At 46.4% G+C, this 140,860-nt stretch overlaps 6 protein-coding genes across 13 annotated transcripts in view; 3 read left to right on the top strand and 3 right to left on the bottom strand.

The window, feature by feature from the left end:
- Positions 1 to 8,563, bottom strand: part of MKRN1 (makorin ring finger protein 1) — a 20,800-nt gene extending 12,237 nt beyond the window's left edge. For 2 of the 3 annotated variants that reach the window (XM_057427878.1, XM_057427879.1), the window contains exons 1-2: positions 8,389 to 8,563; positions 1,863 to 1,991 (exon numbers count right to left, since the gene is read on the bottom strand). In XM_057427878.1, coding sequence (XP_057283861.1) covers positions 1,863 to 1,991; positions 8,389 to 8,561 — 302 coding nt within the window. In that variant the 5' untranslated portion in view covers positions 8,562 to 8,563. Of the gene's footprint in view, positions 1 to 1,862; positions 1,992 to 7,646; positions 7,672 to 8,388 lie in introns of those variants that run through there. The other variant, XM_057427880.1, reaches the window with a different exon arrangement.
- Positions 8,564 to 12,879: 4,316 nt separating this feature from the next.
- Positions 12,880 to 37,269, top strand: LOC130609215 (uncharacterized). 3 transcript variants are annotated; one of them, XM_057427939.1, is made up of 19 exons: positions 12,880 to 12,964; positions 14,705 to 14,808; positions 15,325 to 15,439; positions 16,700 to 16,874; positions 17,467 to 17,578; positions 18,536 to 18,642; positions 19,439 to 19,565; positions 20,112 to 20,232; positions 20,514 to 20,599; positions 21,224 to 21,348; positions 22,562 to 22,621; positions 27,026 to 27,092; positions 27,749 to 27,843; positions 29,417 to 29,545; positions 30,897 to 31,011; positions 31,818 to 31,955; positions 33,202 to 33,368; positions 33,788 to 33,876; positions 36,820 to 37,267. In XM_057427939.1, exons 2-19 carry the CDS (start codon positions 14,724 to 14,726, stop codon positions 37,013 to 37,015), a joined length of 2,109 nt encoding a protein of 702 aa, XP_057283922.1. In that variant the 5' UTR covers positions 12,880 to 12,964; positions 14,705 to 14,723; the 3' UTR covers positions 37,016 to 37,267. The 3 variants fall into 3 exon arrangements, 2 of the variants coding, with proteins under 2 accessions (XP_057283922.1, XP_057283923.1); XR_008974735.1 differs by lacking the exon at positions 33,202 to 33,368 and having other exon boundaries at positions 36,820 to 36,959; XM_057427940.1 differs by lacking the exon at positions 22,562 to 22,621 and having other exon boundaries at positions 36,820 to 37,269.
- Positions 37,270 to 51,543: 14,274 nt separating this feature from the next.
- DENND2A (DENN domain containing 2A) lies at positions 51,544 to 113,420 on the bottom strand. Of its 2 annotated transcripts, XM_057427859.1 has the most exons (20): positions 113,262 to 113,420; positions 89,371 to 89,469; positions 86,561 to 87,769; positions 85,379 to 85,506; positions 81,818 to 81,939; positions 79,227 to 79,424; positions 77,319 to 77,412; positions 75,925 to 75,975; positions 72,827 to 73,014; positions 72,007 to 72,116; positions 71,759 to 71,828; positions 71,083 to 71,160; positions 70,429 to 70,569; positions 68,142 to 68,290; positions 57,885 to 58,062; positions 57,072 to 57,113; positions 55,358 to 55,475; positions 54,275 to 54,514; positions 52,665 to 52,751; positions 51,544 to 52,248 (listed from the first exon to the last, which is right to left on the bottom strand). In XM_057427859.1, the coding sequence occupies exons 2-20, from the start codon at positions 89,439 to 89,441 to the stop codon at positions 52,217 to 52,219; spliced, it is 3,306 nt and encodes a 1,101-aa protein (XP_057283842.1). In that variant the 5' UTR covers positions 89,442 to 89,469; positions 113,262 to 113,420; the 3' UTR covers positions 51,544 to 52,216. The 2 variants fall into 2 exon arrangements, with proteins under 2 accessions (XP_057283842.1, XP_057283843.1); XM_057427860.1 differs by lacking the exons at positions 51,544 to 52,248; positions 52,665 to 52,751 and having other exon boundaries at positions 54,377 to 54,514; positions 55,244 to 55,475.
- A 1,301-nt stretch (positions 113,421 to 114,721) lies between these two features.
- Positions 114,722 to 124,456, top strand: ADCK2 (aarF domain containing kinase 2). The gene is made up of 8 exons (XM_057427840.1): positions 114,722 to 115,639; positions 116,341 to 116,487; positions 117,991 to 118,119; positions 118,753 to 118,848; positions 120,302 to 120,553; positions 121,915 to 122,043; positions 122,530 to 122,583; positions 123,801 to 124,456. The coding sequence occupies exons 1-8, from the start codon at positions 114,722 to 114,724 to the stop codon at positions 123,942 to 123,944; spliced, it is 1,869 nt and encodes a 622-aa protein (XP_057283823.1). The 3' UTR covers positions 123,945 to 124,456.
- On the bottom strand, positions 120,548 to 137,060 carry LOC130609174 (trichohyalin-like). 3 transcript variants are annotated; one of them, XM_057427837.1, is made up of 9 exons: positions 136,393 to 136,791; positions 135,029 to 135,257; positions 133,884 to 134,452; positions 132,883 to 133,024; positions 131,423 to 131,664; positions 130,011 to 130,174; positions 129,099 to 129,348; positions 128,532 to 128,772; positions 120,548 to 120,940 (listed from the first exon to the last, which is right to left on the bottom strand). In XM_057427837.1, exons 1-8 carry the CDS (start codon positions 136,762 to 136,764, stop codon positions 128,548 to 128,550), a joined length of 2,193 nt encoding a protein of 730 aa, XP_057283820.1. In that variant the 5' UTR covers positions 136,765 to 136,791; the 3' UTR covers positions 120,548 to 120,940; positions 128,532 to 128,547. The 3 variants fall into 3 exon arrangements, with proteins under 3 accessions (XP_057283820.1, XP_057283822.1, XP_057283821.1); XM_057427838.1 differs by lacking the exon at positions 120,548 to 120,940 and having other exon boundaries at positions 127,945 to 128,772; positions 136,393 to 136,570; positions 136,750 to 137,060; XM_057427839.1 differs by lacking the exon at positions 128,532 to 128,772 and having other exon boundaries at positions 136,393 to 136,797.
- A 1,344-nt stretch (positions 137,061 to 138,404) lies between these two features.
- NDUFB2 (NADH:ubiquinone oxidoreductase subunit B2) lies at positions 138,405 to 139,721 on the top strand. Its single transcript, XM_057427856.1, has 4 exons — positions 138,405 to 138,567; positions 138,651 to 138,795; positions 138,869 to 138,984; positions 139,650 to 139,721. Exons 1-3 carry the CDS (start codon positions 138,494 to 138,496, stop codon positions 138,941 to 138,943), a joined length of 294 nt encoding a protein of 97 aa, XP_057283839.1. The 5' UTR covers positions 138,405 to 138,493; the 3' UTR covers positions 138,944 to 138,984; positions 139,650 to 139,721.
- The last annotated feature ends 1,139 nt before the right edge of the window (positions 139,722 to 140,860 follow it).

The following is a 140,860-nucleotide window of genomic DNA, read 5'->3' as shown; positions in this document are numbered from 1 at the left end:
GCTGGCTATCTTGTACCAAATAGCTTAACAGTTGGCAAATATGAGTTATGCATTTTTCTTTCACAAAAAGATGAGTGCTCCAAATTTGCTGACCACTTCCATGATAAGAAGAAGATATCACCAGTACACTGTCTAGCAGGTGTTTTCAAAAACCCACACATATGCAATCTTTCCCTTTCAGGTAAGGCATTTTAAGAACAAGCAACTGCTTTCTGAAGGAAACTTGTGGCATGGAGGTAACATTTTGAAAATAACTGTTCTGAAACCCTTCCACCATTATATGACTTGGTTGCCAAAACCAACACCAGTGTGTCAACTATAAAAAAAAACACCTCTATCCTGTACACTTAGACCTGGAAACAGATTTCCCTAACCTGTTTTAAGAGCCTTCCACACAAAGGTTTTGGACCCATTTCTTAAGAACATAAAATGCCACACCTTCCAACTGGAAGGTAAGAAGAGCTGACTGACATCGACATTTATTAGCCAAATTTTAACAAAAAGCTTTGCATGACTGGTGTACAGGATGGAAAAATTATTATCATGCATTACTAAGTGCAGCCAAAAATACAATTCTTCCTTTTGGATCTACAACTCTTTGTGAAAGATCTTTTTCACCTACGACAGCCATTAAAACTGAATTTAGAACAAGACTTTCAAATCACTGTGTTAAAAAATGTTAAACTAAGATTTAAAAACAAAAAAAAACAACAAAAAAACACCCAAAGCATATTCTATCAACATTACTGTTAGTAAAAAACCTATTATTACTAATAAGGCTTTTAGTGAGAGCAAAAATGGTTTGGAGAACTAGATGATCTTGAAGGCCCCTTCCAACTCTAATCATTCTATGATTCTATGCATGAAGTATTGTTTATTTCATCTTTATTACATCCTTTTTTAAATTCTGATTTTGTGTATGTTTTATAATGTACACAACGTATTAGTACAGCAAAGTATAAATAAACATATATATATATTAGGGGTGTGCTCAAAAGTTTTCACTGATGGGGTGTGTGTTGAAAAGTTTGAAGACCACTGATCTACAAGATCAAGAAAGCAATACTGGCAGATAAAAGCCAGAGATGCTTATTTTGGTTACCTTTCTTTTATGTGGTAACCATGTATTAAACATGAAAGGAAAACTAACTATGAACTACCATATGGAGTCATGATGCAAATATTTAATCATGCATTAAAGCTGCAACAGGACAGAATGTCAAAACTCATGATAAATTTTAATAGTAAACTTAAGATGATGTAAACAGCCCTAAGCCTTTGTAAGGCACCTGGTTCCTTTCTTCACACTTTTTTAGCTTCTAATAATGTCAGTGGTGTAAGTTAAATAATACTACGTTTTCATAATGTAATGCCATTTTGTACAGGCAACATTTTACAACCTACCATCACAACATTCCAGTTATTTTTCAAAAATGGCAGTTCAAGTGCCAGGGTAGCAATCCATGAAGACACCACACATAATTATAAAACAAAAAAATTCTTACCTGTTCCGGCTTTTATGATCACGTACCAAATGTAACTTAGTTCCATCAGTTCAGCTAGTCTGAATGTAGTCTCAGTTTCAATTAATTCATCTACTGATGTTATTAACAAACATCGTGAAAACTAGCACTTTTAATAAAAACAGTTCTTGCCTTGCGTTTGCTTTTTTTTTGTTTACACAGCAATGCAAACACTGTGGTATACAGCAAGAGAAGGCAGTTTGTGACAAGCTATTTCTATAAATTTCTGAAGTTGCAATGAACAATGAAAACGCTGCAAGATCTATTGCCTTTGTGTGAGCTCTACTCAGGAAGGAGTGAAATTACTCCCCTACGTGACAGTCAACAATATTTGTTTACCTGCAGAGATCTCCGTAAGCACAGCATCCTCGCTGATAATACCTGCACACCATAGCAGACTGACCAGTGGAGAGGTCATGGGAGTAGCGGCAGTTGTCTCCTTCCTTGCAGACTCCATGCATGAAATATCTGCAAAACAGAAAGATCATTGTGAATTAAGGAGAAACACTGAAGCTGTAAAACTATTTGGATGATTAGCTATTTTATAAATCAAGATATGCTGAATTAAGACCACCACTAATGACACATGGGACCACATTCCAGTATAAACATACAAACAAGAACACCTGAGAAAAGATCAAGCCATAGCTATTCCATTGAACTGCATGGTACCTTTAGGGACTTAAGGCTTACAAAAGCCTGAAAACCTTATCCTGGGCTATGACACAAAGAGGAAAGAGTCTTAGACAAAGTAGACGGGGACAAAGTGTTTTACTTGTAGCTCCTGTGTTCCAACACCAACAAAAGCCTTAGAGAAGCCCACCACTGAATCTAAGAACCAGAATTAGCCATACCTAAACCTAACCAAGTTTCTTGAGGGCTTCCAACTATTTTGTATTTGTAAATAATTCAATCAGAATTTCCTCCCCAGGAATTCAAAACATGTTTGTGATGAATAATTACATTACAGGTGGGTTTTAAGAGGGCTGATAAGCCCCCAAGCACAAAACCAGTGGTATATTCCAGGTACTATGAACAAAAAAAAAATCTGAAGTGGTTTTATAAACCACCAGCTGACACTTTGCCATCAGGCTGCAAGTCACATTGAGAACAATCCCTGTTTGTGCACTGTAGCCACATAGTAACCAGATAAGAAATTGGTCCTACGTTCTGTGATAAGTGGTATTAAGACCAAGATGAAGCTCTTTCAGGATATTCTCCCCAGAGAGAGGAGTACCCTGGTCAGATTTGACAGGTGGCTGCACAAACAGCCAAGTCAGCACACACCAGGAATAGGGTGTTCCTGAAACAAAACAAACACCCCATCCCCCATAACCAGTACTCTCCTCTGTGAATGTTGGGGGGGAGGGCCGGGGAGCCCCCCAAAAAGTCCACCACCCACACACCCAACACAACACCAGAACCCACCCACAAACCAACCCACTTCAAAGTCAAAAAATACCAACCCATGAACTTGTGGAACCAGAACACAACTGGAATTTCTGGCTTGCTTGTAAGAAATGGGAGTCAAACCACTAGGGTACAGAGTACGTTGTTAAATGTTTGCTCTTTAACAACTTTTATCTCCACCCTTTGCTCATTTCCACACACCACTGCTTCCCCCATGTGTTGGGGCATGCAATTTCACAGCCACCTGCTTACTCAGATCGGGGAAATGGCTTCACATATAACCTGGCATTCCTTTTGCTGCCCCCATGCTTATTTTTAATCTACCTCAGATCACTGCTCAGCCCCACAGTACAGCCACACTCCTCTTCAAGCCAATCAAGTGCTGGGGCACTGCTATGGCTTAAGTGACTAAGAAAGGAACCAGCTTCAAATGAGGACTTCTTGGTCAACATAATACACAAGCCTCAAAATTAGTCTCTCCTGCTGCTTGCAAGTGGACATGGAGTTCCTATCCTTCTTTCCCTGCTTATGTTAGAAAATCGCCTGGAAATACAAATTCTGTGTAATTCTGAAAGCTGTCGCAGTAAATACGGTAGGCTGTAATAAGGAAAAACCAAAAAATTTAACCAAGCCTGAAACACAAGCTCAATTTAATTCAAACATCGTTTTTAAAGGCCTGCAATCCCACACAGCAAGCTCAGCATCATTTGAACAAGAAGGCTGGGGTGGGAGGAGAAAGAAATGTATTTCTGTAAGGATTATACCAACTCCCCCTTCCTCAAGGTAAGATCTTTTACTTTAAAGCCACAAAGCATTTAACATTTTATAGATGAAATTACAGTGTTTGGCGAAAACATGCTTTGGTCATGTCAAAAAATAAACAGAGTGCATTATTTTTGGTGAAAGGTAACAAAAATTCTGCTGAAGAGCACTTTCACACACACAAGAGTGTTCAGTTTAACTGTATCTTTACACAACAGCAATACCAGCTGCCTCTAGCTTTTGATTACGAGAAAAAAGGATCCCTAGATCTGAGAAATACGTAAGTTACCTGCCTCACTCCAAGACATGTATACTTGAAACTTGCATTCTGTCAAGTACTCAGAGAATACATATAATTTTATTTGAAACAGTAAAACTAGATCAAAATAAGTATATAACCAGATTTCCTCTGAGTGTCTGTGATGCTGACTGCAGTGCTCCTTGTCTCTCCTATTCAACTGCAGTATCATCACTTGGTAAGGCTGCATAGGGAACCATACCAGAGAACTCATCACAGTCCAAACCCAGATCATCTCCCCCAGTTCAGTGCACTGCATGAAGGTATAAAATACAAGTGATACCAACACAGGGAACAGCCACTCAGAAGTAATAATAGCCCCCACTGGCATTTTATCACATGAAAACTTTTCAACTCATGTCAAGTTATGGATACCTTGATCAGAACAGCATGTCCTGATTGTCACGGTGTACTTTGAAAAGGTCACAGAACTCTGGCTTTGAACGTCCAGTAGACTGAAGCTGTAGACAATATCTGGCGGGGATTTTTTTGGAAATATATTGAGAAAACACTTGTCCAAAGCCATAAAGCTAATCATAAACTCCCTGGAACTGCAACCACTGCAGAGAGAGGTCACATATTACAAGCTCTACAATTTACTAGAGTGCTTAAAACTCTCAAGTTTATCCAGGTTTCAACAACCTTGATTTACATGATGTTTTGAAGTATAATAAACTCATGAAGATTTGCTGGTTTGGTTTTTTTTAAACACACTGCTAGAACAGTATTACTTCTATCACTTGCCATAAACCATAGAAAAGAATCTGCAATGCCTTTACAAAGACAATGCAGTGTTAAACTCGTATAACTGCAGTCTAAAATCCTGAATGGGTACCAGCTTATTTCAGATGCTTCATTCCATATAGAGTCATTATCCCTGTGACCTTATCAGTGACATCTGTATGTAATACTCCTTTGGAAGCTTGAAATGGGTTTACTTATTCAGATGTAACTTTACTGCACGTCCACTTAATGGGTAGCCCCATTTTGTTTATTAAACTACTGGTTTTGCTGAATTAGAGTGCTACACCTGGCAACAGATCTCCTTCAAAAATTGAGAGGCTGCCATGACTGGGCAGAATAACAGTCAACTGCAGCCATTAGCTTCTTCAGGTGCCATACAGAGACTGAGAACTCCCAGGGAAGAAGGTAGCGGGGAAGAGGCCAGGCACTCAGTTCTAGCACAGCACGCGGGCATGCAGCCACGTGAGTAGCAGTTGAAATTCTACACGAGTTAGTAACCTTAACAAAAAGGAGAAGAAAAAAAAAAAACAACCCCAAACAAGTAGGTCTTAATAGCATTTATCTCCTTGTCCCTTCTTCTCCATGACCTCCTTTAGCAAGAAGCTATTGGGGGATCCAGAACAGAGCAGCTAAGGGGCAATACAAGCAAGCTGTTAACTGGTTTGCATTCCACACCTTATCACTAATGGTGCACTGAATTAGGGAGACATACTTTACTGATTCAGACTCTTCATATTAAAAGACAGATAAATATCTGATCTAACTTTCCAGAAAGAACACCAAAGACAGAAATAGGAAGACAACTCTCAAAATATACTGATTAGTTGCTAAGGGGTTTAATTATGCTCAGTTATTAAACAAGTGAAATGTAATCTCTTTATGTCAACTTGATGACCTTAACTATTACTGCATGACACCTGGAAAACAGAAGTACCTGGACCTCTAACAGTGTCAAGTGTTTGGAAAAAGCTGGCTATACCACTGCTCAATAAAACTATGTAACCACATGAAACTGGAAGGACAGACAAACTTGGTAAGACCTACCATTCTTTTTCTTATTTCAATAATTTCATACCAATAACATAGTAAAAGAATATCAATAAAAAGTAGTTCTAAATTAGTTTTAGTCCCCTATGGTTTATTCCAGATTAAAGTATTAAAGGTTATTACACATCATAAAACCCAAGGATATTGGCTTTTAATGTATTCCAAGGATACCACACTAGCATGATAAAACGCTTTAGCCAATCCATTTATCCTATCAGGTATTCAAAGGAGCAGGAAGAACTTAATTCTACCCATTCTAAAACTTCCAGTTCTGACAGAACAGAAGTATTCCTTCACTACCACCATGAAGTGGTAAGTCCTTATGCTGAAGGGACTACTATCTCCCAGAAGCTTACCAGGCAGCATTTTCTGTCACCCGTATGATTATTTAACTAAATAAAGCCTATAAACAAATTGTGCAGTGTTACTCAAAGCAAACTGCTCTACCTGCTTCATTAGAAACCTGCATTTTGAAATTCAACCCCTTCATCTCATTTAAATCCTCAAGCTCATTTATGAAAGTGTAACAAGATTTAACAGTAAGAAAGGTATTTTCTTGAATATGAATATATCTTACTGAAACTAAACTTAGAAAAACAAAATTCTTATCACACATTCCCAGAAACTCAAGTCAGAATTGTTATTTTCACTTTACAGACTGAGGAAAGCTATTCTGCCTACAATTTGAATGGCCCAATAAAAAGAAACAAGAAGCAACCAAGCAGTGGGATAAGGAGGAGGATCAGTCTAAAAGAACAAAAGAACAGAGACGTTCATCAGGTCCAAAGCTGAGATCTAATTGTTGCTTAAGCTCACATTAACCATTACAAACCAGTAGCTTCAACTTCCCACTAGTCCTGTGTGTTTGTAAAGAAATATATTCATTATACAGGCTCAGTGCACCCCCGGACCCTAACTAATGTGACTGCTTCTGTACTAGGGCAGTCACTGTCTTCAATGAATTGATTCATTGTGTCTGTTACCTGAGAACACATATATCTATCTATATCTAACCAATCCATTTCTCCTGAGCTTTTCCATCTTCAGAAATTATGAGGCAATCGATACAGAGGGAGCACTCTCCTATACCCTTGCAGCTCACTGAAAAGCTGAGCTAAGCATTATTCCCGGTCGTCTCCTCATTGCTGGCCTACGTTTAACTGCCGTGCATTAAATATTAACTCGGTTATTCGTAGGCAAAATTCTTTGTGTGCTGAAGTACTCAGAAAGAGCTGAGGAACAGCTCTTCTTAAATGGACCCGTTAACAGTGCATTAACCAAAATAAACAGTGATCAACGGTTAACTGGGCCGCTCTAAATACGGAGGGGCACACTTAAGCACAAAGTGCTTAAGCACAAAAGAGAAACAGGGCCAGCAAGCTCCCTGGGAAAGCCAAGCAACGGCTATCAAAACTATTTCAATCTGCAATGTGCAAAACCGGAAAAATATGCAGAGAGGTACAGGGCTCGCCTCAAACCCCAGAGCCCCCTCCTTTCTGCCTAAGTGATGTTCCTTTTTTCCTTCCTAGTGACTTTAAACGTATTTGCTCACAAAATTCAGGTTAAATGTAATTTACAACTATAATTAGATTTAACAAAATATAAAATTAAAAAAAACTAAAAAAATAATCCGATGCTAATCTTGGATTGCCACTTGCTTTCACATAAACTGACTCATATTTCTATATTCACAGAAACTTTCATATTCCAGCCTGCAAACAGACCAGCAGTGTAAGTTTAAAAATAGCCCATCTGGCAAGCTTTACAACATGCAGCATGATTTGCATAATCCCATATAAAAGATTTATCAGGAATACAGTTTAACGGAAGCTACAGATAGAAAATGACACGGCATATAGAACCTTAACGTAACACAAGCGGCAACACTCATCGCGTTTTGTGCCTCGTCATGACTTCTCCCCGTCCTCTGCCTTAATAACTTTTGCTGCATCATTCACGGGTTTACTTTCATTTCAGAATTTTGATTCAAGCGGTCCAAGAACTTGAACAGTTTTGCACTTCTTGCTTTACCGCGTTTCCTAGAACACGGTTACAGGGCTTTCATTCTACCGTGCCCTTCACGCCAACCACTGCGGGCACACTTTCACACAATAAATACCGGCCCACGGCACTTCATATGCAACCAGCAACGCTTCCCACCAGAGCGGCAAGGGGACGGCAGCCACACCGATGGGGATGGCGGAGCCGCAGGGAACACCCTCCCGTGAGACAGGGGCAGAAGAAAGGCCGCAGCCCGCGGGGCCGGCTCTCTAAAACTAGGCCCGGAGCGGGCCGGGCGCCGGCCGGTACTTTCAGTACTACTCCCCCCACACGCCCCAGAGCCGCCGCAGGGCAGGGCGCGGCGCGGCCCGTCCGGCTGCGCAGTTCGCCGTGGGCCTCCCCGAGGTGGCCCGGCGGGGCGGGGCAGGGGGCGCTGCGGCCACGCGCGGCGCGTACGTGACCGTTGGGGGAGGGGAGCGAAGCCGCCCTGGGGTAACGGCCACCGCGCGGCGGGTGGAAGGGCGACCGCGTGGTGGGGGGGGAGGGGTATGAGGGAAGGAAGGACGGGCGCCGTGACCGCCCCCCCCCGCGGGCGGCGCGTACCTGCAAGTGACCTGCTTGGTCCAGCCGCCTCCTTCCAGCCCCACGATGGGCGGCGGCACGGCCGCGAAGTCGAAGGTCGCGGCCGTCGCTCCCACGTCCGCAGCGGCGAGTGTCCCCGGTGCCTCAGCCGCCGCAGCGTCGGCCGTTGTTCCCAGAGCCACCGCCTCGGCCATTACTGTTTGCGGTCTCCGTAACGTAACGGCGCGCTTGGGACGTTCGGTGGCGGCCTTGGGGAAGGGCACCGCCGTGTACTGGGCCCAGGCGCAGCCTCTGACGCCTGACGGGGTGGGCCCTTAAACGGCAGCCGGGCGGGCTGGCTCAGCGCGCGTGGGAAAAGGGTCGTGTCCCCCTCGGAGGAACGCGTAACGGAGACGTGGCGCCGGCTAGGCTGGTGGGAGGAGGGAAGAGGGGCCAGTGGCGCTTCAAGAGCCCAGTCTGAATGTTGGCGCTAGGCCAGCAGAGAGTTCAGTGCTGCTAATTCGGGGTGAGAAACATCATGTCCTGCCATAATAAATCCTGGTTGAGAAATTACTGTTTGCCTGGTGTGCGTCGTGTCCTTGTCATCTTACTGCCAGGAGTCTTCAGCCAAGTACTAAAGACGGCCTGAAAAGGCAGAGTGACAAGTAGGGGTGCCAGGGCAAGACAAAGAAGTCTGACACTGCAGGCTTACTGATATTTTGCATACCTATTTGGAAATATATTAAAAAATCAAACATACCTAAGCTGTCAGTCACTTCAGAAAAATACTGACGCTTAGCCTTTGTTCTAAAGGGCACCATCCTGAAATGGCCAGGACATTAGGAATTGCACTAGAGTGGTCAGAAGAGGCAAATCTCTGCAGGTTGCCTTGAAACATTCCTCAGATGACCTGAGGAGTCAGGTAACATGAATGCCCTTGCTGGCATTTTCTGAAATGTGCAGAGCTGGGACCTGGGCAAACAGAACTCAAAAGGAGGTGAAGTACACATACCGATTTTGATAGGACAAGGGGGAACAGCTTTAAGATAAAAGGGGAAAAGGGGTTACATTAGATATAAAGAAGAAATTCTTCCCTGTGGGAGTGGTGAGACGCTGGCACAGGTTGCCCAGAGAAGCTGTGGCTGCCCCAGCCTTGGCAGTGTTCAGGGCCACGTTGGACAGGCCTTAGAGCAACCTGGTCTAGTGGAAGGTGTCCCTGCCTGTGGCAGGCAGTTGGAACTGAATGATCTTGAGGTCCCTTCCTACCCAAACGATTCTTTGGTTTTAACAGACTTCAAGGTAAATGTTTGCATCAGAACAAAAGATTGCAAAAAGCTGGTCTTCAGAGGATTCAGTGGACAAAGGTTTGGGCACAGAGATGTTTTGTTCTTGGGAATGAACATGATTTGTTGTATAAGACCAACCTTCACCCAAGATAAGGAGCTGGCATCAGACAGAGGCCTCAATCCGGGTTCTCTGTGCAGCACTGACAGTGGGAAGCAGCAGCTGAGGTTAGCAGCCCAGTGGTCAGTGCCATATAGTTTCAAATCCAGTTCCACAAATCCCTGTTATGAGAAAGCTAGGATGTTCAATGGCAAACTGAACCAGGAGGATCAGGAAGGCCCTTTTTGACAGTTCATGCTAAACCAAGAAACTTACTTTCTGCATCTGCGTCCATCACAGAGCATTCTTCATACAGCGTTCAACACTGAAACCAAAGTTCAAAACCCACACCAGGTTTGTACATCAGGTTAGTCTTACATTCTGTTAGAAACAGCTGGGAAAAAAAAAAAACAAACAACGTTCATATTAGGAAATAAATAATCAAATACTTTCTCATAATGCCATTAAGATCATCTGGAAAGTTGTTTTGGAACCATTAGAATGATTGTGAAAATCTGCTGATGAAAGTGCAAGTATGTAAGCCTTAAAAGAAAGGTTGTATCACTGAAGAGTGACTTTGTCAGGCCTTCGTGTTGGTTAGATTGTTGGCTTACATAGCAGCCCTGGCACAACAGCCAGTTCCAGGTGCTTAGTTCACACAAAGGTAAAACAGATGGTTAAATAAGTGTTCTGTATGACTCTGCATGTCCCTAATACATCCTCTGGATGCTGGTGGCCTAGAAACAAGCTTCACGATTGAGAAACACCAATAAGCAAATCCCAGCCCACAGAGCTGCTGCAGATTAATAGACTCTTTGAAATCAGGTACGTAGGAAAAGGAAAATACTGTCTCAAGGGAGACATGACAAAAACTAATGTGGAGCTTCTCATTTCCCTAACGCCTTCGGTAGTGATGCCTCTCAGAGAGAACGGGTTTCAGAGGAGATGGTAGCTGGGGCAGGAATCAGTCACAGATGAAAATGCAAGGGTAGCCCCAGGGCGCAGCTCCCAGCAGGCTATAGGAATTTACCATGGTGACTTCATTGTTCCCAGCCGCTCCCATTTTACCCGGCAACCTGTTTAATATTAACTTCTACATCTGAGGCCCGGAGTGGGAAGTACCAGCAGCAAGGTCTCAGGGTCACTGCAGGCAGACAGGACTGGAAAGTCAGCTAACACTGCAGCAAGCAGAGGAGGGAGTTATCCACAGTTACCCCCAGGTTTGCTACACAAACTGTCTCCAGCTGTTCTTTAGGGCTTTCTCTTCTGCCAGCCACTTACTCACTGTAGTCCTGACTGCCACCCCAGCCCTTATGCCATCATCAGCCATACATCACATTTCAGAAACAGGCTAGGAACAGCACGACCAGCCTGTCCCTCAGGAGCTGGCAGGTATCAAACTGGCCCACTCTTCCTGGCTCAGCAAGCCTCAGTGGCTTTTACAGTACAGCAAAAGTTGGGGTTAGCCCTTGAAAAATTGCTCATGTAAGATCTTATTTTCATTGTATAATAATACACAAAACCAAATCAAAACCTGGGATGTGTACAAGACTGCTGGAATCCCTCAGAGAGCTGCTTGAGTGGCCCTGTTTTGTCTTGGAGACCTACACGTCATATTGGAAGGCTGAGCTAGAAATCCAACAGGCTGGTTTTCCACTTGGTTTGAGGAGAAAAATGGCAGATCAAGCAACACACTCTTACCCCGACTTATCTGGCAGACTGAACTGGGTGCCCCCTGCATAACATCATCTTGAGATAGTCTTGATGTTGAGAGTTGGAAGCTGAGTGACCAGCTTGATTACTAAATCATCTTGCCTGGTAGCATACCAAAAATGCGATAGCCCAGATGGTTCCTACACTACTGCAGTCTTTCCAAATAGATTTAATTGAAAATAAAATGATATCATTTTAATTTGTGTTTATTTTTTAAAAATGCTACTTTGCCTACACATTTTCTTTTCCATACATCCGACTACCCATCCCCCCAGGAAGAAGATACCATTCACAGGATCTTCAGGATCCATTTATGGCATCTGAGGATGCAATTTATCATTTCTGCAATTAAATTCCCTCCAGATGCATAGCAAAAGCCAGAGGCAGATTGTCTTTGTAACTCAGCAAGCTGTGTTTGAAGTTTCTTGAATGTGTTTAGTTGAAGAGATTGGAAGGATGTAGAAAATAAGGTGACATTCATTACTGCTGAGTTAAACAAAAGTTGCAAGAAACTTCCTTTTGAAAGGGATAAGTGTAAAGTGCAAATACTTCTTTAACAACCTATGTTTTACAATTTCCTGATTAATGGATTGCAGTCAAATCAGTTCCATGACACTGATTACTTTACCAATACATTAGCAATTACTTCAGCTGGTTTTATGTTATGTGTGGAAGCTGCGTACAATTATGTTCGTCTTTTATCGCATAAATCAATGCCTTCATGGGTAGCAATTTAACCCTGAACTCTCGTACTTTCTGCAGAATGTAAAATCAAAACATTTGTAATAATCAGTGCATTAGATCTCAAAGTATTATTGCTTTTATGAGGGGACAAAGATTTATTCATTTCAAAGTCCTCTTTCAAAGCCACCCTGGAACTGCTAGGTTAGATTGTCTTTACAGTAGGAGACTACAATAGTTGTCCCCTGCAAACCCAGCTTGTGTTGATGTAGCCAGGTGTGCATCATAGAGTATCACCACAACTGTCTTTAGACCTACAGCTTTCCTCACTTGGGAGACCAGAGCTGAGTAGAGCTCTTACCGAGAGAAGAAAGAGCTTAACAGCTGTATTTGGCAAAGTTGTGGGGGAGGCATGAATGTAGTTCCTCTGCTTTTTAGGAACAAGTACAAAGGGTCTCAGTCTGCAGAGGCATTGTTTCAGTGAGCAATGAATTCACACATTAAAAAAATATATCAAACAGCAAAAGAATCTGAAAAATGAGAGAAGTCTTCTGAAGAGAGAGGGGGGAATCTGGCACCATGGGAACAAAAATAATCACAGCAGCTTTCCTCGCCCCGTTGTGAAATGGCCCCCTGCACCCCAGGCAGCGAGCAGTTGCAGAGGTCAGCTGCCTGTGGTTAATAATAAATAGGCTCTCTTTGCCAGGCTGCACACCCCCATGTGATGCTCCTGCCCCCCCCCCCCCCCCCCCCCCCCCCCCATCCTCCTGCCTTCTCCAGGGCTGCCCAGGCACTGCTCCAGCACCCACCCAGCCTCCCTGCATGAGGCGAATGCCCAGAGGTAAGAGACATGCCAGGCCGTTGCTCCATGAGGTTGGATAAACTGGATCGATCATGGGGAGAGGTGAGCAGGGAAGGTTTGGAGGAGGGAGGAAAGCCTGTCCGTGCTAGAGGAGTCTGCAAAGTTTTGTTACAAGGCAAGAGGTCGGGTGGGTCTTGCTATAAGACTTGCCAAGCTTCAAAACTCTTTCAGGCAGCTCAGGCCAAGCGTTGGCTGAGTTTCCAGCGAACATCAGCGAAGTTGTATTGAGTTTCAGGTGCTGACCAGCTGGGTTTTATCCACCAGCCGGCACAGCTTGGGCACTCCTGGCTGTTGTGCAGCATTTGGGGGGTTGTTAACATTCAGAGCACAACTCGAGCAGCTCAACTGATCCCTGGTGTAACCTTGTTGGCTTAATGAATTTATTCCAAAGCTGACTTTGCCCTGGAGAGCAAGGGGTGTATACACACACACACAGAGCAATACCAAACATTTGCATGAACTACTCAGGCTGCTGAGCTTAGCATTGCACAGGCAGAGGTTGTAAGCGTGAAGTAAGAGCTTTTGCCACTTTGCTGTTATAATATGATTCCATAAACTTGATTAAGATTTTTATCCTTAAAAAGGATTTGGAAAGTGGAAAATCTTACTGTTTCAGACAGGTGTGTATTGTGTCTAGCTGAACCAGGCCCTTTTTTCTTGACTTACACAACCCAGCTGTCCTGTACAGCTGAAGTTTTCGGATCTGGGCAAAAATACTCTTCCTAGGTAAAAGATGTTTCTATATAGCTCTAGTGCCACACGCTGGGCTCAGAGCGGTGTTCTGCTGAATGTAACATGAGCACAGAACTTATTTTAATTGATTTGCAATCTAAATTAACAATAGGTGCAAAGGACTGAAGAGTGGAATCTTTTCCTTCTGGTGAAGGCGTGAAGAATAGAAAGGCTGGAGGGATACAGCAAAACGCCCAGGGAAAATAAGTGAAGCACTCAGGCATTGAGTGAAACTGCCCCGAGGCCCAGACCAGACCAGTCTCTTAACCTTTACAGCTCTCTCTCCCTCTTTTTCTGTTTGGAAATGAATGTAATTAAAGTGAATAGGAGTTGCTAAGAGACCGGAGGAGTTCTGGAGTTTGTTGCCGGGGCTGAACTGCGGCTCTGCTTCCACAGCTTTGCGCTAAGAAGGATGATGTAACGTGAGCCTACATAAAGCTCTCCGGGCTCTAGGGAAAGCTGCTCTTTCCTCCTTGTACTTACAGCTTGGTTTAGCAGTTCCCAGCTCCTTTCTTTGTTTTATTGAACTGCTGTTTCCTCCTAGACACTAGCAAAAACTGGGTTCATATCTTTATAGCATTCCTCTGCCTGCGTCCGCCTTGTACATTGCTCTCCGTGATCTTTCAGGCTGGAGGTGGCAGTGGCTGAGCCTGCAATCTGTCATGAGCAAGTAGCTTTGGAAATTAAAGTTGTCTACTTCCAACCTCTCTCTAGTTTGTTACTCCTCATTAGTTACTCTGCTTCCCCACGATTTCAGCCCAATGTTAACAACGGGCCAGGTGAACCCTTCCAACTCCATTTCTGCAGCATAACATTTTGCTTTGACAGCATGGCTCATGCTTGAAGCACCATGAGTCTCCAGGCAGTCTCCTGGGCAAGGGTTGTTTACCTGCCGAGATCAAGGCAGTAGATGGTATGTTTAGCTTCACATGGTCCCATTACTGCTAAATTACCTCTTTTGTTTTTGCCTGACTTTTGTTATCTCAGCACCAACTGAGTGCAAAAGATGATTGGGAAGATAGCCTGGAGCCTGGGAAAACATGTATCTACTGTGGCATGTGGGACCACCCATGTGAGAAGATTTCTGCGTGGTAAGTAGTGTATTCTGAAAGAGTTCCTGGGTGGAAAGCATTTTCCTCATTTGAATGCAGCAGGGACCTTGCTGACAGTGTTCTGGGAGCAAAACAAAGAGCAACAATAGTCTTGATGCACAATAGCCTTACAATGTATTGAGTTACTATGGTATCCTTGGTCTCTCCACTCTTTTAGAACGTATTCTTTGAGCATGGTTTCAGGGCTCTGTTCACAGTAATGCTAATTTAAAGTAATGTTACTGGAGCCATTGACAACGCAGCTGCAAAACTGGTGGCAGAGGAACACTCAGTGATGATGAGGACGATTATTGTTCATACCAACAACAGAGATATTTTGCAAATATTTCACTTACATAAGTGAAGCTTTGTGAAGTTATTTCTGAATTCACCCCAAAGAACAACTAAGAGGGGGATAAATTTGTTGTGATGATGACAATTTGTCTTTTACAAAACAGCTCAGTAGTAACTTCAAATATCCACACAAATAATTCACTTTTCTGTGTTTGTCCCCAGGTGCTTATGTCAGGATTCAGCCTTCCGTACAGGAAGCCCTGATGGAGGGGAGACCAGTCGTAGCCTTGGAAAGCACCATCATTACACATGGCATGGCCTATCCTCAGAATTTGAGGTGGTCGATTTTGATGTTTCTTGTTCAACAAAGTTGTAAGAACAGGCATATAACTGGTGTATCAGGACTGGTTTTCTTGGTCAAGCCAAAACCCCTGTAAGAGCAAATGGAAATTGTCAGGCATGCAGAATATGAGCTCTGGTGTAAAACAGTTGCATTTGGCCTTTTAAGGACACATATGGGGTACTATTTATCTTCTTATCCAACACCAAACATTTCTGGCTTCCTTTAAAATGTGGCAGCAGATAATGTCATCACTTGCTCTGAGAGAAGCTGCATAGTTTTTACAGACGTTGAAAACACTCTGCGGTTTCTTTTGGTATATCTTTCATAATGCAAAAAGGACTGGAATACAATAGTGAAATCTGTTCCTTGCTGCCACTCAGGGCAGCTACTGTGAGAGCTACTGATCCCTCTTGCTGCTTTCTGTACCCTGCGTAGAACCTCTCCAACCTCTACCCTTTATTTACTGATGCTCAGCAGACTCGCGTTTCATTGGGTTACAGTGCCAGAAATAATTGTACTCTCCATCCTTGCTTCCAGAAAGCACAGGAATTTTTTGGTATGGATTTTCCATCTTGATTTTTACCTGGCTGTTATTCTTCCTGACATTCTTAGAATGAAACTCTAAAAACCTGATTTTGGGAAGGAGGTAGTTTCAGTAGTTACAGATTGCCTAACGTATGTGCAGATGGCTCAGAAAAGAAGAAGCTGCTCTTAAAAAGGATAGTGTATGATTGATGAAATATAAAACCTGTGAAGCTTAGAAAGGCCTAAACTGTAGCCCTGGAGTATCCTCAGGCACTGCTGTCACTCTGTAACTGCCTGTATTGTGAAAAATATATCCTGGTCTTCTGAGCAGGGCTTCAATTACCTGAGGTTTCTGTGAAGGTTTCTGATCTCAGAGAAATAATGGGTAATAGATACAGAAAGATGCTATTTTGAGGCAATCCCTGTTTTTCAGTAGTCTATTGTACAACCAGATTTGCCTGTACACCAAGCAATGTTTTCTTTTCTCAAAAATGAAGCATAAAGCTTGGACATTGCTGTCCTGAAAATGGGACCTCTGCACTTCTGCAAATTCAAATGCAAAGACTTTTGCCACTAGGAAAATACAGAAGAGGAACTGGACTTTGCTGAAATCACAAGGACTGTATAAAACTGGAAGCTGGGAATAATGGCCACCAAACATGGCAGTTTTCTTGTCTGATTGTTTGCCTCATGAATTTTGTGACTGTTGTCTTGTTTATCTTATTCTAGCATGGCCAGAGATGTGGAAGAAATTGTAACAAAAAATGGAGCAGTGCCAGCCACTGTAGGTATCTTAAGAGGTCAAATCCATATAGGACTCACAGATGAGGAACTTGAGTTCTTGGCAAACAGTAAAAATGTAACTAAAGTGTCTCGGAGAGATCTTCCTTTTGTCCTCAGCCAGGTATGGTTTGTAGACTTTCTGTTTTAGTGTTTTCTCTACAGCTATAGTGTAATGCTCCTCAGCTTCAACCCAGGTGCCTCTTAAACTTCCTGAAAAGATCATGTAAAGTGGTATTTTACTGGCAAGCTCAAATGTGGTCCTATCTAGAATAAAAATACAACAAAGTATGGGAATAGCAGCCATAGGGTTAGTGAAAAGACATTCTGGATTGGCTGGCAAGCCACGAGTACTGGGCTAAGAATATTATTGGCATGATAAGGCATCATCACGTTACATACAAACTATGTGACATGCAGGCCATCACAAGCTTAAAGTGACATCTTAAGGTGACACTAGCTGCCTATGAAGCCTTCTGGTTGGAAAGCCCTGGAAATCCCTGGTGAACTTGCCTTTGCAAGAGCAGCTTATGTAGCAAGGACCATGATTCTTCTGTGGTTTTGCCTAATAGAATATTTGTATCGGTATTTCACTTGTCAGCTGGTGACAGCAGGCTGTTGTGACATTGCTGTGTGTCAGACCACAACCACAGCTGCCCACATGTAGCATTCTCCATGTCACCCTGGGTGCTGACTGTGACTTTGTCCCCTGACAGGGCTTGTCTGGTGGCACTACTGTGTCTGGAACAATGATTGCCGCACACAAAGCAGGAATCCGTGTGTTTGTGACGGGTGGCATAGGAGGTGTCCATCGGGGAGGAGAGAACAGTAAGAAAATCAATACATTGTACTTTGCTTTATTTCATTCCATCTTTTTCCATTTTCCCAGTTTGTCCTGCAGAAGAGTAAAGTTATCATTCTTCTTAACCATATTATGGTTGTTTTTTCCCTCGTGTCTCCTTTCCAGAAGCTTCAAAATACTCCTCTTGAGCACTGGCCAGTTGTTAAGAGGCTATGAGTTTACCTTTTGCTTACATGGGGTTAAATGGATATTGTTTGCTGTCACAACAGGAGCTGACTGTACCTTTTCCACTTTGTAATGGCTGGATAACCTGATAGGGGCTTGGAGGACAGTGTTGTTACTGACTCCCTCTCAGCTGGGGAGGCAGAGTATATCCACAAAAGAAGCTTAGGCCCTGGTCTGTGTTAGAAGTGCATGTTCCTCTCTGGAAAATGGCCCAGCCTTGGCAGTGTAGTTTGTGACCTTTAAGTACGTTCTTTCTTCGTAGTCGTATATATTCCTAGCACAGCATAACTGCATTGCTCGGCTGGATGACATCCCTTTCAGATGTAAATTCAAGACCACGAAATGTTCTGAGGTCAGCAAAGCTCCTGTGGCTTTTTTTCTTTGCCAGTGATGTCAATACCAAAATCAAAATCTACTTAAATTATATTCCATCTCCCTGAACTTTGCCCTTGCTGTATAACCCTTCTTCTTTCTTTTCTACCGAATTTTTACATGCTGTTTATTGATGTGATCAAAGAGCCTAGAGATACAATGCATGGCTGCACCTCTGCCCTAAGCTATGTGATTTTTTGTCAATATCTCTTTCTATCGCAACACTTAAAGGCATGATCTAAACCTGTAATATTTGTTTCTGGATCTAAGTGGTTACAAAAGCAGGCAGTGGCATCCCAGGCAGAGACAACTTTTTAAGAGGGCGGATCACATCTGCTTGGAATACAACACAGTCACCAACATAATGTCTGCTTGTCCCTTGACAGGTCTGGATGTGAGTGCTGACTTGACGGAGCTAGGACGAACTCCGGTTGCTGTTGTATCTGCAGGAGTCAAATCTATCCTTGATATTGGCAGGACACTGGAATATCTGGTAGGTAGCATGGGCTGCTGAGCCTGAAAGCAGGGAATGTGCTTTGTGTCCAGAATGCCCAGTGGTGTTGGGGTAAGCATTAAACCTAAGATTTTTAGAAATTACTATTGAGAGGACGTGAAGCTATATTTACTGTTCTCTAGTTCTGGGGCTATACAAGCTCTGGGCTGCTCCCTAACATAAATTTATCCATCCCCAAGGGGCTGTTCCAGCACCTGTTCCAATTGACGCCAAAACCAGTGCTAGCCATGCTGTCTTTCTCTGGCTTTGGACTTGATTTTCTGGGACAATACTCCAGAATTGGTGGATCAGGCAAGCTATATCCATCAAATGCTAAAATAGAATTAAAATGGGAATCAAATGATTTTCAGTAGAGTCACTTTTTAAGGTTTGGGAACCACCAGGGCCAGTGCTTCAGGTAACTGCCAACATCAATGCTTCTTAATCACAAACAGAACTCATTTATATTCCTGTCAGCTTACAACATATCTTCAGATCACAAGTTGTTACCTCAGACTCAGTGTTGCCCTAATGACAGCTGCATGGCTTTTGATCAGCTCTGAGCACAAGCACAGGACATGCACATCTCCTGTGGAAGCCAAATTCTGTCTATCCTGTTACCATGGCTGGCTCTTTACTTCAAAAAATGTTGGTGATATAACTGAGTAGAGTGGGATGCATAAAATAACCAAAACCTGTGCTAAAGAAAGACAGTTTCTAGGAAAAAGCCCCCTTCTTTTGGTGGGCCCCCTTTCCCTCTGCTGATTACCTGCTGGTCTCGCCTCCACTGCTGCAGGAGACACAGGGAGTTTGTGTGGCTGCCTTTGGAGAGTCAAGGGAGTTCCCAGCCTTCTTCTCACGCCAGAGTGGCTTCCAGGCACCATATCAGGTCCGGGATGAAGAGGAGGCAGCTCAACTCATTGGTGTGTTTCAGAAAGAAAAGGCCCATGTAGGGTCCTGGAAGAGCAGGACACAAAAATCACATTTGGATGAGGCACTTTTTTAAGAGCTTTTTTTGGAGAAGGGTTTGTCCCAAAAACCAGGCCATCCCACCTCCCCCATTCCTGCTTTAGTGCTTTGTAAAGCAGCAGTGAAATTCAGTTTTTACAGCAAGTTTCTTACCTAGCTGCAGCCACCTTGGCATGCTGAGACATGTTTTCTTCACACTGGTGAGGTAAAGGGAACATATATGTTAATGTATTTACAAAAACAGTTTCTGAGCCCTCAGAAGTGGAGTCAGTTTTCTTTACAAAAACAAATTATTTGCCCCTTTATTGTACAGACTCAAAAGAAATAGTCACGTGTAAACTGTTTGGTAGCTGGAAAAGACTAGACCATGTCTTTGGGTCAGCTAAGAACAGGAGTTTCTGCTCTGTGGGTTCCTTCACTCTGCACCCACTCTTGTCATTTTCCTTCAGCATTTGATTTACTCAAGGAGAACCACTAATGATATGCCTGTCCTCTCCCAGCCAGTGCTCTGGGGCTGGGCATGAGCAGCGGGGTGCTGATAGCAGTGCCCTGTCCCAAGGAGCGAGCTGCCTCAGGCCAAGTCATCGAAGAAGCCATCCAGCAAGCTCTCAGCGAAGCCAGGTGAGAACCAACCTAAGCCCTAGCCTTTGCTCACCTGGGTCCTGGAGAAGTAGACGACTTCAGGGACACTGCTACAGGGGCTGTAGTACAGTCTAACCTCAGGCATGACTGAGCCCACAGCATGCTTTCAACTGTAATTTTGTCTAACCTGAAGCATGTTTGCAGGACTTTTTACAGTATGTGGTTATGGAGATAAATTATCTGCTAGAAGCAGTGCTTCTCCTTGGATGCTGTTTCAGCTCAGTCCTTCTCATCTGCAGGCGTTTTCTTTACATCTGCAGGTCCAAAGGGATCACAGGCAAAGAACTGACCCCTTTTATGTTACGGAGGCTCAGTGAATTAACTGATGGGAAATCACTGGACTCCAGTATCCTTTTAGTGAATGAGAGGGGGGAAGTACTCCAGTGTACTGTCTCTTCTGACAATGCTTGGTGAAAATGCTATCACTTTATTGGCAGTCTAGCAAGGGGAAAACACTTCAGTATCTGCAAACAGATGAGAGCTTAGCTATTGCATCTTCCTTTTTCAGGAACACCATTAACTGTCCTCATCTACTTTTGCATTAAAAATTGGAGCGCAGCACAGACAGCAGGTGGTCCAGAGTCCAAAGAGATCCCTTACATCTGATCCCCAAGCTTGCCTGTCCTGTGATGGAATCTCAGGACACTGTTGTCCATGGTATGATTGCACAGCGGAAGGTACCTGAGCTTTCCAGAGCACTGCACTCTACATCCCGCTGCCTTAGCCAGGTCATCATGCGGTCACACAGTAAGAGAAACTTGTAAGGGAAACAGCTGTGGGTGTTAAAATTCAGGGTGTTCATGCAGTACGGTAACCTAGTATTTGCCTCCCCAAAGGGTGTAGGGGGTTCAAATCTATCAAGTCTCACAGCACGTATTTTCTGCATTCTCCTCTAAACAGTTCCTACATAGGCTTCTAACAGGTCAGTCTTGCTGGTATTTTTGCTTTTCCTCAAAGAAATGCCAAACAGACCTTGCCCTGATCCAGAACAATGCCAGAGTGGGCAGCGGCATTGCGGTGGCCCTGAGCAAACTGCAGAAAGCCAGGAGGAAGGGGAACCTGCCTCGGCGAGAGGACACAACCCCACCCCAGCCAGTGAGTTGTCTGCTTTCCGTATAACGCCTCTGCTGACAGCACAAGACGCATTTATATCTGTTTACAAAAGCCAATCTTAAGAGCCCTATCTTAATCTAGTATTTCTTATTTGTCTTAGATAAATATCCTTTCCTCTCCCCCACCCCCCATCCATATTTACAGGGAATGAACACTGACAGTGGCCTAATCCCATTAAGTCTTAGACCGCCAAATCCATTAAAACTTTAATCACCTTTTACTGTGCCCTTATGTACAACTTCAGCTGTATTGCTTTCAGTGCCAGGGAACTCGAGACTACAGGAGTAGACCTGGAAGAGGGTAGAGGGAGATATTTTGAGCTGTTGAGCTATACATGTTTTATAAATATCTCCTTTTTGTTGGCCTCCTGCTCATAATTGCAAAAATTACAAAAGGTACAGCATATCCTGAACAAGATCCATTATAATCCCAATACTCTATTCACTCTCCTGGATTTTTTTGTGTGCCACATAATTTATGGGAAATCTATTTTAGGTAGTCTTCAGAGAGATGGAAAATTTTCTAAACCCCTTTTGCAGTAAAATTTGTCGACATAAAAGAGGGCAGTGACTCCAGAGACAATAACCCAGCATCTGATGGAATGAGAAAAACCCTGTATGTCCCAAAAGAACTTGGAAACTTCCTGTTTGTGGAGCTGTATTGCTTTTTCTGGCTTTGTAGGACACTAAGAGAGTGCTCCATAAAGTGTCACTGGGTGTGGAAATTTCTCCTGGGAGCTTGCAAGAAATGACTGCATTTTTCTGTCCACTTTTTCCCCATTTTCTTGTCTTTCTTACACAACAGTGCTTGAATGTTTCTGAGGTTTTGTATGTCAGAAATTGTCCCAAGAGAAATGGCTTCAAGGGCACTGATGTGACCAGACCCATGCAATGCCTTACATTACTTTATCACCACACAGAGAAACTGCCAGTACCCATACATGTATACAGTAGCATCCCACCTGCCATGCTGGGGCTTGCTATGAGCAGGAATAATTCAGAAAGCAACATATAGAAGAGATTTCCATTCTTCCTAATTTGTACAGACTTGTGTCTAGCCATCCAAAATAAGCACAGTGAAAATTAGCCAGCTCTCAAGAGGGTGGGAAAAGTGACTAGGAAAAGCAAAGAAGACTTGGAAACTTTTTCTTCAAGTCCGTCTAACCACTTTTTACATCTTTTTTTCTCTCCTGAAGGTGGTGATTGGAGGCATCAACGTTGACTTTATAGCCAAGGCACAGAACCCTGTCATCCTGGTACTGTATCTAGCAGTTTCCTTAGCACCACTGTCATTTCCAGCTATTTTTACAGGAGTACCAAGCCAAAGTTGGGGTGGGGAGGAAGGCAGCATCCACCCACGATATCTTTATTGTACCCACATGTCTTTATCCATACACATGTGCAAACCTGGGAGGTGTAGTGGTGCATATTTGATGTGTTGTCTAGGTGAGCAATGGAATGATACATATTGACCTATTCTGTTCCTGTGCTAAAAGTCACTATCTCTGCCACTCAAGACAAAAGACAGAGCAATGGGTCACCCTGATAATCTCCGCGTATGACTCTGGCCTCTACAGACTATCTTAAGGTGCTCTGGGAATATTCCTTGATTCCAAAAGCCCAAAGAGTTCTTTTAGCAGAAGAGCTGCCAAGGACATTCTAGAAGCACATATGCAAAGAGCTAGAAGCAGCAGGTGAAGGCCTTCACTGTGCTGTGACAGCTCTAATTCAAAAGCTGTCACACAATAGAGGGGAAATCTCGAAGTAACAGCCAGCTCTGGCTGCCTGGGACTGTCTTTGCTGTGGAAGGGCAGCATGAATAGGAAGCAAGAATCTCCATGCAGAATGCGCACAGTGGTAAGAAACCTCTCAGAAAAGAAGTACTGACACAGCAAACCAGAGAACCAACTGCCTCAGTCATGAAGGGTTTAAGTCACACACAGAGAAAAAAACTTAAAAAAAAAAGAAAGAACATTTTAAATGTTATCAGACCCTCTCCCTCACAATTTGGTTTGACCACAAAACGCCCAAAAATCTAAAGTGGAACAGACCTGGGACTTCCCCATGCAAATGACAGCTATTTGCATGGCCTATACAATTTTTGTTGAGCTATATGAAGTACTATAGATGGAGGCGGTGAAGCTTGCTCAACAGTTGTTTTGTGTCTCAAATTACTCCATGCTGTCCTTCCTGTCCAAGGATAGGAAACTCCTGCTGTCAGATGGGACAGCCTGTGAAGACCCCTCAGTCAGATAGGGAAAGATGTGCTGGAGAAGCTGTCGTTACAGAAGCTGGCTATTCAGTGATACAAAGGCAGAGACCAAACGGTAATATAATGGTCAAGGGTGACAGTTGCTGTGGTATCAGCTATGAAGGCTTGCAAAACTAAAAGTTCAACTGCTTCGGTGATGATCTAACCTATAACACCCATATGCCACACTCAGCTGTCAGGACAAGGAGATAAGCTGTGTCCCAGGGAAGGCAGCCACCCCCTGGTGTGTCAAACGTGAGTGCAGATCCCTGGACCACCCATGGCACAGTGAGGAGGCAAGAGCAGCTATAGACACTGCTGGGAACAGCTGATGGGGGGAAAGGGAAAAGGAGATACTAATGGTGTATGAAAAAATGAGGCATTAGCTGCCCTTCTGTATAACAGCAAGCGTTAAAGTTAGGCCATTGTGGCAACTACTCAAATGCCAAACTACAGGAGGATTTGGGAATTGACAGCTGTAACACTGCTGCTGACAGCTGCTGTGGTTAGGCACAGAGGAAAAAGCACTCTCAACAGCATTGCTTTGTTTTGGCTTCAAAAGATAGGTCTTTTCTAAAGGGCTTAGCACCCAGCAGCTCCCACCCTTACGTGTTCTGGATTTGTTGCAGATCACTGGAGTACCACTCACACCTCTTGCTGTCTCCGCAGGAAAGCTGCTGTATTATGTCCTGGTTGTAATTCCCACATGGCTTTCAAGGGTATCCAGATGCAAAGTGCTATCTGACTAAATATGCAAAGTAACCATCTGACCTGCAGAGACTGATGTTTGGTTTTGCTGAGAAGAGGTGCTAGAAGCAGCATAATGATTATAACTCCCTCAGGATACCCAGAAGTTGAGCAGAGTCTCATTTTTGCATTAGGAATTCAAACCTCTTAGGACATGGAAGAAGATCCCAGAGACTAAAGTCTGAAACATTGCCAGAAAGTATCAGCCCAGTCTTACTTCAAATCACCACAGCAATGCCATTTTTATCTTTCACCTCAGACATTCCCACCTGAAGACTACATAGAAGAAATACCTGAGCTGAAACTTGAAGTTACTGGCTGAGCTAGTGAGGTGCAATGAGAGCCAGTCATTTTTAATTCAAAAGCAGGCTGCTAGTTTCTCTCTCATTGCACCCATCTGCTACTTTAAAGAGAGATTTAGCATCTTCATGTTTTTCAGGCCCTGTGGGGTTATACAGCAGCAGAGGTCACCCACTGCTGTTAGGGCAAGGCTTGGTGTAAAAATCTGAAACTCTGCCTTTGGGCTGTGTAGGGGACTAACTGAGAAGCTCAGCAGCCAGACAACAAAAGGAGCTCATGAGTATTTTCAACATTCCTGCAGGAATCAGTTTTGAAAAACAGATAGTGGAACCACATAAAATAGAGTTTGTGCTCATTAACGATGGTGGTTAGTACCCTCTTTTAATATTGAAATAGGGGCCAGTGATCAAAGCCATGTTGTTTGACTTGCCTAAACAAGCATCCTTGCTTTTTACTTTGGAGTGGGTTTCTTTTATTTTGCTCTTGGCTGCTTCAGAGTTAAAATAGCCAAGCTTGATGCTTTCAAAATCTGCAACACTCAACCAAAGACAGTTGCAGATGGAAATAGACTCATTCCTGGCAGTACCAGTGGCAATTCCCAGGGAGCATGACCAAATGTAACAGAGGGGCATTTGGCTTAACAAGGAGTGACAAGTAGTGGAAAGATGGACAGAAGCCATAGGTTGCTTATATACAGCCAGTTCTGCTCAGGTGGTCTGAGCAGGTCAGGGCTTGGAGAACTGCCAGACAGAGAAACAAAGGCGTCAAGAATTAGCACAAAGTCTTGCAGGCTACAGAACTGGGGAGAGTCAAGGCAAGCAAAAGCAGCCTGGAGGTCAGAAGAGAGTGATAAAAGACCATATTTAGATTGGAGAGCAGCCTCTTACAGTTGTAGGGCTGGATGCAGAAAAAAGCATTCTGTGCAAAGGACAAATGTGCAGCTTCACACTGGGGTAGAAGGGTCCTTGGAGAGCTTCAGTCTGAGTTTTGAGAAGGCCCAAGAATAGCAGCAGGTTGGAGGCAGAATACTTCTTACTGTGAGATGGCAATACATTTACTTGTTTTGTGTTTGCAATCAAGCGGTGTTTACAAGCAAGAGCAATGTGTATGTGCAGGGGTATTCTGGTGCACCTGGGCTAACAAGAGGCGGTGAAAGACTGGGCCAGGAGCTGCTGTGTATGGGCATGCACACGCTTCAGTGCTTGCCACACAGATCCTCAGCATACACTTGAGAGCTCCGAGTTACGCAGAACTGTGAAGATCATTATGACCACCAGTGGCAAGCTGTCTTCAGAAATGGAAAGTATGTTTCAGGATTTTATGAAACAAAAGCTTTTAAGCCATTTGATAGTCAAAAAAAAGCCCAAGTTGATTTGAGCACTTACTGATGTAATTCTAATGGCAGAACATTTAGAAGAAGGGGGAGATGGGAGAGGGATTCTGAAAACTTGGATGTGACAGTCTGACACATGGGCTGGGGAGTGGAAGGCAGAGGCAAGTGAAAAGAGAAGTTGATAACCACACAGGTGGAGAAGAGCACTTTTCGTAAGGGAGATATCTGGGAGGAGAAGGGTGAGTTAAAAAGTATTCAGACACCGAAACAGGTCCTTCCATGAGTAAAGTATAGAGACAGTACACGTGAAGGTAACAAATCTAACTTTCATAGTATGGTTTGGGTTTGAAGGGACCTTAAAGCTCATCCAGTTCCACCCCCCTGCCATGGGTAGAGACACCTTCCGCTAGACCAGGTTGCTCCAAGCCCAGTCCAACCTGGCCTTGAACATTGCCAGGGATGGGGCAGCCACAGCTTCTCTGGGCAGCCTGTGCCAGGGCCTCACCAAACTCATAGTGAAGAATTTATTCCTTATGTCTAATCTAAATCTACCCTCCATCATTTTACAAAGAGAAAAAAAAATAAATAAGAAATCAACCCCCAAATTGCTTAAGGGGGCAGCTAAATGGTCTGAAGGCAGCGGCAGAGCCATTCAGGTCTGGGTCAGCAGCTCTGGAGTCGCAGCACTGTGGTGAGCTGGTAAATTCAGAGGGCTGCTCATATCAACTGAAACATTTATTAGCTTTGTTCTCTTTAAGAGGTCTTAGCAAGTAAGACTGAAATAGCAACGCATGGGGAGAGCTGCTTGATCTCCCCTCCTAGGAAGCAGGCCTTTGTCATCAAGGTTGAAGTCTGTAGATAGCTGTAGATGTTTATATTGCCCTCAATCTGGTATCTAGATGCCTTCTTCTCCCTTTAATTGATGACCTATGTTTCAGTAACATCAACTTGACTTCACATGTTGAAGGAGACACAGCATTCATGCCAAGCAGCCCTCCAGTTTTGCCAATTAACAATTTGTTCTTCCAGGGTGGTGGGCAAACAAATGCTGGAGGAGTGAGACGAACCTTTGGCGGTGTTGGAAGAAACTTGGCAGGTGCCTCGTGCTTGTGTTTGCTTGTGGGTGCATGCCAGCTGTGATTTGTCCTTTGGTATTCCTTCAACAGCAGGAGCTCTTGAATGCTGTTAAGATCTGGGACATGTTAGGCAATATACCAGCAGGCAGACTGCCTGGAAATGGCAGGGGCCATTCCAAGAAGTAAGAGGGAAGGGAGTTAGGATCAGGAAAAGAAAGGTCCACAAATATGAAGTTAAGTAGCATGTAGCACACTGACCCCAAATTAAAGTTAAGTAAGCATCAATGATCTCCAGTGAACAGTCTGGCCCTCAGCATTGAATTAATGCCTGATTATAGTTGCAATAAGAGCTGGTTTTGAGCAAGAATTTCAGAGGAATAAGCTTATTCAGAGATGATCATCCATGCACCCCTTCTTCTCTTTTCCTCCTAGATGTTCCAAAATATCCAGAGGATTCAGACTGCCAGTACAACAGGCAGACACAGATCACCCCACTCAACCCCATCCAACCATTTGCAGCAGCTGTGGCTGAGTTTCATCTTGAATGTCCTTTAGACAGGGATTGGTGGGCATAAAGTTTTCCAGGAAAGGGCTTTCTTAACCTGCACAGGCTGTCACTGTGTCCAGAATACTCTGACGGATTTACTAATGTCTCTTGTTTCCACTTGCCTTTTAGACTGCTTAAGCCGCCTTGGACAGACTCCTCTCTTTTTATCAGCTGTGGGGAAGGATGAACATTCAGAATCCGTCCTGCACTACTGTCACCATATGGTATGTTGCACAGTAGCAGCACATCAGGAGCATGGAGGTGATGAAGTTGCATAGAGGGAAAAATCTTCTCAACCCTGGCAAACATAAAAGCTATTTCCCACCAGGCTAAGAGTAGAAATAATTCAATGCTCCTTTAGTTACAGAAAGCTAGAAGGCGTGGAGCCAACCCCCAAAACACAGGCCAAATGTATATACCATTTGGAGTCTGAACCATGGGGACTGAATTCAGCTCCAAGGAGTGATGCTTGAAGGACAGAAAGTGAGTTAAATCAGGAGGAACCATGAAAAACTCTAGTAAGGCATAAGCACAACTAGAAACATGTAAACCCTGACCCTGAAGATAGACAAAGCAATGCCAAAATTGGCCTTGGTTGAATAAAGTATATGACAGAGAATAACTGGAACTGGGAACTCAGCTGGACACCTTAAAGCTTTAGAAGAGTAAGGTCCCCTACATAGCTGCCTACACCCCTCACTGTGCACCAGAGGAATACCTGACTTAAACAGCAGCTTGTCCACTGAGGTTAGGGACCCAGGAGCAGCAGGAGCTCATGGAGGGGGCAGCAAGACAGAGCATGCCACCCCAGTGGGGAGCGGGAAAAGCCATGAGAACAACCCTAACCCAAATCATCCCACACCTCTGTGATGTAGAGGCAGGGCTGGATGTAGGTAGAGCCCTCAGATGAAGCTGATCAGGGCCATTAAGGCCTATTAACACCCTCAGGTCCCTAATATCCAGATAGAACACAGGGGTCCTTAGTTCTGGCTACCTGAGCAGTTGGGTAAATGAAGTAATAAGAACATAAACTCTTTGTTTATAAAGGCTTCATAGCAGCAGGTCTATAATCCCCCATCTACCCAGCATAGTTTGTGCCATCAAAGTGAGAGGTCTGCCAAGGGAAGATGGACTTGCTGGGCAGCAGCCAAGCAATCCTTGTCTGTAACAAAGCGTATTACTAACAATGCGTCTCCTTAAAACCTCCAAATTCCCTGTGAGCTGCTGGGGTGGCTGCATTGCTCTGTCCACGTGTATATTCCAAGAAATGTCCTGAGTTCTCTAAGCAGATTATTCACAAGACCCCCACACCTCATAGGTATGTCTGTGACACTGCTGTAAAAATGGCTCCAAGGCTGCTCTCAACATTGGGCTGTGCAGTCTGGTGAGGTGGCTGACATAACTGCTAGCTGGAGTGTGCCACCAAGACGTGCCAGCATGTTGTCAGGCCATTGAAGTGTCACACAAGCTATAGGAATGGGTAGCTGGAGCAGGCAGGGCTGCAGACCACGACAGAGACAGCCTATAGAACTGCACGACAGAGACCTGTCACTCTCATTTACTAAATGATTTCTTGAAGCAGGGGCATTTGTTGTATTGTAAATATTAAAAAATAGCTATCTGCCAGCATTGTCTAGAGCAGGATTCCTTTGAAATGTTACTTATTTCAAGAGAGAAGGGAGGTTAAATGCAGAACAGCAGGCTGGGCTACTGATCAGGTGGATACAGAGAAAGGATGTGCCAAGTGTGGTAGCTGCGAGAAACATGCTCCTTGTGTAACTGTCCTCCCTGTTTTAGGACATGAGTGCCATCCTTCAGCTGGAGGCGAAGAACACAGCCACTTACTGTGCTGTGATCACCAGTGCTGGGGAGCTCAGTGTTGGCTTGGGAGACATGGACATCCACCACCAGATAACAGAGCAATATGTATGCATACCATCAGATTTGTAAACTTTTTCTTGGGAAACGGAGTGTGGACCTGTGATGAAAAGCAACTGGGGAAGCTGTGCCAGGAGGGAGGGGGTGTGCAGAGGGGACGTGGGAAATCCTGACGTTAACCCCAGGCTTTGGACACTGAAATAGCAGCATGGCAAGCTACCAGAGCCCTCTGTCGTTTCTAAGCCAGATGGAGCTTCTGGTTTTGCTCCATACAGTATCACCACTGCTATCATCCATGACATGTAGGTCAAAATCCTCTTCATTAACTAGTCCCAGCTAACCTATAATTTTTGGGAACCTTAAAGCCAGCAATAAATCCAGCCCACCTGCAGAGATGGTACTTCTCCCTTTAGGGAAAACCAAAACAAAGTGGACAGAACACTGGTTAGAGCAAGTTTTTCTGTTCCACCCCCTCCCTGCTATCCCTGTTGTTTCTACATGCTGAGTTGTACCAACAGGCACTGCTCTCAGCACATCCAAACCTTCAAAACGTCAGGACTAATGAAAGCAGTGATTAAGCACTGATTCAGCAAAGCCCCATCAGTGCACCCTTCTTCCTTGCTCATTCTTTTACTAACAGAACAGAAGCCTGTGCTTCATGACTGACAGCGACATGGAAGTTAAGTGCAATTTTCTTACCAGTGTCATCCCCATGAGGTGGAGACTTCGTAGAGAAAAATATGGTCATTGCTCCCACTTCCATCCGCACCCTGCCTCTCCCAAGTCTTGGCACAGAAAACCATTGCATGACAGATTATCTCTCCTGAGCTTTAAGAAACCACTGTGGCCAGTGGAAACTCTGAGCCAATCTTCTGCTGCAAAGCGCATTCTGGCAGCCCTTCTCTCCACCACGATTAGTGGAGGCACAGGAGGGATGCTGCACAAGTGCCTGTAGCACTGGTTGCATTCAAGCAGCAAGCAAAGGTGTAGTCAAGCCAGGCAAAGCACAGGGAATTAAAGAGCAGCATTCCCTTTCCCTGTAGGTCTCTGACTAACCCACAGATACCAAAGTGGTCTAGTGAGGACCAGCAACTACCTTTCCTTACTAGAAGGGCTGGGCCAGTTGAGTCCAGCTCTTGGTGGCAGGGAGCAAGAGAAGGAGAAGAAAGGAGGGAGATGAGGCAAACTGAAGACTCCATTTTCCTTAAGGAGTCACTCTTTTAGGTTCATGCCTGCACCTGAAGACTCCATTTTCCTTAAGGAGTCACTCTTAGGTTCATGCCTGCACCTAAGGGCTGCAATACGAGTGAAAATCCTACATCCTGACTCTAACTAGCAATCATTTGTTCCTCTGCAATGACTCAAGCTGTCTCTGCTCTGTGTCCTGGATTTTTCCTAGGTGTCTCAGTTCAAGGAGAACCTGTGCCAAGCCCCACTAGTGTGCATCGATGGAAATGTGCCTCTTTCCACTATTCAGTATGTCTGCCAACTAGCTAGAGAGCACCAGATAGCAGGTAAGGAGAACTTGCCCAGCCCTGGCCCTGTAGCTCCTAACCTTGTGCCAAGACACTCTGCACACCCTGAGTGCTCTCCACTGCTGCTTGCTGGAGATACCTGGTTACTGTCTGACATGCCGTGTCATTCAGCACTCCCTTCTGTACTCTGCTACTCTTTTTCAAATGGATGGAACAAAGGTCTGCGTTCCTTGACCTTTGCCTCATTCTGCAGCTAAATCACATTCCCTGTGGTGTAGGTGCTATAGCCTGTGGGCACTGCCAGAAAGCCACGGAAAGCTGCTTTCTTTGCCTTTAACCTCAAGGGAAGTGCAAGTGTATGTGCTTCTGCCAGTTCGAGCAGCAATATAGTTTGCTTCTCATAAGTGCTAAAGCATCTTTTGACAGGATTTCTCTCCCACTTCCCATGAAATGCACACCATCACCACCCCCGGTATGCTGGGGACCTTTCACAAAGCTTCCTAAACCTTTGGAGTCATGCCTTCATTTTTAAAAGCAAATCCCAAAGGAGACAGTGTTCTTAAAACCTGGCAGAGGCTCCAAAACCAGCTAAAAGGAGAAACAAAACTGAAGTTCGATTGTATGACTCCAGAGCCAGAAGCAACTGTCTCATTGTTGAGCACTGGAAAGGAAGCCTTGGGAGGCCTTATCCCAAACATGGGAGAGATAGTATTTTAAGTTTCTAACAGATTACATGCATACCTCACATTGTGCAGGTCATGCTAAGCCTTATACACTGCATTCTGCTCTGACATAGAGATTAATGACTAATTCATGAACTAACCCATTGCAATGTTGTTTTGAAGTGTGCTATGAACCAACAGATGAGAATAAGGCCTCTAAGCCGTTCCTCTCAGACAGCTGGAAAGCGCTCACATACATTTCCCCCAACCTGCAAGAGCTAAGAGCAATAAATCGGACCCTCGGGAACCCTCTGCCAGCAGGTATTGAATACTCAGAAGAGACAGTCACACACTTCTAGATAAGTGTGCACTTAAAGCCCAGAAAGCCAAGCATATCCTGGGTCAAAAGGAGTGTGACCAGCAGGTCGAAGGAGGTGATCCTGCCCCTTTACTCTGCTCTTGTGAGACCTCACTTGGAGTATTGTGTGCAGTTCTGGTGTCCTCAACATAAAAAGGACATGGAACTGCTGGAACAAGTCCAGAGAAGGGCCACGAGGATGATCAGGGGGCTGGAGCACCTTCCGTATGAAGACAGGCTGAGGAAGTTGGGGCTGTTCAGCCTGGAGAAGAGAAGGCTGCGTGGAGACCTCATAGCAGCCTTCCAGTATCTGAAGGGGGCCTATAGGGATGCTGGGGTGGGACTCTTCATTAGGGACTGTAGTGATAGGACAAAGGGTAACGGGTTAAACTTAAACAGAGAAAGTTTAGATTGGATATAAGGAGGGAACTCTTTCCTGATAGGGTGGTGAGGCACTGGAATAGGTTGCCCAGGGAGGTTGTGAATGCTCCATCCCTGGCAGCGTTCAAGACCAGGTTGGACAAGGCCTTGTGTGATATGGTTTAGTGTGAGGTGTCCCTGCCCATGGCAGGGGGGTTGGAACTAGATGATCTTAAGGTCCTTTCCAACCCTAACTATTCTATGATTCTATGATTCTAAGATTCTAACCTGCATCCTGAAGAAGAACGTTTGCTGCTCCAGTCCCTATTTCAAGCAAGCTGGGTTATAACACAGTGGGGATTCTTAAACACTCTTGCCGTCTTCCTCCTTAAAGTCATCTCTGCATGGGTTGTGCGGCCCAGGCCAGACTGATAATCTGTCAGAGAGCACAGTAGGCCTGGGATGGCTTCTTGTCCAAAACCAGAGATCCTATTTGCCTCACTTCATCAGCCAAACTGGAGCAATATCTCAGTATCACCCTTTGAAGAAATGCAATGCCCCACCACATGCAGGTGTTAAGGCAATGAAGTCATACTTTAGGACAGATTTTTGATCTCTACAGACACATATTTAGTCCCATGAGGGGTGGTTTCCTCGGTGTGGGATAGAGGTATGGAAGTCTAATGTTGGAGAATTCCATGTTTCCCATGATTTAAAGAAAAATTAACCACATATCAGAAGTGCTCATAAATAGTAGCAGTGGTCCTCAGAAATAGGTTGCCAGCCCATAAAAGGCCAGTTGAGGATCTTTACAGTTATAGCACAGCCTTTTCTCCCCACTGTATCAAGAGCTGCCAACCAGGTTGGAGGATGTTGTCCAGACTGCAGTGGCCTTGGCCTGCCCTTTGCTGTTGCATCTGCACTGTGTGGTGGTAACCCTCGGCGCTCTCGGCATCCTCCTGTGTGGCAAGAGTCTGGGAGGGAGCATATCACTTTGTCCAGGACCTCATGAACAGGTAAAGGCATGGGAAACTAACTCTGAGCTCTCAGTTGCTTCTTTCTCAGACCATAAAGCATCGCTGCTATTTCTGGTGGCATGGCAGCAGTCCTGGGAAACGTATGTGTTTGGTAGGTGGAATACACATCTCTGAAAGCAAATCAAGTTGTCTGTCCATAAACTGCTGGTTTCTAGCAGCAGTGTTTCTAGTCAGCTAGCTTTAAATGTGCTTGCATGAATATTCATGAGTGAAGGCTTCACTTTCAGGAAGCTCTATTTAAAATTGCTGATAGCTTTCAAAGTGTGAAAAAACATTATTGCCTTTTTCTTCTTTCTTTTTGGCATCTGAGCAGGTCTGGATGGCATAAGCCACATGAGGCCATACCAATTTGGGCAATTCCCACTAACTTCCCTTCTCTCCCTTCTCTCTTGGCACAGGCTGCTGCTGCTAGCCTCTGTGCCACCCACTACCCAGCTGTCCACATCAGCAGGGAGGAGATAGTCAACGTCTCGGGAGCCGGTGACAGGTATATTGCTCACTACTTTGTCTTCTCCAGCAAAATGTAGGAGGGCCATAAATTGGATTTCTTTGAAATTCTACTGCAAAGGTGAATGATATTCTGCTGCTTGAGGAGCAGACACTTAAGGACACAAGAAAAGGCCTGGTTACCATGATTACTTGCAAAGCTTGCTAAAAATGTCTCCCTGAGCATCTTGGAAGCCAGTCTTGCCATTCTTACTTTTGTTTTTCTTTAAGATCCAAGCTTTTCATGGCAATCTAGTAGTCCTGAGTTAGCCTGGGCTGAGCTGCTGAAAGCAAAGTAAACCACCTTACATCAAAGCTGTCTTTCTAACTACTTTACTTCCACACTTCTCCAATGGAAGTGGTACTGCCACTCAGCAGCTAAAATCACCCTATAAGAGCATTTCATCAGGTTCTGCACTTGCCTCTGGCAATAGCGCATGCTTCAAAAGAGTCTGCTGCGTAATACGCCTAGCTGTTCACACAACACTGTACATAGGAGTAGGAAATGACAGGTATTATTCTTAGCCCCACTGATCAGTTCTCAATCTGTCAGAGTAATAATTTATTATGCTCCTTGTTAACTTGTCAAACTGTATGTAGTAGTCAGGTTTTTCTTCTTGCCTTGTACACTACAATAATTTATTCTGTCCTTCCATTGCCTTGGACTAGACCAAAAGGCTGTATGTGACAGATATTTCCTTTTATTTTTCTACTCTTACCTACCACTATCTCAGCATAGCAACAGTTCTTTTTGTCTTTTGTGAGTGGGCAGCATGAAAAGTCTTTTTTTCTTTTAAACTTACAGCATCCTCAGTATTTGAGTTAGGCTCAATCAGTACCTTCTTGCCACGCTAGGTAACACCAGGACACACTCCTCGTGTCCCAGGTCCCCTCTGAGTTGACTGCAACTGCAAGCTGGTCTTCTCCAAAGAAGACCTAAGTGTTGTTTGAAGCAGCAAGTGTAATGGCAAAGGAATGGGGGCTGGGAGGAACCTCATGGGTCCCTGAGCCTGTCCTAAGGACGGCTCAGCTTTCCTCACTACTTCTAGGAGATGTGCCCACCCTCTGCCAGCCCCTCCAGGGACACAGCCTTCTCTTTGCATCATCTGTTTGGTCCACAACTACCCCTGACCACAGTCAATCTTTTCTGGAGGCTAATGTACACTAAACATCTTCTTTAGGGTTTCCTTTCCTTTTAAAGGCTTAACTTAAGGAAAGGCCAAAGATGAGATAAGGTGCATCACTGCCAGACACCTCCACTGAGTTACACTGGAGTGTCATAGAATCATAGACTAGTTCGGGTTGGAAAGGGCCTTCAAAGATCATCTGGCCAACCTCCCTGCAATAAGCACGGACATCTTCAACTAGATCAGATTGCCCAGAATCACATCTTGAATGTCCTTAACTTTGGTTTTTCTTCCAAAGCTATCTGGAAGCTAGGGGCCCATTACTGCTCCCATTCCTGAAGTAATATTGGTCTGCAAATCACATTCGCCAGAGCCCCCAGGTTTATGTAGAAATATCTGTAGTCCTCTCATTTGTCCAGGGTTTTCCTTCCTGGTAATCCTGGCTGGAAATGCCAGGACACCACATTGACATATGTAAGTGGTGAAGTCCCCCAAGCGCAGCCTGTTAGCACTTCAAAGGGCTTACCAGCAGGTCAAAACCCAGGGCTGTAACACATTCATAGCTCAGCCCCCATGTACCCTTGTACTTCTGAAGTCAGGGGACACTGCACACCCAGAAGCAGTGATCCAGGACACCCTATGCCTCACTTCTACCTTGCGGCTCTCTAACAGCTCCAGAGATGCTGCCCAAGGATCCATGTGTGTATACAGGCACAAGCGGCTGTTTGCTCCTTGTTCCTGGCTGCCATGACAACATAACACCTCATGCCTGCACATGGCATTGCTAGGGGATGCTCCCACAAATATTTACTCTCAGCTTCTGGGGCTGTTGAGAGATTGAATGACTTATGGAAGTCATAATTTTCTGCGCCTTTGTTATGGATAAAAGAATGTTGAGGTAATTAGAGCACAAAAAAGAGTGATATTTTTCCCTTCCCCATAGATTTTCTCCTCCATGGTGTCATATTTTCCTGTCCTTGCTTTTTCCTCTCAAATGTCATTATCTTCTCCCTTCTCCTTCATGTCTTTGTCTTCTCCTAGTTTCCAAGCATCATTATTGTATTTAGCTATGAATAAAGAGTAGTTGCTCCCAGTTGATAACAAACACCACCCTGCTTGTATCCATGCCTCAACAGAGCCTTTCCCTTCAGCCAGGCAGATGGCAAAGTCATCCCCTCCTCTCAATGGCCTCCACTGTGCCTTGTGAGGACCTGTGGATGACCGCTTTTGTTCCAAGCACTCACATAATTTTTAATGGGAATAGAAAACCACAGTGAAAGTTTACAAACATGTGAATCTACAACCACATTTCAGCCTTGGATTTCTTTTTCCAGCTGTGTCTCTTGTCTGTCTCACAATCATATGGAAACTTTACTGCCCTTCCAATCCACTCTGTTGGGGACAGGAGGGGACGTAATATGGCACCAACAAGGAGCAGAGAAGTGACAAAGTAATTAGAGAGCAAAGGAAGATTAGATTTTTCCTTTCTTTGACTCTTTTCTCCTGTCTCATCTGGAAAACTGGGGAAAATAATAGAAAATGTGGTGGGATGGGAAAGTACCTCAACTTCTCAGATGAGAAACAAATAAAATGGGAATAAATAGCACTATTTGTTACTCCAAATTGAAAAATAACTATAAAAAAGAAAAACCTTTACATTACAAACTCACCCCTCCTATGTGACATATTCTGCTGTGTTACATATTCTGTAAGTGTTGGTTTGAGTACACATGAATGCTCTTACAAACGAATGCCTATGTTCCCAAAATCAAAGCTGTTCCCCTTGTGTTCAAAACCACCCTTCTTTCTCTCCATAGCTTAATGGCAGGGATCCTCGCAGGGATCCTTGCTAAACATGACACAGATACCTGTGTCCGGATGGGTCTACTTGCTGCAAGCTTGTCCCTCCGTTCCTATGAGCCTGTTTCCCCAGAAATCAGCACTTCTAGCGTCAGCCAGGAGCAAGTCAAGAGCAGGAGCTGGCCAGAGGCGAAGGTATGGAAGATGCACTAGAGCACCATTGCTCTATGACCTATCAGCTCCTTTCACTCCCAACACTGTTATTTCCAGGAACTGGGCTGTGTTTTGAGCTTTGAGCTCAAAAGCTAGCTGCTGACCAGAGGACTTAGACTTTCAGTAAATGCTACTATGGGAGGTGAAGTGTCAGCAGAATGCATTTGGTGACAACCTGTATTACACTGTTCACATTTATGTTTGTCTGCAATTTGTTGTTCTTTCCTGTTTTTTTCCTCTCTCTTTTTTGTTTTTATTTGGTGGGTTGCAGCAATCACAGCTTGGCTTTTCTACTGCCTGGCAATACTGTATCTCAACCCCCATTAATGGGAACGCTCATCTGTTTTGGCCTTGAGAAAGGAGGCCCTAACCCAAGGAACTTCTTTGTAAACAAAAGCTGGTGTCTGGTCTTTCAGACCTCGTGCTTCCCTGAACCTCCAGTGCTGAGTTTCTACGGAGAGAATTTTCCCTTCCTCCACCTGTGTCACTGTTGTCCATTGTCACAGCAGCTCCTTTCTCACCAACTCCCAGATCTTCAGGACCATGTTTCTTCAGATGGGCTGAGCAGCAGCATCCTTTCTTCCTGCTTACTCTTGGTTTCTACCCCAGAAATCCCATGGACCACAACCTGCAGCAAGGTGCAGCTTGCAGGCGCATAACACTGTGGGACAGCCTCATCAGTCTTCCCAAGACAGCCAGCAAATGCCACACTTTCTTGCTCTGAATTCCAATGCCCCTGGAGGAAGCAGGCAAGATAAATCGAAGAGGGGTAAACAGGGGCCAGCTGGTGGCCTTTGAAGTATGACTGCCCTTGTTCCACATGTCTTCCTCTGAACCTGGGGCTTCCTGCCTCGTCAGCCCAGAGAGTGAGTTTAAAGTAAGAGCAAGCCCCTCTCACCACACCTCCATTCCTGACCACTTGGCAAACCACTGGTGACTTCAGAGGAGCCTCCCCATGCGTGGCTCTCCAGAGGAATGTGGTGCTAGACCACTGCATGCTGGAACCAAAACAGTCAGTTACACCTTCTGTTCTGTCCAGAGCAAGAAGTCTCCTAGTACTATCACAGAAGCTCAGGCTAAGGATATTGTTTCCAGGGAGGAGGGAAACACACAGCCCTTGTCTGCAGGTGAACATGCAAGCTGTGTAGCTCAAAGGACTGCCAAGTTCACAGTGAGTCCATAGCAAAGACAAAGCTTCCTTGACCCTGTCCAGGCTGGAGCTGCACAGTTATTCCTCTGCCTTTAACACACACAGTTACACAGTTACACAGTATGCTAGAGATTGGAAGGGACCTCGAAAGATCATCTAGTCCAATCCCCCTGCTGGAGCAGGAACACCTAGATAAGGTTACACAGGAATGTGTCCAGGCGAGTTTTGAATGTCTCCAGGGAAGGAGACTCCACAACCTCCCTGGGCAGCCTGTTCCAGTGTTCTGTCACCCTCACTGAGAAGAAGTTTCTTCTCAAGTTTAAGTGAGTGAACCCTCTTGTGTTCTAGTTTGTGCCCATTACTCCTTGTTCTATCATTGTTTGCCACCGAGTAGAGCCTGGCTCCATCCTCGTGACACTCCCCCTTTATATATTTATATACACTAATATGGTCACTCCTCAGTCTCCTCTTCTCTAAACTATAGAGACCCAGCTCCCTCAGTCTTTCCTCATAAGGGCGATGCTCCACTCCCTTCATCATCTTAGTTGCCCTGCGCTGGACTCTCTCCAGCAGGTCCCTGTCCTTCTTGAACTGAGGGGCCCAGAACTGGACACAATATTCCAGGTGCGGTCTCACCAGGGCAGAGTAGAGGGGAAGGAGAACCTCTCTCGACCTACTAACCACCCCCCTTCTAATACACCCCAGGATGCCATTGGCCTTCTTGGCCACAAGGCCACAGTGTCGGCTCATGGGCATCCTGTCATCCACTAGGACCCCCAGGTCCCTCTCCCCTACACTGCTCTCTAACAGGTCGTTCCCCAACCTATACTGGAACCTGGGGCTGTTCCTGCCCAGATGCAGGACTCTACACTTTCCCTTGTTACATTTCATCAAGTTATTCCCTGCCCAACTCTCCAGCCTGTCCAGGTCTCGTTGGATGGCAGCACAGCCTTCTGGCATGTCAGCCACTCCTCCCAGCTTAATGTCATCAGCAAACTTGCTGATAGTACACTCAATTCCCTCATCTAAATCGTTGATGAATATATTAAATAATACTGGTCCCAGTACTGACCCTTGAGGCACTCCACTAGTTACAGGCCTCCAACTAGACTCCGCCCCATAGACTACAACTCTCTGGCTTCTCTCCTTCAGGCAGTTCACAGTCCACCTCACTACCTGATCATCCAAACCACACTTCCTCAATTTAGCTGTGAGGATGCTGTGGGAGACTGTGTCAAATGCTTTGCTGAAGTCAAGGTAGACCACATCCACCGCTCTGCCATCATCCATCCACCGTGTTATTTCCTCATAAAAGGCTAAGAGATTGGTCAAGCATGATTTCCCCTTGGTGAAGCCATGTTGACTGCCCCTCATAACCCTCTTATCCTTGATATGCCTTAAGATGGCACCAAGGATAAGGTGTTCCATCACTTTCCCAGGGATGCAGGTGAGGCTGACCGGTCTATAGTTACCCGCGTCCTCCTTCTTGCCCTTTTTGAAGACTGGAGTGACATTTGCCTTCCTCCAGTCCTCAGGCACCTCTCCCGTTTCCCAAGACTTGGTAAAGATGATGGAGAGTGGTCTAGCAATGACTTCCACCAGTTCCCTCAGCACCCGTGGGTGCATCCCATCTGGACCCATGGATTTATGGATGTCCAGATTGCTCAACTGGTCTGTAACCCATTCCTCATTGACTAAGGCAAACCGCTCCGTCGACCTGACTTCATCTAAGGTCTCAGGGGTACAGGGCTCTTCAGGACTGCCTGCAGCAGAGTAGACAGAGACAAAGAAGGCATTCAGTAACTCTGCCATCTCTGTATCTTCTGTCACCAGGGCACCCATCCCGTTCATCAGTGGGCCTACATTGCCTCTGGTGTTAGTTTTATCTGCCATGTATTTGAAAAAGCTCTTTTTGCTGTCCTTGACCCTTCTTGACAGGTTTAATTCTAAGGAGGCCTTAGTCATCCTAGCTGCCTTCCTACATCCTCTAGCAGCAGCCTTATATTCCTCCCAAGTGGCCAGCCCCTCCTTCCATGACCTGTAAACTCTCCTCTTCCACTTGAGCATACCCAGCAATTCCCTATTTAGCCACGCAGGTCTCCTGGCCCTCTTCCTTGACTTCCTACGTGTTGGGATGCTCTGATCTTGAGCTCGGAAAAAGCAATCCTTGAATGCCAACCATCTTGGGCCCCTTTACCTTCAAACAGCCTTGCCCATGGGATTTCCCCTAGCAATTGCTTGAAAAGGCCAAAGTTTGCCCTGCTAAAGTCCAGGGTTGCAATTCTACTTGCTATTCTACTGGTCCTACCGCACAAGATCCTGAATTCCACCATCTCGTGGTCGCTGCAACCAAGGCAGCCCTCAACCCTTAGTGCTTCGACCAGACCCTCCTTGTTAGTGAGGATGAGATCCAGCAGCGCTCCTCTCCTGGTTGGCTCCATCCACCATTTGCATGAAGAAGTTATCATCCATACACTGGAGGAACCTCCTGGACTGCGGCTGGGTTGCCGAGTGGTCCTTCCAGCAAACATCAGGGAAGTTAAAATCCCCCACGACGACCACGGCCTGTGACTGTGAGGCCGCTCTCAGCTGCCTGTAGAAGGCCTCGTCAACTTCCTCACCCTGATCTGGTGGCCTGTAACAGACACCCACAACAGTATCGCCCCTGCCAGCCTGCCCCTTAATTCTGACCTGCAGACTCTCAACTCGCTCGTCATCTGCCCCTGGACAGAACTCGGTGCATTGAAGTTGCTCCCGTACACAGAGCAACCCCACCACCCCTCCTGGCTGGCCTGTCTTTCCTGAAAAGGACATAGCCCTCCATGACTATATTCCAGTCATGTGAGCTGTCCCACCACGTCTCTGTAATTGCCACCAGATCATAGTCTCCTGACTTAACACAGGTTTCCAACTCCTCCTGCTTATTTCCCATGCTGCGTGCATTGGTGTACAGACATTCCAGGGAGCGAGCTGAGCACACCGATTTCACCCTAGGATTATAGGAGGCCTCCCAGTCTTCATCAGTTCTGGAGTGCTGCCCCACTGGGGCAAGCCCAGCTACAACCCCATCCCCCTTCAAATCTAGTTTAAATCTCTCCAAATGAGCCCTGCTAATTCGTGCCCCAGCATCCTTTTGCCTCTGTGAGATAAACCTTTCCCACTTGTCATTGTCCAGAATGGTGCCCTATAAAACCAGCTGTTATCAAAGAATCCAAAGCCCTGCCTGCAGCACCAGTCTCGAAGCCAATCGTTTATGGACTGAATTTTCCCATTCCGTCCCACATCATCAGTGGAAGATGGAAGGAGCGAGGAGAAGATCACTTGAGCCCCAGACTCTTTCACCATCCGCCCCAGGGCCCTGTAGTCTTTCTTCATCCCCCTCAGACTGTGGGAAGCAGCTTCCCCCTCACCTGTCTGGAAGACCAGCAGCGGGTAGTAGTCTGTCAGGTGCACCAGGTTGGGGAGCGCCCTAGTGATATCCCTGATCTGGGCTCCAGGCAGACTACACGCTTCCCTATGATGAGGGTCAACTCTGCATATCGGGCCTTCTGTTCCTCTCAGAAGGGAATCCCCTACTACAATGACCCTTCTTTCTTTCTTATCAGAGGCAGTCTTGAGGTGCAAAGTCGACCACCTTTTCCTATGTGGCCTTGTAGGCTGGCCTTGCACCACATCCTCACCTACCTCTCCTTCAAGATCCAGGGCCTCAAACCTATTACAGAGGCACACCTGGGGAAGCAGGGCAGGAAGGGGGTAGGGTTCCAACCCTCGTCATCTTTTTGGTCCCCTACCTCTGCACAACAGCTACAGGGCAGGGGGTGTCTCGGGCCATCCCCCTCTGTGTGAGAAGGCAGGGGGTCCTTCCCAGCCTCTTTATTAGCAAAGACATCTACACTTAGATCAATTTCATACAAGCTAAGTCGGGTCCACAGCCTTTTGAAAATCAACTAATGTAGCCAGCTTGGCAATAGAAATCAGCTTCTCTGATTTCCTCCTGTTGTGTACTCCTCTGTTGTGTAACTTACAGCCCAGAGGCACTTCTGCAAGTTATCTTCTATTCCCTGAGCAACTAAACTTGAGTGTGGGAAGACACCAGCTGTGCCTGTGTTTTTTTGGTGTTACTGGACCATTGGTGGCTGACAGGGGAATGACAGGGGATGGCAATGGGTGAGTGGCAGGAGACCTCTGTAGGTCTCACAGGGATGCTTGCTGGCTCAAGGCTGCATTACCACATCAGAAGTAAGAAGGCCAGTGACCACGTGAACTCATCTCTGGTCCACAGCAGAACACCCACTGTGTGATTACAAACACCAAAACATCTGGGGCAGAGCAGGACAGGGAGGCTCCAGCAACAACTTCAGGTGCAGTGTCTGCGAAACAAGCCTCCCTCTCCCTTACATCCTTATACTAGCTGAGGTGTCCAAGTCCAGCATCATAACAGCAGGATAGAATCATAGAATCACAGAATCAAACAGGTTGGAAAAGACCTTTAAGATCAAGTTCACCTGTTACCCCAGGACTGCCAAGTCCACTACTAAACTATGTCACCAACGGCCTTGTCCACATGTGTTTTGAACACTTCCAGGGGCAGTGATGCCCCCGTTACCCTGGGCAGCCTGTTCCAATGCCTGATCACCCTCTCAGTGAAGAAATTGTTTGTAATATCCAACATGAACTTCCCCTGGTGCAGCTTGAAGCCATTACCTCTTCTGCTAGTACATCTTTGCTACTCATACAGAAAATATTAGCAGCAGATGTGTAGAATCAGCAAACTGATCTCCTGCCTTCCTTTAGCTCACACCCAGGGCGGTGGGCTGGCAACATACTGCACCCTCCAGAGTCCTTCCTCCCACCAGGATGAAGCAGCACAGCAGGCAGGACCACAGACACTTTTCACACTGGAGATCTGGCCTCAGCAGCCAGAGGTGGTAGAGGCTGCAGTGGTATGACTGCTACCCGTCCTGCACAGCACTTCAATTCAGACCTGTCCACTGCCTAGAAACTGTAATCGTATCCTACCCAAATTCTGTCTAAAGCTGATGCTGTCAGCCCTTCTACAGCTGGCACACATAACAATTTTGACCAAAAAGCATCTCTCCCCCAGTGAATATCCTTTGGTGGATAAGGATACGGGACTCTGTGGAAAAAGACTTTGGGGGTGATCCTCCTCCCTGCTAGTGAGCAGGGCTGAGGAGGAAAGGCATAGTCCCAGTGATCAGGACTGTGACTACAGCCTTTTGGCCAAGAGTATGTTGACAGGGAGGTTGTGGCACGGTTGAGGGGGCCATCCAAGAGAGATGCCAAATACTAGTAAGTACTGGGGAACAAGGGCATCTCCTGTGGAAACAGTGAGGAAAAGTCACTTCCTCCCTTCCAGCATGTAATGTACACAGGAGACAACTGCAGGTGCCAACAGTTAGGTGAACACAGAAACTCATTAAAACTAACTTCCAGTGGAGCTGAGTCTCGGTGCTGTGGCTGTTTATTGAATTTGATCCATAGTAAGCCTGGAGTAGACTCACTGTCCATTCCATACAGAGGCTGCCCATTGGTGAGGACTCTTGCCTGAGGAGTATATCACTGGGATCTGACATGTCACAAGAGCCAACCAGAAGTTGGTCAGGGCAGCTCTAATACAATTCTCCTGGGTGGGCTCTGCTGTTTAATATGCAGTGAGCTCCCACAGCAATGGATGGAGGTGTTCTTTGGGTGTCTCTATCTAGACCACTTCCCCCAGGCTCATAGCAGCGCCTTACCTCTAAGCCTACCATCAGATTTGGCCAAAACTGAGTGAAGAACTGAGAAGGCACGAGTGATGAGCTGGAGAACTGACTAAGATGCATCACATCAACACTACCTCCTTAGGTAACCAAAGTGAAAATATAATATCTGCCTTGTCAGAGATTGAATTTTGCTCTTGTACATCCCCCTTCTCCCTGCCAAGCACAAACACTTAACCAGCAGCAATCCCCCTTTACTAAGACCTGGCTCGTGAGTGTGGTTTAGCTGAAAGATCCTGTGCTCACAAGTGGGAGATGCCACACACCCATCACCAAGCAGGGACAGGGTGGGAGGGTGCTGAGGTGTTTGGGAATGCAAGGGAGGGGGACGGGGCACAAACAGCTGGGTTTGCTTGCAAGCAGGAGGTGGGACACAGCAGGGGCGGAGGAAAAGGGCTGTGCCCCCAGGCTATGTCCCTGTGTATAAAAATGGCTTTGGCTGAGTCCAGCAGCAGCAAAGAGAGGTTTTCTTTCACCTGTGTGCCCACCTCCGCTCCTGCCTCCAGCAGCCTTGCCTGGGCAAGAAGACCCCAAGCACATCCAGGCCCTGAGAATGAGTGTCAAGGTGCTGATGGTCACTGCGCTCCTCTGGGTGCTGCTCTGCTCAGCCCCAGCTCCATCTGAGGCACTGGGAAACTGGGCTGGCACCCTGAGGAAGCATCCAGGAGTAGGGGGCCCTGGAGAAGACTCTTGGTCACCTGAAGATGGAGGGGTCGACCTGCCTGGACAGGGCTTGAACAGGAGCCGTCCTGTGGCTAGTGCATGGGAGGTGATGGGAGCCAGGACACCCCGCAAGGCCATGGCCAGGCCCTCACTGGGCAGTGGTGAGCAGGATCCCCGCAGCAAGCCCCAGAGGCACTCACCACAGCCCTCCCACAGCAGGAGGCTGAGCCATCACCTGAAGGGCCATGGGAAGTTCAACAGGGACACGGTAAGCACAACCCACCCTTGGCCAGCATGGATGAATGTTTGCTCGGGAGGGTTGCAGAGGAACCAGGAGTGAGGGAAGGCAAGAGCAGGGTCAGGCAGCTCACTGAGCCCTTTTGGCTGATCTATCTGCAGGGCAGGAATGGGGTTGTGCATATGATGTTAGGAGCACCACATGAAGAGAATGTGGCCATAGAAACAGGCCCTTCCTTCTGCTTTACAGCTCCACAGGTTCCTTCACAAACCTCTGTGTGGGATGTCACTGGCCCTTGTTATAACAGGGAGCCGGCAGGTCTGAGCATCACAGAGAGGCTGAAACCAGGTTGGACAGCCCCAAAATACAGGGAGAAGAGAGCATCCTCCAGGCACAGCCTGTGCCCTGGGCTCCTCAATTGTACCACCCAAATGCTTGCAATTGTTTAGCCATGCACAAGGCTGGGATTTTGGCAGAGCAGAGCTACGATGGCACCTCTCCTCCAGGTAGAGCGTTGCTGCACCCACACTATGAAACATGTACTGCCACCATGCACCCTGATGCTGATATCTGCCTGAGCAGCTCAGCCAGCCCTGCAGCTTCCAAACCAGGTTCCCTGTGCACCCCTGAGCCCCAGCACCCTGCGCAGAGCCTTAGTGTCCGCCAGGCCCTTCAGCACCATAGGGCATGAAAGTCAGGCAAACATGAGAGCAGCAGGAGCAGGTGCCCCTCATGTCACAACCCTGCAAATACCAGGTAGGAAAGCTGCTCTTGGGCTGCTCCTCACAAGCCAAGTGTGAAAGCGCTGGCCAGAACATGGCCTCAGCGCTTGTGGTGCAGATGAGGGAGATGGGCAGTGACAACTCTGAAACACCACTGGCACCTGGGAAGGCTTAGGGCAGAGCCGGTGGCTGCAGCCAGTAGCAGGTCAGGAGGTGTCAGTCTGGCTGCACTTGTCTTAACCAAGATGTGCTGGGTGGTGCTGTGCTGAGTGATGCTCTGCCAAGGTGAATGGCACTGCAGCAAGAGGGCAGAGGCAATGGCTGTGGGGACCAGCTGCTTAGTGCGCTTTCTGCCCAGAGTAGTAATGAACTGCCTCAAAATTGCCTCCTTGGGCCCAAACTTCTCCCACTCGTTGCATGAAGCTTCTGCTCTACAGCCTTGTGAGCATCTTGTCCCAATACTGTGTTTTCCTGCATCATTTTACTGTTTTAAATGGAAACCAAACATCCAGCAGCAAATGCTTACCCCATAACAGCTATCTTCTGCAACTTGGCTTTGCTTTCCAATTGATAGCTTCTCCACTCTGCCAGTCTTTTGAGCTCACTTGAGTCTTTTGAGGCTCTTTTGAGCTCATACCACCACGAGGCATCACACTGGTGTTAGCCTGAGCATGTGTAGCATGATGCTGTCCTGCAGCTGAGCAGTTCATGTTGCCCCAAAATGATTGACTAATCAGCTGTGGGGTATGCACACCCCAAAAGGAAACTTTCTGTCTACAAGATGATGCTCTCAGGCAGCCCAAGCCTGTGCTTGGCACAGGCTCCTGGGGGCTGGGGCTCTCAACAGTGTGAGCACAGAGTGATGTGACTGGGGGGGAACCTGGGCCAGGAGCTGAAAAATAGCTCTCCCTTCCTCTGCAGTACGCCTGCCACGGCATCCAGTCCCGGCCCTGCCAGAAGCCCTCTGACTGCAGCGGCTGCCTGGGGCTCTACACGTGCAAACTGCCCTCTGGCACCTGTGACCTGAAAGGCATCTCCAGGCAGAGAGGTAGGTTGTGAGACCCTCAGCCACTGGCACTGAAGACCCCCACACGCAGCCAACCGCAAACACCACCCTTCAGCTACACCCCTCCAAACCTAAATCAGACCTACCCCGCGCAGGGCAGGGGCTCGGCTGTTGACTGACAGGGCTCGCTCTCTGTCCTGCCTGCACTGGCCAACACCAGTGATGAATGAATAACTGTACAGTGAACAGGACATTCATAGAATCTTTGAATGGTTTGGGCTTGAAAGGACCTTAATGACCATCTGGTTCCAACTCCCTGCCATGGGCAGAGACACCTGAACAAGCTCTTTTAGCCTGTCTCCATAGCTGCACTCAGGCAGGTCCACATCCTTCTTATGTTGGAGTTCCCAAAGCTGGATGTAAGCTTCTGTAAGAGCTAGGATTTGCTCAGTGCCCTGAGCTCTCACAGAACACAGACTGTGAGAGCCAAGGAAGGGTATGGGGCTAGGGGTTTAGTCAGGGGCTTGGGACACAGCTAGTGCAGCTCTCCTGGGCATGAAAGGCCCTACAGAGCTGCTCACATCAGCCTGTGCAAGTTGCTTAACTGAGGGAGCAGAGATTGCAACTTTTAATGTTTAACCTCTCAGACAAGTGTCCTGGCTCTCCAATACCATTCGATAAATCCATGCTGCCCCTGGACTGGCCTCTTGCCTTAGCACACTTAGAATCATAGAATCAACTAGGTTAGAAAAGACCTGTAAGATCATTGAGGCCAACTGCCAGCCCAGGACTCTCAAGCTCACCTCTAAACCGTGTCACTAAGGGCAAACTGATCTTCCCTCAGGATCTCCAGTCACAGCCACCCCTCATCTGGCCCATCTTAGTGCCCCACACTATATAGCTGCTGCCCCTACCCCTCATGGCTACCTCTTATCTCCCTTCAAAATGTCTCCTCACAGCCACACCTCAGAGCCCATTCCCGCCCCTCATGCCCCCTGCCTTCCCCTGCTCTCACAACATGATCTCCCCTCACAACTGCCCCACCTCCCCTCTCATGCTTACACCTCATGGCCACTCCCCCATTTCGCTCATGATCTCCCATCATGGATGCCCCTGTTCTCCCCTCATGATCTCCCCTCATGGCTGCCCTTCCTCTTCCTCACAATCTCCCCTCATGGCCGCCCCTGTTCTCCCCACATGATCTCCCCTCATGGCCGCCCCTCCTTTTCCCTCACAATCTCCCATCATGGCCGCGCCTCCTTTTCCCTCATAATCTCCTCTCATGGCTGCCCCTCCTTTTCCCTCATGATCTCCCTTCATGGCTGCCCCTGTTCTCCCCTTATGATCTCCCCTCATGGCTGTCCCTGTTCTCCCCTTATGATCTCCCCTCATGGCTGTCCCTGTTCTCCCCTCATGATCTCACCTTTGCCACTGTTCTCCCTTCACAATCTCCCCTCATGGCTGCCCCTCCTTTTCCCTCACGATCTCCCTTCATGGCTGCCCCTGTTCTCCCCTTATGATATCCCCTCATGGCTGCCCCTGTTCTCCCCCTATGATATCCCCTCATGGCTGCCCTTCCTTTTCCTTCACAATCTCCTCTCATGGCTGCCCCTGTTCTCCCCTCACGGCTGCCCCTGTTCTCCCCTCACAATCTCCCCTCATGGCTGCCCCTGTTCTCCCCTCATGGCTGCCCCTGTTCTCCCCTCACAATCTCCCCTCATGGCTGCCCCTGTTCCCCCCTCACAATCTCCCCTCACGGCTGCCCCTGTTCTCCTCTCATGGCTGCCCCTGTTCTCCCCTCACAATCTCCCCTCATGGCTGCCCCTGCTCTCCCCTCATGATCTCCCCTCATGGCTGCCCTTCTTTTTCCCTCATGATCTCCCATGATGGCCGCCCCTCCTTTTCCCTCACAATCTCACCGCATGGCTGCCCCTATTCTCCCATCAGGATCTCCTCTCAATGGCTGCCCCTGCTCTCCCTTCATAACCTCCCCTCATGGCCACCCCTTCATTTCCTTCATGATCTCCTCTCATGGCTGCCCCTGTTCTCCCCTCATGGTCTCCCCTTATAGCCGCCCCTCCTTTTCCCTCACAATCTCTCCTCATGGCTGCCCCTGTTTTGCCCTCATGATGTCCTCTCATGGCTTCCCCTGCTGTCCCCTCATAATCTCCCCTTATGGCTGCCCCTGCTCCCCCCTCACGATTACCTTGCACAATGCAAGAAAAGTGTAGCTCAGAAAGAGAACACGGTCAGTTAACATTGACACTGCAGGGGGACCACTGGGTGCTAAGCAAAATGCAGTCTAGTTGCTGAAGGACAGCCAGACCAGCACGTCTCCACATCACTGAAGTGTTTTATGTCCAAATAACACTGGGAGTTAAAGATCCTGGAGCATTGCAGACCCACTCCCAAAACCCAGCACTACCCTTGTGTACCATGTGAAGGGTGCCAGAGCCTCTATGCAAGCAGAAGACAACAGGGCTACACTCACCAGTTCCCCACTAGGTACATTTATAGATGACAGCAACAGGAATGAATGTAGCCTGGAATACGTTTCCACTTTCCATCGCTTCTGCTGAAGCCCTGTAATCCTCCTGTGTGCACACTGTTATGGTAGAGAAACTCATCCAAGGTGACTAAACACACATACACCAGCCCAGGTGAAGGAAACCCCCCGTTGTGAGATGTAGAGTAGGCAAGCTTTGGGTATGTATTGTGTGTATACGGTGTGTCTATCTATACCTACAGAGTATATAGGGCACACCCACCTCTGTTTGGAGCCTTCTCTGGCCATCTGCTGGCAGGTGGGGTGGAGGCTGCTGACAGCCTCCACGGGAGGGCACACGCACCCCTGGTGAGACCTAGCACAGCCGGACTTACAGCTTGTCTTCACAGGTGGGTTCCTCCAAAGCATCCAGAGCCCTGAGGGACGCAGGGTCCTGCTCATCCCAGCACAACACAGCTCAACATAAAGCTGGAGAGGCTGTCCTGCAGCTGGAGACCAATGCTTTCTGCTAGAGTTTAATTTTAAATCCTTAATAACACAGCCCTAAATGTTTCTTTCATTGCACTTCTCATGCTGCTGCTCTTTATGACACTTCTTTGGATTTTGTACACTATGTAAGCGTAATTCCTACTTTCCTGAGAGCTGCCAATGAAAGCACCAAGCGGCCACAGGGCTCGGTGCTGGCAGAGCCCCCACATGAGACAAATGGGACTATTTCACAACCCTTTTTAACTTGAGCTGTTAAGGTATTGTAGCATCTCAGCATGTAACTCAGCATGCTCACACAGAGGTCCAAGCTGAGCCTAGGAGCCTGTGAGCATCAGGCATCCCAGATCTCTACCATGGCTCCTGCCAAGGAAGGTGAAGTGCCACGCTGTTGGAAATACCACTTTGAGAAGAGGAATGTGGATCCCCTGGGAACAGGCTCAGCAGCAGGGTACCACATAGGAGACCTGCTTCTGGAGGCCTCAGGTGAGCCCCAGGATCAGCTCCATTTAGCACCCACAAAGCTCTGCAGGTATCCTAGCCACCTGCATGCATGGTTGCATCTCAGCTTTGCAAAACCTCATTTTGCTACAATTAAAAACACCTTTTTAAAAGACAACCAAACCACGGCGTTTGATTCACCCTGGGCTTCACTGCAGCTTCCTCTGGTGGGCCACCATGGCCTCCTCTGGCAAACTAGACTTTAAGTAGTGGCAGTTTCGCCCAGCACAACTGAGAGGAGGCCTCCTGCACCCTCCACCTGGTTACCACACTGGGAGGAAGGGGGGATAAATGCTGCTGCCTTCTCTGACTCCCTCCATTGTTGCTTCAGTTCCCGGCACATGGGCTGGGGAGCACAGAGCTACAGGTGCTGCCCACCTATGCCACTGCTGCTGAGTGGCATTTATGGTGCTCCCCACAGAACTACAGAGAGGTTGAGGTGGGAAGGGACCTCGGGTTCATCTGGGCCAACCCCCTGCTTAAGCAGGGCCACCCAGAGCCACTTGCCTAACTTATCTGGTCCCCAGATAGTGGCACATATCACAGACATAACAAGCCCCATTACACTGCAAGCCAACTAAGCGCTGTTTCTCCAAGTGCTCACCCCTTCCTGCTCTTGCCACCACCCATCAATACCCGTTTCCTCCATCCTTAAAACACAGCACAAAGAGGCTGGTGCTGTAGGAAACTGGAAATGCAGGCTTCAAAGGATGCACAGAGCAGGCCTGGAGCCACAGCTTCACTCCATTATTGAGTGGAGGTAAGCTCCTCTGAAACCCACTGCTGGTCAACACAGCCCTCTCGCCTGGGAAAGCCCACTGCCCCCAGTGGCACACGGACCATTTACAAACCCTCTGGCAGCCCCCTGTAGCCCAGTGTAACACAGGTGCCCACAGCCAAGGTACCTGCACACATAACTGGGGAAGAGATTTCCCTTCAGGCTATAGCAGACTTGCCCTCTGCCTTCCCCTCCAAAGAGCAGAAGAGACCAAAGGATGCTCCAGCTGCTCTTGACTGCCCTCACAAGCAGTGCAAGAGAAACAGCTTTTGTACAAGTTAGAAAAGAGCCCTCACCCCATCTTGACCTCCACATGCCTCCCCTAACACTTCTGACTGAAAAAGACAGAGGAGAGGTGAGCAGGCAGTCCGACCTCCTGCCCAACCAGAAGCACAGAAGGCAGCAGCAGGCACTCTCCCATTGTATGCTTCCTACCATGCTCCCTGACATCAACACCCCAGTTGGGAAAGGAGAGCCCATTTGACCTTCAGAAACTCACCTGTGGGTGAGCTCCACTTTGGGCTCCCCCTGCAAGTGGCCAGGCAAGGGAATGAGGCCCATGGTGAAGCAGAGGGCTTGGCCAAACTGAAAGCTCAGCTGCTAGATGTCCTCTCCAGCTCATCCTCAGCACTGGGTGGGTGGGCTGGTGGGCAGACACATGTCAACCCCTCCCCAAGGCACCCAAGGGTCCGCACACCTTTTACACCACTTGCTTTTAATTACACTGCATAAGGAAAGATCTATCCTTGTGCCAGAACCCCCTGGCACAGGTCTCCAGGGAGCTGGCTGGCTCATCGTGTCCTCAGTAGGTTTAGTGGTTCTCTCCCACCCTTCTCCCTTGCTTGGAAGCTCCTGTTGGTCAGTCCACATCATCCCTGCAGCCATCACTTTGCAGAGACCTATTTCCATACAACTGTTTCTCCCCTCCTCAGTGCTTGAGCTTTGCCTGCTCAGTCCCATGGGAATCCCGCTTTGGCCTCCTGCAGCACCAAGCAGAGAGGAGGCAGGACAAGAGTCATCGGTTAATAGTTGTTCTAACCCCAATATAAATAGAAAAATACAATAAACCAAAGAATTGACTAGCTAAGAGATCCAATCCGTTGGGATGCCTGCAACGTGCTAGTGCAGAGTTCAGAGAGAGTACTTGGTCCAGTGCATCGTACTGTAGATATCCAGAAACCTGTCCCAGAAGCCCCACAGCCATCAAACCTTCCTGTGGCACCACATGTCTGTGTGAGCACAACCCAGCTGCAGTCAGCTCGCCCAAGGCTGCTGGTTCCTGGGAGCAGGCTGAATGGGAACGGTTGATAATAGTCTGATGTATTGCTGTTAAATGGTAAAGCCATTCTCTTCTGTGGAATGAGGATGTGCTTACTTTTTGTGGAGGAATTTCATTTTGCTACCTGGAGAGATTAAGAAAGGAAAATGGACTCCCATCAGAGACAGGCAAAACAAGCGTCATTCCCAACCATCACCATCTGACCTGCATCTGCCATCCCCAAGTCACTGGTTGATCTATTGTCTCCTCAGATCCACCTATTTCCTTTGAAAGACACAGGTGTAGCTCCTGGCCCAATCTTTGGTTTTCCACCAGCTTCCAGACAAGCAGCAGCTCAGGGGGCAGAGCCAACAGCCTCCCAGAGCAGGGGTACGTGGCTGGGCCCTGATCACTCAAGGCTCAGAGCACTGCTGCTCTGCAGGAAGCCACATACAGTCACTAGCGGAGCCCTGCCACCCTTTGGCAGCATCTCTGCTGCTAAATCTGATACATCAAGAAGCCCAAGACTCCTGAGAAGCGAAGGGTTTTGCTGGTTCTTACCTAGGCCTTTCAGGAACTTATTGACTCCACTCTGCTCCCCACTGGGAAGTGTTTCCAGGTACTCCTGAGCCCGTACCTCAAACAGACCTGCAGAAAGAAGAAGTCAACATCTATTTTGCTTCCCTATAAATAAAAGCAAGAATGCTCAGCTGAAAGAACACTGTCCCAGCTTACCAATACAATATTGCACACGGAATCACAGAATGGTTTGGGTTGGAAGGGATCTTAAAAATCATTTAGTTCCAACCACCCTGCCATGGGCAAGGACACCTTCCCGCAGACCAGGTTGCTCAAAGCCCCATCTAACCTGGCCTTGAACACTGCCAGGGATGGGGCAGCCACAGCTTTTCTGGACAACTTGTGGCAGGTTATCTTCACCCTCACAGTGAAGAATTTCTTCCTTATATCTAATCTATATCTACCCTCTTCTAGTTTAAAGCCATTTCCCCTTCTCCTATCACTACATGCCCTTGTAAAAAGTTCCTCTTCAGGTTTCCTGTGGCCCCTTTAGGTACTGGAAGCTGCTCTAAGGTCTCCCTTAAGCCTCTTCTTCTCCAGGCTGAACAAGCCCAGCTCTCCCTAGGAGCTGAACAAGCCCTGTCTCCCTAGGAGAGGCTCCAGGCCTCTGAGCATTTTTGTGTGTGGCCTTCTCTCTCCAACAAATACGAAAGGGAATGACTCACCCCACCTCCTCCACCAGCTGAGCCCAGATCTGGGACAGGAGCTTTGGTCCACCTGCTCCTTTTGTACCTTGCATTAAAACTCTGTTCATTCTGGCACAGACACAGCTAAGTCCAGAGAGTGAGGTCATCTGGGGAATCATCACACAGGATTTACCATGCTGCAAAACCTCTTTTACTCAGCCACCTATTCAAGTGTCCACTGCTTATTAGTGCTTGGATGGAAACTGCTAAGCCAGCACCAAGCAGCAGCAGGGATGAGACGCTAGGATGAGCTGCCAATAGAGTCCTTAGGAGTGTGGTTTACCAGGAGTTAAACAGAAGCAGCTCTTCGAAGGACAGAAGCATTCACATTTTCTGCTAGCCAAGACATCATAACCAATCCAACCCATTCTTCCTCTAGACATGTGAAGGGGACATAAGGAACTGCAAGAATAAATGTCATTCCAACAGTGTAACCCTTCTGTGATGGTACTGGTGGGAATTCAGTGTTGAATGGAAGAGGCACACATATGGAGGATACTGCTTATGTCCCTTATTTCAGTGGTTAAGTGTGCCTGTAACCCCAAGAAGAAACTTATCAGATCACACACAGAAAAATCCTGTTCTCCAACAGCTGGTTCACATGCACTGTGCAAACACTATATCTCACTGTGCTCCTTTGGGGTGACGCTCCCTTTTGGGAAGATAAGGAAACAGAGACAAAAAAATCCCCAAGTGACTTCTTGAAGGCCACGCTGGGGTGTCAGAATGAACCATCAGCCTGCACAAGCATTTCCCTACCACCTCCCTTCCGGTGTCCCTGTACAGACACTGCAGCCTACAGCCACGCTGCTGGAGATGGAGCTGGCAGCTGGTGAGCATCTGCCAGCTCTCACAGGAGCAACAGCAGAGTTTCCACAACAGCAGAGCCCAGGCAGAGCCCCTCACCTCTGACCCCCTGCTTCCGCAGCTCCCGCTCCTGAATGAAGCCCCCAAACATCTGCGTCTCCATGAAGACCTCCAGGAAGCGTCGAAGGCTCTTGGAGGAGACGGACTTGCGGAAAGCCTCGCGCTGCAGGGTCCGCTCTTCTCTTTCAGAGGGGGTCAGGAAGAGGGAGTAGTGGCCCACAATCTCCACAAAGAAACGGACAAAAGCCTCGGACACCACCTCATTCAAAGGGCTGGTCTCTAAGGAGAAAACAAAGAGGCAGTGGTGAGGACACTGCTGTAAGGGCGTGCTAAGAATAGCTCTGGGTACAAACTCCGTTGCTTTTTTCAGATCCAGCCTGAGCAGAAAAAGCTGCTCAAGAGAGGTAGCATCCTACAAAGAGGACCGGCTGCTGCTGCTTTGAAAACCACTAAGTTTTCTCTTGGTTCTCACTCTCTCCAGTGGGATGGGGAGAGAATGAGAAAAGTGATAAAATCTGTGGGTTGAGATAGAGACAGTTCAACAGGTAAAGCAAAAGCTGCGCACACAAGCAGAGCAAGGCAAGGAATTCATTCATCACTTCCCATGGGCAGGAAGGTATTTAGCCACCCCCAGAAAAGCAGAGCTCTGTCACGCATAACAGTTACTTGGGAAGACAAGCGCCACCACTCTGAATGTCCCCCTTCCTTCTTCTTCCCCCAGCTTTAAATGTTCAACATGTAGCATAATGCTACATGGCACAGGATGTCCCTTTGGTCAGTCACCTGCAGCTCTGCAGGTGGACTGTTCCCTCAGGGAGCCTGCATCACTCGCAGGGTCAGCAGCAGAGAGAGGCCTGTGGGACCACCACCCTCCCCACCTCACACACAAGAGTACAGGGAGGTTGGACAGAGCTGGAAAGGGGCAAGTACTGCTTCTCCCCTCACAGACAGAATGGTCCCCAGTGCAATGGAATATTTAATACAGCTTCAACCAAACTCCTGACCTACGTCCAATTTCTGTGGTGTGAAAATCAGTACAAGCCTAGTTCTCCCCTAAGAAGAGACAGGAGAAAAAGGAGAAGGAAAAGATGTGGTTTAAAGCTGAGAGGCACTGTGCTTTACCCTGCTTGCCATTGACAGGGCCTTCCTCCTTGTCGCTCGCCAGCTCGTTTCTCTGCTCCAAAATGTGCTCTAGGGCAGCCTGCAGCTTGCGGGGCAGGATGGAGTCCTCATCTTCCATCTGTAAGACAGAGCCACCTCCTTAGGGCCTGGGGCCGGGACACAGCTGGCCCCTGCCCTTCTCCTCCCAGCTCCTATCCTGTCCCCAGCACGGCAGGGGGAGCACTAAAAACGAACTGTGAGAGGGAGAAGGTGTAGTATAGTATGCTTGGCACATTCCCAGCACATCCCGGTGCAGCACCATCAAGAAGCACAAAAGGAAGGAGAAAGGGGGTGTCTTTTCCCAAATATTCCTCTATTCTGAAGGAATTTCAGATGTCCAACCCAAAAGGCTACCAGGCAGGGCTCTCCCATGGCCTCACCACCCACTTGTGAGCACTCGCACCACCACAAAGAGGATGTATCTGAACAATGCTGGCGTGCAGCCAGGTGAGCACAACCCCCTGCTCAGCTCTGCTCTGCATCGATCCTGGTACTGAGGCGAGTTCCCGTAGAGCAAAGAGCCAAGGAACTGCCTGTGACTGTGTGCCAGCTCCTGACAGCCCTGGCTGAGACAGCCTGGTTTACCCTAAACCTCCAAAAGCGAGGTGCGAGGTGAAGCATATCCCTGCAGCTAAGGCAGCTGGCAAGCGAGAACTGCACCAAAGGAGTGGCCTGCACTACATCCTACTCACTGCAGCAGGAGGTGCACTCATCCCATCCTACTCACGGGACCAAGAGGACAAGAAGAAACAAACCTCCAGCTGTGCCAGAGGAGATTTAGACTGGATATTAGGAAAAATGTCTTCACCGAAAGGGTGATGAGGCATTGGCACAGGCTGCCCAGGGCACTGGTGGAATCCCTGTCCCTGGAACTGTTCAAAAACTGTGTAGATGAGCCCCTCAGTGACATGGTTTAGTGGTGGTCTTGGCAGTCCTGGGATAAAGGTTGGACTTGATGATCTTAAAGGTTTTTTCCAACGCAGTTGATTCTATGATTATGTGATTCATTGCAGCCAGCACTGCTCAGCGATCTGCCAAAGAGGTCTGAGGCAAAAATAGCTTCCCAGGCCAGGATTATGTTCACTCATCTGTTCTCTTCCCTTCAATATCCTACTCCTCTCCGCAATAGAGGGAAGTAAAAATCAGCAGTTAATCTCATCATGAGAGCAAAATACAGGCTCTCATGTACCAGCTTCCTTCTTATGACCCATCTAGACTGGAGTGAGGAACCACAAACTCCTTGGGCAGGAAGGATTTGAAGAACTCATCATGGCTCTATTCCCCCCTCAGGGCTGGGGATGCGATAGGAGATGGACTGACAGACACAGGCTGGAAGAGCCTGTGCTTCTTCCTAGCAGACAGTGCTGAGCTGAGGCTTTCCAGCTCTGCCCTCAGCCTTACAATATGCCACTTAAGGACCCACAGTGCTCAAGTGCCACTGTTTCCCCTCTTAAAACAGAGAGAGAATGCACAATGATTTGGCCCTCAACAGCTGTGGTTTGGGATGCTGACATCACATAGCAACCCCTATAATGCTGCCAACCACAAATGCTGCATCAGTTTGTGAGGGGAGTAAGCAATCCATCCATCCTTGCAGGCCAGTCAACACAGATGGAGGTGAAGTGCGGTGGAAAAAGGGGAGAGAAAATGAAGGATACAATATAGCTCTGCTCACCTGTCTCAGAAACCGGTTATTTACAAGGTCAACAACAAGGACCTAAGAATGGAGGAGTAAGAATAAAAAAAAGAAAGTCATTATTTCCATCATCAGAGTTTATCTTACCCTGTAAGTGCCCTGGAGGAAATGCTTCAGTCCTGTCCTCTCCCCACCACCACAGCTGAAGGAGCAGTCAGCTTAAGAAAGCAGCCCTTGCTGTAGCTTTCCAGCAATGCTGCCACACAGTGCAGCACAGCTTGGACAGCAGGAGGCTATCCTTCAAGCCAGGCCACCGCTCCTCAACCCCACATTGGGGTCTGAGCTCCATCTTTTGTCCCCATGCGCTTAACCGCTGTCCCCTGGGTGGGCTGGGAGGGAAATGCCTCCTTGACTACATTCAGCCTTTCTGAGTGCACCACCTTGTGCACCATGAATCTGGTTCTTAATTACTTACTGGTTCATTAGGCACCTGTGTTAATGAGAGGGGCAGCTACCCTGGCCAATTTGTAGCAATCATACTTCAAGCCTGGCAGACTTTGTGCTCATCCCCTAGACAGCACTTTGCAGAAACAACAGAAACTGTAATCAAATCATCTCCTCCCCACAGCAGCCCCTTGGTGGGAGATCCCAGCCCCCCGCTTCCCAAACTGTGGACAAGGAGGGTGCAGACCCCCACCTCCCCACGGGCCATCCACCTCCTCCCTCACCCCATGCTCACAGGAGTTGGAGAATGAATCATCCTCTTCATGCTGCAAGGCAGACTCTCAAAAGCAGCCTTTCTGGGAGAGAAAACAACTCAGCCCACTGGAAGCAACCAAAAGCAAGGCTCACCTCCTCCACTGGGAGCTCCTTCAGGCGGGGCAGAGAGCTAGAGAGCAGGCCAATGAGAAAGGGGGTGGGCGAGCACACGATGTCGATCATGGAAGGTGGCAGCACAGGGATGTACGTGTGTTGCCAGGTGAAGGGGTACAGTAGTGCCACTGTGGCATGACAACACTTGGAAAGAGTGCTGGAAAATGAAACACAACCAAGCACAATGGCTAATCAGTCAGGAGATAAGTGACATCCTAGAAGTCAGGGCTCTTTCACTTGTTCCCTGATTGATCTCTGCAATTATTAAGGGCTTTCCCAGATTTCTGACACCAGCTGCAGGCGCAATGACTTGAAATAGGAGCCCAGGTTAGGAAAGAACATAGAATGGTTCGGGTTAGAACGGATTTTAAAGAGCATCCAGTTCCACCCCCCTGCTGCGGACTGGGACACCTTCCACTAGACCAGGTTGATCAAAGCCCCGTCCAACCTGGCCTTGAACACTGCCAGGGATGGGGCAGCTACAGCTTCTCTGGGCAACCTGTGCCAGGACCTCAGCACCCTCACAGGGAAGAATTTCACAGAATCATAGAATAGTTAGGGGCTGGAAAGGACCTTAAGATCATCTAGTTCCAACCCCCCTGCCATGGGCAGGGACACCTCACACTAAACCATATCACCCAAGGCTCTGTCCAACCTGGCCTTGAACACTGCCAGGGAAGGAGCATTCACAACCTCCCTGGGCAACCCATTCTAGAGCCTCACCACCCTATCAGGAAAGAACTTCTTCCTTATATCCAACCTAAACTTCCCCTGTTTAAGTTTTAACCCGTTACCCCTTGTCCTATCACTACAGTCCCTAATGAATAGCCCCTCCCCAGCACCCTTATAGGCCCCCTTCAGATACTGGAAGGCTGCTATGAGGTCTCCACGCAGCCTTCTCTTCTCCAGGCTGAACAGCCACAGCTTTCTCAGCCTATCTTCATATGGGGGGTGCTCCAGTCCCCTGATCATCCTCATGGCCCTCCTCTGGACTTGTTCTAACAGTTCCATGTCCTTTTCTTCTTAATATCTAATCTAAATCTCCCTGCTGTCAGTTTAAAGCCATTCCTCCTTGTCCTGTCCCTACAGGCCCTTGTAAAAAGTCCCTCTCCAGATTTCTTGTAGGCTGCTTAGGTACTGGAAGCTGCTCTAAGTTCTCCTAAGAGCCTCTTCTTCTCCAGGCTGAACAAGCCTGACTCTCTCAGCCTGTCTCCACAGGAGAGGTGCTCCAGCCCTCTGATCATCTTCATGGCCTCGTCTGGAATCGCTTGAGCAGTTCCACATCAATCTTGTGTTGGGACCCCAGAGCTGAACACAACACTCACAAGAGCAGAGCAAAGGATCACCTCCTTCAACCTGCTGGTCACACTCCTTATGATGCAGCCCAGGATACGCTTGGCTTTCTGGACTGCGAACGCACACTGCTGGCTCATGTTCATTTTCTCATCCACCAACACCCCCAAGCCCTTCTCCACAGGGCTGCTTTGAATCTCTTCTTTGTCCAACCTGTAGCTGTGCCTGGGACTGCCCTGACCCAGGTGTAGGACCTTGCACTTAGCTTGAACTTCATAAGGTTGGCACTGGCCACCTCTCAAGCGTGTCCAGATCCCTGTGGATCCCATCCCTTCCCTCCAGCGTGTCAACTGAACCACACAACTTCTGTCATCAGCAAACTTGCTGAGGGTGCATCATTCCCACTGTTCACGTTGCCAGCAAAGATGCTGAACAGCACTGGTCCCAGTGCCCACCCCTGAGGAACATCACTCATCACCGATTTCCATTTGGATATGGAGCCATGCAACCATCTAGCCAATTTCTTATCTGTCGAGCGGTGAATCTGTCAAATTCATGCCTCCCCAGTTTAGAGACAAGGATGCCATGCAGGGCAGTGTCAAATGCCTTGCCATGGATGCATCTTGTCAGGTCCCATGGACTCGTGCACCTTCAAGCTCCTTAGACGCTCTTGAACCTGATGTTCTCCTACAGCAGGCGGTTCTGCATTCTCCCAGTCCCTGCCTTTGCTTTCTGTGGCTTGAGTGGTGTGGCTGGAGCATTTGCTGGTGAAGACCAAGGCAAAATATTCATTGAGTACCTCATCCTTCTCCATGTCCCAGATGACCACATCTCCCATTTCCTTCCAGAAGGGTCCCACATTTTCCCTTGTCTTCCTTTCATTTCCAATTTACCTACAGAAGTTTTTCCCATTGGCCTTAATATCCTTGGCTGGATTCAATTCTGTTAGAGCTTTAGCTTTCCTAACCTAGCCCACATACATGTGACAAGAGATTGATACAATATATTGTATAAGTGTCGATGGTAGTCATAGGTATTGTTGCACATGGGTCAAGATGACCATCAGTAACAATAAGGAATTTGTGAGCAAAACCAAGACTTGGTTCTGTTTAAAAGATCCAAGGAGAATATCCAGGATTGATTATACCAATGATAAGTTATGTGACAGCTTGGCAAAGTGACCATTTGATTAACTGGCTTGGCAATGAAAGAAACTTAATGTGTCCTGAAATCAGCTGCCTTCATTGTAATATTAATAATCACACCCACAGGTCAGAGTGCCCAGTCAAGGTGAAGACCCCTCCTCTGAGCATGCATAGTGATTAGAAGGAATGAGCAAATATCAAATGTATATTAGACATAGATTGCTCTAATTATATGTAACTGGGAGTGCATTACCTTGTATCTTTTGTGTATAAATGCAATGAAGGAACCGGCACTGTTGTGCTTGATTTGTGGAACAGTCTACCAACCAGCCAGGCCTGAACACACACAGTATCTCTCTTGAGCGTGTGGAGTTGGTTTACTGCACGCCAGGCATGAACCTGCTTTTTGGACAACAAAACAGGTCCCACTGAATCCAGCATCGGCTGTTCCAGTACCCTGATGGGAAAGACTAGACAGATGTGGGGTCATCCACAGCACTGGCTTTCATTAGAGAATTTTATTCTCCCACAGCATTTCAGGTTCCATGGGAAAGCCACGAGTCTGAATGTACAGGGGCTATATCGTCCAGCATAGACATCACACAGCCATGGGCATACAGAAGACAGCCCCACCACTACAACAGCTACCTACTGGGCTGTACTGTGGCCCACGTACCTGCTTGGCCATACTCTTGTCAGCGTAGCTTGACAGCTTGCCTGGATGCTCTGGCAAAGCCCTTGGCACAATCTACAGCTGCAAGGTCCCCTGGAGGTGCTCCTGCAGATTGTTCCAGTCATGGTCCAGCCCTGCCCCTTGGGTTTCTATCTGTGCAGCATACAGGGTTTGCTTCTGGGCAGCCCTTAGCAGGAGTAATTGCATGCTAATGGCATGAATTTCTATTAGTTCGAATCATACGATAGCTCCTAGCAGTCAAGCCATAGCACGGGGAAAGGAGGAAGGAGCGGTCTCCAGCTGAGGCTAGCCAGGCACCCCACAGCTTTAGGAGACTGCCAAGACTCTTCAGAACCATGGGAGAGTGAAAGTGCAGGAAGGGAGCACACGGCTAGCTCTTGGAGGAAGCTGCCCCATGGCTCATAGGAACTTCCTTCTTCCTCTTCAAATGCCACCAGCAGCTCAGCCAAAAGTCCTTTTGCTGACAAATTCCAAGGGGGTCTGTCCAGAAACCCCATCAGCTCTCTAGCAGGAGGCAGGCAGGGTCTGCAGTCAGAGATGGCCGAGCCTGCTGCAGGGTACCAGTTACTCATCTGTTCTGGGTCTGGAAACATTTGTATGTGTCAAGGGAGGGGGAAGGCTTGCCACTATAAACCCTGTATATAACATCATTTTGTTTTACTAGCATCCAGGTCTCTGAAGGCTGGAGGAGGGGAAGGAGGCTGGTGCAGCTGGATGCCCAGCTGGCTCCTGTTGAACTCCATGGGGGAATTTACACTCAGCAACCCAGATCTGGCAGTTTATTGCTGACTGGAGAGGGAAGTGGTTTGATGGGTGTGGGCTCGAGCTCACTCTGGAAAGTGGAGCCTGCTTTCCCTCACCTCAGCTAAGCCTGGTAGATTTGAATCCCTGTGCTGCAACACTAACACATGCTGAGCAGAGTGGTCTGGCTGGGCTACAGCTGGCTGGCTTTCATCAGGTAAGTTCAGTTATCAGAACACAACTGGTTGTTGGGATGTCAGTGTGACCATATGAAGTAATCTGGCAGTAAACATCATTAAACACATGATTTTTTTAGAGATGAGTAAATATTATCTAGGACTGCAACAGGCAGGAAACAGGCCCTGGGGAGGAACACCTGGGACTTGTGTGCTGAGAAAGTCTCTCAAGATGGGGACAGTTTTCCCTCCCTGCACTCCCAGAGGCTTGTCTCTTAAGGAGATACTATATAAAAGAGAGGAGGACCCTGCAAATGCTGTGTCAACAGACTGGTAGCTTTACACCTTTAAATGGGGAAACCCCCCTCAGTTCCACATATTTGTTTAGAAAGGTCATAGAGCACCTCCTTCCTTCTCCACATTCCTTCCTGCCCCTCTGTCACTGCTCTCAAGCAGAGCCTGCCCTCCTCAGCAAGCCCATGTCTTGCTGTGTCTACCACACATGGAAGGCAGATTCAGAGAGAAACAAAATGAAAATAATGAGAAGACACAGAGCTAGTAACAAACAGGAACATTAAAAAAAAACCCTCAAACACAAGAAAACCCACACAGAAAAAGCATGGGAACAATACCAGAGTAGATCGCTTGTCTTGTACCTTTCATACAAGCTAATCTTGAACTGCAACAAAGTGAATGTGCCATCTTTCAAGTGCACTCCAAGTTAATGAGATACTTTAAAAACTGCCTCCTTTGAGCCTGAGCTACTTGCACACCCGCACATTTCAGGCAACATTAGCAGATTCAAAACCAGGGGTTCCTCTTCCCCTCTATTACTGCAGAGCGTGCTTTCCACTCCACAATTTCTGACTGATAACAGCATAGTAACAGCAGCAGCATCATGGTGAAAGCTGAAATAACTCCTTTCATCACTTCTTTGCAGCACTGTGGCATTACTCTTCTAGACCACCACCCCTGGACTTCCTTTTCTTTGAGGAGAGGTTGAATGTGGAAGTGTTGGAAGTTTCACCTCTGTCGCAGATCCTCGGCTTTCCTGCCTAAAGATGGGACTTTATAGACAGGACCTGAAAACCAGTGAAAAAAGATCTCTGTGTTTCCAGATAGCTCCACAGAGAAAACAGTGAGCAGCTGAAGTGCAAGGTTATTTATGGCATGGTAAGATATGACGGCATGCTGTCTCCTGCTATATTTATGGTGGCTTGCTCTTCCCTCAACCCTACTCTCAAGTCCCAGTGAGTACACACGGTACGTGAGAGGTTGAGTGGGAGGAAAGATGGCTGAGGTCCAGTTAGTGGAAGTCACAGACAAGCTGTGTAAGCCTGAAATTGGATGCATCATGCGGTGGGAAGTAAAGATAGCTTCCCCTTCCACCCTTCCATCTGTGAATGCCTCATCGCCTCCAGGATGAATTCTAGCGATCACTGCTCTGAAACATTTCTCACTGAGGACATTTTCAGAGAACAATACTGATAGGGTTGAGGTCTGCGAGATTCCTTTGAAAGCACAGCAGTTCAGAGACGGACACAGAGGAAGTAACATTGAGGTGTTTCTTCCACACCTGATTCAGTCAGACTTGTTCTGCAGATGGTCTCGGGGAGCTGCAGCTTGCCAGGAGCCCAGCAGAGCTCCAGTCCTTTGGAATGACTCAAGCCTAAGCTCCTTCCTCTTGTGTACAGCACTGCAACAAGCATTAAGGGACTGCTGATTCACACCATGGCTACAGAGCCTTGCAAAAAATCCAACAGGATAAATTCCCTTTTATGCCATCTGTGTGACTATATGCTCTTGAGCCTGCACGAATGGGACAGACTCCCCAAACTATATCACAGTTGTAACACAGCAGGTACCTGTCTGTGTAGAAGGTGAATATGGCCACTGAAGTTCTGTATGCCTCTTTCTATGAGATGTGCACAGAATCAACCACAGTTGATATGCACAACACCACCAGAACAGTTTCATGCATTCTCAAAACAGTAAGTATATACCAAACAGGCAACCAATGCCTCTGGATAGCTACAGCCCATGTCCCTACTGAAACCCTGACATCCCAGGATGCGTGCACCATAACCACAATAACGACTGCTGCTTTGCAATAATACTGACACAGGATGATGTGTTTTGCTTGGTGCACTCCAGATGCCACCACTACCTAGTGCAGATCATGTCTAATGTAACTTGCACAGGAGCTTGCAGGAGAGACTGAGATACTTCTAATATAGAGGCTAAAAAGTATTGAAGTACACAAAGAACTGTGTCAGATCCCTCCCTAAAGGGCTGATTTGGGATACAGACTGACACACAGATCCCTCTGGCTGCACACACCCTTGGTCAGAACAATGATACTGCAGCAATTTGTGACATTTGCTTGCTCGAACAAAAGGCCTTCCTGCCACACAGCATCCTATGCAAAACCCTACCACACAGCACCCTATAAAGCTGCTGCTTCTTGGTAGCCACCTCAAACAGGGGTGGCCAATACATGATCTGAACACAACAGCTGCATCTACATAGAAACTCTTTTTCCTTTCCTGGGAAAGCTAGATTGACATGCTCAAAAAGACACCTTGTCAACTTCCAGCAGCTTCTAAAGAAGCATACTGGCTGCTCAGTTTGGTTGTTTTCCTCCCAACTTTAAACTGACTGCAGGCTTTACAGCTTTCTGCTCCCAAGGCCAGCAACTATGCTAAAAAACTCACCAAGCTGAATCCCTCTTTGAGGATACTTCACGATTTCTGAAAAACATTATTGAATCAATCCTTCCTTTTGGGGTTCAATGCTCTTTGCTCCCTGCACTAACTAAACTGTTGAAAATATGCTGGCATTGGCAACTTAATATGGTTTGATACGTGGGTTTTTCTTGTCTTTTTTTGTAAGCTCTGCTACAGTAGGATTCATTTTACAAACACCTTTGGATTTCTGACACTGTGTTACATCTGGATTTACTTATGATGGATCGCAGATCTGCTTTACAACATTTAACAGGCACAGGAGCTTCCAAACATTGCCCCGTTACTTTGCACGGCCCTGCTGCAAATCCTGACGGGAAGATGCCAAGCTCCACCGGCAGTGGGGACCATCACTGCCTCCCATCGACATGGCAGGTTACTGCAGGTGAAGAAGCGAGAGTTAAAGATGCTCTGAAGAAACGACACTGTTGTCTGAGATAGGAACTGCATGCTTGGATTTCTTCTTCTCCTAACCACAATACAAAAAGGAAGAACCTGGGAGGCTGGGATTCACAGTCCCAGATTTGTTTTTGTAGAGCATGGAAAAGGCTTCTTTTTGATGATTAATTACCTTTAACTGGGGATGACCACATTTAAAGTGTCTACTCTAATTCTGTCAGATCTGCCTTTGATAACAATGACCACTTTGTGTTGTTGACACAGCTGTGGTTTCTGGCAGGGACAGAGGCAATTGCTTGAGTTGGTCAGATCCACAACAGGCTTTTGAGGAGATCTGGAAAAACTATGCCTTGATTTTAAGCCTGTGTAAATTCTCCTGGTATAAAAAGCCTTCTGAATCTGACCCATCTCTCCCTTGGACTAGTAAAAACTGTCCAGCCCTAGGTACCTTGTAAAATAAGGCCACTTTTATTGGAAGATTCCTTCTAAAACGTTGGTCTACAGTGTCTCAAACTGCATGCCAGGCAGCATCACTTGGAAACAAAAGCAATTCTCCTGTTGCAATGCCTAACCTTTGCCATGGCCTCCACTGCCCCAGCACTAAAGTTTACGGTGCAGGAGCAAATAAAAGCAAGGGAAGACTACACAGGCAAACACAGTTTTAACAAAGTTTGTTCCCTGGGTTGCAAGGCAATGTATACTCCAGTTTCCACAGCAACAGAGGGAAAAAGAACCCACCCAAAAACTAATAAACCAAATTCTTTCCTTTTCCGCTGCCAAGCTCCAGATTGACAGGTCTTCAAAAAAACACTCAATGTTCATTCTAAAGATGGAAAAGACAAAGTATTTCACTTGCTGTACAATTGTTAGATACATTTTTTGGCTCAGCTTGAAAACATTTCACAGTTCACACAGTATTTGGCAAGAGACCTTTCGGCTTTCTTTTCCCCACAGACTCATTTTATAGAAATTAAAAGATGTAACTAAATTGCACACAGCATTAACTCTGTCACTCACACCCAGACACACCTTTACACACAGATACAGGTAGTTATGGACAGGGCCCACAGGAAGAACTGCAAAGATGAATGATAAAAGCAATTCATTATGCATCTTTCACCATGTCACCTGTACTCTCCCTTTAATCCATCTCAGCTGGATTATTTCCGGCATTCCTAACCTCTGAGCAGTTTCCAACAGCTGCTTTTATCGTGTTTTTTTCTTCTTTCTTCTCATAAGCTATTGCCAAAAAACGTTTCTTTTCTTTCCTCTGAAATTGGAATTTTCAGTGCTAAATACCATTTAATATTCCTTGAGTTCACTGTGGTCCTGTCCCAGGAAAAGTATCATTTGGACAGAAGACTGTGTAGGTACAATACTATCAGCTTGCAAAACATGGAATTTCCAATGAGGAGAAGAGAGATTATTGACCTTATGAAAGGCTCACCAATCCAGTGCACTCAGGTCACTGGACTGGACTAAAATACTTATTTTTGTTGGTTGTTTCCTTAGTTTTCTGTTTTTCAGGCCTTCACAGTCCTTTGGGGTCATTTTCAAGTGTTTTCTCCACAAAAATGAGTCAGAGAAAGTTCATATTTTGTAACAGGAAAAGAAGACTCTCCTGAAACTGCTCAGAGCAGTGTCTTCTCAGAAACATCCAATATTAAAAGTCTTGTAGAGAGCTGGCAAATCTACAGTAAATATTTGAATCTGAGCCCTGTGGCCAGACAGACCCTGGATCTTTAAAACGTGACAATTCTTCTTTTCACAGAAGAGGGCTGTTTACGGTATATTTAAAGAATCTAGAAACTATGATTCTATAGCTCTTTCCCACTCTCTTTTACAGGTCTGGGCGGCTGGACTCATTCCTAAGAACCCTGTCTCTACTGGTAAAGCCTGTCATCCTAAATTATCATATAAATCATATATACCAAGTAGAAAGACAGCATTTGGATGAATTCTCTAATTTTCAGTACAAGTTTGAATGCTCTGCATGAAATGTGTGGCTTAAGTATCCACAATATGAAGTTTCTATGCATATAATGTATCAGTGATTATAAAGAGGCAAATCTTCCCCTCTGTGATCCAAGGCAGTTGCCAAAAACTGCGAGTGGTGCTGCCTGGATGCTACAGCTCCCCTCTTTCCAGCCTTCCTACTCCTGTGATGAGAGTGCCTGAGCTCTGCCTGCAGAGAGCCCCGGATCCCTGCAGCATGAACTTTTCCCTTCACTTTCCTGTAGAAGGGGCCTCCCCATTCTTTGCCCCAGCGCTCAGTCCCAGAGCTGCAGCCTGCTGCCTGAAAGTTGTGAAAACAGACAGCTTGGGGGCATTGTACACTCCTGAAACTTGAGCATGCTCTGAAGTGTCATTACTCATCCAGGCAGCTTTTCGTTTCCCAGCCTTGGCGAACTCTCCCCACTGAATCCTCAAGTGCTTCAAGGGTTGGAGAGCTGCCAGCCACCAGCTGCACAAGATCTTAAAGAAACCTGAGCCCATTTTCATGACTTAGGAGAGCAAACGAAAAAAAAGAAAACTTACAGAAAAGAAGCAAATTGAAAGATACAAAATAGAAGGGGGAAGTCCTCTGTCTCATTCCCCCTCACTGCATCCTTTACTTTCATCCCACACAAGAAAAAAGTATTCAGAAAACAGTATTAAAATAGAAGCTGAAGATTTAAGAGATTTTGTGACACCACAGAAGAACCTAGAAGTGAGAGTGTTCTCTGCCCAAGGCTTGATCCCTGCAAACTCCAGTATAGCTCAGTGGGCAACACTGCAGCATCATGGAGCAAAAGAAGGGGTTTTGCTTCCTTAGCACTGGTGATCTGCTCTGAAATGGTCTGGAGGAAAGGGAATTTGGTTCTCCTTGGGGACAAGAAGCAGCACACTTTTTTGCAAGCTGCTAAACGAAATGATGGTGCATGACCTGAGTTCCCCACTTCTGGGACATACAACACTACTTATATCAGATCAAAGTTAGCAAAGAGCAGAGAAGGAAAAAAGGAACAAAGCAGCATTTTGTTTAAGGAAATGCAAGAGGGTACCTGAGCTTGTCTGCAATAAAGATCACCCTCCTCTCCAGAAGCAGGGAGGCAAAGACTCTGCTCAGATGCCGCACACTGAGGGATGTGAACAAGGACTCGAAATCCACATGCTCAAGCCTGGAGTCAAGAGGCCGCCGCAGCTCAATGACCTGTTGGAGAGAAAAAGGCCACAGGTCTGCTCTTGCTGTCCACCCATACTGTGGCAAACAAAGACCCAACAAGTATTTTCACCATTAACAAGCCTTAGTGACTGTGCTGGCAAGCACCACATAGCATTAAGCCCTCAAACAGAGTCTTTCCAAAGACCTCCCACAAATCCTTCTTCCAGACAAAGACAATCCAGAGTCCACTCCAATGGGCACAGCATGAGACCAACCACAAGTTCTTCCCAATGGACTGAGGACAGGGAGCTCTTCACAAGGAAGAAAACTAGTTTGTGCCTAGCTGGAAGTGGTTTCCAGCCTTTCTGGCATTCGAGCAGCAGATTGGCATGAAGCCTTCCAAATCTGCAGTCTTTGTTTTTACAGTTACAATTTAGTTTTTCATTTTACTGCAAGAATCTGGATGTCTAACCTACTGACTATACATTTTTATATCAGTCACAGTGAAAAGCAGTCTGTGAGCTTTTTTCTTTGTTCATATCTACCAATTCCTGTCACAGCATCTTCTTGCTTCATACTCCTTATCCTAGACAGCTGCTCATCTAAATTGTTCTTGAAAGCCTCCACCACCACACATTTCATAAATTCCACAGGAACATTACTCCAGTTCTGAACTATCCTCGCCAACACCAAGCCTGAAGCTGAAACTTGTCAGTGGCAAATTAATTCAACTACTTGTTGTCTTACAACAGTATACACTCAGAACAACTGGTCACCTTCTTCTCTGTAGGAAACTTCTTGCATATTCAAAGGTTATCATGTGTCCTCTTTTGTTCTTTGTTTTCTGTATTAAGCAAACAGTTTTCTCAAGCTTTGCCTGTATTTTGTAAACCACTTAGTAAGTGGAACTACTTTTCTGGGGTGTTCTCCTACTGTTTGCATTTTTTTGGAAAATGATATTCTAAATAAATTTCCACCAGTGCTGGAAAGCAGAAAACCTCTTATTTATTATTCATTCCTTCACTTTCTTTAACAATGCAGGAGTTTGTCTAAACAATACCATACTGTTACCTCTGCTCACTTTATAGCTCACTATACCAGCTCCTTTTCTGAAGTACTGCTGCTCACTCAGTTACTTCCACGTTGTATTAGACTGCTCATTTCTCCTTCCCAGCTCTTGTCCACATTGAGTTTCAGTCCAAACCTTCAATTTAGCAAGGTCACTTTGAAGTTTAATCCCTTACTCTCCAAAGTACCTGCAACCCATCCCAATGCTGTCATCTGCCCATTGTGTAAATGTGGGGTTTATGCATTCAACCAAGATAATTAATGAACATTAATGATCCTAGAAACAAAACAGCCAAAATATTCTCACAGCCTGATGGTACAGCACTGGGATTCTACAGATTTTTAACCAACAATGCATGTGCTCTAGAGTAATTTGTCTGGACTGTTTTCAGTTCAGTTGAGAAGAACGCCATCATGCAGTGCTATGCTGAAAGCCCTCACACCCTGTATCAATTCACTCACTTCCCTCTCTGTCACATTCAAGGCATGCTCAACAGGAAGTATGGCCAAGACTATGTTCAATTTAGCTTCCTTCTCCCTCCCACAGTCCTTCAATGCTACACCCAAAAGCTCTGCACTCTTACAACCCTCACTGTGTGAGATGCTTCACGTAACCTCACCTCCCTGCTGTGAAAATGCCATTTTGAGAGGCTGCAACATGGGCCTTGTGTGCTTTCAAGTTACTTTTTGACCAGAAACCTGTGCCCTGTCACACAAAAAGAGTGGCTCTGCATTAAGGATGCTGAGGCATATGCTAGGAACCCTGCCTTCAGGAAGTTAAGTATGGGAGGCCTTGAGCAGGTCCAAAGTTATGTACTGGGCAGCATGGGGCCTGCCAGTCCGTACCACTTGGCCTGAGGGCCAATGCTCTGTTTCATTTTGCCAGCAATGCTGTGCCCTTCCATTCATTTTTAACATATGATTTCCCTTTTGATTCTGAGGTCACTGAAGTGTCCATGCCACCCCCTCCAGTCCCCTATTTTTCTCCCTAGCTCCCCCACACAGTTGCCAGACAATCTGTCCTTGAAGATCCCAGTGCTATGTCACAGTCACAACTTCTAGTCACCAGTCCTGCACCATTTATTGGCCTAAGTCTCCTTCTAGGGTGGTGTCTTTACCTCTGTTCCTGAGCCTGGCAAGAAGTTTTTGACTGTAATCGTCCGCCCCAAAGCTGGAAAAGGTGCCTCCATAACACTCCTCATGAGAGGCTGCACCAAAGCTGGGGAAATGCCCCGTCTCTTCTCAACCTCATCCAAGATCTGAAATAAAGGCATGAAGACAAAAACATGTAAACTGGGAGGAGGGAGATAACACCATGAATGAAGTGCACCAGCATCTATGGTCTCTCCTTAACCCAGCACTGACATGGAGCCTCGAGTCATAAGGAAGAAGGTAAAAGATGCAGCTGAACACCATTAATTTCCTTCAGCAAGAGAAACCCAGCTTCAGTGAGGTCACTGGAAAGCTTACAATTTGCAAACTCCCCACCACACTCAAGAGTCAGGACTCAGCCTTTTAATCTCTCAGTGCTGGTGTCCTGGTAGTTCTGCTGAAGGAAGAAGGCAACAGCTGACAATCTAACTTTTCTTTTAACTGTTTTGGACTCGAACTGTCCAGAACTACGTTCTGGAATTAGCATGTGGTTGCCTTGCCTACACCACTTCAGGCCCTTTCTTCAGCATCGGCTCCCCTGATCCCCACTCTTTTGGTTTTGACTTAACTTTCAGATCCCCCTTGGCCTACACCACAATCCCCTCTCTCACCCCCCTTACCTTAGAGAAGAGATTGAAGCATCCAAGACGACTCACAATGCAGTAAACTTCTGGTAAACGCTTCCCTTTCCCACTGGGCTTTCAAGACAAATGCAAACACACACACACAAAATACCAAGAAAATGTCAGTTACTGCAAGACAGAGGGACTGGTCTCAGTTCTGCAGCTCGGTGGCTGGCTCAGAAACTGGCAGACATTTGACAGCATGCTGCTGCTGACAATACCTTAAGTCTGGCTCAAACCCTGGTATGCTAGAAACAGTGGGGAGAAATGGGCACATCTACGGTATAATACAACCTTCCTATGTCAAATGACTAAGGTAGGGCAGACTGCTCTGCAGACACTGAGCCTACTCTGAGCCTACAGGACCAGCATGGGTTTAGACAACTAGTAGCTATCTAAAGCTAAGAGAGACAGGTTAGCAGTGAAACAGTCCATGCTCAAAACATTAAGCACTGCTGTAAGTAAAATGTAAAAGAGCTATATGTGGGGTGGAGGACAGTACTTGGAGAGGGACTCTGGCAAAGCAGAAGAGAGCAAAGCTGTTCTGCTGCCGCTCTTTCTTTCTACACTGAAAGAGCAGCAGCTTTCCATTTTCCAGAATGGGTGCCAGCAACACCAACCCAACAGAAGGCTGCATATCTAGGAAAAGAAAAAAGAACCCAGGAATAATTACCAGCAGCCTCCTACAGTATCCAAATCTCCTGCTTCCATCTTCCCCCGTCAGGACAAATGAGAATGTCTCGCTGCAAAAAGAGAAACAGTCTCTGACATAGAATCCAAACAAACCCACAACATTTTTGCATTTCCAATACACCCCCGTCAGGGCTCTGCCCAATTTTCTGCCATAACAGCTCTCGCTTTTAATTAGCTTGATATATAAATCCATTTGTTACAAATCAGGATACAAAGTTCAGTACTTACCTGGCAAACTGATGGATGGGGGCCCAGTCCTTTGCATCAGGGAAGCAAAACTGGGGAATAGCTTTCAACTGATCTTCTGCCTCTCGCATGAATTTGAACGAGCGCTCAAGCTAACAGAACAGAGAGGAGGAATGTTTCCAATTAGTCATGTGGAGATGGAATGACTTCAAATATTTTTCCTGTGACAAACGAAGAGGTGATGACAGAGGCTAAGCTTCTGCCTGGAAGATATTAAAGTTTCTGTGATTCTGGCTCACTTAATCTTTAGATATCTTAAAGTAACTCTGTGCCTCCAATTCCACCAAGTCCTGTATCTGCAGCACATGCCCCTGCTGTATTGCGCCCATAATCTGGGACACATCTTCCAGCAAGCTGTGAGAGAACTGAAGTCTGAGGGGAGCTCTGGTTACAACCCATTTACAAACGCGCTGTCACACTGGCTCTGTGTTTCTCCCATTCCTCGTTCCCTGTTTTGAACTAGACTACTGGTGAAAGCTGTGCCTTCCCTTTAAGAACACATCTTCTCCCCAGTGTCAGTCTTCTTTACAGAGAAAAGGGGGAAAAGGGAATAGCTACAGAAAGTTACAGCCAAGGCCAGCAAAAGATCCAAATCAGCTGCTCCTTCAACACTGAGGAATGCCATGACAATTCTCAGGGGGTGACTGCAGACCCTCTATCTTCAGTCCCGCTGAACACTGCGACAGCAGAGGGGTTACAGATAGCACATGCAGTCAACAGAGAACCTGTGGTTTCTCCAGCTGTGCGAGTGCACCACACAATCTGAGACATATCAGCCAGACCTTCTTGACAGGCACCGCACCTTCAGTGGGAACTGCTGGGTAACCTCAGGGACGTAGGCAGCCCCAGCCTGCTTCTTGTGCAGTGACACCACCACGAAGTACTCAAACAGCTGTCTCTCTTGATACTCAATCAAGTCCCTTTCCAAGGTTTGGTACCGCGGGGTTTGCTTCAGGCGAGATTTCACATGCACCAGGCGCTGGCTGTGAGCTATCAAGAAAAAGATTAGAGATTGTGAGGCTGTCTAGCTCTTTGCACAGAGCACCACAATGCTTTGCAGAGACTTACAGATAACCTTGACACCACCTCACTGTATTTACTTTATTAGTGGCTGAGTAAGAGGTGGGAACCATTTAGAAGCTGCACTATAAATATCGACAGAGATGGGACATTACCTGGTGAGTGTCGTAGTCCTGAAGAGTTTTGGCAGCAGACAAGATTTCATGGATAGCTTTTAGAGCTGAAGACAACCCAAACTGAGATCCATATGGGACATGATGTAACAGATAATGTCTGGGCATTCATCCTAGCATTCGTACCTGTATCTTTCAAAGCCAGCACAGTTAGGTGATTGATCACCTTTGTTCAGAGGAGGCTGTGAGTAGCAATTCCCACAATTTTACAAGACCAGCATTTGGGTCAGGCTACAGTTCCACTGGCTAAGCAATGCTGGGGACTCCCAGCTCCACTAACACAGGCTGGGCTGTAGGCCAACAACAAAGAAACATGAAAAGAGGTGCAAATCGGAAAAAATGGCTCGTGCCAGTCCTTCCTGTGCCTAAACTTTATCTCTCAGGACCATGTTTCTACAAGTTCAACCAAGACAATAGGAAAACAAGAAAATCTGCCAAGCAAGCTGTAACTGCAACACATATGAGCTGCGGGACAATAAACATTCCAGCATGGAAAGTAATGAAAAGCTGCCTGCTGAGAAGAGACCAGATGAGATTCCATAAGACCACCCCCCTGCTTTATTTTAGTCGCATCCCAAATTAAATCTCCATGATGCCTCCCTTACCCCTACTACAAAAGAAAATTAACTACAAGCAGAGACTACAGCACATTCTCACATCTGCGCTTCCTGTGAACGCGGGTGGCAGTGCAACTTTTTGACAGAAACAACAACCACCAGGATACTGCAGGAACTCCAAATGCTTAAGATGCCTGCTTGGGAGCCTGGGCTTCCTGAGAGACAGTATATACTTTAGGATGGACACTTGACCTTTTGTCTAGTAAAGTTGTGCCACTCGTGGACTATTCCAGACAATGTAATTTACAGCAATCTTGAGATGCCTCTTAAATCAGAGAGTGTAACAACCCCTGGATAGTTAAAGCCCTGGAAAAATGGCCTAGACTCCTTTCTCTCATCACCTATTTGTTCTAAGGCTGTAATTCAAAAGTTTTCAGAAATGGTTTCTATTTTACCAGAGACTTCAAAAGGAGCAATGTCATAGCAATGCTGAGTGCTTCTGAAAAGCTCATTCAAGCTCTGCATTGTTTATATTCTGTGCAACCCACTAAAGATACCGGGATTTTACTGCTGTCATCATGGCAGAGTTTGTCTTTGAACATTTTTCCTTCCCAAGGGTCAGCACTTACGGCTGGCTCTGACATGCAGTCTGATGATTGCTGTTTGATGATTTACTGTGTCTCGGATGATGTACAGTGACTTGCTAAGCAGAGGTAACTGGCCGGTGTGTTTAGTCTGTTAAGTAAAACACACAAACCTGAAAGTCCCAGATAAAAGAGACTTGTTCAATCATCTCACTTATTTAAAAATAGGGAAGTCAACAGTTCAATAAGGCATAAAGCAAAATACAGGTGCAGCTAGAGCAAGCAGCAAGTGCCAGAGCTCCTGCTCACACTTATATAGACTTGCACAGTCACTCGGATCTGGATATTGTTCAGAGTCATGCGCTGTTGGATTTGAGGTGAGTTCACACGGTCATCATCGGTTCCACTCTATAGGCAGTTCCTAGCTGCAGCTATACAGATGTTACAGAGAAACATATATACATGACTCACTATGGCAACCAGTAACAGACAAGAGTTTTGAGTCTTCCTGGACACATTTGCACTGTCTTTCTCAGCTAGACCTGAACATAGACTGTATTTCACATCGAGTTTCAAGACAGTTGTGAATGTAATCTCTGCTCAATCTGGCTGCAGGCTCTCTCTCCCTGTCTCCAGGCTAGCTGGAAAACCTGTCAAAACATAGGCAGTGGCAGCAATTTTCAGCTTGATCTTGCTGACACAGCAGTAAAGATAAAAGATTCCCCAAGCAGAGGAGAGCAAGAGCATACAGTAGTTCTTGTGTGGAAACCTATGCTCACGACAGGGAACTCAGTCTGAGGTTTCTGTTCTAAAAACCTGAAAGAGGGTAAAGATGAACACTTCTAAGCACAATGCACTGTAATTGACACAGAGTCCAACTGCTGCTTATGCCTGTCTTTTCAGCTTGAGCGCTGACCTACTACGCAGCTCAGGTGTGCACGTGAGTCAGGAAGCTTTGGAATCTGAGCGACTTTCCATCTTGCACTCTAATTCTGCCAGGACTTTGAATTTGCCACATAACTTCTGTAAAGATTGCAATGCCACCAGCTACAGGGCTAATTATCAGTACAAGAAAGTTTTAGAAAAGTATTATTATGGAGACAAGTATATCATATAGCTCTACTGAAGTGAAGTAAGCAATGCAGCACTTTATCCAAACTCAGCCAGTGCAGAGGAGTTTAACTAGCAATAAAGCATACAGTGCAATTCTGTTTTCCCAGCTAGCTGGTCTGGCTGGTGGGTTATCTCCCTTAGAAAATGTGTAGGTGGGTTTCTGAGCACCCTGTCCCATGCAGTGCTGCTCCTGTCAGCCTGGTCACACATTTTTGACTGCGTACTTAGAAAATCCTCACTGTATTTCCAGTGTCCAAGACATCTCCTAGGCAAGTCAGTGCAAAGAGCTTTGATGGGAATTGAAACCGATGTTTGGTTTGGAGCCCTAGAGTCTGCCCATGGATTTTCTTCTGCAGTATTGAGATCTTTGTTTTCTCACTGCGTTCTGAGTGGAAACTCCTTCTCCAAAGGCATAACACAGAAGCCATTTGCTCTCTTCACACATGTGCTTACCTTTCAGCTTCTCTTCAGTATCACTGTCTGATTCACTGTTTTCGTCTGTAACTAGGAAAAGAAAAAGTGGAAGATGAATTAGGCAAAGTCTGTTTATACCTGTGCATTTCTTATCACAGGCCTGGAAACTTCAGAGGGAAATTTCAGAGGGAAAACAGTACAGATCCCAAGAGCCTTGCTCTTTTCATGGCTGCAGATAAACACAGGCACTTAGCTTACCAATCTTGGTATCTTCCCATTCACTCAGGGAATAATAATAACAAGAACAACAATAATAATAAATAAATAAAAGTAATAATACTAATAATAACAAAACAACAACAACCCCAATCAAAGTAATTTTGAAAACAACCACCACCCCCCCCCCAATCAATTTTAGACAGCCAGAAGAGTTGCATAAATAATAAAATGCCAGATCAGTATTTTATCCAAGTCTAAATAAGCACACTACCAAGGCAAAATACTGATTAACAGGCAGTAGTTTGCACGACAAGGGATAAAAACAAGCAGACAAACAAAAAAAAACAACTGCCAGACCAAATCAGGCTCAAAGTCTGTATGGTCCAGTAGCCTCTTTCTGTCAATGATTCCGTAGATGCTTCAGAGAAGGGTATAAAAATGAGGTAGAGAGAAGTCTGAGAACCCTGAAGGTTCATATAAACACATCCATCCACCCTGTATATCTTATATAAAATGGGATAAAGAGTAGCAAGCAATTGTGGGAAACAATTAGTGGACAGCTTTCACTGGAAATCAGAGTGTTTTGGAAAAAGCACCATGTTGGGAAGATGTAATTTAAAGTTTTAAAGAGATGAGATGCTTAAAAGTAATTGTTCTGAAGTACCTGAACATTTCTAGCAAGCTGTTAACTGACAGCAGGTGGCCAAAAATCTTAGTCTTGCTATGATGGAGATGGTCCTAGAGTCAAATCTGGAAACCCTATTTCCAATGGAGGCTCTTTGTTCATTGGGATGCTGAGGAAGCCAAGACTGTTTCAAAATTTACCATCTTCCATTGGACCATTTACTAAAGTGACACATTCCTGCAAAATATTTTGATCTCAACAAATCAGACTTTTTGGACAGAAAACGCTTCAAAGCTTCCAGCCTGTTCCAGAAATAGACATCAAAAACGGGGGGACATTTCTGATGTGACCTGTAAGGTTATCATGTAAACCCATGGAATGAAAATTCAGCAAAAACATAAAGTTCCACTTTTATGAAAACCTTTTGGGCAGAGGAACAGCCTTTATGTTCCCAAAAAAAAAGGGTGGAAGCCCCAGTTCAATCTCACTCCGGACTCCTAAAAAACATCACATAATCACTAAGCCAGCCTAAACTCTAAGACAAGTCCTCAAAAAGTCTTAGATGTATGATAATTCAAAGTTCTTTTACCTTTCCCTGAACTGCTCTCTGTAGATTGTGACAGTCTCTTGACACGTTTCTTTCCCCTTCGTGCCTCATAAATGGCATTGATTTTCAACACGAGCTGCTCAGCAAACACACAAACAAACAAGGTTATTTTTCTCCCCAGGCAAGAAAGTTAGAACTTCATGCAAAGTGCTCAATTTCCCAACCCTGGCCTTACTGAAAGTCTTCACTTGAGAACCTGCCCTGGTCCACAAGTTTAAAAGCAGAACCGGCTGGAGGACAACAGCAAAATTCAATGCCTTTATGCCTTTAACACCTGCTGTGGGCTATGCTGGAAAAGCCTTCATACCAAGCATGGGGGAAACACATCGTACAAAGAATGATGAAGAAACTGAAATGGGTGCAAGCCAATAAAGCTGAAGTACTTTATAGTAGTGTTTTTCTTTGCAAATCCTTTAATCCCTGGCCTCCCAGCTGACCAGGAGAGAGGATATCTCAGTGTTGAGCATAGCTGGCCTTAGTGGCTCATTCAAAGCCTCTGGTCTCCTTATCCGTCCCTAAAAGGGAGCGGAATTGCAGGAGGACCATAGCAGGCTTCCCCAAGCCTCTTTGAGCCTCCTTGTCAAGGTTCCAGGCAGGAGCAGCAGGACATGGCCACAGCATTCAGATCTATTCCAGAAAGTCTGGGATCCCTGCACACGTGTCCTTACAGCTCAAAGTAAAGACAGGCCCACCACGCACTTGGTCAGGGAACTCTGAATCCAAATATTTAAGTGAGGCAGGATGCTTTGCTGTGAAAGTACAGCCTCCACCCAGCCACCCAGCTCAAGTCTCAAGCTAATCTTGCCACTGACACAGTAAATCTCAGTTCTGAACTTGCTGTGCAATACTGCTCAGTGACAATGCCTGGTAAATGTATATACTTGTAATCTTCCCTTCAGTTGACATAAAAGCATGTGTGAACACACTGACAGAGCTCAAGCACATGCACAGATGTGTAGGCACACTGGGAAAGAAAACCCTAGATGTTTGTAGTCTTTGGCTCATTCCTGAAGGGAAGAACAGAGAGAGGGCATTCAATAATCAGATATGCAAACATGAGCACAGATCTGGCAACCACGAAACAAAGACAATACACAAACACATTCCTTTGCCCCCAGTTGAAAACTGTGGATTGAGAAAAAAATCGCCACAGACAGTCCCTGGAAGCCTCTGCTTGTCCTGCAAAGACTGGGACAAGCAACTGTGTTTTTATAACTGTGTTTTGAAACATTCAATAGACAGACTAGTGCCAAACCTCATTTGGACTGAATACACTTCCTGCTAGATCTGAGAGAAAATAAAATTGAAACGGAGTCATGCTGTATCCAAATATGAAGCAGGAAACATTGCTCCAAAGAGCCCTCCTAATTACAGAGAACTCTTTTTGTTACTCAAATATCAGTGTTTTCATTGTTCCCTTCCAATATCACACCCTACCTTGATTTAGGAACAGTCAATACATGAATCAGACCTAGCAAAGAAGAGATTGCCAGGAGAGAACAACAACACAGCACACAGGCAACTTCTGACTCTCCTATCCATCAAGCAAAGAAAGAAATATGATGGGGTACATCTTTTGCAAAAATATTAATTGCCCCCCCCCCCCCCCGACAAACTTCAACTTTTATCCAAAAATTAAAATGCTTTTTTCTTGTTATTATTTTCTCTCTCATGACAATCAAGATATCTCAGACTGAAAAATAACTTCTTGAGAACTTGTAGAAATGCTAGTGAGCATTCTCCTTCAGGCAGGAAGGGGGTTAAACACAAGTCAAGTCAGTTGCCAGGACAACAGCTACGTCGCAGGGATGCCACACTGGAAACTAAAGAAAACATCTCATACTTGAATTCCTGCCTGGAAGAAGCCAAGAGAGAAAGACCTAGATTTACCTTGGGAATCTTCCTTCTCCTCCTGCCATTCTGAGGGTCTCCCAAGGAGAAGACAGTGTCATCTGGACTGCTGGGGGTCGAGGGAGGGCTGATTCTGGATGGTGACCCAGTCCCATCACGGCTCAGTTTCCGTATGTCTGGCAGCTTGAAACTCCTCCGTTCTGAGTTTTGTCGGAAAAAAATGGGCTTGGAAAGCAACTGCAAATGGAGGAGAAGGAAGAAATGAATGAAGTGCCCCTCACACCTTTGCTTCATTGCTAACACTGTTACAGTGGGGCAGCTGCAGCACCCAGCTGGCAAACCAGCTCTGAGAACGCTCGCAGATTTCTGCACACGCAAGGAACTCACTCAGCTACCACGCTATACCAGGACTAGCTTGACCAGCAACTTAACCATCCCAAATTCATTTCGGACTAGAACACAGTCTCGGTGGTTGGCCAAGAAGCCTTGCTCCAGTGTGAAAAAAAGTCTCCCAGGACTTGAGTAATCCAGATGCTGGGACTGTAAACAGGACAAGACTAACCAACCAGCCAACCACAAGCATTCAGGATAAGGAGCAGCTAGCCCGGAGGAACAGAGGAGTGAGACCAGACAGAATGCACTGTCAGTATGGCTGTCTTTGACAGAAGCCAGAATTAACTATTTCAGATAAGGGTACAAGAAATGTCACGAGAGGCAATTATGGAGTCTGGTTTCCTCCTTAGCTCATCAGTAAGTTCAGTGAGAGAACAACAGTAGATCTTTAAGTACCAGAATAAAGTTCTTAAAGTACCTAAGCAAAATCAATATTGGAGAAACAGAAAGCTCAGCTCTAGATAAAGAAGGGCAAACCACTTCTCACCAGAAATATGCTTAATAAGAGCTCTTTTTGTCTTCTACAGAATTGCCCAGCAGTTATGACAAGATGAAGTCTCACCTTCTGTGAGCCCTGTACCTGCACTCACAGAGGATGTATCTCCCTGCCATTAAGCAGTGTGCGGGAGATGTATGCAAGATAATTCTGAATAAGTCACAGCAACACTGTAGCTCAGGCAGCATAATGGTCTGCCTCCATCAACATTCAGCTGAGTTACTAGCCAGATCAATTCACTCTATCAGGTTAGCTCAGGTGTCTCTGCATGGTTTGGCAGAAGATACTCAACTCACAAAAATGCCTACCACCCACAGAGAAGTCACACATTATAATGAGACTGGGAAGACCCTTTGCAATGAAGAATCTCACTTCATTGAGTGAAGTGCACTAGTTCTACAAGCTACTACTGAAAGTGTGTCTAGACCCATTCCCCATCAGTCTCTAGCCTGGCCAGGCTCTGATTCACACTGCAGTTGCAAACCCAAGAGAGCTGCAGCACTTCTTTTCTGACTGATGCAGGTCACAGCTTTTAGACGTCAAAGCACTGTAGTGTAATATAATTACTCCCATCCAGCTCTTTACCAAGTGCCTCCTGCTGGGAACTTTATCTATGCTGAAAGTTATTCCTGTGTAACACTCCAGCCCCTTTTTGATAGCAGAGGTGGGAAATCAGGGTGCACAGGTGATTGCAAAGCTCTCGGAGGGAAATCATTCCAACACTCATACATAGACCCTTGATGCTCTAGAACTAACTAGCAACAAGGAGAATGTATTGAGAACCACCGAACAACTTTAACTTCTAAACGTTGAAGTGCCCTAAGAATCCTCAGCTGCTGATTAAGCTGGTTGCAAAACAGCAACACATCAAGAAATGCTGCACGACAGACTTCTGAAAATGTTGAGTAACAGCTCTAATAATAGCTGTAACTTGGAGAGCTTGGGAAAACCCTCTGGTCAGAAAACTTTTTAGATCCCTGCTATTCACTCTGAACCCAGTTGTTACCAAGATGACTTCTGCTGTCACACTGTCCCTGCTGTTTCAGGCTTGAACTATCTAAACAGACAACAGGAACCAACCAAACGACTCAGGAGGATGAGAGCAGGGCTGGCCTTGGTAAGCCCTGAGCTCTGAGCAAGAAGTCGAGGTGAATGTTTTACCTCTTCTTTTGGTTTCACTACCAAGGAGCAAAACTGCACCAGGCTGTGAGCTGTGCTGTTGGTGAAGACACCTTTTTAGTACTGGCCCCCTAACCAGGGTATCGGCACTGCATTACTTACCAGCAACCAGTCTCATCAAGGAGAGAGCAAAAGAAGCATCCTTAAGAGAGGGGCTGCAGATTCACGTTGGCATTGGGCAGACTGCGTACTGCACACTGACCCTGCACCAAGACCACTGCAGGGCTTGATTATCCAAGCACTTAAATACCGTCATTGATGGGAGGAAGACCTTTCTTGCACTATGTTAGCAGGTCTTCTCCCTACCAGGGAAAGGTAGCCCTGGTAGGAAAAAAAGCAAAAGCCAACAATCCATTTATATAAGGGAATGCTGTTTTTTTTTTACCTTGCTAAAGGGCAGTAAATCCCCTCTTATCGCACTGTACTCTGTGGTAAAAGACAAAAAGGGAAAGACCATGACACAATGAAAGTCATTGGCAAATCCCTACTTTTTCCATACAGGACCTGGATTTCACCCAAAAACCTTCCAAAGTAGAAGAAATGGTCATTTGAATCAAAGTACCTTAGTGGGAGTCCCAGGTACAGAAGAGGTGGGGGATGCTGGGAAGGTCAAGACACATTTCTTCCCCAGACAGCGGCTGTTGGTCTCAATGTCTTCATAAGGGTTTTCTTTTGATGGTGGATCTGCAGCAAAAAGCCACAAGCAAGAGGCTGTAAGTGCAGAAAATCTTTGAGGTTTGCCATAAAAATCTGTTTGAGGATCTGCTGGCCTTCTCCCACCTCCCACATCAGATATAAAGACCTGTTCTCAAGCATTCCTGCAATTGCTTCATTCTCTCCACAGCCCTAGAAGTCCAGCTGCTCACTGGACACTGTCCAAACCCTGACACTGACACATGCAGCCATAGAAACATATCACAGATACTACAGATGGAACAGACCCAGAGAGTCCTTGAGTTCATTTCCCTGCCTTCAGAGGAGCAGTGAGGTTCTCAGGCACATCAGTCCATAATTGTATTTCCTTCCTTCCAGTCTTCTGCTTAGAATTGTCCAAATGAAACTGAGAGCTGAAGGGCAAGCATAAAGGCCCTCTCTCTTCTGTTTTAAGCCCACATTTAAAGGGACCTTCGGCCATCATTTAATGGGGGCTGAAGCGATGCATTGCTCTTGGGCTGACTGCAGGAAGATTTAATCCACTCTGAACATTGATGTCTATCACACAGCACAGACTTTCAAACCCACCTACCAATCATGTATGCCTCAACCTCACAGGCTCCACTTTAGAAAGAGGGAGGAATTCGCTTCACTTAACCTAGGCCATCCAAAGTCAGGATACCCTCCCTGGAAGGGGCCTGGGGACAGACACCTCTGAAGTAACATTCAGCTCATTCTTACCTAGGATCCCCTCAAAAACATAAGACTTGAATGACCACACAGAGGTGTCCCTTTCTTTCCATTGATTCTGGAGATGAAGCACACAACTAATTCCAGTTCATAACACCCAAAATTACATATGATGAACTTCTTACATCTCACTCTTCAGCCGTGCTAGGAAACGCAAATATTAGTATTCTCTCTCCACTGCCATCATTCAATGCCACTGCAGCTGGGAGTTGAAGCAACTGCCTCTCTCTTACCATCACCTAATGCTTGGCTAAGAACAAAGAGGTCAGTAATGCTGCAGGCCTCCGGAGCAGGGACCAGTAAGTGCTTCGCTCCTACCTGCCTGCCTTGCGGAACAGAAGTGCAGCTGAAGTCTTCATACAAGGAGAGAAACCCAAGGCTCTTTCCCACACTGTCTTCTACACTGGCTTGGTGATATGCAGCACGACAGTGGTGAATCTCAATTCACCAAGGAGGAGTAGGTAAACACCAGCAAAGCAAGGCTGCATGGGCATTTTGTCAGCAAACATGCTTCTGTTCCTTAAAGTGGCTCTACTTTCTAATTTCAGTGGGAAATTTCAGTAGTAAAAATATAGTTTTTTACAGCTGTTACATACTAAGTAGACTGAAGCAAAAAAGAACAAGCTTGCATTCTGTTGCCTCACCCATCCTCAAACTGCTTGGCAGCACCTCCAATTAGCCTCAGTTTAAAAGAAAGGACACTGTTTCCCTTCTTTTGACAAATAAACCTTGTAATGATCTGCCCAGTACAATTTTCAATACTCCAGGCAAGCACTAGTAAACAGGTAAAAATATGGTGCATGAAGGGAATCTCTATAATTTGCTGGGAAAGGGAATGGTTCCTCCAGCAACAGCTGAGCCCCCACAGGTCACACATATGGACATGGGGTGTATGTTTGTGTTTGCACGTCCTGATGGACACACATGACTATCTGCCAGTCAGCAGGAGTGTCCTGCGGCTGAGGTTTCCCCTCCACTGATACGGTTTTCACATGATCATAGAATCATAGAATAGTTTGGGTTGGAAAGGACCTTAAGATCATCTAGTTCCAACCCCCCTGCCATGGGCAGGGACACCTCAAACTAAACCATGTCACCCAAGGCCTCGTCCAACCTGGTCTTGAACACTGCCAGGGATGGAGCATTCACAACCTCGCTGGGCAACCCATTCCAGTGCCTCACCAGCCTAACAGGAAAGAATTTCCTCCTTATATCCAACCTAAACTTCCCCTGTTTAAGTTTTAACCCGTTACCCCTTGTCCTGTCACTACAGTCCCTAATGAAGAGTCCCTCTCCAGCATCCCTATAGGCCCCCTTCAGATACTGGAAGGCTGCTATGAGGTCTCCACGCAGCCTTCTCTTCTCCAGGCTGAACAGCCCCAACTTCCTCAGCCTGATGTTTGTTTCACGGATTATATGTGCCTGTGGTCTTGTGAAAAACAACACTGTAGTTTTTTTCAGTTATCCCTGTGCGTCCCTTTTCCCAAGCTCCCATGGTAACACCACCAGGACTGCAAGAACCAATTAAACATCACTGACTTCAGGCAAAGCCTAAATGTGCAGCAAGAAAAAAAGAAAACAAACATGCTCCATTAGCTGACAATTACCCATAACTTCGTTTTCTTCCAGTATCTGCAGCTAAAAGCCAAAGGGGAAAAGAATTTCAGCCTGGGATTTGAGTTCCCTGCGAGCTTGGGACACAGGGGTGCTCTTGTGTTTAAATGGATAGATTTGCCCATACAGCCACTCTGTAATGCTATCCATGTTATTCCAGCTGACAAGGTGACCCTTATTCAGTGGTTCCTGAGACCTCCCACCACACAAAACAACCAGCAGCTGCTCAGGCACTCCCTGTCCCTTTGCCCCCCAAGTAAAAAGAAGAAAAAAGCAAACACGAGGCCAACAGCTTCAGATACGTCAAAAAGGACAGACTGGCATCACCTTGTCTGCCATCAGCCCCAAAGGAACACAATTCATTTGAGAGATCTTTCTCACGCTCCTGAGAAAGCACAGCTCTTCTCATGCCAAGGAACGCAGATCACCTTTGTAGGATTACAGCTGCATGGTGAGAGCAATGCAGCTTTACCTTCCTATTCTGCTAAACTCAGGCAAGAGGTTTACACAGCACCAGCCTACAGCTGCTAAAACTTAAGGCTTTTTCAATGATTCTATGTTCCATAAAAGGCCATCTAACTCACAGTTTTAAAACCCATTTCAGAAATTGAGAGTGTTACGATAATCTTTGAAATGTCACTGATCTGCCATCAAAGTTACAGAATGAAATAAAACTCAATTTCAAAGATTGTGGGACCTAGTCTCTTCATTTCAGTGATACCTAGACCCATACACAGTCCTATTTCTGAACTGTGGAACTGATCTTAAGGCTGTTTCCAGACTATCTCAGCAGTGACAAACTCACCACAACGGACAGACCAGAGCTGTGAGAACTAGTCCACAAGAGAAAAGAAAGACAGGAGAGATGCCAGCAAAAAATAAAAGCTTGTTCCCGCATGCCTCAGGTTCATCTTTGAAGCTGATGAGTTTTGAAATGTGCTGTTTATTTTTCTTATTACTTGCCAATAATCTGTGTAAAATATGTCTTGGTTTGCATTTGGATAATAAACATAGTTTAATCAGCACCTCCGGTGCGTGCCTGTTAACCATCTTCTCAGTTACTCAGCATCAGCGGTCAAATCCCTTCCCTATCCAAAACTCCTACCCAGGATGTCTTCATAGACGTTCTCCTCAGATAAAGTGCGTGTGAGGGCCAGCTTGGTCTGCGCGTACCAATCCACCCGCCCGGTCTCAGACGATGACTGCAGCAAGTCTTCAAACTCGTATGACTTCCTGCACCATTGACGGGAGGGAAGAAGGAGCAAAGACGAGAGCCATACAGTTAACCAGCATTTATAACCAAGTAACAGCTAATTCACTGCTCCAACATGCCACGCAGTTGGCAAAATGAATTATGGAGAACATTTCACTGCCTCATCCCATATAAAGCATGAAAAAGTAACACTGGGATCAGTTATTTTTATCAGTCACACAAATAAAGGCATTTTGGGGACACCACAGATAATCTGGGTTGTCATGCCAACAGCACACTGTGAAGATACAAGTGTTAAGTGGTGCATTCTGCAACCCTGCAAAGAACTTGAGGCCATGAGAGGTCCCATTTACAACATAGATCCCACCCTTGGCAGGAATAGGGAGTCCAAAACCAGCTCTTTGTTTTTACCCATTCTGCCATCCTGCATGTGAGTACTGATTTCTTGCATTGCTCCATCAAGTGTCCTCCCCTACCAAACCTGTAAAGTTTCAATTTCCTTCCTGCAAATAAGCCAGGAAGTTTTAGGTGACAGTTTATGCAGAGGGTATTAGAAACAGCTGTGCATTTTACACTCCCCACCCCAAAATGTGTGACAATCATGTGAGAGGGGAGGGAAGGCAAGAAAGCACTCCAGAAGAATATATACGCATCAGATTCAGCTAGAGGCATAGGTTTACTAGGAACAGTGAAAACGCTGTGGTAGAGACTAAACATTATCATTCCAGACATCATTCCAGACCAGCCGTTGTAATTTTGTAATTAAATAGATTTTCTGCTAAAAAAAACAAAACCAAACCCCAAACCCTTCAATCTTGGGCTCGAAGGTTAAGCCACATAATACAGTGACTTTAAAGCCCAAATCTGCCATGACTTATCCCTTCACAATTACTCTGTGAGGCTGTTTGTGCTGGCCACTCACACATTCTCAGAGAGATGACTGAGTGTTGGTTATGGCCAGTAATGCTCTCTGGGGATTATGAGTGGAGGGAAGATCCACCTCTTCCAGAGAGATATGGGAAGGTGGGACTCCACCATCAACACTAACACCATTGTGAAACAGAGCTCAAATACCTGTGGTCAGCATTGTTCTTGTGCTTCCCACTCCAGAGCCTCCTGCTGACAGCTGATGGGGGAGGAGAAGAGGGCAGAGGTGGGGGAGGAATGGATGGCAGAGGAGGTAAGTTTCTTTTATTCCTAGCTGCTGGCACCCAGTCCTCTTCCCCTTCGTGTTTGAAAGTCCGCCGGGGCTTTGGCAGAGGGTTGATGAAGGGTTTCTTCTCTGGCACCCCTGGCTCAGTGTACACATTCTCCACCATGCAGCCCTTGGATTTCGCATGAGAAATTCTTACTTCTTCTAGAGTCCCAAAAATTGGCTCACTGATTTCAGAGTCCAACCCAAGAAGCCTTTTGTTGAGCTCAGCCCCACATACGCTCTCGTGGCTCTCGGAAGCAGTGTGTCCTTGTGCTGCCTTCTCCTGCAAGCACTGTGGGGAATAATAAGTACCAGGCAACTGTGGCTGCAGCTCTGCTGAGCCATCTTTCAAAGCCTTCTCTAGCTTCTTGACCTGACTAAGCACTGAAAGATTCTCCTTCTGGATCTCCCACTTCCCACCTTTCACCTCCTTGCATTTTCCAGGGCTTGATTCCACTTCCTTATCCTTTTGTGCTTCCCCCTTTTGCTCTGCTGCATGCCCTGTGCCTTTCTGAGTTCCTGCTTTCTGCTCATTCTCTTTGCCCACCCCTTTGCTCTCCAGTTCCCAGTTCTTATGTCTCTTGGTCTCCACCTTTCGAGTCACCAGTGCTTCCCCACTCATCTTCTCAGGTACAGAGGGCACCCTGTGCTCCTCTCTAACTCCCTGTTCCTCCTCTCTGCGAGGAGTAGACTGTGTTTCCTTTTTCCCTTCCCATTCTGAAATTTTGTCCTTGATGCTGAAGGACTTATTCCTCAAGCCAATTTTTCCAGGTGACTGTATATTCTGAGTGCCTCCTATCTGTCTCCTGATTTTACTGTTTTCTTTAACATTCAGATCCACAGATGGGTCGCTGATGATCATTTTGGGACTAAGCATGTTCTGCTGAAAGCAGTCTAGCTTTGGATCCAGCATCAAGTTCTCCAAGGCTCCCAGTGGGTTCTTCACCACAGAAGAAACTGGTTCAGCTTCAGGTGTTAAACCCAGGGTGACAGAGGCACCTTCAGAATACCTCTCACTCAAAAATCGACACGAAGGTCTTTCTAATTCCTTCACAGCTGCTGTATCAGTTTTATCTGCAAGCTTGATCCTACACACCAAAGACAAAAAGAGAGGAAACATTCACCATCACTGCTCACCCTTGGGTTAGTCCATTAATTCCAGAAGCTCTACTCGTAAATCTGGTAACAGTAAAGGATGCTAAAAACGAAGCACTTCAGAGACAGGTTTATGGGAGAGGGTGCTCAGGGAAAGGTGCTCTGTGCTCTAGCCAGAACACAATGCTGTCCTCTTGTTACAACTAAGACACAGTTTGATATGAAGTCTTTCTCTGTGCCAGAAGTAGGTGGCAGGTGAGAGAGGTAATTTTTGTACATCAGACATGCTGATACCAGTGAGAGAGGGTCACCAGCACTTTTCTCCATGCATGTTCAGATGTATTCGGACACCATCAGGGCACCAAGGAGGTCCAATGCAAATAAATGTGAAATGGACCAACAGTAGCAAAATTGCCGCTGTTAAACAGAGGAGAAAACATACCGTACAGCTGCCATTCCTCTAGTGCCTGCTCAGAGGATCTCTCTTTGTCCATACAAACGTTCCCCAAATGCCTATTAATGCACAAAGAATGTACTTTTAGCATTACATTTCTATGGCCCTATCATCCCAGGCCGTACATGGGCTTGGGCTCCCACGCACCCAGGCAAAGGATTAAACATCTTTGCTGCTTGAGTCCAAACTGAAAAAAAACCCTAATATATTTACTCTAGAGATTTCTAAGTGTGTGGTACCACAATATTGTGATATTTTATCACAACGTCCTAGCTGAACAGACAGTTATTCCAAACACAAAATATTTCTGAACCAAAGCACTCAGCCATGTCTCTGGGCTTGGGAAAGAGTATCAGGACAACACAATGTAGTTACTGAGATGCAAACCTGTGTCATTAGTCCCACTTAACCATGATCCAAACACTGAGATTTAACTTGGAAAACTGCTCCATTAACTTAAATGTATCAAGTGTGCCTCTTCCACAACTTAGTGCTCTTGTAAGAGGATACATGTGGATACTCTGTGCGCTGGCAGGCCTTGAGCTTTGTCCTGGAGTTAAGCAATGCTGGCAGCCATTGTAGCCTCAGCTGTAGTGCAAACTGAGTATGGGATGGGTTTCTAAGCAGAAATGGGACTCAAGCCAGATACTGCTCTTCTCTAGCTTCACAGATATTTTAACTCCTGGCTGTCTCAGTGACATCATGCTTCAGTTAAGAGGTAGCATTGAGAATACTGACCTTTCTCAAGGAGTAGGGCATTGCAGTGCTACTGCCCACTAGAAACCAAGGTTGGACACTGGGAAAAACCTGCAATGGGTGAGGACAGCAGGGCTTGTCTGAGAGGTCGGCAGAGCCTCCAGCATTAAAGACTTCAACTGCAGGTGGCGCAAACATTGACAGGGATCATCAAGCAGACCTCTCCTAGCACTGTGAGTCCAGAACACTATCAGTCTGGCTGGATGCTAAAATGCACAGTGCCACAGTCCTGAGATGGCAATGAAACCACCTGAGACCTACAGGGGTGTGTTTTAACGTGTGAAGAGAGAAGGACAGTGTGGAGCAGAAAGAATGTTTGCTTCCTTTGGTTTTCTTTCTCTTGGGGATCATAAACACTGTCAGTGAAGCATGGACAGCTCTCACCTCTGAAAAGACTTGCAGACACTGCTTTCAGTCTGGCTGCTCACATCGGCCACCTTGCTAGCTGTCATCATGTCAGCACACAGCAGAGCAGCAGGTCACCTGCAGACAGACACAAGGAAGAGGCATTACTCTGTGCTCAGCATCCTCCTCTCCTCCTTCTACACAAACTCATTTGCCTTTGAAATTCAGGAGAAGAGCAGAAGCAAGACATGACAGCATTCTGGGGACAGCCTCGGTTTCCTCTCCATGAAATGCAAAGAGGGGTGACAGCATTACCCCTCAGAAGCCCAGGGAGGAGTCAACAGGTTTTGAGGGCAAAACTTATCTTTGACTTGTCAACAGCAGCTGTACCATGACTTGGCTATGGAGCACGTTTCATGAAGATTTTATTGCTGCCAAAATCTCAGTGGACTTAGGGTTTTTTCTCTTACAGAAGACTAAACCAAAAGCAATTTTAAAACAACCTGTGTTAAAGCCACATGACCAAAGTGGCTCCTCTGCAATAGTGTGACAGTGTCACCAGCTTGGGACAGAAAACGTTTTAAGCTCTAAAGATACTGCACTGCAGCCACTGGTTTCCTTCTCTCTGCTGGGCCATGTTTGGCTGCTACTGCTCTGATTTCAGAGGACAACTCCACATGGGAGTAAGATAAATCAACTACAAAAATGAGTCATTCTGTTTGCCTTATGATTTCTAGCATTTATAGAGTGACTGTCCCTCTCTTTTGAGTCCTGCTGGTCAGTGCAGTTCAGAGAGACTCTGTCCTCTTTTTATTGCCCCACAATACTCATTAAATAAAAGAACTATTCTGTTACCCTGCAGCATCATCTCTTCTCACCTCCCACGGTGGTCTGCCTGGTCTACTTGAAGGTGTCACTTCCCATGGCAGAGGGTTGGAACCAGATGATCTTTAAGGTCCCTTCCAACCCAAATCATTCTGTGATTCTATAATCTTGTAGGTAATATTTGGAAGATATGCAGGCTCTCAAATCTGTGCACTTGGCTCATCTGCAGATGCTGCCCCACCATGTCTAGCAATTGGCAACAAGACTGAGAACCTCAGGAAATTTAGTAGGTCTTGTCATTAAAAGAATAAACCCCACCACAACAGAAATAGTAAAGAACAAAAGGATCTCTCGCTTCCACTGTTCATGTATTTTGAGCAAAGAGAGGAAAAAAGAAAGAAGAAAGAAGAAAAAAGACCAGTCGTTTGTTCAGTTTTCTCTCCCTCCCTTTAACCCACACTGGCAACGTTCCCAAGGCAAGGAGTGAACTCTGTGTCAACTCAATGTGTACACACTCGAGGCAGTTCATTGCTAGCCATTTAGCAGACTCTCACTCCCCAGACAATAAACCCCCTTGGCTTCTCTTCCTCATTAGTAACTGGAACAAACACCCACTTCACTCATAGACAGAGAACAGCCTCCCAACACTGACAAGAAAATTTACCAGCCCGAGGAACAAAATCTATTCATCCACCCATTAACTGCCATGGATTGAGAATAATGCAAACTGAACTCTCTCTCGGATCCATGGCCAAAGAGTGACTCACACGGGCATCAAAGCAGGCTCCTGCAAAGCTGCAACACAGCCTGCTCAGCATTTGGCTTACAGCATCCCTACCGCAGGGATGGTCTCTTCACTCACCACTTATGTAGTGTCTTGCACAGCAGTGTGAGTGGCCAGAACTCCTCAGCACTACCTTTAGCAGTAAGAAACATAACAACAATGGGAGTCGGCATACACACAGCCCCTGTGGCTGCGCTGCCACACCAATGTTTGCTTGTGATAAGCAACTCTGTCTTGAGAAGATCACACAATTTCCCCATCAGGAAACTCAATCTCTCAGCCTTTTCCAACAGCCCCCTAATAAACACTGCCTTGAAAACAACATCTGGCTATGAGCAAATACATGCTGGTGCTCAGAACAGTCACGTACCTGATATACTTCCCGCATGAGAGGCCAAAAAGAAGGTAATACAAAGTAAGAGGGGCACTCGTGGATGGGACTGCCCCATCACTCTTGGTGAGCAGAAGCGAGGCACAAAGCAGTTGCTGGGTGCTGCAAAAGAGCCTCCTGTGAAAGGAGCACTGCTGAAATCAGCAGAGCAGCATGACTTGGAGCCAAGGCCAGAGGGACATTTGTCCCCCACAGCCACCACATGTGGCAGGAGTAACCAAAGCAACGCACTAACACCAGGCAGATTAACAAGTGGACAAGGAGCTTCCAATGCAGCAACACAGCAGATGCTTCAATGTGACAACAACCAGGTACCTACCGACACACCCACTGATAACACATGCCACTCGGGGGCAAAGTCATCCCTGGGAGATACAGGGATTGCTGTGCCTTCACCCTCAAGCAGAAGAGTATATACCACTACACACAGGCTGGCATCAGCATCATCTAGGGGACTATTGTAGCACGTTAGCTGGTCTTGCCCAAAAGAGTAAGTAGTTATGCAAACACTGCAAGACATGGGGGAAGCACAGCCCCACAGCAACCCAAGCCCAGGGCCACCACTCCTGGCACGTGCATCCTGGAGCAAGATATAAAAGCCATAGAAAGGGAAAGAAGATGCTGAACTCCATTTGGAAAACCTCACTGCTTTGATTTATTCAGTAATCTCTGCCATTGTTTGGAGGAACAAAGCAGTCATCTGATACAGTTTCAAAATTAAACTGGGAAAGGAAGGACAGGGGAGGAGGTGGGAGGAAAGAGGGAGGGGAGGGAGCTCTCAAACCTGTTGGCCAGACCCTGGGAAGGATGTGAAGTCTCCCAGAAGAAGCCTCTCCACGTATCTCCCACACGCACCCGGCCTCACAATTCCCAGGGCCATGTGATAGAAGCTTCCTGCTACCAAGTGAAGCGAGACCTATCCCGACCTCTCTCTTCCAAACAGAGTTCCTGCCTGCTTTGTGTTCGTAAAGAGGCGTTTGTTTACTGATCTATCATTGGCATGCAGGAAACAGCCTTGAAATGAGCTGTAATCATCTGTCTCCAGCAATAGCTGTTTGACTTTCTTCTAATTTAAGTTTTCCTCCCGTTCCCCCTTCCCCATTGCCCTCTTCCCCACTTCCGATCCAAATGCTTTTGGAGTACGCACATCTGGTTCAGGGCACCAGATACCGCACGATGTTTCCAAAGCAACCAGCAAATAAAAGAGAGGCACTGACAGTAGGCACACTCCCACCCCCAAAAGACACAGAAGCCTTCCAAAGGAACACAAGCTAAGCTCCTTCAGGGAGAGGAAGAAACCAGCTTTGCCCACTGCATTTGGTACAGCCACCAAACCTGCAGAGCATCAAATGACCCGCAGTCTACATTATCAGAAACATACGTGGCCAGCATTCATGGTCACACATGTGGAGTCTTGCCTGTGATAAGGTCAGGCAGTGATGGCAGCAAGCCTCCCAGGCCTCCCTGCTTCACTAGTTTGTTTGTGGGGAATAAACCAAGCATACCTCAAAGGGTCTTGTGGCTTGGGGATAGGTATTACCATTGCCGCATGCTGGAGGGGCACAACTCAAGATTTTCTTCGCTCTGTTTATTCTGTATCTCGCACAAAAATCAGATCCAAGTCCATCACTGGACACTAGCCACACTGCTCGCAAATACAAACAGCAAGGCTTCACAGCACCAAACTCTCCTCCAAGGAGAAAAAAGACATGCTGCATTTCTTCTTAGTGCTCACGGAAACTGACTCTCCAGTTACTTTAATGAGGAACTTTGACCAGCTACACAAAGCCTGCAAGTAACCTCTTCACTTCAGAGCTTTACAGAACAAAGGGTGCAACAGACAGCAATAACACAACAATATATAACATACATATATCTGGAACAGGAAGGATGCCAAGAAGACAAAACACTAACAGGAAAATCATGAGTAAGGGGAAGTTAACAGTTAAAGCCTCCAAGGCTCCCTCCCCCAGCCCTTGCTGTTTGGAGCTGTTTCCCTCTGGGGGAAGAAGCAGGCATGAGGATGCATGCTTGCGCACATACACACAGGCTATTGCGTGGGTCCCTGCACACAGTCCCACCACCAAGCAGCATCCCTGGGCTGGGGTATAGGCATGTTGCCTTTTCCGGATCCCCAGCAGCTGACCTCAGGGGGTGAGCCCTTGCAGGGCAGAGGACACCAGCCATGTGGAGACAAGGCAACAGGCCCCCAAAGCAGGCTTCCCTGGCAGAACAGTGTGCGTGCAGAGGGGGAGTCACTGACTCGAGGTGCACACCACCAATATAATGGCAAGGCAAAGGTTTTCTAAGACTTGCGCTCAGGGTATTTGATCCAAAGCTTGACTACATGTGCCTTGAGTCTTCCCTAGCAGACAGCAGCAAGTTTCTTCTCAGAAGACGTCCATGAAGTCCACTTCTTTCATGTGCCAGTCAGCCCTGCAGGTGAGTGTACCCCAAGGTCTGGGAGGTCAGGCCACCTCTGCAACAGCAGAACTTATCAGCAGCATCCAGTGAAGAGGACAATTCAGCTTACACATGAGAAAAAACTTTTTAATGATAGAGCGACTGAGCACCAGAGAGGTTGTGAAGGCCTTATCTTTGGAGATGCTCAAAACCTGACTGGACGATGTCCTGAGTGAGTTCCTCTATGTGACCTCACTCTGAGCAGTGGCCTGGACCTGGCCACCACCAGAGGTGCCTTCACTCTGCCATTCTGTGCTGGGCAGGGTTAGTTCGGGGCAAGGGGAGCTGTCACTTCTTTGCAGGCACTGACTGTCCTGGCCACGGAGTCTGAAGACACTAGCAGCGGGATTGTTCTTCACCACACTCATAACGGGATCCTAACTGTAGCCAGTCAGGCCCATGTCATTTATTAAAGGAAAAAAAGCAGGATAAACTTACATAAATATAGCCATGAAGGACCAATGACTGGGAAGCAACATATTCCTACAGTATCTTTTAGAGCCAGATCCCACACAGCCTCCTATCCCCCTTGCCCCATTCTTTCCTAACTTTTTCCCTTTGATCTATCATATCTTCCACCACAGGGCTTACAAGGGGGTCAAGAGAACCCCATGTGTCAAAACAAACTGTATTTTCAAAAACCCCAAGTGGAATCGATGTACCACAACCTCTCCCTTTGTGCATGCACCCCATGGCAAAAGAACAGCGCTGCAATGCGAGGAATGAAGAAACTCACAGTGTTGGCGTTCAGCCTGCGTGCAGAAAAGCTGTGTTGTATGTTATGATATGTCTTTATTTTTATGATATAATTCATCCTACTGACCTTCTCCCTCCCTAAGCCCAAGAACAAACTGCCTGCTTGTGTGTCACTAACCTGATTTAAAGGATTACTATGGTTAAAGGGACTGCCCTGCTTCTCCCTCTCAGTCCCTGCTCCTCCCTTGGGTGCCAGCAATGTGTCTCCTGGTTAAGAACATGCCTGATCAGATCTAATAGTTGTCCTTGACTAAGTGTGTGCCTACTTTTTCCTCCCTTCTTGCTCCTGCTTCCTTTGTATCCATTCCAGTGCTTGCAAATCCCTTTCTGAGCTAGCAAGGGCTATCAAGCTACCTTGTTCAACTCACTAAACCAGCCAAGAAAAAAAGGGGGTGGGGGAAAGCAAAAAGTTTTCTGCTCAGATAGTGACATCAGTCACCTGTCATGGAAAACCTGATAGGCACTGAGGCACATGGAAGGCAAGGGATGAAATCATAATGCAGGGACAGTTTCACTGAATATTTTGTTTTCTCCTCACTGCTTCCCCTGAAGGCAATTTGTTGCTCACCATATAAATGGCAAACTGGGTTGCACAGACTATGGGCAAAACTACAATTCGCTCTTAGTACAGGGACAAGCAAGACTTGATTTTTCAAACCATTGTAAGTGCAAGCCCCGCTGCCTTCACAAGCGGCTGGGAAGCCAGGCCCACAGCCCCACATCTGACACCCAGGCCAGGAACAAACAGCTGGAAAAAATCTTGCTTTCAGGATTTGTCCAACACGATGGTGAGCTCTTGGAAGGGCAGGTGAGAAGGTTCCTAGCCATTTCTCCTTCAGTACCCGCCAAATTAAGCAAGGAACCCCTACAGACACCCAATTCACTTGCTGCGTTACCCAGTTTCACCTCCAGAGCAGGACACCTCTGTTGCACTGATGGAGATCACAGACATACCAAACTATGTCTGCACTGCCTGCCCAGTCAAGCCTGACATGTTTTTTAAGTTTGACCCCATCTTGCAAAAAACTTCTCTCATCTGTACCCCCTTCTTGCATGCTAGATCCTTGTTACATGCATTCTTCTTCAAGTACTCAATGCCAGTCCATGCTTCCAAGGTCTCCCCTTGATCAAACAGCCTGGGTTTAACGCTCTGGGTTCATTATTCAAGTCCTAGTTTCCTCACCCACTGCTAATCTCACACTGTCAGCTATCCCAGCCAGGCCCTCTCTGTCCTTCCCCATCCTCCCCACCACCACTTCCCTGCATCCCCCTCTTTCCAGTTCTGTCCTGTCAAATCAGTGCTTAGCCAGCATAGCTTGTCCAAATATCTTCCTTCCACCCTAAGGATTTTCTACGATGGCTCCTAGCTACAGACTCCTTCGCCCTTTACTTCTTCCTCCCTGCCCAAACTAATATCCCTTATCCCATATCCCTTATGGGCCCTCAGCCCTCCATCACTCGTGTCCTACCTCCTTGCTCCACCAGAAACAGCCTTTCCTCCACACCTACAGCCTCAGTAAGCCCCTTCCACTCAATCTACTACCTTAGAAGCTGCTTCCCTACAGCTTCCATGGTTTTCTCTTTTTACCTGCCCCCAGGCATAGTGTCACCAGAACAAAGTTACCTGACACCAGACTGTCTGGTGCAGAACTTGAGGGAGAAATTGAGGAGCAGAACCTAAGGAGCTTATACATTTCCCCGGGTTTTAGATCCACTACAGCTCTCTCCTGGCTACCAAACATCCCAAACTCCTGGATATAGCTTCTGCACGTCCACAGTGCTTACCTGAGACAACACTTGCCCTGCATAGTCTGCACCTACCTGTTGAAGACATTGGACTCCATACACACATTCCCACTGTCAATATCCTGAGCGGATCCCACGCCTCTCCCTGATTGCATACCCATGTGTACACAGTGTAGCAATTATTTCTTCAGAAGTAGAATGACTGCATCTTTATGTCCAAATCATTGACCTTGACTAGGACCGAGGACCTTTTCCTTCCTTCCTAGTCCAGGCTTTGCCTCTTCTGGGTATTAGTAAATAAAGCCATTTCTACCTCTTTTCTGCTATGGTCCCAGAGGGATAATCAGTGGCACAGCAGAAACAAAATCCTGGTAGTCTAGTCCACTGTTCCTGGTCAGAGATTTACAAGGAGGTCCTACTGAATTCCATAAATGTATTCTGTACCACCTATCAGGTAGCCAGCCTTTGGCTCAGAACTGCAAAGGCTGTATATCCATCCATATATGACTCTCAGGTTGGGGTTTTATTACAGAAGCAGTGTTAGGACTGGGTTTGCAACAAGGCTTTGCCTGGAAAGAAGCTAACCTTCAGCAATGAGGAGAGGGGAGCCAGCAGGATGTGCTGTGGGCAATACTGGTGATCACCCTGTGCCTCAATTGCTTCCTTAGGCCACACCTGTTCTGTAGTAAAGCAGCTGGACCCTTCAGAAACTACTCTCACCTCCTGTCCATTACTTCCCTCCACCACCCATTTGCTGAAGGTTGTAGGTCAAACTTCGCAGTGATAGCAACATCATCTGCCTGGCATGGGGAGCTAGAAGGACAGCGCATTCAGGAATAAGGTAACTACTGAAGATTTCAGCTACTAAAAATAATTAAAACCTCTGCTGACCATGTGCCAGCTGAAATCTTCTTCCCACACAGTCTTGGAAAAGTTAAGGTAGAGATGACACAGGAGTGGCAAAGGACAAATTCCTGCTCCAAATAACATTTCTGTTTCAAAGCATAAGATTAGTCCTAGCAAAAGAAAAGCCTGATGTACTTTCTAGCACAGGTGAAGCAACACGTTTTTCTCCCCTAGCCTCACTCTTTGAAACAGGTGAAACATTTTGGCTGAAGGCTTTCAGAAGTAATTCAGCCAGAGGCAATGCTCAGCATGGAAAACTGCAAGCCTAAACAAAAAATAAGTTGACCTGAATACAGAATTCAAACCCAAGGTCTCACAATGTGAACTGTCTTCTGTTAAAGGTGTCTTCTGTTAAAGGTGGGGCTCATTGCACCCACTACTATTACGCCTGTCCCACATTTCCCATTGTCTGATTTTCTCTTTGTTCTTCCCTCTAAACATAAAACAAACAGAAAAAAAAGCTCAACAACTAAAAGGGTACTCGACATCCCTCCAGTTTCCTTCAGGCAACCACACCCTCTGCTAGAAAACACAGCATTTTCCAGGGTCAGTGGTGCGATGTTACATGACCACCTCAAACAAACCAGCAATGCTCTTCTTTCTAATTCACTGCTCACAGGTTAAGTCCTGCACCTACAGAAGGTAAAGACTGTTACTCTTTGTGGTGGTGGGTTTGGTTTCTATTAATGCTTAGAAACATGATGAATCTTCACTCCTGCAGGTAAGTTAACAAATACTAAGAAAAAGTTCACATGGGAAGGAAGAGAAAGCTTCGGTATTCCCAAATCTGACTGATAGAATGAAGTGTAATTGCAATGTTTAGTGGAACAACATATTTCAGGCTAGGCTTTCTACAGATAAGTCATGAACAAAAGATTTAAAGAAAATCTATTTCCAGATGGAGAAACCAAGAGCCTGGGAAGTGAAAGGAGAAACAGAGAACAGCTCTTGTGCGACGGTTCTTGGCAACACTAGATCATCTCCCTATGATTTAGACACGGCCTTAGCACTTGTGTGCAAACAGTTGGGCTGCTCAGCCCCTTTCAAAGTGGGATAACATTTAATTACAGTTTGCAGCCTAATAAATGAAAATTCAGACACTTCAAGTCAAGGCTGAAGAAGACATCAGCAGTGAATCCTGTGTTACCGAAGCAATCACGAGCTTGCTGATGACATCAGTGGAGCCGGTGTTTCATACCTGCTTTTTTTTGGCTTTGAAACTACCCACATACAAGATGACTGTAGTCAATATGGAGTAAAACAAAAGAAATATGGACCAGATTTACATGAGCATGCATTTGCCAGCAGAAGAGTCTATGCCACATGGAGAGGCAGGATTTCTAGCAGAGGCAGTGGAACTGGCTTCAGTCCCCAAAAAGATGAAACTACACTATCAAATATGCATTTCTACCAGTGTAGAAACTGATAGAAATACTGGTGTAGATACTTTCTCTTCTTTGACAGAAATGCTGTGCTACAAATATACCAGTCTTACTACAGCAGTGAATAACTTATAGTGTAAAAAGCATTGGAAAGAAATCAGAGTCATTATTACGCTTATAAGAAATGCAAATATTTGACAGCATATATTTGACAGCATAGGAAGCAACATGCCACTAAAATACAGAGTTTAGCTCATGAAACACACTGGAATTCATTTTTGATGTGGTGAGATAACCTCTGCTATTCTAGCATAAATGGGACCCGAAAAGGTCCCTTCGAGGAGCAAGTCTGCAAAGAGTTTCCTGGCAGGAAGACAAATTGTCTCACATTCAGAAAGGAAGTAAGAGCATTAAAATGAAGAACTTCAACTGCTTCCAAAACAAGTTATCATTGGGGAAGACAAATGGAGCCTCAGCAGATCTTTCCTTCAGTGGCCTTCACCCTGCAGGATGCTGACTCTTGCCCCTCCTGATGATGATTTGGCACACAGCTTCCTGAAGTGTGCATCGCCACAACCTTGGGGGACCATCTGCACAGCTGCATGCTCCAGAAGACTTTCCTGTACCAGCTCCGAGTCCTGCTCCTACAGTCTGTCTCAATTAAGCACCACCTTCTGAGCTCAAGCAAAAAGTCACCTGTAGATTGCTTTTTGGGTTCCAGAGACCCTGCTTTCTCCTGCCTTGCTCAACCTCCTCTTTCCTCCCACCCTCACTATCTCACGTATCTTGGCTATCACAGATGTAGAACTTGCTTATTGCAGATCTTAGTCCTTATCAAAAGCTTTCAACCAGAGTGCAGCACACCATTCCCTCGTTCAACCTTCCTCAGCAGAGAGCAGGGCCAGGCAGCACATGAACCACTAAAGATTTACCCATCACGAGGACGAAACATCTCCAGAGAAGAAAAACCTCTGCAGAGAGGCCTTGCATTTATTTATTTGTTAAGGAGGAAAGCTGCTCTCTGTGGGTGTGTGCATGCCAGTGTTGTCAGGACAATAGGAAAAAGGACATTGGAGGGGTGCTGCCAGGAAACAGTCGGCCATCTGCCCGTGTGCAGAGCAGTTTTTCCTCTTCTTTTGTGCTAAGAGGAATGTATCTAAGAGCCGCCATCGGCCTGCGCTGGAGGAAATCTGAGAGCCCGTGCTCTGTGCTCTGCCTGGGAGAGGAAGCGTGGGGGAGGGAGCCAGCCCAGGCCCTGTGGTTACAGCGGTCGCTGCACTCACAGCCAATAAAAGTGGAGAAAAAAAAACTAACCAAAACCTCCAAATCATAGGGAAAATCGGTTTTCCTCCTCCACCCTTTCACTCTCACATGTAGGTTCGATACTCTCTCCCTCCCAGGGTGATTCCAAGCACAGGAACTGCTGAAGGGGCTCAGCAGAGGAGGGTGGCAAGAGGGCCTAGGGAAACACATGGGTTTCTCCCGATGCTGACACTGGTGCTTCTGGACAAGAATGAAACATGAAAATCAACTCGCATCACCATGTTGCTCATCCACCCCGCCCTCCCAGCAGCCAGCATTTAGCAAGCCAAGCACAATACAGATTGAAGAAGGACCCTTTGCTCTTTGGCTTCCCAAACCACCAAACAAAGGTAAAGCATAAGAAGCAAGTCTATTGCATACAACTGTCTATACATTCTCCCCATGGGCTTTGGTACAGCTTCTGACTAGAAAACTATGTGACAGGAAGGAAAGAAAGGATCTGATCTTCTCTGGGTACTGTGTCAAGCAAAAATGCTGTCAAGACACCATGATGGCTTGGTGGCACATTCCTCTGCCACCTTTGTGGCAGAAAAGCACCATGGAAATAAATAAAGGTAAAATTTTCAGCAGTGACTCCATGACTTTGAAGTTTAAGACCCGTTTTCAAAACCAACTGAGGATCAGATTTTTTTTTAAACAAACACCATAAAGGCAGCTAACATTTTCAAAGAATTGTAAGAACGCAATTACTTTTCACTAATTCCAACAGGAGATGTCTAGGTGTGGCTGGGAAGACTGAGAGAACATCTGTCTGCAGCTTCATGTGCATACATACCTTGCAAACTCTCGCACTTACAGGTGCTAAGTCCAGCTCTACAGAGCCAGCAGAAATTGCTACCATAGCAGATGTTCGAGGTAACAGGTCCCAGTCCTGAAAAAGGCACTTCCAGAAGAAATGATTCATCCAGATATGGTCTAAAGAGCTTCCTCACATCCCATAAGCTTAAAAGACGGACAGCCTGACTCAGTGATGCTCCGCACCTATGCATGTCCAAGTCAAATATGGACTGCCACCCATGTGTTCCAGTCCCTTTCAGAAACAAGACTCAGATTTCCACATTCTGTTGTGGCTTTTTTAAACATTTTACTTCTCATAAAAACAAACCCATCGGTGTAGCACTGTGTGTGACCTGAAGCAAATTCTTTGGCTGCTTCTCTCTTGGCTGGATGAGAAACAACAGGAACAAGTGGAAGCAACGTAGAGACTTTGTATAAGGGAATTTTTTTTTTCACCCTGAGGATAACAGCTCTGGAACAGACATCTGAGTTGAAGCTAACCTCTCCATTGCTGGAGGTTTTCAAGACCCAACCACGCAATGCCCTGAGCAACCTGACCTTAGCTCAGACCTGAACCTCTGAGCAGGAGGCTGGAATAGAGACCCTTCCAACCTGGATTATCCAATGATAACCTGTCATTAATTGCTGCAGAAGAGAGCATTCACTCTCATTTCTGCTGTGGAAAACAACACAAAAACCTGAACAACCTACCCCTCAAAAAAAAGAAACCCAAACCAACCAACCAAAAACCCACACCAAAACCAAACCCAAACAAAAAAAAAACAAAAAAAACCCCAACCAAATCCATTTCAAAATACTATGACTAGATGCCTTTTCCTCCCCAACAGATATTTTTTGCCTTTCTCCAACTGAACAGCAAGCAAGGAGTGAAAAATGGCTGCTAAACCAAAACACACAATTATGCAACCCCTAACACATTTCCAGGGTCTTTTGTCCCTAGTAACTCTGTAGTGCCTAAGAAACTTCAGGGAGGCCATGAACCCACCAGTAAGGCGGCACTGGCAAATACTGGTGAGTGCTGTAAATTCTCACTATAAGAAAAAGAAAATACTTTCTTCTCATATTCATTCCACTTTCAAAGAGATACCCTTTCAGAGGGTACAATTTTTTGAAAAGCTTAAAGTTATTTCGTAACGAAATTTAAAGAGAAATAGTACAAGCACTTATTTGGGAGATTTTTTTTTCTTTGCGGAAGGATTTCTTTGGGTTTTTCACGGCACAAAACCTAGGAACAGGAGAGTTATCAAACAAGCACATGCTGTTCACGACTGTCTTCCAAGGGATGTGCTAGCAGCAATGCATACTCCAGGGGTCTTTAATTTCCATTGTTTACTTTCTCTCACATACATCCCACTGTTTGGTAACAGCACAGATGCAGAGTACCCATGTACAATTTCCTTTATCGAGCCTTTATCTCATAAGCAAAGCAGAGCTATTCTTACAGAAGCTTCCAACCTGGAGAACGTGCATCCAAGTTTTGTATTCCAGGGTAACCACAAGGGCATACTCCACCCAAGATGTTTGAATGTTGTTCTGGACTGGGTCCCGATACTGTTTATTGTGCACAGGAAAACTCATTACTACAAAGGAGCCAGCACTGAATGCATTTCACAAGGGCACATTTTACAGGGCTCAGAACAAGCTATCGAAGTAGGAGTCTTCTGGAGTCAAACCCTCTGCGGAAGCCCATGTCCCTGAACTATTCAATAAACATCATCCTCTTTCATCTTAGATGCATATAAACATCTCGCTTCCAGTCCAATGCGAGGCAAAATCCTAGCTGTACTGAAGCAACTGATTTGACTCCAGTGATTATAGTGTGGCTTTCATGTCACTCACCAAACTGTCCACATTTACCTCATTTCTGATCCTCACCAGCACAGGTCTACCTACAGAAACCCAAGCAGAGCCCACTCAGCTCAAGCCCATGAAACCTCTCCAGAGCAGACAAGTCTTACAGGTCCTCATGCAACGACTAAAGAATGCAAAGGTTTCCTACAGGGTGAGGGATGAGGACTCCCACCATAGATGACCAGCACTAAGAGACAGGTAACCTACCTGGTACAACTCAGCTGGGAATATGCAGGTTCCTCTGTGAAGTGTGATCCCCTTCTGCTCCCAGAATACCAGCATTACACACTAGGTTCTAAAGGTCTGGCCCAGAAAGAGGCTGTCCATAAATGTTTTTCTCCCTGCAGAAGACGGTGGTTTTACCAAATGCAGATGTTCTCTACATCAGATACCCTACAAACTGGCCAGTTGAATATTCCTCACCAGAATCACCTTCATGCAAAGGCAGAAGCTGCACTATGTTGCTTCAGTTGTCCATGGCTGAACACAATGGGTCTTTTTGATAGCAACTAGATTTTCTTAATTGAAACTCAGTGTCTACAGACATTACTGGCAAACTAAACATAAATGCAAACTTTTAGGGGAAATTCCCCCAACATTTGCTTCAATTAGAAGAGGCACAGAAAAAGCTTCTATAATGCTCTACTTGATGTACTTCTTAGGAAAAATGCTTGGCATTCAAGTGGGCATTCTTCTTCCCATCTTTTCCACATGTAATAATTCAAACATTCAGGCTGGATGGCATTTGCTTAATAAAAATCTGTCATCCATGTCTCTAAGTGTGTTCACTACATTCATATTGAAAAGTAAACCAGAAAATTTTGGCACTAGAAGTAGGTTAGCAAGAATCTATCTTTGCTTATATGCCTACCCAAGCAAAAAGAATATTAGAGATGCATAGCTTGTAAATACAATTATCACACAAAACTAAGAAGTCACTTTTCTTTAGACTATCTTCACAAAAATCTGACTTCTGATGACAGACAGAAATGATGCTGAATCAATCCTACTTTGCATCATTTGTTTGGCAAGACTGACTTCTCTGTACACTGAGATAAGAGGAAGCAGTTTATATGGCAAATATACTCCCAGATACTGCACATTAGCATAAATTTCTACACAGGAAATAAACTGGAACAATGGGCCAGTCTATCTCAGCTAACTCTTGCTGTCCACATGTGAGCTGCTCTTTTAGCCTCTTTAATACTTTCAAGAGGTAATTTTTGCTCTGAAGTACTCTCTCTTCCCGAGGTAGGCACCTCATAAACTCTGACCCATATTGTAAAAGTACCTGCTTCTCTTACCTGATTAGAAAGGGTCCAGAAGCTAACTTAACCTGGGCACCGTGCACTCACATACCTGAAACACACCTGCATGGCCCCAGCAATTCAATTTGCATAGATCACAGACAGGTCTGAGTGTTGCTGGATGAGTGAATTACGTATGGTATCTGATCAACAGGAACAATTTTTGTCAAGTCTGACCTAAATTCAGTATGCCAAAAGAGTCAGGTACCTTACTGTGAAATGACATTACCTACCACAGTTTAGCTAGATTAGGGGGGTGTGAGTGTCTGCTAAACCTTCACTTCACAAGAAACTCAAATACTTTGTTAAGCTTCCCTTCTTTCCCACCATATTTTTTTTAAGGGAAAAAAGGAGGGAAGGTAAGAGATGGGGCTGCCCTGTTACCTTTCTCCAAATAGTTATTTATATGAGGTGTCTGGGGTTTTTGTTTATTTAACCACAAAACTGAAAAAGAAATACCACAAAATTTTCCTCCAAAGCCCCAAATCTCACTTCCAGGTCACTGCTCAGCTTAAGTAAGAGGAGCAGTGACAGCTGACACCACTTTGTTTCTCTGGTGATCTCATCCACACACATCCCACTGCGCTCCATCAGTGTACCACCAAGTTATGCTCACTCTGTGAAAAAAAAAATGCTGAAGGAAAGTTGCATTATACACCCTTCTGCTTAATTGTGCATTCAAGGGTTTCATGGCAAGTCACAACAAATTCTCCTCTATTGCAAAATACTGTTCACAAGTTTAAAAAGAAAAGAAAAAATTTACACGTGTGACAGAGACAGTGAGATGCTTGAACTTCTTAAGTCCTGCAGGAAAAAAAGAATGGGCTGGCAATTGCCTGTTTCCAGGCTTTTTACTTTAAAAAAGAAAGAAAAATCCATGTAATCCATGGTCAGGCTTGATTTTGTCAAAAAGTGGAAGTTTACAGGAACTCGAAATAAAAATGGGTCCAGAGGAGGGCAACAAAGCTGGTGAAAGCGCTGGAGGGCATGTCCTATCAGGAGCAGCTGAAGACTTTGGGCTTGTCTGGTTTAGAGAAAAGGAGGCTGAGGGGCAACCACACTGCTTTCTACATCTTCCTGTGGAGGGGAAGCAGAGAGGGAGGTGCTGAGCTCTTCTCCCTGGTACCCAGTGACAGGACACATGGGAATAGTTCAAAGCTGCATCAAGGGAGGTTCACACTGGACATTAGGAAGCGTTTCTTTACCAAGAGTGTGGTAAAACCCTGCAACAAGCTTCCTAAGAGGAGGAACATGCTTTAACTTCTGATTAGCCCTGAAGAGGTCAGGCAGTTGGAGCAGATGATCGGTTTAGGTCCCTTCCCACAACAAAAGAGCGGGAAGGGAACAGAAATAGTCTATTCTATTCTACTAACATTAATAATAAAAAGCTAATGGAAGGCTGCCTGAAGTATGAGCAGAGGCAGTGGGACTGGTGTATGTGGATAGTTTGGTTTAAAGAACAGGAAAACTAGGGTTTTTATTCCTGCAGTGATTGCTGGTCAGAATGAAGTCTTTCACTTCTCTGAGAGGGCAAGTCTCTGTTTCTGATATGCTTCCAGATTCCTTTGGATCAGAAAAATTATTTTACCCCATGCAAGCAAACATTAAGCCAGTGGGACATGAAGCAATATATTAGATGTCAGAATAAGTTAGTTCAAAATAAAACCCAATCCAGCCTCATCAAAATCTGACATTTCATGAAATTTGTGCCTTTTAGAGGCAAGCCTATTTTTCCTTGAAACACACTCAAGAGTGTCTTTCTCTGACTAGTGGAGGAATTTAGGAATTTAACAGGGGAAAACTTCAGTTTGCCACTGAATTTGTGTATGCTAAATCATCCTACAAGGTAAGTTTCCTACTGTGCATATAACAGGATAACAATGGGGCAAGCTTTAGCACAGACTAAGCAGCAAAAGCTGTCAGTATCCTCCACCAACACAAGTACGGGACTGTTGTATGCGAGAGGTGACACCATGGCAAAACTTCGACTTGGAGTCATTCATAGTAATCTCAGGAGACAGAAATCTGATGCAAAAACCAGTCATCACATGTTAAGTTTCCCAGCAGAAAGCCTCTCAGGCCTCTCTCAGAGTTTGACAAAGCAGAAAAATGGCAGCCAGCGAGATCAGGGCTTCTTACATCATCTGGAAAAAGCTCAAGAGCGCATACATCTGCAAGAAATCCTCTTGCAGAATTTGACTACAGATTGCTGCATATACAGCCTAGCATGTCAAGACAGGGAAAAACAGATTCTCAACTAACAGCCTGATCCCAAACTCCTTGAAGTCATGGAAAAGCTCCCATGGACTTTACTGAACCGTAGAGGATGCCTCAGGGTCTTTTTTTGGCCAGATGTTGATTTCTGAAGTGCTACGTGCACTGGAGCAGAGACCCTTCTCAATTTTACTAAGAGGCACTTACTTCCCTTTGCTTCTATGCTGCCCCAAGTTCTGTGTAAACCAAGACTCAACTCTTACCTAAAAGAAAACGTGAAGCCTATATTCACAGCATGCTTTGCAGCTGAAACACGCTGTATTTTTGTGTGTGGAAAACACACACATCTTCTGGGGCAGCTTAACATTTTTAAAGAAAAAATTCCAATAGCCTGAAAAGTCTCTGGGAGCTCTTTCCTTTATAATTGAGCAAGGTGGTGTTTGGCTGACACTGGCAAGTTAACTTATATTTATGAAGTGCCCTCACAGTGCCCTGTGAAATTTGCCATTTCCCTCCATGACAGTCAGTGCTATCTATCACAAGATCATAATCCCCTAAGACAGGAGACCTGAGGCCCTTTGCTGCTCTCCTCTGCAAACAGATGTGTGCACGTTCCCCAGCTCTTGAAGTCATGGCTGGCTTTTGGCGAAGAACTACAGCATCTGCACATCTGGAGAAGGGAAAAGCTTTCAGCAGAAAATACAGAGGGGGATCTCATCCTCCCCCCGCCTGCAAAGCAAGCTCAGCATTTGTTCCTTTCCAGATGACACCCTGATGGGTTGGTTGATTTAATCATTCACATATGCATGCCTATTCACAATGCTAGCAAAATACCAGGGCTGTGACAGCATCTCACCTGAACTGCTCACAGTAACAGAGCTTGTCAGCAAGCACTTGGCAAGAAGTCTCACAGGATATTAAGAGGAAAGCAATGTTCAAGGACATTGCTAATATAAAATGATTCTACAGAATACAACTGGGTGTGTGAGAGATCTCTTGTGATGAGGAAAACACCTCAGCAAGTGTTTAATTTTAAGCCTATGCTCGAAGTCTGCTAACTTCAATAAGACTGCATGAAGTCCAGTCCAAACTTCTCTGAGAAGGAATGATGTACTGCACTGGGAAACAGAGTGCTCTGCTGGGTGGATTTAAGCATGTCCTTAGACCTAAATGTCTCTTAAATAATTTGCCAAACTGGGGGCATAAATATATACCGTAGAATATATTTAAGTGTAGCAGGATCACAGAAACACTTCACCACTTTTATTCCCAAAAGGAAATTTAATTAAAACACAGAGCACCTAGCTATTTAAAATTATTCTGGTTACAAAGAGCAGTAAGTCCTCGCTCCATGAACCAGTCTTTCTGGTGGATTGCCAGAGTCCCCAGTGAGTTTCTGGAAACACAACCTACAAGCCTGAACTTGGTCAGGAGCCATCTGCTCTCAAGGATCTGCAGGATCAGGAGTCTCAGTGCCTGGCAGGGTCCCACTTCGAACTCTTTTCTCCACTTCCAAGTGAAGTGGCACCTTTCCCTGCTCAAGATGCCCTTTAACATCATCAGTGCTCAACATTGTAAGTGTCTGTGCCCGATTTTCAAATGAGCTCAGAGCCAATCTTTTCTGACTGCTTCTCTGAGAACAAGTTTTCTGTGAGGCACAGCCTCCTGCACAGATACCCAGTCAAGGCAAGGCCCTTCCAAGCAAGGCTGGCACCCCATAGACTGAACTGTCCAGCAAATGTGATTACGTACCATGATGCCTAATGAGGAGCTGGGTATAGGAAAATAGAGCTGTCAGCATCTACTTGCAGAACCTATCTTTACACTAGTCTCAATCCAGACCGAGAGCTCTCTGCTGAACATGGGCTAGAAGGAGCAAGACCAGTGAAACAAACCTCTATTAGCATTAGCAATACTATTTTACAGAAGAGGTGATACTTGCCGCAGCTACAGGATGCCACACCTGGAAACAGAGCAATGACCCTCCAACAGTTCACACAGCAGCACCAGCCTTATTAGTGGCATAGCAACAGTAGCAACTCAAACACCCAATCAGGCATCCCAGATAGAGCCAAACAGCAGGTAACTTGCCCTCCTAGCTTCCTTCCTTTTGCCTTTTACTCTGGTCTTCCACCAAACATCTCAAAATGATCCATGCCCCACACCCACACTCCTAGATGTTCACACTGCACATGAAGTCAACTGTCTGAAGAACCCAGGGTATGGCCAGGCCCATCTGTTTGAGGCTTTCTCTGCATGGGTTGGTGTTTTTACTCTAACAATCTGTGCTTCTGGGCCCCTCTCTCTCTCTGCTCATGAGGACATAGTTTCCATCCTGGCTCTGTGCCAGCACATGTATGGGCATAGGCAGAGCTCAGGAAAAACCATCTTCTGCTCCCTCTCATCACATAAACACTGCTGATTCCCAGCCCAGGAGCACAAGGCTGAGGAAGAGTTTTGGCTCCAGTGCAGGGGAACTGAGTACCAGTGACTCCCACCCAGGCTGAACAGTCCTCTCCTGGCCTTCCTGCTCTTCAGGAGCAACCTGAGGCTCTGTGCCAGTGGCCCGTGAGTTACTTATCAGACGGCCAACACAGATATATCTCATGTTCAGCAATGGGCATGTGTAACACACATAAAGATAACAGGTAACATTCAGGGCAAACTGTCATTTGCATGAGTGATTAAAAAATGAAAACCAAAAGACTGCAAGCATAGCTAGCTGGCAGCATCCCAGTGGTGGGATGATAACCTCACCCAAAATGTACAAGAAGGCCTCAGAGATGTATTAAATCCTAACAAATTTAATTAGTAAAACCTAACCTATAATCACCACTTTAACTATCGACTCTGACCTGCTAAATCCTGGAACTAATAGTATGCCAGCTGCAGGTGGTTTCCCTAACCTGGAGAGGGACAAAGCATTGAAACAAAGGATGAAGATTATACCAGCACTGAGTGTTTGTTCCAGCAGGACATTGCACTTTTGAGCTTCCATCTTTCCAGCTATGCTTGACTTCCCCCCAGTTTAACCATGGGACAGTACTAATTGCAGGAAAGCCAGAAATAAGGGTCTCAATACATGTAATTTGCACTAAAAAAAACCGAGTCCTTGTGTTCCAAAATTCTTGCAAGCAAGATTCGTCATGAGCCCCCTTTTAGGGTCTGTCACACACAGCACCTCATATCTGACCAGCAAATGTTTAAGCAACATGTTTACCTCAGAGCAGCATACACCCACAGGGTTATGGCATAGATTACCCTGACCATCACACCAGGATTATCCCAAAAGCACAACCTCTGTTTGCAACTGCACATGATGGGCTGGAACCCCAAGATATGGTTCAGAGCTACTCAGAGCCATATCGGCAGAGAAAGGACAGGCCCATCATGATGGCAGGCTCTATGCCATGAGTTCCCACTGAGCTCCTGGCTCACTAAAAGACATGAACTGGTGAAGACCCACACAAGCGGCAGGCAAGTATCCATTGCTCCGATCAGGAACCAGACTGGGAACTTAATGACTTTCACCTCATCAGTCCTGTGTCTACAGACACAGAGTCCCTTGAGCGTGAACCCCTTAAAGGCTGGAACAGAACTTGAATAGGACTGGCCTACAGGACCTCAAGTATTTACTTATGTAAGATAGTGGTGACACTTTTTAGTGCTATATAACAATAGAGACCTTGAACTGGTCCTCTGCCGGCTCTGCACCAGGCTTTCACCCAAAGACACAGCCCTCAGCTGAAAACCCAGGTTGCAGAGGGGCAGTGGCTCCAGGGACTTTAACTTCTTTGCTTTAGGCACCTAACTTCAGGAACACCTAAGGCTCCTGTGGAATTACTCATTTCAAAAGCACAGTAGCCTGGAGTTCATTCAGTCATGGTACACACAAGGCTGACCACGGACACTGAAAATGTAAGTGGTCTTCACTAAAATCTGGGCTGAAACCACCATTAAACAGTATATGCATTTCATGCATTTCAGCCTTTGCTTTCATTTCTAGTAGTTGGCAAATCCACTTAAGAGTTGAAAAGCAGAGAAGAGATACCATAATAAACCCATAAGGAAGATAAATGTGCTACGGTCCTTTCCCTTACACTTCAGGGCTACAATCAAGAAAACATCTCTTCTTCAGCCTTGTCCAGGTAAAACATGCTTACAGATCAGTACTCCTCAGATGTGATGTTATTTAAGCTTATCTAGGCAAACCCAAGCTCACTCATTTATTGTCAGAACTTTAAAACAACAAAGGAATTTCTTTCTAGTTACAACCCACTCCCTTCTTCCCTGTGGAGAGTCTTCTCAATCCTTAAGGAACTGCTATGCAAGTTCATTAAAAGTCCCATTTCAGCATTTCCTTCATAGCAGAGGCTTCTTCCAGCCAGCTCTTGGGATCCTTCCAACAGACATATTGGCCACTAGTACTTAAGTTCTTTCACTAAAAAAATGCTTCCCTAAAGAGCTTATACCCCAGTTCTGGATGCCTGAGACAGCTGATCACCACAATTAACCAGCCTCAACAGGAGCTTAAGAGAAGCTTCTCCTCCACTCTCATGGGCTTAATGGTGCTCTACGGAGCCATTTTCTCCCCTTGGTCTGGCCTTCACTTAAGAAAGAGCAGCTTTAGCACAGTTCCAGTCAGGAAATAAATGTCAGGTGCTGCAAAAAGAAGAGAGAACCAGCTACCTTGCATGATGCATTCAGGGGGATCCAGAAGAACGTAACACTTACCAGGACACTTCTGAAATGCCCAGCATCTCTTCAAAAGTCTGCCTTTGTCGTGTGAAGATCTCCTTGGCAAACTTCTTAAACCTGGGGCAAGGACTGCATTTGCCTCTGTGCCGCCAGAGCATCCAGCAAAACAGAGGTTTTAATTCCTGTCCATATGAATTAGTTATTATAGCTGATATTCAGAACAACTTGGTGGAAAAGCTCCTTTTGATCACCGCTGAAAACCACAGAATTTCAGATTACATGGTCTTTATTTATGATGTCTTTGTTAAAATGAACATTTCTGACACGTAAATATGCCAGGCATGGGAGAAAGTCAAGCATATTGTAAGCACTTGACAAAGGATCTCAATGCCCTTCTTGTTTTTGGAGAACAGAAAGTATCACGTGGTTGTCTCTGCAGACAAAATGTCCTAAAAAGATTTCCCAGGGCAGCAAGCTGAGGACACCACTGAAAGCAGCACTCTGGGACACTCCACACGCACTTGTGGTCTACAAGGAATATTGTGCCTGGGGATCTGAGCTGATGAACAAGAAGTAACTTCTGCATGGACTGTCAGAACAGGGACGTGCCAAAGGCCAACACCAGCTTCAGCACACAACCTTCTCACCCGCAGGCAGAGAGGGGTCCCAGCTGAGCCATAAATCTTCAGCCTGTTTTCTACATCCTGGGCTGCTCCAGAGCCCTTTGTTTTCAATGCTTTCTCTTCCGTTTCTCAAAGAGGCGCTCTATTACCCTGGGAAATCCTGCGGCTTTCCTCTCATTTCCATACTTAGCATTTTCAGATGTTTCCAAGCCTGTCCCAGTGTGGTAGATACCCATTCTCACATGCTGAAACACTGGATTACTTGAAAAAATACAAACCCCACAACCAAACAAGCCCAAAATACCAACCACCAAACCCCACAAACGCTATCCCAATGACGATTCAGAATACAATACAAGGGTCAAGGAAGCACATTCCTCTCCTCTGGCAGGATACAGTAACCACCCTTTCTGGTGGTTCAGAAACAGAGCCAGTACACTTTATTGGACTTCGTTACCACAGACCAAAAATAAGTGGCTAGTAAGGTGGCAGCCAACACAGAAAACAGCTTTTTAAACCACCAGAAACACCAGCAGCTCCCCTCCCAGTAGCAAATGAAAGCACCATGGAAATCCCTCTGCCCCCCTCTTTATCCTCCCAGCTGAGCTCCAGGCCACAGACACTCCTCTCCAAAGGCAACAACCCTGCATAAACTGCAACAGCAAAAGTGGCCAGGAACACCTCAGGGTCAGGAACAGCTCCCATACAACTTGCTGATCTGTCCAGGAAACAAACTGTGTTCCTTGGAAGAAGAGGAGGATTAAGTGTCCCCTGCTTAGCACTTACTGCCTGCTCCTGCACGGCTCTAGTGCAGCCCCAAGCACTCAGAAAGCCTCAATCCCCTCTTGACCATCCGTTTTCCAGCACTGAGCATTAAGAGCCAGGCTCCTTGGAGACTCATAAAATCAAAACCTCTGAAAGCGTCCCAAGTGCACCTGCATGCTTTACCCCCCAGTTTGTATTTGACACCCTGGGATCACGGCAGCAGACAGCTGTAAATTCTTCCTTGTTCCCTTCCCAACCACCATTCCTCTCCACCAGCTCCGCGCCTAACTGATTAGCACCCACTATCCTGGTATCACAGCGGGAAGGCAAGCAAGGAGTTTCTCTCCCCAGGACATCCTCAGGTGAATACTCTCATAGATCCCAAGTAGGACTCAGAAATGCTCCTGCCAAAAGCAAACTAAGAGAAAAACAGGCTATCCAGAGCAGCGAGAAATACAGAGGTACAATCATGGAGAGGTTCAGGGCTTTGCTGAAACTGAGGAGAAGGCTGCTGCTTCCCCCAAAAAAATCTGCTTAGCGCTTCCTCAGCTTTTTCTGCTGCCGGAGACCAAGGCAGGGCTGACTTCACCCAGGGGCCCCGTGCTGCGTGGCTGGGCTGCCTCTGCTCCCCCATCGCTCCGAACCACTTGGGTCGGCTTTCAGCAGCTCCCCGCGTTCCCTCCGTCCTTCTCCCACCCGCCTACGGCCGAGAGCCGCTCCAGCAGCCGACCCAGCGCACCCGCACCCGGCGGAGACAGCAGGAGCAGCAGCAGACCCGGCGGGAAAGCGGCGGGGACGAGCGGCGGTACCCTCAGCGGCCGGGACGGTGGGGGGTTGGCTCACGGCCCTTCGGTTTCCCTCTATTGCAACCGAACACACAACCGGAGAAGGGGAAAAAAAGACAGTTTGGTGGCTGAAGGGAAAAAGAAATTAAAAGATCTTTTGGAGCGGCACCGATCCCCTGCGCCCCGGCCGCCACCACGGAAGAGCGGTCTAGCCGGCGGCGGCGGGCTGCCTCCCGGTACCCTCTGCCCGCTCTCCGCCGGTAACGCCCGCCGCTGCCCCGACCCCACCATGGGCCCCTCCGCGCCCCCCTACCTTTCTCAGCGGCGGCGGGCGTGAGGGGCCATACCCCTGCATGGCGGTGGCGCCCGGCGCCGGGCTGGCGGCCTGCGGACGCGCAGCTGGGGGCTCCCCGCCCGCTGCGCCATGCAGGGCCGCTACGCTGCCGCCGCCCCCCGCCGCCAGCGGCCCCGGCCCCGGCCCCGGCCCGGGCCGCCCTCCGGTGAGAGCACCGCCCCATCCGCCGCCATGGCAACGGCGCCCGTCCCCTCTTCTCGGGGCAGTCCCGCTTTCCGGGGCGGCTGGCAAAAGTGATGAGGCGCAGAGGGTGCCTTTCTGGTTGCAGACAGAAACATCTGAGGGATCCTGAGGTCCTTTCCAACCCTAACCATTCTATGATTCTATGGCAGTCCCTACGTGGCACCAAAGCAACACCGGTTACTCCAAAGGCTTTCGCCTGCTAAATCAGCCCCAGAATCTGTCGGCTCACACGGGAAGCCTCAAGCCTGTGAAATGATTTCCATCCGTTGATCCAGTTTGCCTGCGCAGGGTCGTAATCCAGCTGCCTGTTGGCACAGAGATTGGCTTGGTCAGATTCGAGCTACCCGATGTTAAAGCGAGGGAATGATCTGGATTGGAAAGTGGATTAACTCTTCCTACAGGCTGTTGGTTCCCAGGGTACATTAAAATATAAGAAAGGGGATATACTTTTATTTCCCTTCTGTAGAAGCAGGCAGTTAGGGACATACACCCAAAGCTGGAAACCAACCGAACTCCCAGTGGGAAAGGACACAGCCCCCAGCTCAAAGCCTTGCAGCACAAGACAGGAACTTTCCTGAACAGCCATGAGTGGCAGCATCACCTTTGCGGTGGCTGCCCCCTAAAACACACTTTCTGATGGGTTGTGGTTACACACAAAAGCTTCCAAAAGGAAGAGACAGATGACCACCAGCTGCATCCTCATTACCTCAACTGAGCAACCATCATCCCCTCAGCAGGCTTTTGCTTTAATTTCTTTTATTAGTAGCGATGTGCCCTCATGGCCCCTCAGATACTGCCATTACCCACAGCACTGATTCTTTCATTAACAGGTGTCAGCCGCCTGCATAGCTTGATCCACCACACGGCAAGACACCCCAACTGTCAAAACGGATGGAGAGATGAAGGCTCTGCCTCAAGTATGTCACCGGGTGACAAAAGGGAAGGGGCATCTCCTCTTCCCCTAATAACGACTGAGGGGACGCTCCCACTCAGGAGGCTACAGCTCAGTCAAGCTTTTACCCTCACAGGACTCCACCGCCCTATCCGAAGCGGGAAGAATCACCTCCACTTCCCCCAGCGCTCTCCCTCCTGTCCCTTTAAGGGGCGGGCCGCCACCGCCTGCCAGCGCTGATTGGCTGACTACTCCGTCCGTCCGCCCAGTCGTGTGTCCTCGTCCCTCCCTCCCTTTCCCCTCCTCCGTGGCCGTTACCGGCCGTTACCAGCGGTGGCAGGTGATGGTGGCGGGTAGTGCTGTGCGGCTGTTGCCGCTCCCGCGCCCCCTCCTCGGACGGGCCGCTGGGGCCAGGGGAGGGCCGCCCATCTGGGCGGCCGCAGGGCGCGGCGGGCTGCGTACCCGGCGCTGGGTTGCGGTGGCCTTGGCGGTGCCCGCGGGGACCGGCTGGAAGGAGAGGCCGGGGCAGCGGGGACCGGTGTGGGTAGGGGAGCGCTGCCCTGAGCGGCCCCCCCTGGTGCTGCTGCGACGGTTGGGTCTGGTACTCCGGATGGGTTTGCGGGCCTGCGCGTTGCTGCTCCGCTTCGGCCCCCTGCTGCTGCTCTACCCGCTGAGCCGCCTGTGGCCCGGCCTGGGCGCCCTGTGGCTGCGGCTGCTGCGGAGGGCGGCCGAGGCCGCCGGCCCTACCTGTGTGAAGCTGGGCCAGTGGGCCAGCACTCGGAGGGACCTCTTTTCCGAGGCCTTCTGCGATGAGCTTTCTAAGCTGCACATCGAGGTGAGCCCACACCCGTGGGGCCACACGGATGAACTCCTAAGGAAGGCCTTTGGTGAGGACTGGATGGGCATCCTCAAGTTCCAGAGCCAGGAGCCAGTTGGCTCGGGCTGTGTTGCCCAGGTGTATAAAGCCTATGCTGACCTCACGGCTGTTGGTGGCTCCCAGGCCAAGGAGCTAGTGCAACACTTGGAGTTTAGAACTGCTTTTGAAGCATGGGAAACGTCAGGCTTTAGAGGCCTCATCATGTGGCTGAGGAGGAGGAAGAGTGAGCAGATACGAGATGAGAGGAGCAGGGAGGAGCTCAGTGCAGCAGACTGCTCCCAGAGAAGTCCTGAGAGTGGGATGTCCTTTATGGAGCAAATGGCCAAACCACTCGTGAATGCACATCCTTCATCAGCCAGACATCTCACACCTGTAGCCATTAAAGTAAGTCATACACATGACTAGTAGTGTCTGAAAATGGAGGGTGCTGGATGAGGCTGATCAGGTTTTAATTTCCATGGAGATGAGCAGCTGACTGAGGCCAGGTGAAGTGAGAAGTGATGCTCATCTCCCTCAGTGTCTTTTCTCAGTGTTTTTGTTCCAGCCAGCTGCAATCCAGACTTGCAGTGGCTCCAGCTCTTTCCAGCCTGGAGAGCTTGAGGACCCATAACTGCCTATGGCACCATTTGATGTGGCATGTGGATGCCACAAATGCTTACAAGGGCACAGTTTACACTAAAAGAACGAATATTAAATTTGGTTTCACCTTCCAGACAAGGAAACCCCTTCTCTGCTTACATGAAGAAATCTGGAACAGATAAGTTCTTTCCAGCAAAGTTTATTTAAAGAAATCTTACGTTTGAGCTGCTCCAAATACTAGTCAGTACTGCATAGCAGGGAACAAGTGGGAGTGTGAAAGCAGTGGAAAATGGCATAGGGTGAGACTGTAGCACAGATATATTCCATTTGACAGTTGCAAAATGTTTCTTTACAACTTAATCCATGGCAAGATCTGAGTTCTGATGACTAGCTGGGGAAACTCCCAGTCCAACAGGCTGGGTTCTAGCTATTTGGAGTGTATTGCTTGAATTGATTGACGTGGAGTGTCTAGGGAGTTGATCTTGCCACTGTTGGTTCTTATGCAGGTCCTGCACCCTGGGCTGGTCCACCAAGTCCAGATGGATCTTTTTCTCATGAAGCTGGGTAGCTACATCATTGGACTTCTCCCTGGATTCAAGTGGCTCAGTTTGACAGAGATTGTGGAGGAGTTTGAGAAGCTTATGATTCAGCAGGTGGGTGCAGTGCCGTGGTCCCCACGTACTGAAACAAAACTGCCTTTGATCTTGTTACTGGCTGGCTCCAACTCTGTTCATACTGCCCTGTTTTCAAGGATTAGGTGAAGACTTGCTTGTTCTTTGGTTATATTCTTTATTCTAATCAGTCACATAATGTTACTGTAGGAAAGCTTATGTGCTCACAGAGTAAAACAAAGCAGTGAAAAAAATTAACAGTCTTTATCAGATTTAAAAATATTTTTTTAGACTTTTGAGTATGTTTTCTAGTGAACAGCCTGAACAGGCAGCTAGCCATGGTCACGGGCCTTTTTGCAGCTTTCTGAAACATGAATGCTGGTAAAGTCCTCTCCTTAGGAAAAGAATTTCTCAGATGTGTTTTTTCTCTTTAATCCCACACAGATGTTTGCAGTTTGTACTCACTGGTCATGTTTGTTAGCACTGAGATGTGTATTGGCATAACTAATATGCTTTCTCATAGGTTAATAACACATTCTATATTGTGTTGTCATCAGACTCATAATATTGATAACGTTAAGCTTTGCAAATAGATTTGAAAGGGATTCACTAATGTCTTCTAAAGACAGTCTTGACACATCCTTACTACCAAACTTACAAAGATTTCACTACAGGCTCAATTAGGGTGATGTTTCTGTTAAAATGAACAATTATCTGCTAATTCCCTTTTTATGTCTAGATTGCAATCTAAAATCTGTACAAGCTTTTGAAAGTCTTAATTCTTTTCCCCTGTTGTAAAAAGATCTACACAGTAAATACATGCTGTATAAACTATGGACTGTGTTCAGATGTGATTCAAGTCACTAGTACCAGTTTACTCTAGCAAAACTTTTGGTGGATGTACTGAAGGCTGAGGATTAGGAGAGCATCTGATACACTTGTAACTTCTTTTCCTTTAAAAGGCTAAGAAGTGTTCCTCAGATATTTCCCTTTGCCAGATGAGGGGGGTGAGGCAAGATTATCCTACCTCCTTGAGCAGCAGGAGTGGGCAGGAGAGATGCCTTGTGTCAAGATCACAGAAGAGCTAGGCCAGGACTCTTTGCACAGTGGATTATTTTGTACATGTTACATTAAATTCTTCCAGCTGTGGCTGCCTATCTGTAAAGCGAAATTAGGGCTGCAGTTCTTCTGCCTTGTCTGTTTGCCTTGCAAGCTGGACAGTGAGCTTTGATTCAGGATCTGTCTTACTGTTGAAAATAATACAGTCCTTCTCTTTTCTGAGACATCAGGCCTATATAAATCATCCATACTTTAAAGGTGCTGGGTTGTGTCTGTCCATTACCCAGTCTTTTACTCCAACTCTTCCATCAGGAAAGCTGGAAGTATGTAAGAAGCACCACCCTATTTTGTTTTCATTCCAGCTTTCTGACTACTTTTGTTGGTATTGAATATTGCACCATACAATCATATCATCATACAGAGTCCTGAAGATCTAATTCTAATTGGATATAATTTCCAGCCTGCTTTTTCTTTTTCTCCCTTGAGATTGACTTACGCTATGAAGCCAGAAATCTGGAGCGCTTCCGACAAAATTTCCTAGATGTCGATTTTGTGAAGTTTCCAACTCCCCTTTGGCCTTTGGTCACAGCAGATGTTCTAGTGGAAACATTTGAGGTAAGAGTCCCAGGGTCTGGGAGTGGTGGTAGCAGGGATAAGGCCCTTAAGGGATAACATGCCAGGGAGGTGTTTTTTGAGACGTAGCCATTGGAGGCAGAAGGATGCTTTTCTCTTACTTGCTTAAAGAAATTGGTGTCCTTCCTCAGTGTCCTTTCCATGCTGTTTGTGAGCAGTTTATCCTGGAAGGCAGGTGGCAGAGAACTCCATATAGAAGCAAACACTTGGCCTGAAACCAAGCAGACCAGCAGTGTGTCCAGCCACCATGTGCTTGCCTGTGCTTTGCAAACCAACACCATGCTTCAGCTCTCCTCTGTGATGGGTCAAAGCAAGGAGCTCAGCAATCTGAAGCTTTTTGATGCTTACCTCACTTTCCTTGTGCATGTTTGACTTAAACCAAAGCCATTCTCAGCCTTATTTTTCCTGCATGTGATCCTTGCAAGAGTATTTCTGCCCCAGGCGGTATCATACCCTCTTTCCAAAGAGCAAACCTGTGTTCTCTATCACATTCAGTACAGCCTCTGTTGAGCAGGTCCTTTCTAGGCCCTCCCCTAAGTATGGGCACCTAGGTAAAGGTGTGCTTGAAGATGGCATGCAGGGTGTGTTTGACTCCAGCTCTTGTCTTTATTTCAGGAGAGTGAGCCTATTTCACACTACCTTCACGCGGAGATTGCCACAGAGCTGAGACAGAGACTTGCAAAGATGGGCATGGACATGCTGCTAAAGATGGTAGGCACTTGGCTGAGGCTAGAAGTGAAGGTTGTTTTCCTGCAGAAGCTATTCAGTTGGGGTAATGAGACAACAGGGTGAAAAGAGAACCTGTTCTCACATCTCTTACCCATCTCCCCATGGGCTCAGACCAGAGCTGTGCCTTTTAGAGCCAGCCTGTGGATGGCAGGTATCTTGCAGTAACTCAGGACTTGGGCCACTTGCAGCTCCTGAACTGGCAGAGGGAAGGTCTATACCTCATGTGGAATGTCAATGCAAGGGCTGAGTAGAGCCTGGGCAAAGTACACCACTACTGTAGTAGTGCAATAGACTCCAAAATTGCTTTTATGTGTAGTAAAAGCTCTGGTGGAACTAGAATAGTTTTAGGCTAACATTAGATTCAACGGTTAGGAGCAAAACAACACCTCCCCCAGTTTTAGGCGTAGAAAAGAATTAAAGAGCAAAGAAACAACATTATGGTTGTAAGTAAAACAAACACCTGTTTCTTGAATACTCAGTTCTAGCCTGTCCAGGACCCTCCATTTCAAGGGCTGTAATAGGACTAGAAGAAGAACAGAGGAAGGTTGGTGTGGAATGGCTTCCATACTGAGCTAGTGAAATTATTTGGACTCTTAACTCTGGAAAGCAGAACAATGAATAGCTTCTGACAGAGGTTTATGCACTCATAAGTGCACAAGAGTCAATATGGATCTATTGATTATGCCGTCTCAAAACAGAACAATAAGGAGGACAAAAAAATTAATATTAGAGGTAACTTTTTCAGACGATGCCTAAAAAACAAACCCTCTTCCATTTTCTCCCCCTGCCCTAGTTCTAATTATGTATGTGGCAATTGGACAAACTCACAGGAGAAATCCATGAAATACAAAGATAACCTACTTGAGGCAGGAAGTCCTGCAGTCCCAGGTGGCCATGGCGATTAGTGGAGAAGTAGTCTTGTGCTTGCCCTCTTTCAGGTGCTAACTGCTAGCAGAGCAGAGAAGTGCTACATACATTTGGTTTCTCTTACCTTGTTTTCCTTACTTTCCAATACAGTTGTAATGTGGGTTGTTGTCATGGACTAGACAAACTTAACCCTTCACTATAACCCATGATACTGAATGGTAAATGGCCTGTTCTTACTCCACTGCTTTTTGCCAAGGGCCACCAGTGTGCCCCAAGTTCAGGGTTAGTTACCAAAGAGCACTACTGTTCCCTGCTGGGAATCCTGCGTGTCCTACCTGATCTCTAACAAACACACAGGATGGCTTCACACAGCTCTGCTGACTCCATCGGTGTGGCACCCATGCCATTTCAGCACAGCTGGTCTCCAGTGCTGAGTGGTTGTCTAGGATGATGTACATTAGTAATGATGGTGAACAGACCAGAAACAAACCTTTGCTGTTGACCTGCAGGTTTTGCTGTGGATAGGTTTGGTCGGAATGAGCGGCTCTAAGACTTTCCCATCCTCTAGGTCTTTGTTGACAACTTTGTCCATGCTGACTTGCACCCTGGGAACATTCTGGTTCAACACACGGCCAACGTCAGCACCAGCAGCAAAGAGCAGGCAGCCATCGTGGACTTGTGTGACACGCTTGTGGTGGAAGTGCAGCCACCCCTCAGGCAGCTCTGCCTGGTGCTGCTGGATGCAGGGATCGTGGCCGAGCTGCAGAGTGCTGACATGCGGAACTTCAGGGCAGTTTTCACAGCTGTGGTCCAAGGCCAGGTGAGGCCTCTGTCACAGGGCTGGGTAGCTGAGGCTGGGGAAGGGAGACAGCAGTAGAGTCTGATGGCCAAAGTGATGGTTTTCTCTCTTATTTCCACAATCCTTAAGAGGGGATAGGAGAATTGGTAGCTTGGAAGCTATACTGCACACAGGGATAAGATGTTCAACCTCAGCAAGGAGGCTGCCAGAGTGGAGTGATTTTAGTGGCCCAGGAAACAGGAAGCACTGGTTGCCACTTCCCAGGTCAGGAGTGCTTCTGGTGCAAGTTAGGATTGCCTGGAAGCCACTTGTGTTTGAGATTGTTGCAGGAATCTGCCAAGTTGGAGAAGAGGAGGGAATAGGTCAACATCTTGGTCTTCCATACACATTTTGTTGGTGTGTCAGCATCTGTAGAGAAGAGGAAGCAAAACAGTGGGGGTGGAGAGTCTGGACTCTGCCAGGCCCCTTTGTATAAGGGGAACTACTTTATCCTCCTTCTCACTTACTTAAGATACACTCCCAGATTGACTAGAGAATCCAGTGCTGGTGTCTCCTGTTCATTCTGAGAATAAGCATCTGTGTTCATACTTGCATTGTTGGTTCTCAGCTGTGGGTTGGATGGCTCACTAGCATATCTCAAGAGGGACACATTAACTTGGTCAGTTTAACCTGCTGAAGTATGCTGAGGAGTAAGTGCTAAACTGTGTATTGGGGCCCTCCTGTGCTGCCAGACTTACTTCTCAGGCACTGAGCAAAGACTGCAAACATTTGATTGATTGCAAGTCCTTCATGGCTCAGGCAATGATCTACAGGTAGAAAAAGTGCTACACTATCTCATTGCTGAACCTCGGGCTGTGGCTCTGTACATCACTGTCAGACATGTCTTCCAAGAAGAGCTGCAAAGCCTCTCACAAGTGAAGCCTGGGTTTGGCTCCCTTTCTCACCAAACATCTCTTGGTGTAGAATCAGTTCACTCCTCTGTAGTTTGCAGGTTAAAGGTTGGACCTAGCCCATAAGGGAGGTTAATATATGCCCTTCTTTATACCATTATCTCCTCTGCTAAGAAAATGTTAGTCATGTGGGTTTTATTTCCCTCCCCTAAAATTTCTGACTGCCTGAGAGATACCTTTGTTGTGTTCTACCCTGGAAGAAAAATAAACAGGATTTTGCTAGATATGAGCTAAGACTTTTGGACCAGTTTGGCTGCTCTTGCACCTGTTTCTGTTGATTCATGGGGTCTCTGTTGCTGGAATGAGAAAGACTGGGCTTGGGAGTTCTCCCTGCAGTATGCTTCCTCCAGGGACCTTTGCAGCAGGGGCCTTCCAGCTCTCTGTGGGCACCAGTGATCCGGTTCTGATCCTCCTTTTCAACTTGTTTCACAGGGGGAGAGAGTGGCAGAACTGATCCTTCATCATGCCCGTGCTAACCAGTGCCAGGATATCGAGCGGTTCAAAGCTGAGATGGCGGAACTAGTGACTAAGGTCCAGGGGAACACCATTGCCCTGGGAAAGGTGAGTGCACTATGTCCCACCCTTGCTTATCAGTAATGCAGTGCAACTTGGCTTTCAGAATGCACTGAGAATGGAAAGACCAGCTCTTACCTCATCAGCACTTACCACCAACATCTGCGGTTCCCTGTGAGGAGCTGCTAAGCCAAATGTTACAGCTTGCATCCTGTTAGCTAAGGCCAACCTGGGTGCTTCAGAAAATGTAGTGGTGGCATTGAACAAATTAATGCATGTTGTGTACTGCTGTGAGGTCCAATGTTCTCAGCCTTCCTGGGCTAGCAAGTAAGCAGAACCACAGGTCATAGCTGAACTCCTTATCCTGGCCAGGGTGGGGGGAAGAATCATATCTTGATGGTGGCTGTTGGCAGCCCAATAATTTTGTCCCACCACCAGAACTAAATGCTAACACTTAGAAGAATCCAGCCTGTCACTCAGTCTTCTTGACCACAGGTTTTTTTTCAGTTGTTAACTTCTCCTTTTGTAATCCAGCTTCAGGTGGCGAATCTGCTCTCAAATGTCTTCAAACTGTTGATGACCCATAAGGTAAGGTCCTGTTGCCGTCTGCCTTCAATAGCTGGCAATTCATTTCGGGAGGGAGAAAAACTCAAATGAAGGGCTAACAAGGGGGGGGGAACGGACGGACGGACTGTGGGTTCTGAAACAAGCTGCAGGAATTCATCGAAGTATTGCAGGCATATTTGTTTCTCAGGTCTTGATACACACCCTGCCATGACCCGTTTCTTGGGTCTGCATTAATACCACATTTAACTAAAACGAATGTTTCTGTGATATATTTTTCCTAGTTTTTATATAGTCACAAGAAGAAAATGAAATCTAATGTATGTTCCCTTTGTTGTATCACTGCACACTTTCTTCCCTAGACCTCCTCCTTGATGTGGGGTTACGGAACTGCACTAGGCCACTTTACGGGTTTGTTAGGAACCTTCAAAGTGAGAAGTTGTTCACAGAACAGAGGTTCCATCTTATAGATGATAGTATTTGGAGAACATGTTTCCACAGTTGCAAACAACTTTGGAAATCAACAAATCTATGGTGGCCTGAACTAGAGGAGATGAGATGGCTGTCAGCTACATAGCTGCCCAGCCTGTAAAGGGTCCCTCTAAACATTCCTTAGTTAGAGGTTGCTGTCATTAAGTCTCATTAAGCTGGTTTCTAATAAAATGTAATTTAGGCCCTTACAAAGCAAATCCTCTCAACTCGATGAATTCTTAATGCCCCGGTATGCCTTGAAACAATCCCAGTACCTGGCTGAGAACTGGGGAATAGTTTGGTCACATGCAGAGCAGAGGTTTCCTCTGTGATCTGGGGGGCTCTTTTGTAGCCATTCAGGAGGTGAGGTCCCATTTATGCATGTGCCCTTGTTCAAGTACATTGGATACTGCAGCTTATAACTACACTAGCAATGGTGAGGACTCCTAAGCTCCTGCTATGTCAGTACGGAAGAAAAAAAAAATCCCAGTCCCCTTCTGGAGCTGAAAAACAAACTTCTAGGTTCCCTTAGGGCATTTAACCTGAAACTGTCACCTTATTTTTGGGCCTGCTGCTGGATTTCAGTGAGTTCTGAAACTCACAAGTGATGGAGTTGCAGCATACCTTCAGGTATGCATAAGGTCTTCCCAGTCTCTTCCCTTCCCTCTGAGCTTAGCCAGAGAATTCTGTGGAATTCTTAGCCCATTCTGTAGAACTGGCTCAGGAGAAAGTAAGTTCTGACAACTCCATTTAGTCTCTTGTCATTCTAGGTGAAGCTTGAGAGCAATTTTGCTTCTATCATCTTTGCCATCATGGTTCTGGAAGGACTTGGTCGTTCCCTGGATCCTGAACTGGACATTCTAGAGGCAGCTAAACCACTGCTCATCAAAACTGCAGCTTCTGTCCTCAGATAGACTTCTGTGGCTGGTGCCCCTCTCTGTGCAGGGTTATGCCTCTGCCGTCAGTGAGCTGACTGAGAAAGAAGCTCATGGTGAGAAGTCATGTTTCTCCTGGGGACATACCATGCAGAGGTTACTCTCCATTAATGTTGCTTTCAGTTGTTTCAGCCAAGCACCAGGCTGAGATGATCAGAATTCCAGAAAACAGAAAGACTTTGCACAATTGGAGACTTCTGACTCATCGCATAGTTCTAAGAGCTAATGTGCTCTGATAATTTTTAAACTGGCATATCATGTAGTTTAGGTGCACATGATCGCTGCAGCCTGATGAGAAAAGCAGCCTGACTTGTCTAAAAGTCTTTAAAAAGATGTTCATTGATCCAGTCTGTTTTGAAATCTATCAGGTTAAATATGTAAAGTTGTTACACTGACTTACCTGTCACTGTGGTATGAGACATGGTGTTCTAACACCACCTAAGCAACTCATTCAGGCTGAAAAAAAGCCAATAAACTTTTTGTCTTTTACACTTTTATTGTAGAAGTGTCCTGAGATCCTGCAGGGAGTGGTGTGTTCTTAGGCATTTGGGATGATAGAAACAGACCAGGCAAATGGACACCCCCTCCCCACCACTCTAGCACAATACAGATAAACAGCAAAAGAAAATACTTGCCTAGGCAGGAGACTGAATTCCATAATAAAAAACAACTTTTGGGAATATTTGTACTGCTCTTAGTGTTTTGTATTTGGGTTTTTAAGCTTGAAAAAAAGCCTTTTTTATTTCTCTATGCGCTTCCTTCCTATCACTCTCCCCACTGTTCCCCTAGTCTCATCCTGATCAACTCAAAGCTTTAACTAATATGCAAATCTGTGCCTTTTGTTTCCAGTAGTTTGCAAAACAAGGAGTCCAGGCATGGGTGGAAAATGCATTGTGAACGTTTAAAATTAATTACAGCTAGCAAAATGTGGCTTTTACAGTCATTTTAATTGCATTAAGATTATTTTATGGCTGCATTTTAATAGTGAGAAATACAGGCTACAAATGACTGGAGATACTATAATACTAAATATATTCCCAGATACACTGCATGTGAAAATGTAGCAGCACAGTTTTTCTGCAGTGGTCTGTTTTCAGATGGTTAAGCAATCAAGAAAAGGACCTTAAGCAGACAATCTGTTTTTTTATGGTGGTTATAAAATAATGATTAATACGTGAAGTCTGAAAATTAAGTTTAAATGCTGCTTAATATATTTAATGTATTTTCCTTTAACCATTACATGTTCCACTTCTAATGCTTACGGATAAAAGCAACAGTAGAGTTTGAGACTAAGTAAGTTTTAGGTTTGTTTCTTTAAGTCTAATAGACTTAAACTCATAACAAGATACACTGTTAAGTAGCGCATGATTTTGTGTAAAGGAGAAACGTAGAATCACAGAATGGTTTGGGTTGGAAGGAGCCTTAAACCTCATCCAGTTCCAACCTCCTGCCACAGGCAGGGACACCTTCAACAGGGAAGGACACCTTCCAATAGACCAGGTTACTCAAAGCCCTGTCCAGCCTGGCCTTGAACACTGCCAGGGATGGGGCAGCCACAGCTTCTTCAGCCAACCTGTGCCAGTGCCTCACCACCCTTATAGTGAAGAATTTTTTCCCAATATCTAATCTAAATCTCCACTGAAAGAAGAAGAAAAGCAAGAGACCCCCAAACTTTACATTAGAGAAAACCTTCATGTGCTGCCAGGACCTGCTTTCCCTCTTGCCACGTCCACTTAGCTTGAGGGGCTGAGTCCATCAGCTGTGCAGGTCGGGGGCACAGCAACCGGTTTGCTTTCTGAGGAAATTTCAGCCAGATTTCCAGAGACTAAACAGAGCTCAAATAAAATGACAGAATTCAATGTGAAATGCAAAACTGTGCCTCACATGTAGTTTCCATGTATGCAGCAAATGATATTTTTTTCAGACCTTAACTAAATGCCTAAGCCTTCACCTTATATTTAGGTTCATCTTTCCTTCCCCCCCCCCCTTTCTTTTTTGATAAAAATCTCAGAATAGTTCATGCATATTATAGATCCTAAAGTTTAAAAATACCCCTTTTAGCTATTAAGGCCTTAGAATAAACATCTGGCTGAGACTTAACTGCCTTTTTGGGGAAAGTTGAAGGCATAGCTTCTCAGTTATCTCTTAAGGAATGCAGCCTGAGCCTCACTGCTGAGAAGCTGCTGGCCATACAAAAGGTTTGGCAGAATTACAGAGGGGTTCCCTTCTGCAAGTTTAATTTTTTCTTTCAGAAATTGCTGTTATGGCTGATGCTGTGGTCCTGGAAAAGGGGTGAATTTCATAACATGCTTTTTTGCTGAGTGATGTGCCAGAAAATGTGGAACAAGTTTCTAAGTGTACACAGAACGTCAGGCAACAACATCTACATTTTGTATCTAGTTCTGTTCTAGGTATACTTAAAACAAGATATTGGAAATATTAGCTACATTTCAGCATAATTTTGTGTAAATTAACATTCTTCAATAGAGCTCTGAGCGTTCCAGCAAACAAATCATGCCATGTCCATTCTCCCTTCCTAAATATTCATGTGAATAAATCAGTTACCTTTCTGGCTACCCAAGGCTGACAACAGCATTCTGTGATGCAGCCACTGTATTTTGTACCTCTGATGATATGAGGAAGAAGGACGGTGCTTCAGGATGTGACAAGCGTAACCTCCTCCTCCCCTCTGTGAAAGAAGGCATCTCCACTTGTCAGAGTACAGCGTGTTAAAAACCCTCTTCTCTCCTGCTGACAACACATGCTTCACTGAGGAAGTCAGTAATGTGCTTAGAAAAATCAGGGAGGGGAGTCATGCGCAAGTAGCATCGTGGACTCCAAATAGTAACTGTTTTGGCCTGTAGCTAGAATGGGGAACTCCTCCCATCTCATTTATTCATGGTGAACAAAAAGTCTGTTTATTCTGACCAGGTGCCCTATCTGCAAAGATACCTGAGTATCCTTCTGGTCTAAGATTACCTGCTGTTGGAGACTGCCAGCCTGAACACAAGATTGTAGGCAAAACAGACTGCCAAGCCCAGCACAGGGTTTAGTGATTCTCCAGAGACAGATACGGCAGATAACAGACATTTTTCACATCATAGTGCCTGGAAAGGGTGTCTTGTCACTGAAAAAACACCTTCCTTTTTGCATTCTAGGCTTCTGTAACTCGTTCTTCCTCGAGGGGAGTGGCTTGCGTATTCCAAGCAGTACGTAACCCTGACACTTACCTGGAGCCCAAGCTGGAGGGTTCCAAGTTGTCTTACCACGTTTTCTGTAGCACCTCACCTGTCCCTGAATCCTTGCCCTGTCCCCTACAGCAGTTTTAGCAGGAAGTAGCACAAGCCTAAGGCCAGGTTAGGTGGGGCCTTAGGCAACCTGGTCTAGTGGATGGTACCCCTGCCCATGGCAGGGGGTTGGAACAGGATGAGCTTTAAGGTCCCTCCCAAGCCAAACCGTTCTGTGATTCTGTGAACTTTGTCATAGGTATGGGGACTTCTCTACAAGTCTCTACAACTCATGTGCAATGGGGCACTTGTAAGAGTCTGTTGTTAATAATGGAAACTGCAGCGGATAATTTACATTGTACATTTCCATTGCTACAGGGTTGGTTTTGGTTTTGCATCCAGCTGGTGTCTAGCTCTCCTTCCCCATTTTTCATATAACTTTAACATAGCAAGGCAAGTCATATGACCGCATCACTTAACCACACTTCCTATTTTATGTGGTCCTTGACCTTAAAGAAATAAATGTGCTCTTCTGGCACTGGTCTGGAAGAAACACAGCAGGGCAGAAAGTTCACAGAATGCAGTAGCGGAATGGGGAGCTCCTCACGCCTTTATTTAATTTCCCCACAGGCTTGTGTTAGCAGGACTTAACCTGTGCCTGTGCTTCCACCACTTCATGTAAAGGACTCATTCCCAGGGTGTTTCTCCTGATCTTTCTTGTTCTTCACCTCCTATTGTATCTATTGCCCATACCTTCACTTAATTAATTCCTCCTTTCTCTGTCATTTGCATCTTGAAAGCAGTTACAATCTGATGCCGCCAGAAGACTCTAGGTCCTGTGCCCTTTGAATCACTTTTATAATTCCCAGGTTCCCTGCTGCTCCACTCTGAATTGCCTCATGACCCTTTCACCAGCCTCTGACTACAACTTCACATTACAGGCACCAACTCCTTGAAGCCCTGTGGAAAGAGCTGGGCACCTCAAGATGCCTTTGGGGCAGAAACTCAGCAGTATGGCTGTGTCTCATTAAATACCAAGGTAGCTTTCGGTTGCAGAGTTGGGTCTGTCAGCAGGGCTGCTTGAGACAAAAGAACAGCTTGACAGAGGTGAACTAGAACAGTAACTCCAGAAAGAAATGTGTGAAGGTCCCTTCTAACCCAAACTATTCTATGATTCTACCGAAGTGAACTCTGGCTGCAACGTAAAGGAGATGAAAGACCTCTCTGGAAACCACAATTCTACTTGTCACAACTGCATTCGTGCACCCAGGCTCTGGTACACTGACACACAGCTACAAGATACAGATCAGGTCTGTGAACGCCTCAAGGGCCTGCTTACCCACTCTGCAGCTTCCTTATGCTAGTAGCGATGCCCGGAGCATCAAAAGATTCTGTTCTCTGAGGTACTGCTGGAGGTCACCGAGTTGCTGGCCTTCTTTCTCCACCTTCTGGCGTGAACGGTCTCTGCTCTGGAACACTCTCCCTTTGGCAGCCTGCTGCTTTTTTTGTTGCCTGTCCTGCTCCCGTGATTCTTGTTCCAACATTTCCTGCCGTGACTGCCTTCTGCTCCTGAGAAAATCCTACATAAAGACATTTACAATTGCACAGCCAGCTTTCATGCTGAATTTCATCCACATTTATCACCAGCAGAAGCCAGAAATGGGTATGATTTATGGAAATTCATTCCTTACATGTAGAAGGACTCTTTCTGTGGCAGAAATGGACAAATTTACTTCCCATCTTTCATCTTCATACATGTGTCAAAAAACCCTGTTACCCTTCATTTCTTTACCTCTAAATTATACTGGATATATTGCATATGAAACAGGTGAAAGAGAAATACTGTGGATGGTGCCACTGCTGGAAACATGGTAGTACAGGAAAAACATTTTGCACTTGCTCTTACCAGCCTTTCTTTCTCTTGTTCAAAGCTCCTTTCATTCCGTTTTGCCTGCAGCTCCTTTCTCTGCACATACTGTGTCTTTAAGAACTGTAACCTCTGACTTGCCTTCCTCTTCTCCTCCTCTGGGAAGAAGGATTCCTTCCTGCTCCTCTCTGCCCTAGCAGCCTGGAGCAATGCCATGTGCTGCAAAGCTCTGTCTTCTTGCTCCAGCCGTTTCTCCAGCTCTTGCAATATTCTCTGATGCAATCGCTGCCTGTTTCCAGAACAAAATCTCTCAAATTCCTCAGCAAGAAAGAGCAATAAAAGAATAAGACAGTGCATGAGGCACAAGGCAGATATTCTGGCAATCTGTGCTCTGTTAATATTGCAGGACTCTTCGTCAAGTTATGAGGGTTAAACCTGTGTCCTAAGCGGGGGTGGCAAAAACCCCAAATAGGCTGGTGCTGTCATCTGCTCACCTGACTTTCCTAACCTGGCTCGGTGTTCCTGGCCCTGAAGACCAGGAGCAATGAAAATGGATTGTGCAGGCAGGGCTGGCAACTGGGTGGCTATGTGCCTTGGTGATAGAGCTACAGTGGCAACAGAAGAGATGGAAGGAGCTGGGTCATGGGGGTGAAGATCTGCTGAGCTTAAGTGGACTGGGGCAGGGAACGGGGATTTGGGAGGCAAAAGGACTTTGGGTGAGTATGAGGTTGAAGAGAATCTGCCCTTGAAAGTGAGTGTGAAGGCCATTTGTACCCATTCAGCTATATCTCCAGCAGCAATTTTATTCCTGTTAGTAAAGTACCATGACCACTCTGCAGAGACGTATGAGGCACAGCGTGTTATGTTCAGAGACTGAATAAGAGCACCAGCGAGTAGACATCACCAACCTTCTCATATTTACTACAAAAACATTTAGCTCATAGGTATCACCTCTGACTGTCCCTGCGCAGCTGGCGTCGGATGCCATCTGCCTCTTGCTGATGCTCCCTCTTCAGCTGCCTCTGTTCCTCTTGCCGTCTTTTGTGCTCAATCTTGGCTCTGTTGAAGTCCATCTCCTTCCATCTCTCCTGAGACACACCATTAAGGATTGATTTCTAAGAGAAAAAAAATCAAACCAAACCCCTTAATCTCATTAGTATATTTACGTAATGCAAACTGTAAACCTACAAAACCAGAACAGCTTAGTCTTCTAATGTCACTCCTGAGCTCTGGAAGCCACACTGGTTTCCACGAAAACTGTTCCATGAATACTGGCTCATGAATACTGTTGTGTCACTTCCCACCCGTGAAAAAGCTGAGTATGATGCTAAAGCCTGTACAAAAGAATAAGCTTAACCAACAAAGGGGTGTCTGAAAATCCAGTTTTAAGAGTTCTTCTTAGGTCAGTAGGTTGTGCTGTTCTGGTTGTTCCAGTGTTGAGCCAATGCTTAAACTGCCCAATCTTTGTGTCAGCTCCTGGAATGGATGGAAATTACAGATTCTGACCACAAATCAGAGTACAGATTCCTAATTAGATTTATTAGAAAGAGGAACTTCTGCCTCCCTTTGGCCAAACACAAAATCTTCCCGGAGTTCTCTGCAGGTGTACTAACTCTTCACTTCCTGCTTGAGGTTTCTACCCAGGGTCAAGGAGTCTGTGTTTATTCCAGTAGTAGCTGCATTTCAATGCTGGGCAGTGTTCCTAACTTGCATTTTAAAATTCACTGTGCTGTGTAAAGAGATGAAGGAGCACCTACAAGGCTTCTTTTCACAGCCATTTATTTCTTTTGTACTCCTACAGTGCCCTCTATGAGGGAAGGAGCAAGGGAACATTATGAAAACATAGACATGCTTCCAGATTACAAAACTAGAGCTGTTTGGGTCTGGAACAGAGTTTCCACAAAACATTTTCCTCTCTCAAATGCACGCACTCCCTGGGCTATGTGATTCAGCTCATTACACAAACTTTCTCTTTTTCTGCTTTCAGTATCTGTAAAAGAGGAATAATTCTTTTGCTATCTAGGGTCTACTAGAGGCTGAAAGTTTGACTTAGAAAATTTAAGAGCCAAAATAAAAAACTCTATCAAAAGTGCCAAGTAAAAACACCAAAAGTGCCCTGTTCCTGTACAACACTGATTCTCAAGTGGAAACCACGTTTCTATTTATGCATAGTCATTATTCTACATAGGCATGATTTCTGTTATAGTCAAAACCTTAGAGAAAGAGGTCAAAAGCAGGTTGGTACTAGATGATTTTAAGATCCTTCCCAACCCTAACCATTCTATGATTCTATGATATTCTCCCATGACATAAACAAATCACTTGGCCCTAACAGCTAAATCTAGTTTGGAACAAATACTTACTGTAATGCTTTTGTCTTTTAGAAGACTGAGAGTTGTGGATCTCCTAAACTGCCCACTGGAGGTGCTATGTGGCCTCTGTGTACGCAGAGCTGATCCGATGGTCAGGCTGTCTTTCTGTAGCGATTGATTCACTCTGTCAAAGAAGCTTTGGCACCTGAAAGGAACCAAAGCACTGGTTCCCATGGAAGGGTTCCCTTGGGAATGCTGGATTGGAGCTTCTGCGACTCTGGACTCAAAAAGACCTTTCAAATAAATTAGGGCAGGGACATATGAGGTTATAGGCAGCTTATGAAAAGAAAGTCTTCTCATATAAAATATATTCCATCAAGACTTTGATAACTTATGTCCCGATTTTGGCTGGGATAGAGTTAAGGAGTAACTTAGTACCAACATTTTCCTCTGAGGAGGTGGGATATTTTTTTTTTTTTTAGTGTCCACAAAACAGGTCCTAGCTTTCAAAAACCAAGGTTGCCATTGTAATCAAGCATAGGTTTTGCCTGGTAACAGAAGATCACTGACTGCACTTCCAGCTACTCAGGCTTCAGGATTGTTTACATGGTATTTCACAGACACACATGAGCTGCTCCTGCCAGTGCTCTGAGACATGGAAAAACTACACATTGCTTGCCAGGGCGAAGCCTGACCTATCCGTCCTGCTGAGAGACAGGAGAAATTAGCTTGGGCACAGCACTGTGCTAACACAGCTTTTGGATAACTGAGAACACGAGCAGCATTTGGTTGCACCTTTCTGCTAAAGACAGCGTACACCAGAGTGACAGCTGTTGCATGGAATGATAGTGGGACACCAGCTGGGAGGAAACGTGCACTCCTGGTTGACTTTTCTTTCTCCCTCTACCAGCAGAGGCACAAAACAATGTGGTAACAGAGAAAGCTTTAGGCTTTCAGAATCCTCACTTAGATGCCTGCAGTTGTCACAAAACTGACTTAAATAAGAACAGTAACAATATGTTTAAAATCAGGATCCAGCCTCTTTTGGATGATAAGAGAACAAAAGTTTACTGTTGTCATTTTCAGCACAGAGGAGGAGTGTTCTGCAGAACAGTCCTGGTGAAGTCTTTCTGCTATAGGCAGTCATAGTTAACCTTACAGATTGATTTTTAAAGTAAGGAAATTTTGTAATATATTTATAGTGAGCATTATGATAAAGGTTAAAAAACTCAAAAGCTGCTACTTCAATGGGTGTAGAAGCCAAAAACCCCAACTTCCATCTGATAAACCTTTCACCTAGGGAAGAAGATGAACAACTTCTCAAGCTGTACCACCATTAATACCTCCACAGAATGATACTACGTTATGGTGGCTGTATTCACAGCATGGCATTATGGCATTTTCTTTTGAAACACCGAGAATATGGCAACAGATCTTAGACATGATGGCCTGCAGGACTGACACTGTGTGGCAAGTCTTACGTTTGGATAAAAGAGCTGCAATTTCAATACCGTGTTTGTGTTTAAAAAGAGCCTCAGTTTCAGCATCCTGCTGTCTGCTGTCTGTTTCTTCCTTGTGGACTGTCTCCATTAACCAGCTGTCTGTGTTGACGGCAGTATCAACCATAGCATGAGCCATCTCCATCTGAGGACTCTAGAAATAACAAGAAATACAATCATAATCCAGACCTAAAGAACAGGTTAGTATCATGAACTTAGAGAACTTACGTTGCAACTAGAGTTTAAGACAGTAAAAAGAAATTCTGTGCAAGTTCTTTACTAAAGAAACAACTCCATAGTAGAATAAGTTGTGATCCCTTTGTGGCCCTCTCTGCATGTTCAGGTGACCTAAAAATGGCAGTACTTCCCCTGTAAGGGTCCAAACTGGTAGAAAAGAGATCAGGCCAGAGGATGAAGCCAGTCACGTTTATGGTGCCAGAAATTAGGATTCTAACCCTTACATAACCATGGGCAAAAGCTTAGCACTAGCTGGTGCCTCCTCCATACTGATCTTCACCAAGTGCCCTGTTCACAGGCACCAAATCAGCTACCAAGGATCACAGGAGTCTCTTGTGCTCTTTCACTGGGAGAGGTGATGCCTCTAACAGAGTGGAGAAATACCTGAACAGAATTATGCAGGGACTGCCTTGGTATAGAGTAGTCCTTACAGTAATCCTTATCCAGTGTAAAGTCTTCTGTATGAGACTTTTTCCTGCCTTTGCTTCCCTCATGAAGAGGCAGGATGTAAAGAAACTGCACTATGTGACACTCCTTCATATTCTGCATCCATGGAAGAGGTTCTAGGGGTCTGTTCCAGGCAGTGATAGTAACAGCTAGCTCTTTCCACAGGCGAAGGATCAGGAAGACAGTGCAGAACACATACATAAGGACCAGGCCTAAAACCTCTAGCAATTTTTTGGTACCAAGAGCAGAAAACTTGAGGTAACAAAGCAGACGTTATACAAATAGCAAACCACATGTTAACAGAAGAGCCAGGATTAAACTTTTTTTACCTTCTTAGGTTCTGTAACTTCATTGTCCTCTTCCAAACAAGGCTGAACTTCATTTGGAAGATTTTCTGTCTTCAATCCCTTATCTTCCATTTCCTCTTCTTCTCTGAAAACACTTTCTGAGCATGAAATACTCAATTCAGACATTTGCTCTTCTATTTTATTGCTGAGCTCTTTTTTAGTGAAGCTTGTTCCTGGGATGAAGACATCCTCTTGCTGCCCTTTGCACCCTGTAGGCTGCGTAGATTCCCAGGCTTCAAGGCTGCAATGGGGAAGCGAGGTACACCTACAACTACACTTAATACATGGCCGAGTTGAATACAGACCCTTTGGCCAGTAGTGCAGGTCTGAGGGATCCTGTCTGTAATGGCCTGAGGCTCTATAACCCGGTGCCACGATGTATGGATAATCCAAGCTTGAATCTACCACCATCTGCCTGGCTGCTAAAGGCATCTGCAGTTCCAGGATGATGCGTTCACTTAAGGGCAGAGGAATTCGCAGAGCTTGGTCAGAAGACACCTCCTTAGTCCGCCCATTCCAGAAATTCACAAGCACTCCCCTTCTGTTGTGTGCTGTGCATATTGAGAAAGAAAATAAAGGCATAGAATGTATGTCAACCTGTGCGCTTTTTCTATTAGAAGGCTGGAGATAAAAGCAGCAGCTTGTGTTTCACACAAGCTTGTGACAACTTCTGTGATTTTTTTTTTTCTTGAAAGGTTTAAAATTTGACCTTGTTTTGAACTTCCTATGAAGACACAGCAGATAGCAACATTCCTGCTCATCACAGCGAGCCGGGATTTTGCTCTGCAAAAGCTGGAAACTAGACTGACAGATCACCAGGTGAATATTCATGGGGGCCAGGAACGTTTATCTCCTTGTGTTAGTAGGATGTGACGTGCCTCTCTCCCAGGCTTTTAAGAAGTTTCCACTCACAGAACAAAGCAAAGATTAATTCTGGGAGCTGCATTAATTCTGGCACCGAAAAAGAACAGGCTGCTTACTGCCAACAACAACAAAAATAAGAGAGATGCTGAAGAGAACCCAAGCAGCAGGTGGTGAATTCTCCATGATTAAGACTTCTCTTTTCTGTATAGTAACCGGCAACCATGGCGGGTGTAGCACTGCAAAGAAAGCCAATTCCCCCGTACCTAAACATGCTTCCTTGTTCTCCAGAACCTTTAGCACAGTGCCTGGGCCAAAACGCTCAGCTCTAGCCTCCCACGGTGCTAAGACCCTGTCTCCTGGAGCAAGCGGCTGTCGCCTGGCATCTTCATAGTGGAGAATGTCGTAGAGAGGGGTTTCCTGTATTCGAAGCTGTGCCTTGCCTTTCAGAGTGCCACTCCTGTCAAACTCAATTAAAAAGCGCTCCCTGGAGCCCTACAAGAGTAAAACATGCTGTTTGTGAGACACACATCTGGGGCCAATTATCGGCCAAACGTAAGTGCTAAGAGGGAAGTGGCAGAAATCCCAGGAAGAGGAATGTAATCTGGGAATGTAAATTTCCTTTTCTACCAGGTTTTTCACTGTACCATGTCCATGTTGGGCTTTAAAAGCAATTACGAGGCTGGGGCTCAAGGGGCTGGCAGCCTTTCTCTTCCTTTAATTTTGGACTTGGATTTTAGTAAGAACACAATTAGCATGCTAAGGCAGAATCTTACCAGGAAAACCTCCCATCAGAAAGAATAGCCAAAAGAAACTGCTGTGTATGGTGCAGTTTGTTCTGCAGTAATCAAAAGGATAACAAACCAGTAAAATATCATAACTGTCATAAATCTAAGTGCTTTACTTTAAGCCTTCAGCAATGGGTGAGGGGAAGATCTGTTACTGAAGTCTCAGCCTCCTCTGCAGTTCTGTGAGTGCACTTACAATGTAATGCCATCAGCAATTCTAATGCATCAGACTCCAGCTAATGTCACTTGTGCCTTTAGCTGTCCCCGTCTGTTCCACCCCATGCTGGAGCTTGCAGCCATCCTGACCTATAGTAGCATCACTATTTATTTAACTACACTGCGAACTCCAGAACAAACTGGATTTTTAAAGAAAACCTGCAGGGGGGGATTTTCCGTCTGGAACCCAAACTCATCTCACCAATCCCAGAAACAGCTGGAAGAGAATGAGGAAAACTTCTGGCTCAGTAAGCAGGAGGGCATGGTCCCTGGAGGAGGACATTTTGGGTTACTGGTATGCTGTTTAGCTCATTGACTTTGCTGCTAGACTGGGCAGAAGCAAGTAACAGGGATAGGGGACCTGGTTTGTTTGATTGTCTCTGGAAACCAGCTCATTATAACTACTAAATGGACTGATTTCTAGGCTGCTTTTGCTTGCAGGACTCCTCAGAGTAAAGAGCTAGTCACCGCCAGGAAACACGGAAGTAGGATGTGGGGAGACTTTACCGGTTACTAAGTGCACTGTGTGAAAGGGGAGCCACTCCACAGCAAGGGCATGGGACCAGTGAGGCATGGGAAAAACAGAGAAGACACACAGAGCAGCAGAGTTCCCAATAAATAACTACCTTCACCTCCTGGGCAATGTGCCCTAGGTAGTAATAGCCATCAGCTTCTCTTCTGGCCAACACACGAGCCCCCCTCAGAAAACTGGAAGCCTCTGGGTATGAATCAATGAAATTCCTTTTTGCTGAGGATATCGAGGACCTACAAAAGGAATCTGGGTTCCATGCACAGACAGGAAAGCTGTGGAAAATGGAAATACAACTAATGAAGACTTTGGCAACAGAACTCCTGCAACTTGCTATAACGAAAACAAGTGAAGTGCCCATGGAACACCCTTCCCACCCCACAGTAATTGTCCTTGTTTCCTGGCTTTTTCTCCTCTGCCTTTCCAGTGACCCATCTATAGATTCTGAACTCACTGTGTTGCTGGACATGTTGGCAGCAGAGAGCCACAGAGATCTTTATGAGCTGCATGACAGCACCGGACATGTGAGACAGACATGGAGCTTACCTGGAGGGTGGAAGGAGGTGGAAGCAGAAGATGAGCATGATATTTTAACATTTAAATCCTTAAACAGGAATATTATTTATAAAACTGAAATTTACTTCCCAGTGTATTACTTCCCTCTTTGTTTTAATTCTTCCATCAAACCTTGGGATACTACACTATTTGTCTATCAGCTCATCACAGATTGTTAGGGTCTTAAGCAGTCAAGCTTGGAAAGGAGACAAGAACTGTGTTATGAAAGAACCCTTGTGTTTCACCTGCTTTCTATTTAGCTGCTAGGTATGTAGCAGCTGTATCGCCCTTTCTTCAATCACGATGAGGTATATTGCTCAAAGGATGAAGTGTCATTTCAGGTATACACAAAGTTATAGCAGATATCCATTTCGGCCCATCTCAGATCCTGTCACCATTTTACTCTGCCATGAAGGAGGCACTAGACATGTGATTCTTGTATCAGAATAGTTTTATCATCTTACTAATTCTTACTCCTTTCAGTTAAGTGATTTTAGTAAAGAGCTTTGAACCTGGAAAATACACCAGTTTCTCAGGACCAGGCATAGCTTGGAGACAGGCAGCAGGTTGCTGATGCTGCCTCTCCATGCTCAGCAGTGATGCAGGTATATCAAACTTGCTGGCTTCCTCCCACTCCATCCACCCCTGGCTCTCAAACAACATGTTATGGGCAGCCAGTGTCATGTGTGGATTGCTGAGTCTTGTACCCTGATCCTTAGCTGTCCAAGCTCCCCAAGCAAGCAAGAGCTGAGAGGTCAATGAGAGGATCTGAAATCAAGGAAGAATGAAAAAAAGTGGAGATGGAGTCTGGGAAAACAAGGGAAAAATAAAAGGAGGAGGAAAGAAAGCGAAGAGGACGAACAGGAGCGCCCTTCACACGTGCAGGTCTTTGCTAACGTGGGACAGGTGTGCAGTTCTTCACTGGGTGCTGCTGTGCTCAGGTACCCCACACAGCTCACCTCTGCATCCCCGCTACCGCAACGCCTCCTTGCCTTGCCCCCTGCGGGTGCCGCCCTCCCACCACCGGTGCCCCCCTCTTCGCCTCTCCTCGCCGGGGGCGCGGGTCAGCAGGAAATGCTCCCTCAGCGCACGGCTTCCATCGATGCCGCGCTAAAGCACCGTTGCTACGCAACTGAACGCTGTGGGCTGGACCACCCAGTCCTCCTAGGGGGGGAGAAGAGGAGCAGGTTATATCTTTAGCCCGTTCCTTAAAGACGAACACCCAGCATCGCCTTCTCCGGCTCCGAAACGAGCACTCGCCGCGCCCCCTCCTCTGCGCGCTCCGTGAGCGACAACAACTTTTGTGACTCACGATGGACTCCCTTTCTCCCCCCGCCGGTGTGTTGGTGCCGTCCTGCCGCTTCCAAGAGCTGGGGGAGGCGGAGAGGCAGGGCTGCCCTCTCAGACACAGAGGTGGGGTGGGAGCGGCACAGCGTGGCGGAGGAGTCTCCGTGCAAGTGTCTCCGTGACCTCGTGTCTCCGTGCTGAGCCGCAGCCTGGTGCTGTGCGTCTCGTCTCCCTCCTACCCAGGCTCGTTCATCCCTCCGCGCCGGGAGTTGGTATGCGCCGGTAGGCGCGGAGGGCCAATCGCGGCGGCTGTTGTTGGCCTGTGCAGGGTGACATTGGGGGGCGGTGGAGCTACCATGGCGCTGGCGTCGCTGGGCCGCTCGGCGGGGCGGCTGCTGCGGGCCGGGAGCGGCGCGGTCGGGCGGCGGCAGTGAGTGTGGCTGGGCGGGCCGGGGGGGCGGGCCGGGTATCGGAGGGGCCGGGAGCGAGACGGCAGCGGTGCGGTTGTTGCAGCGCTGGCGGCGAGGTGCACATCCAGCCGCGGTACCGGCAGTTCCCGGAGCTGACGCGGGCGCAAGTGATCCGCAGCGAGCTCCTCAGCGGCTTCATGTGGTTCTGGATCCTGTGGCACTTCTGGCACAGCTCGGACATGGTGCTGGTGAGTCCGGCGCGGTGGCGGGGGCCGGGTGGCGGGGGGCCGTGGCTGGGCTCTGAGCCTGCCTCTCTCCCAGGGCCACTTCCCCTATCCCGACCCTTCGGCCTGGACGGACGAGGAGTTGGGGATCCCTCCGGACGACGCGGAATAGGCGCCTCCGGCCGCGGTGCCCTCGCTCCCCGGAGCACACCGGTACGGCTCCTCCCGCACAGGCCCCCGGGCGCTGCGGCTGGGCCGGGATTCGCTGTAAGGAGCGATTAGCGCGGTCACCAGGCCAACGGCAGCCCGGATTGTGCTTTACCTTTCCTTCAGAGCTCTCGGTGCCAGGGAGTCGCGCCAGGCGGTGCTTGCTGGGCGCCTTCTCTTGGCACTGCTACAGGTACTCTACTTGCAGCAGTTACTTGTGCACTTCCGAAGGTAAATGTGCCAAATCTCTGTTGTACAGAGTGCAGGTAGCTCGTGGCAGCGTTTACTGCCTTCACATACACTTGTCTTGGGTACCTGAATGCTCCAGTGCTGACAGTCTAGTTGTGGCAATATAAGCCTGCAGTGTAGCAACTAAGTTGTAGTTTAACTGCTGCCTGTTTAAGATAATTTTATTCATGCTGTCCTATAAACGCAGCATGACCTATCTTCTCTTTCTAGAGAGACCTGTGCACTTATCCCTTTGAAGGGTTGAGGCTTTTGCTTGTTTCATACTCTCTGAAGCTACTGTGTCATAGCATGGCTGTAAACCCAGCAGCTTCAACTAGTGCAGAAGGCAGCATGGGTTCTATCGAGAGGGTCCTTCCCCTGCTCTCAATGGTGGGAAAAGGGTGGGTGAAAAGGTTCTCAGGATTCTCTTCTATTACTTGCAGGTCCCTGGAACTAAAGAGGCTCCTGGAACCAAAGCTTTGGCTCCTCAGGTCCTTATTTCAATAAAAGTAACTAAACAAACACTAGGTTAACTTTGTACTTTGTTTCTGAGTGCTGCAGAATTGCTGGAGAATGAACTCCAGCTTTGGAGTCTGCATGAACTTCTCTAGTGTTTGCTCACTACTGCTCAGTTCTTGCTGCCTCAAAGAAATAAGGTGATAGATTCATGTCCAGGGAGTGATTTAAAACTTCATAAATGCACTGCAGGTAATAATCTTACCATTAAAGCTCTGTCAAGTAACTTCTGAAGGGGGGGGGGGGGGGGGGGGGAGGGAGGAAATAAAACTTGTCCATGTTAGCATGCAGAGAAGCTAACTTAAAACACATTCTACTGGCATCTTGTCACCTCCTAACAGTTGCCTTAGAAGCAGGGGAAGTTACCCTGAAGAGAACCCAGGCCAAGCTTTCTCCAGGGTGAAGGGGAATGGGGCCCTTGGCTGTTACCAGAGCCCAGAATAATCCCTGGTGAAGCAAAGCCCACAGCAAAGGTAAAAATCCGTGATGCTGGCTTACTGTGCTTAGCCCTGGGGAAGGTGGTGGTGGTGGGGTTAGTTTATTCCTCCCATAGTTACATTCTAAATCAACATCAAAGTAATGTTTTCACTCCCCTTAACCACCGTAGTCGTACCTCTGGGGAAGGAGGAGTTGGAACTGCGTGATAAACAAGCTCCTTCAGACTTTACCATGCAGTCAATCTTTATTATAGCAGTATTCTCATATTCACATCAAGTACATAGAACTTTTTGCCTTTTATATAATACAGAGTTCTTTAAATAACTTTACACAGAAATAGTTTTCTTCAATCTGAATTCAGCTATCAAATTTTAATATGTTTTAAGTCTCCATGCTCTCTAACCAAACTGGACAATATTTCCCATTGTACAAATTTACATGAGAAAAACTCCAAAGTACAAATGAAGGGACAACAAAAGTAAAGGGGGAAGGAACAAACAAGAAAAAAGAAGTTGTATTGGCAATTACAGGGGAAACTCGAGAAGGAAAGAAGGGGGGGGTTGCCATGACCTACGTAACAGGAAACAAAAAATAAACATTTTGTAATGAAGTAAAAAATAAATACAAGTTTCAAAACAATTACTCCATTGTAGGTTTTAAAAAGCAGCTATGGAAATCTACTAACACAATTGGGTTGGTT

The sequence above is a fragment of the Pezoporus wallicus genome, unplaced genomic scaffold (assembly GCF_028554395.1).
Source record: "Pezoporus wallicus isolate ANWC-B61680 ecotype Strahan unplaced genomic scaffold, APGP_CSIRO_Pwel_v1 contig_2908, whole genome shotgun sequence".
In the NCBI taxonomy this organism is placed as follows: Eukaryota; Metazoa; Chordata; class Aves; order Psittaciformes; family Psittacidae; genus Pezoporus; species Pezoporus wallicus.
Note: the sequence above shows the minus strand (reverse complement) of the source record. Positions and strands in the feature narration are given on the sequence as shown.

Excerpts from the sequence above, each read along its gene's own strand:
- LOC130609215 (XM_057427939.1), top strand. The coding sequence starts at position 14,724 with ATGATTGGGAAGATAGCCTGGAGCCTGGGAAAACATGTATCTACTGTG. Across the intron at positions 14,809-15,324 it reads TGTGAGAAGATTTCTGCGTG|GTGCTTATGTCAGGATTCAG; the intron begins GTAAGTAGTGTA and ends GTTTGTCCCCAG. Across the intron at positions 22,622-27,025 it reads CACAGAACCCTGTCATCCTG|GGTGGTGGGCAAACAAATGC; the intron begins GTACTGTATCTA and ends TTGTTCTTCCAG.
- DENND2A (XM_057427859.1), bottom strand. The coding sequence starts at position 89,441 with ATGATGACAGCTAGCAAGGTGGCCGATGTGAGCAGCCAGACTGAAAGC. Across the intron at positions 73,015-75,924 it reads TACTGAAGAGAAGCTGAAAG|CTCACAGCCAGCGCCTGGTG; the intron begins GTAAGCACATGT and ends TTTTCTTGATAG. Across the intron at positions 57,114-57,884 it reads AGGAGCTCCCAGTGGAGGAG|GTCCTTGTTGTTGACCTTGT; the intron begins GTGAGCCTTGCT and ends CTCCATTCTTAG.
- ADCK2 (XM_057427840.1), top strand. The coding sequence starts at position 114,722 with ATGGTGGCGGGTAGTGCTGTGCGGCTGTTGCCGCTCCCGCGCCCCCTC. Across the intron at positions 115,640-116,340 it reads TCACACCTGTAGCCATTAAA|GTCCTGCACCCTGGGCTGGT; the intron begins GTAAGTCATACA and ends GTTCTTATGCAG. Across the intron at positions 116,488-117,990 it reads AGAAGCTTATGATTCAGCAG|ATTGACTTACGCTATGAAGC; the intron begins GTGGGTGCAGTG and ends TTCTCCCTTGAG.
- LOC130609174 (XM_057427837.1), bottom strand. The coding sequence starts at position 136,764 with ATGTCCAGCAACACAGTGAGTTCAGAATCTATAGATGGGTCACTGGAA. Across the intron at positions 130,175-131,422 it reads TAAAAGACAAAAGCATTACA|AAATCAATCCTTAATGGTGT; the intron begins GTAAGTATTTGT and ends TTTTTCTCTTAG. Across the intron at positions 129,349-130,010 it reads CTGCGCAGGGACAGTCAGAG|GCAGCGATTGCATCAGAGAA; the intron begins GTGATACCTATG and ends TTCTGGAAACAG.
- NDUFB2 (XM_057427856.1), top strand. The coding sequence starts at position 138,494 with ATGGCGCTGGCGTCGCTGGGCCGCTCGGCGGGGCGGCTGCTGCGGGCC. Across the intron at positions 138,568-138,650 it reads GGCGCGGTCGGGCGGCGGCA|CGCTGGCGGCGAGGTGCACA; the intron begins GTGAGTGTGGCT and ends CGGTTGTTGCAG. Across the intron at positions 138,796-138,868 it reads ACAGCTCGGACATGGTGCTG|GGCCACTTCCCCTATCCCGA; the intron begins GTGAGTCCGGCG and ends CCTCTCTCCCAG.